Below are 144179 nucleotides of genomic sequence, written 5' to 3'. Positions count from 1 at the left end.
TTATTCTGAAGTATATTTGAAATGTAGAAGGAAATGCCATCTGGTTGGCCAATGACTCTGCTCGTATTTTTTTTAAAAATAAATATAATGGCAAGGCAAGCAGATAATTAATCTAAAGTGAAGACATCTAGACTTAATATTCAAAGACCTGAAAGGTGCTAATAATGCACAGGGCATAAGTTTTTTTCAATTGAACGTCACAGGATCTGCACCTGATGTGTGTCTGAAGGTCGCTAAGTCTCTTGTACCCTACCTCCAGCTTCACATAATTCACTGGGGGACAGAGGGAAGCTCAGGAAACGTCTTGCAGCTTAATTCCTGCTTATTTGCCTCTGATTCATAAGGACCTGCCCATTGCCAATTACTGTATGTTCAATTTATGGCAGTTGTGGTCTGATTATCTGCTTTAATAATTCAGTATAATGTAAAATGCACTGTCTTGTGTATCTCTTTTGTTTCAGGCAGATTAAAGAAAGCTATCCTTTCTTATTCTCTCCTCTTGCTGATATCCATATTTTTTCTGAAGATTAGTTAGAATTAAAATTTTCTTTCCAGCTCAGGCTGTCTTTCTTATCTTGATTTCTTACTGCAAATAGAGGAAAGCACAACATTTTAAAATATATATCCTCTTTTAGTAGAAGATATTAATCTAAAAGGCAAAGTAGCTGTTTTTCATTTTAATAACACAGGGGTCGATTAACCCATTTAGAGACCAGCAAGGAAACAGGCAAATAGCTATTTGAGAGAGGCAGGTGAATATCTCATTTGCTACCCTGAGTTAATAAATGACTCTTTGCAACAGATGTAAATAGGCTGAAGACAAGGGATTCAATGCAAGCCCTGTTCTATGGGTAAGGATGCATTATCTGTTTCATTGAAATGTACATGAGGCTCATTTTTCATTTTTGAGCATGGAAATTTTCGTTGGTGTCACTGTCATCTGGAATTGTGGGGAGGAAGTACACAGAGCATACATAACGAATGAAGTCAACGTGATCTAAAGGAATTACACTGTTCAATCACAATCCTAACCCATACATACTAGACGACAATTGTGCATTGGATGATTTTGCTTCTTGGGAAATTATTGAATTCTGGTTCTTTCCCATAAATCGATGGAGATATTGGGGTCCTTTTACTAAGGCATGTAGGTGCCTACGCACGTACGACATGTGTCAAATTAGAATTACTGCTCAGCTACCGTGTGCCCTGGGCGGTAATTCTAATTTTGACGTGTGTCCAAAATGCACAGCAGAAAATAATTTCTATTTTCTACTGTGTGGCGTTAACCGGGTGGTAATCGACAGTGTATGCACGCTGACGATTACTGCCTGGCTAATGCGTGAGACTTTACCGCTAAGCCAATGGGTGGTGGTAAGGTCTGAGGCCCAAAATGGACGCATGCTGATTTTTATTTTGCCGCACATCCACTTTCGGCCAAAAAAGCAGAAAAATAGTCCTGCGTGCGTCCAATGTATGCACCTACACCAGCGCAGGCCATTTTTCGGCGCACCTTAGTAAAAGGGTCCCATTGTTCTTAATCACATCCCTTACAGTGCAAATTTAAATCTTACCTACCATCAACCTATAGACCCAGTCTGGTTAAATTATTATAAGAGATTGTTTCCAAGCATGTTATCAGCCTTCTAGATCTATATAATCTTCTGTATCCTACTCAGTCTCCAGCACAGAGAGAATGGGGATCTTTTACAAACCTGTATTAAGTGCTAACACACACTTAACATGGGAAAAATGACTTACCGTAAAACTCATTCCCCCCCCCCCCCCCCCAGTATTCAAAACCATTTAACCAGCTAGGAATGATATCTGGCCAGTTAAATAGCACTTAACCAGCTAACCAGCGATATTCAGCAGGGGATAACCAGCTATCCCCCCCTGAATATTCCCAGTTAGTGGCTAGAAGATAACCGGATATATTACGTGATATAGCCATCTATCCCTAAAGGGAGCCTGCGCTGGTGTTGGTGTATGTTTTTGAATAACGCCGAGGCCCCCTTATGCCACAGCGGGTAAAAGTCAGGGTTTTTTTTAAAGAAAGCAAATAGAATGTTAGGTATTATTAGGAAAGGAATGGAAAACAAAAATGAGGATGTTATAATGCCTTTGTATCGCTCCATGGTGCGACCGCACCTCAAATATTGTGTTCAATTCTGGTCGCCGCATCTCAAAAAAGATATAGTGGAATTAGAAAAGGTGCAGAGAAGGGCGACGAAAATGATAAGGGGGATGGGACGACTTCCCTATGAAAAAAGGCTAAAGTGGCTAGGGCTCTTCAGCTTGGAGAAAAGGCGGCTGAGGGGAGATATGATAGAGGTCTATAAAATAATGAGAGGAGTTGAACGGGTAGATGTTAAGCTTTCCAAAAATACTAGGACTAGGGGGAATGCGATGAAGCTACAATGTAGTAAATTTAAAATGAATCGGAGAAAATGTTTCTTCACTCAACATGTAATTAAACTCAGGAATTCATTGCCAGAGAATGTGGTAAAGGAGGTTAGCTTAGTGGAGTTTAAAAAAGGTTTGGACGGCTTCCTAAAGGAAAAGTCCATAGGCCGTTATTAAATAAACTTGGGGAAAATCCAGTATTTCTGGGATAAGCAGTATAAAATGTTTTGTACATTTTTGGGATCTTGCCGGGTATTTGTGACCTGGATTGGAAACAGGATGCTGGGCTCGATGGACCTTTGGTCTTTCCCAGTATGGCAATACTTACGTACTTATGTGCTTATGACATGTGGCAAGTGAAGCACTTACTGCGTGCCAATTTTGGGTGAGGTGGTGGTAAGGGCTCCCGCACTACCCCGGCGGTAACCAGGCAATGCATGGCACTGCCCAATTACTGCTGGGTACACACCCATACTACAAAAATAAAAACTAAAATATTTTTGTAGCACAGGAAATGGTGCACACTGGGGGTGGGAACTACCGCTGGGATTCTGCAGTAGCCCGGCGGTACTTCCCTTTTAGCGAGCGGTAAGCCTGCGTTGGGCTTACCCCTGCTTTGCAAAGCTAGTGCATAGCTGGCTATTGTAAGCGGCTACATCGGGCCATGTAAATAGCTGGAATATCTTTGAACATAATTGGTTAGCTCCTAATACAGTGAAACCTCGGTTTTCGTCGATAATCCATCCGAAAATAATCGGCGAAAACCGAAACCGACGAAAACCGAGGCAATAAGAAATTTTTTCTTTTACATGAATAAAAAAGACAAATGTATAGAATAAATGAACATTTAACATGGCATTTACCTTTCTGAAGACTCTTCTTGGCGTTTGGAAGAAGGAGAAAGAGGTGCAGATATTATTGTTTGGAAGGGAGATCCCCCTCCATAAGTTCAGTGATCACACAACGAGAAACAATGCCCCAGAAGAACGCCGCAGGAGAACGCAAAATTAGCAGTTTGGGCACGTCGACGAAATCCGAAGCAACCAATGAAAACCGAGGACAAAAGTTTCGCTAATAAATTTGACGAAAACTGAAAACGACGAAATCTGAAGTCAACGAAAACCGAGGATTCACTGTATTAACTTAGTCGGTTAAGTTTGATCCGGCCAAAAATAAACTAGATATTCAATGCCGGTCACTGGAAATGGCCCAGCATTGTATATTCGGGCTGGCCGCCAACTGCGGGAGTTAGCTGAGCTCCCTCCTCTGGTCTGACTATCAGCCCATTAAAGCATTTTGCAGTAATTTGCCTGTCGGTCTGCACTAATCGTGCGCTATTGAATTCAAAACAAAAATTTTTTCATGAGGGAAAGTCATGAGTGGGGAATGGGAATGAAAGCGTTATCCAGCTAGCGCATACGCATATACATTATGTTAACTGGATAACACAGACAATGTGGGAGCACTTAGAGGCTCTTTTACTAAGATGTGTAGGCGCCTTTGCGCATACAATGCACGTCAAATTAGAACTACCGCCCGGCTACCGCGTGCCCTGGGCGGTAATTCTAATTTTTACATGTATCCAAAATGCACAGCAGAAAAATAATTTCTATTTTCTACCGTGCGGCACTAACCGGGTGGTAATCGGCAGCGCATGCACACTGACTTAGTCAGTGGGTGGCGGTAAGGTCTCAGGCAGGGGCGTAGCTGCTATGGGGCCATGGGGGCCAGGGCCCCCGTAAATTTGGCCCTGGACCCCCCTGCCAACGACCCTCTCAACCCTCCCTCCCGCTGCCAACCCGGGGGACCCCAACCCCTGCCAGCCGAAGTTTTCTTGCTTCATTTGGTTTCTGAGTCCGTCTGACGTCCTGCACGTACACAACGTGCAGGACGTCAGACTCACAGAAACAGAACGAAGCCTTGCAATCTGCAGGGCTTCATTCTGTTTCTGTGAGTCTGACGTCAGACAGACTCAGAAACCAAACGAAGCAAGAAGACTTCGGCTGGCGGGGGTTGGGGTCCCCCGCCAGCAAAGGTAGGCGATGTCACGGCGACGGTGGGCGGGGGGTCATCGGCGGGTGGGCCACAGTTGTTGGAGGAGGTTCTGTTGGCGGTGGGGGGTGTCTGCAATGGCAGTGGGGGGGGGGGGGGGGCGGCGGCAGTTCCGGGGGGGGGGCTAAAATGTACCCCCTCATCTCGGCTCTGGACCCCCCTAACGGCGAAGTCCAGATACGCCCCTCTCAGGTCCCCCAAATGGACACGCGCTGATTTTATTTTGCTGCACGTCCATTTTTGGTAAAAAGAAAAAGGCCTTTTTTGCCGGTGGGCTGAAAAATGGACCTGTGCGCGCCCAATACACGCGCCTACATCAGCGCAGCCTATTTTTTGGCGCGCCTTAGAAAAAGAGCCCCTAACTGCATCCTAAATAGGAGGTGGTAATCGCTATCATGTTATATTTTTTGCAAGCCTCACTCACTAATAGAAAATTAACAGGAAGCCTGAAATAAAAATATATTGTAAATAGCCTCAGTACTGCTGCTTTAACAATGGTCTTAGTGCACAGGAAAATCCAACGTTAGCATATGCTAAATCCAGATTTTGCTATGGCTTAGTAAAAGAGTCCTTATGCTAGTTACATTGGTGCATGATATTAGATTAATTCTTGCTAATGGAAAGCAGGCAACATTGGCTTAGCTAGATCTTTCAGCGACTTTCAATTTGCTGGGTCATGATCTTTTATTACTCAGGTTAAGTGAACTGGGGATTTCAGGCTTAGTACACGCATGGTTCATGGCATTCCAGATGTATAGAATATAAAGAGGTTCCCCCTACTTGCTATTCTTAGCAGACAACACAGAGCAGTCCAGGGCTCTCCTCTAGCTCCAATTTTAGTGAACCTGTTTATGAGATCTTTTGTCTCAGGATTGTCTTAGGAGTGATCTTGGTATCCATTTCTTTTCTTAGGCTTGTTTTGGAGTCTCAAGTGAATGTTTTTTTTTTTTAGGGCCCTGTTTACTAAGGTGCGTTAGCATTTTTAGCGCATGATAAAAATTAGCGCGCGCTAACCGTGTAGACGCTCGTAGGAATATTATGGTTAGTGCACGTCTCTAGCGCGGGTTAGTAAACAGACGCGACAGCTCAGATGACTCAGATCTGGTCTACACGAGGAACATTTTCGAGTTCTAGTGCAGACATTGATATTCTCACATTTAGGGTTCCTTTTATTAAGCGGCGGTAAGCCCAATGCAGGCTTACCACTTGCTATACAGGAAATATCGCCGGGCTACCACAGCAGCCCAGCGGTACTTCCCACCCCTAGCATGCCGTCATTTCCGGCGCTTCAAAATTTTTTTTATTTTTGTAGTGCCGGACTGTACCCAGCGGTAATTGGGCGGTGCCGCGCGCTGCCCGGTTACCGCCAGGTTAACGCAGGAGCCCTTACCACCACCTCAATGGGTGGCGGTAAGGGCTCCCCCCCCAAAATGGCCTATTTACTGGGCAGTAAGGGCTCACATACTAACCCCGTTTTAATTGGGCAGTGCACGGCGATTTAGCCGTACTACCCGATTAGTGGAAGTCACGCCTACTCTCTGCCTCCAAACACACCCCCTCCACTAAAAATAAAGCCTATTTTTAAAGTGTGTGGATCAGTGGCGTAGCTACAATGGGGCCACGGGGGCCTGGGCCCCCGTAGATTTGGCCCTGGACCCCCCTGCTGACGACCCTCTCAACCCCCCCTCCCGCCGCCAACCCACCGTCAACCTGCCGTCGCCGTCTGCTACCTTTGCTGGCAGGGGACCCCAACCCCCGCCAGCCGAAGTCTTCTTTCTTCGTTTTGTTTCTGAGTCTGATGTCCTGCACGTACAAGAGGGTCGTCAACGGGGGGGGGGGGGGGGGGGGGGGGGGAGGTGTCAAAGTTTTTGATGGTGGTGCTGGTGGCGGCGCGGGGGGGGTGTCGGCAATGGCGCCGGGGGTGTTGGCGACGCCGGGGTGGGGCTAAAATGTGCTCCCTCACCTCAGGCTCTGGACCCCCCTCCCGCTGAAGTCTGGCTATGCCCCTGGTGTGGATAGCACAAGCCAATCCCAGAACTACAATGGGATGACTGAGCGCATACCGCAATACTGCCTTTTAGCATGTGGTAAGCATGCGTTCGTGCTTACCGTCGTGTGATAGTGTGGACTAGCAGCCAGGTATGGACCCTTCACAGACAGAGGCGACAGACAAGGTAAACCAAAAGAAGAAGTCTGTATTGTGAACAAAATTTACCAAAAGTGTGTCACTGTCACAGATGCAAGTGACATTCATTTCACCCAAAAAGAAATTTCCTTGTCTTAGGTATCCTGAAGTCCAATTCCATTAGCTTACCCTTGCTAGTACTCCTACTGACTGCTCCTAGCAGGCTCACTTCAATACTCTGCTTGTATTCTGTATATCTTCCACGTGGACTCTACTCCAAATACTACCATCACAGGTTAGGTAAACACTGTAAAATGGGACCCTCCTAACTTGGGCACACTATAATTCTCTTGAGGGACTCGTTCGTCTTACCCTTTTCTCTGGGCCTCTGTTTCGGGGCCTTCTTCTCGCTCCTGCACCTGAAGCTGAAGCCTCTGCATCGGGGCCTCCCCTCTCTGAACTGCCTGAAGGCTTTTAGCTCCCTCCTGGCCAGTGTTGCCAGGTACTCGTCCCCGAAACCCGCCCAAAAAGTTCACACCCCCACCCCTGCCGTCATCAACCCCACCCCCACCGTCATCAACCCCACCCCCACCGTCATCAACCCCGCTTCCTCCATCATCGACCCCGCCTCTTCCGTCATCGGCCCCGCCTTCTTGGTCATCGGTCCCGCCTCCTCCGTCATCAGCCCCACCCAAAACATCACTAGCCCCACCCCCAGCGGCCTAAAAAAACGCACAAAAACCACTGAAAAAAAAATCAAAAACCAACCCAAAAAACCGTGACCCGCAGCGGGCAAAAATTTCCCACAGCGGGTCGCGGAAAACCTCCCAATTGGGCGGGAAAACCGCCCACTTGGCAACCTTGCTCCTGGCCTGAGCCTCTGCAGCATAGCACCATCTGCTGCCAGGTGGCTGAACTGAGTCGGTCTCAGCCTCCATCTTGGCAGACTAGCGCCATCTGCCGAAAGGAGGCTGAACTGCGTCAGTGAGGGAGTGTTTCCTGTCCCTACACTACTTTCTCCTCACATGCTGCTTAGTAAAAGGCCCATTTACTTGTTGTATTTAAGTGAGAGAATATGAATAACTAAAGTGCAGGTATGTTTGGTTACTTCCTCTTAGTCTGAGCTGAGTTTGATATTGCTTGAGGGATTTTTCCATTCTGTTTCAGATATTGCCATTTCCAGATCTCTGCATCTTTATAACAACATATAGGAGAATAAAAAAAAAATGCAAGGAACATTTTTCTTACAAGAACTTGAATTAAATAAATAAATTAAATAAAGTCCTTATATCTTTCATTCATTTTTCTCCCTGGAGCAAATACAGTAAGTGAATTCTATTAGCTTGAAATTTGCAATCATTAAAATATGGAAAATTAGAAATAATAATATTCCTCTTCATTATGTGGTTATTTTTGTTCAAGTAATTTACTTTGCAGTGTTCTACTTTATAACTGAATACATAATCATGGGGGTTTAGATTTAAAATATTAACGTTTACTTGAAGTTTTACATTTAAAGACTTTTATTTTCTGATTCTCATGTATTATACTCAGTGTTGAATGTAGAGGCAGCTTCAGTCTGTTAACCGTAGTTGGGTAGACTGTGGACGGCAGCTCCAGAGAGTAACATGTAGGAGTAAATTCTATAAATCACATCTAAAAAATTGGTGCCAACCCCGCCTAGTTAAGCACTATTCTATAAGTTGACCCTAAAGTTAGTCAAGGTTTATAGAATAGCAGTTAAGCACAGGGGTCGTGTGTAAATTTCAGTGCATCCATTTGCAACGATGAAAACACTGATGAAATGCCCACATCTAAATGTACGTGCAGAATCCCCTTATTCTATAACTGTGCATATAACTGGAATCCACGCCCGCGCTGTGCCCTGAAACGCCCATGACCCTCCCATTTCCACACCCTCTTTTCCGGGACGCATGCTAAAATCCAGGCTAAAAGCCCACCTCTTTGACACTGCTTTTGACTCCTAACCACTACTCACTTGCCCTGTATTCCCTTACCTCTTAGTTGTTCTGTCTGTCTGCCTGTCCTATTTAGATTGTGAGCTCTTTGAGCAGGGACTGTCTTTTCATGTATGGTGTACAGCGCTGCGTATGCCTTGTAGCACTATAGAAGTGATAAGTAGTAGTAGTAGTAGTAGTAATGTAGAAGCCTGCCCTTGCAGATCAGCAATGCGGCTGCGCAGGCTTCTGTTTCTGTGAGTCTGACGTCCTGCACGGCCGCATTGCTGATCTGCAAGGGCAGGCTTCTACGTGGAATGTTGCTAGTGGAGGAGTAGCCTAGTGGTTACTGCAGTGGAACATGGAATGTTGTTACTATTTGAGATTCTGGAATGTTGCTAATACTTGAGATTCTACATGGAATGTTGCTAATATTGGAGATTCTGTTGCTACTATTTGAGATTCTACATGGAATGTTGCTATTCCATTTTTAGATTGTGAGCTCTTTGAGCAGGGACTGTCTTTTCATGTATGGTGTACAGCGCTGCGTATGCCTTCTAGCGCTATAGAAATGATAAGTAGTAGTAGCATAAAACATTTAGGCACGGATCACACACCTAAATCTATGCATGTACATGTTAATTGATTTCAATTCATGCCAAAAATTGCTTGTTAAAAAGCCAATTATTGGCACTAATTGGCTCATTATTCAATTAAATTATGCACGTAAATTGGGCACACATCTACATTTGCACATGCAATTTTTGCAGACAAATGGAATTAGGTGCCCAAAATTTGTGCACTAGGAAAGTATTCTATAACAACATCTGGGTGTCCAGATTCCATTGTAGAATAGAGTTTAAGTTAGTATTGGACGCCAACATTTAGGGGTCATTTTACTAAGCTGTAGTAAAATGGGGCCTGCGCTAGCGTCAGCATGTGTTTTTGATGTTCACTGAGGCCCCCTTTTACCGCAGCGAGTTTTAAAAGGCCATCTTTTTTTTCACAAAAAGAAATGGCTGTGCAGTAAGTGAACCAGTTGCCGTGTGGCCATTTCAGGGGGGGGGGGCACTTACTGCCATGCACTGAGGTGGTGATAAGGGCTCCTGTGCAAACCCAGTGGTGACTGGGCAGCGAATACTGCCGGGTAAGCATGGGAGCTATAAAAATAGAAAATATTTTTGTAGTGCCGGAAATCATGCGCGCCGGGGGTGAGATATTGTGTATCTGAATTTTCAAAAGGCATTTCACAAAGTACCTCATGAAAGACTCCAGAGCAAATTGGAGAGTCATGGGATAGGAGGTAGTGTTCTATTGTGGATTAAAAACTGGTTAAAAGATAGAAAACAGAGAGTAGGGTTAAATCGTCATTATTCTCAATGGAGAAGGGTAGTTAGTGGGATTCCCCAGGGGTCTGTGCTGGGACCGCTGCTTTTTAACATATTTATAAATGACCTAGAGATGGGAGTAACTAGTGAGGTAATTAAATTTGCTGATGACAAAAACTTATTCAAAGCCGTCAAATCGCGAGAGGATTGTGAAAAAATACAAGAGGACCTTACGAGACTGGGAGACTGAGCGTATAAATGGCAGATGACGTTTAATGTGAGCAATTGCAAAGTGATGCATGTGGGGAAAGAGGAACCCGAGTTATAGTTACGTCATGCAAGGTTCCACGTTAGGAGTCACTGACCAAGAAAGGGATCAAGGTGTCATCATTGAAACCTACTGCTCAGTGTGCTGCGGCGGCTAAGAAATGCAAAGTGATGTACTTAGGGAGTAGAAATCCACGGGAGATGTATGTGTTAGGTGGGGAGAGTCTGATAGGTACGGATGGGGAGAGGGATTTTGGGGTGATAGTATCTGAGGATTTGAAGGCGACGAAACAGTGTGACAAGGCGGTGGCCGTAGCTAGAAGGTTGTTAGGCTGTATAGAGAGAGGTGTGACCAGCAGAAGAAAGGGGGTGTTGATACCCCTATATAAGTCGTTGGTGAGGCCCCACCTGGAGTATTGTGTTCAGTTCTGGAGGTCGTATCTTGTTAAGGATGTAAAAAGAATTGAAGCGGTGCAAAGAAAAGCTACGAGAATGGTAAGGGATTTGCGTTACAAGACGTATGAGGAGAGACTTGCGGACCTGAACATGTATACTCTGGAGGAAAGGAGAAACAGGGGTGATATGATACAGACGTTCAAATATTTGAAAGGTATTAATCTGCAAACAAACCTTTTCCGGAGATGCGAAGGCAGTAGAACAAGAGGACATGAAATGAGATTGAAGGGGGGCAGACTCAAGAAAAATGTCAGGAAGTATTTTTTCACGGAGAGAGTAGTGGATGCTTGGAATGCCCTCCCGCGGGAGGTGGTGGAAACGAAAACGGTAACGGAATTCAAACATGCGTGGGATAAACATAAAGGAATACTGCTCAGAAGGAATGGATCCTAAGGAGCTTAGACGAGATTGGGTGGCAAAGCCGGTGGCGGGAGACGGAGATGGTGCTGGGCAGACTTATACGGTCTGTGCCCGGAAAAGGACAGGTAGAAATCAAGGTAAGGTATACACAAAAAGTAGCACATGTGAGTTTATCTTGTTGGGCAGACTGGATGGACCGTGCAGGTCTTTTTCTGCCGTCATCTACTATGTTACTATGAAACAGAATGTTAGGTATTATTAGGAAAGGAATGGAAAACAAAAATGAGGATGTTATAATGCCTTTGTATCGCTCCATGGTGCAACCATATCTCGAATATTGTGTTCAATTCTGGTCGCCGCATCTCAAAAAAGATATAGTGGAATTAGAAAAGGTGCAGAAAAGGGCGACGAAAATGATAAAGGGGATGGGACGATTCCCTATGAGGAAAGGCTAAAGCAGCTAGGGCTCTTCAGCTTGGAGAAAAGGCGGCTGAGGGGAGATATGATAGAGGTCTATAAAATAATGAGTGGAGTGGAACGGGTAGACGTGAATCACTTGTTTACTCTTTTCAAAAATACTAGGACTAGGGGGCATGCAATGAAGCTACAAAGTAGCAAATTTAAAATGAATCAGAGAAAATAGTTCTTCAACGTGTAATTAAACTCTGGAGTTTATTGCCAGAGAATGTAGTAAAATCATTTAGCTTAGTGGGGTTTAAAAAAGGTTTGGATTTGCTAAGTCCATAAACCATGATTAAAATCCACTGCTTATTTTTAGGATAAGCAGCATAAAATGTATTGTACTGTTTTGGGATCTTGCTAGGTATTTTTGACCTGGAATCTGGATTGGCCACTGTTGGAAACAGGATGCTGGGCTTGATAGACCTTCAGTCTGTCCCTGTAAGGCAGTACTTATGCTCTTATGTACTTAACAACTGCCGGGCTCCTGTGGTAGTTCTGGATTGGCGCCTGACAAGCCCATTGCCGCTCACCAATCCTTTAGTAAAAGGCCCCCTTAGGCACCAGACTTACACCATGTAAAACACAGGTGTAAGTGCCTAAATGTTGGCACCTAGACCACCTGCCTTACATTATTGTAAAAGTTTGGCACTTAGGCGTGTGAACCGCCTATGCCCTGTTCATGTCCCATCCACCTGCATTCCCTCCCTACAATTATGCGCTAAAGAACATATGTGCTAACTTAGGTCCAGATGCTCAAAACTCTGCCACTATTCCCAACATCGCTGGAGAAATCCTTCTTATCTGTTCCCTTCTCCACTACTGCCAACTCCAGACTTCGCGCCTTCTGTCTCGCTGCACCCTACGCCTGGAATAAACTTCCTGAGCCCCTACGTCTTGCCCCATCCTTGGCCACCTTTAAATCTAGACTGAAAGCCCACCTCTTTAACATTGCTTTTGACTCGTAACCACTCGCCTCCACCTACCCTCCTCTCCTCCTTCCCTGTACACATTAATTGATTTGATTACTTTATTTTTTGTCTATTAGATTGTAAGCTCTTTGAGCAGGGACTGTCTCTCTTCTATGTTTGTGCAGCGCTACGTATGCCTTGTAGCGCTATAGAAGTGATAAGTAGTAATAGTAGTCTCTTGTAACCAGAGCTAATATTGTGATGTCATAATGCCTCAGTCCACCAATAAGAGCCAACCTCATCAGTGATGTCACAATGGCTTGATTGTCCTATACTTGGCTCACTTTTATTACATAGCTCTTTGAGCAGGGACTGTCTTTCTTCTATGTTTGTGCAGCGCTGCGTACGCCTTGTAGCGCTATAGAAATGCTAAGTAGTAGTAGTAGAAGAAACACTTCCCGATTAGCGTGTCTGAACAGCTACCTCATGCTCAATGCTAATGACATGCAAATTTAAGCGCGGTCAAAGTGTTAAGCATGAGAGGGTTTTTGGAATGTTTATTGGAGGATAGTGCCTGCTGCGTGCGCTCTATAATTCTGCATCAAGCACAGCTCCTGAGCGCATGCCCAGAGCGCCAGAGGGAGGAAGAGGGAAGGAGGAAGAAGAAGAAGTGCCAGCTTCCATACCTGCTGAACATGGACACATCTTTTTTGTATTTTCAGCAAAACTACAAAAAAAAAAAAAGCCTTGTCCTCTGCTCATGCAACTCGGGCTGTTCAATTATTGGTCTGGGAGTAGCAGGAGCTAATAAACTGCCAAACAGCCGCCATCAACCCCCAGCCAGTAAGCAGAAAAGGTTTCTGCAGTGCAAAACAAACCAGAAATAAATCACAGCTGGAACGGTGCATGAGAGAACAGCTCTTGCCCGAAAGCAAAGCAAGAAAACCTGAAAAAGCAGCAGCAGCCGGCTCCCACGTTTACAGGAAACACGACTGCTCAACGCCAGCGCTTGTCCAGAAATCCTAACGCCAGCTCCGAGCTGGCGTAGGCTTTCCCTCGGCAAGTGTGCCCTACTCAATAGCGCTGTTTTGTGAGCATGGGGGAGGGGGGGGGGGAAAGAAATTGCCTAATTTTAATGCTACTTTCCGTGTCCTTTCCCTCGCTCATCGTTTCCCATGGTGAGGGCCTCTGCGCATGCTGCACTAGGCCTAGTGGTTAGAGCACCAGTCTTGCAATCCAGAGGTGGCCGGTTCAAATCCCACTGCTGCCCCTTGTGATCTTGGGCAAGTCACTAAACTCTCCATTGCCTCAGGTACAAACTTAAACCCTCCTGGGACAGAGAAATATCCAGAGTACCTGAATGTAACTCACCTTGAGCTACTACTGAAAAGGGTGTGAGCAAAATCTAAATAAATAAATATATGGAATGTTGGTACTATTGAAGATTCTACATGAAATGTTGCCACTTTTTGAGATTCTGGAATGTTGGTAGTATTTGAGATTCTACACAGAATGTTGCTAGTGGAGGAGTGGCCTAGTGGTTAGAGCACCAGTCTTGCAATCCAGAGGTGACCGGTTCAAATCCCACTGTTGCCCCTTGTGATCTTGGGCAAGTCACTAAACTCTCCATTGCCTCAGGTACAAACTTAAACCCTCCTGGGACAGAGAAATATCCAGAGCACCTGAATGTAACTCACCTTGAGCTACCACTGGAAAAAGGTGTGAGCAAAATCTAAATAAAATAATGCTGGTGCTAATGACCTCTAGCCAGTGGCATTCCTAGGCTGCCTGACACCCAGGGCAGATCACCGATGCACCCCCCCCCCCCCAGATGCAGCACAGCCCCCCCAGCAGGTAAAGATGCACTGGGGGGGGAGGGTGTAATTTTGCTGGTGGGGGGGGGGGGTAATTTTGCCTGTGGGGGGGCTGTGCTGCATCTGGGGGGGGGGGGGGGGGTGCATCGGTGATCTGCCCTGGGTGTCAGGCAGCCTAGGAATGCCACTGGCTAGAGGTCATTAGCACCAGCATTATTTTAGGGGGGGGGGGGCCACACGCCTGTTGGCCAAGTCCACTCGTTCCCTCCCTGCTGCTCCCTCTGCCCCGGAACAGGAAGTAACCTGTTCCACGCAGAGGGAGCAGCAGGGAGGGAATGAACGGACTCGGCCAACAGGCTCGCGGCGTGCACCCAGGGTGGACCGCCCCCCCCCTTGGTACACCACTGCCTCTAGCACCTGTATTTACTTCTGAGCATCAGGGCCTTATAGAATAATGTCTAACTGCCATTTACTTTTGTTTGGGACCCAACTTCCATTTGAGCACCTTATGTTAGGTGCCTAATTGGAGCTTGATTTATGGTACAATATATAGAATTAGGGGAATAGTGTGTGGAGAGGAAGTCAAGTCTTTATTTCCATGTGTAACTTACACCCCTATTCTTCAAACCAAGCGCCTAATGTCTATGGTGCACAACTCCAAAGGGGGTGTTGACATGGGAGGGGCTTGGAAGGGTCAGGGGCCTCCTAAACAGTGGCATACCGAGGGCGGGGCGGTGGTCTGCCCTGGGTGCATGCTGCAGGGGGAGTGCAGGGAGCAGCCGCATGGCTGTTGGCTTCACCGGTTCCCTGCTCCCTCTGATGTTACTTCCTGTTCTGGGGCAGAGGGAGCAGGGAACTGGTGGAGCCACGTGGCTCCCATCACCCCAGGAAGTAAGAGCAGTGCACCCAGTGGGGGTATTTGGAGGTGATGTGCTGGGTGGGGTGGGGGGAGGAACGACGCTTCACCCGGGGGGACAATGCTGCATCCGGGGGGGGGGGGGGGGGGGGGGGGAGGGGTGCGCAGCAGCCATCCGCCCTGGGTGGCAGCCAGCCAAGGAACACCACCGCTGCTAAGCAATTAAGAGCGATGGTATAGAATACTGTCATTTACACACCTAATTGCTAGTACTTAGGAATGAGCACTTTCACCAACCTTTGAGTAGGAGTAAGAGCTCGCGTCTAAAATTAGGCATGAAAATGAAGACTTATGCTAGTATTCTGCAACAGCAGTTCCATATGGAATTATCATTATAGAATTTGCATTTAGTGTGCACCATCCCTTAAGCACATAAGCACCGCCACGCTGGGAAAAGACCAAAGGTCCATCAAGCCCAGCACTCTGTCTCCGACAGCGGCCAATCCAGGCCCCAAGAACCTGGCAAAACCCCCCAAATTTAATAACGATCAATGGACTTTTCCTTCAGGAATCTGTCCAGACCCCCCTTTGAACTCAGCAAGGCCAGATGCCGTCACTACCTTCTCCGGCAATGAGTTCCAGAGTCTATCTACGCGCCGAGTAAAGAAAAACTTTCTCCGATTTGTTTTAAACCTACCACATTCTAATTTCATCTTGTGTCCCCTGGTTCTATTATTGTTAGAAAGTGTAAACAAACGCTTCACATCTGTCCGCTCTACCCCACTCATTATTTTGTAGACCTCTATCATATCGCCCCTCAGCCGCCTTTTCTCCAGGCTAAAGAGTCCTAGCCCTCTTAACCTCTCCTTAGTGGCCTCAGAACTCCTCCCTTGGTCACATTCCTGTGCAGTGAGCAAGCTACAATTCAGTCCCCTTTCTTCTACACAGGGACATTGCCAGATACTCAATTTAGAGTGACCGGAGCCCAAAGTGAGTGGGCACTACAACCCTGCCCCCCCACCCACCCAGCATCTTTCTCTCTCCTCCCCTCCCCTGCAGGTGAAAGTGTTTCTCAACCCCACTCCCTCAACTCCTTGGCACCTTTTAAAACATTCAGTTACATAGTAACATAGTAACATAGTAGATGACGGCAGAAAAAGACCTGCATGGTCCATCCAGTCTGCCCAACAAGATAAACTCATGTGTATACCTTACCTTGATTTGTACTTGCCTTTTTCAGGGCACAGACCATACAAGTCTGCCCAGCAGTATTTCCCGCCTCCCAACCACCAGTCCCGCCTCCCATCACCGGCTCTGGTACGGACCGTATAAGTCTGCCCTCCACTATCCTCGCCTCCCAACCACCAACCTCTCTTCCTCCACCTGCTCCACCACCCAATTTCGGCTAAGCTTCTGAGGATCCATTCCTGCTGCACAGGATTCCTTTATGCATATCCCACGCATGTTTGAATTCCGTTACCATTTTCATCTCCACCACCTCCCGCGGGAGGGCATTCCAAGCATCCACCACCCTCTCCGTGAAAAAATACTTCCTGACATCTTTTTTGAGTCTGCCCCCCTTCAATCTCATTTCATGTCCTCTCGTTCTACCACCTTCCCATCTCCGGAAAAGATTTTTTTTGCGGATTAATACCTTTCAAGTATTTGAACGTCTGCATCATATCACCCCTGTTCTTCACTGGCAGCGAGCAACGACTCCTACGCACTGCTCACATTGGCCTGAGCCTCCCTCTGACCTGGTCCTGCCTATGCAAAACTAGGATGTTGTGTCAGAGGGAGACTCGGGGCCAGCAACGAGCAATGGATAGAAGTCTCTGCTGGTGAAGAACTGAAGGCTTTAAAAGGTATTGGGGGTGGCGGAGTGAAGTTGGGGAAGGGAGGTTGAGATGCCGAGAGTCTTCAGCTGGCCGAGCTTCAGGATCCCCTTCAGCCACAGCACAGCTGTGCCACTGCTGGGTGGACCAGCGACCGCCCAGGCCCACCTGTGGTGTGCCACTGCTTCTATACCACACCGGTAAGAGACAAATGATGCCTCTTTAATGAGAACAACCTCCACACATTGAGTCACAGGGGGTCACTTAACATTTTATAGACAAAAAATAAATTTGAAGTTTTATAAGGTAATAAATAGAAATAAAACAAAGCAAAAGAAAGAAAAATAAGGTGATACTTTTTTATTGGACTAACTTAATACATTTTTGACAAGCTTTCATTATCATGTTTGAGCAAGTCAAAAGTAGCTGAAGTTACAGTCACAAAATGACTGTATAGACAATGGAATATTTTTGATGAAGTGAATTTGAATGATACAGTCTTAATTATAGATTAGTTGGGGGGGGGGGGGGGGGAGGAAGGTGAAACAATTCTCTTTGGTCTCTCTACTGTTCTTACTTCAGCTTGCCGCCCACCCAGGAGGAGAATATTTTGAACAGACCTGGGAGAATCATTTAGTGGATTTGCAATAAGCAATTGGAGTTTGTCATGAGTTGTGTGAAGGATTGCAATTAGTGAAATTACAGCTCACACTAGCTAGGAGTTTTGCATTCAGAGGTCACAAGTTTTAGATCAGCTTAGCAATTTGTCCATATCAAAGCACAGTATGATTACTGGTTTCTGTTAAAAAAAAAATCCAGAAGGCTAGAAACCTAAGATGTATTTCAGGTTCTAACTGAGCTGCAGCTTTACTAAAATATGATGAAGTTTTCGCTAGGCAGCCTACATATACAGTAAAACCTCGGTTTTCGTCGATAATCCGTCCGAAAATAATCGGCGAAATCTGAAACCAACGAAAACCGAGGCAATAAGAAACAGTCATTTATGCAGAGGCACTGACCCAAAATCAGCAGTGTGGGCACAAGGACGAAATTCTTATCTTCAAGCCACAGCAGAGGCACTGAACCAAGAGAGCAGGCAGGGATCACACAACGAGAAACAACGCCACAGGAGAACGCCCCAGAAGAACGCCGCAGGAGAACGCAAAATTAGCAGCGTGGGCACGCCGACGAAATCCGAGGCAACAGACGAAAACCAAGACAAATGTTTCGCAAACAAATTCGACGAAAACCGAAAATGGCGAAATCTGAAGTCAACGAAAACCGAGGTTAGTTTCTCAACCTCCTGGACCTTAATATATTAATAAACTTTATTGTAATCTCTTCTTTACCAGGGATATTGTCATATGGGGATACTCAGAAGATACTTTCTAATCCCACACCCATGGCTACCAGATAGGGTTGCCAACTGGATCCAGATTCACACGACAGGATTGATCCAGTCATTACCCCAATGCATGCAGGGACTTGTAGCCTTGCTTTTCTTAGAGAATACAATGGGGAAATCAGAACCACAAGTCCCTGCATGCAGTGGGGTAAGCCCAGGACTGGATCAACCCTGTTGGGCGAATCTGGATCCAGTTGGCAACCCTACTACCGGAGTCCTGCACAGTTTTGTGCTTTCAACAGTTTTGTTTGATATTTTTATACAGTCAATTTGTACATTTGTTCAGGATCTTAATGTAATGTATAGATTATATGCTGATGATACACAGTTGTTGATTCCTGTGGAGGGTATGAGGGATGATGATGTATTGTAATGTATATCTACTGTTTTGAGACAAGTTCTAGAGTGGATGGTCAGCAATAGATTATGTCTGAATGTTAATAATACCAAGATGATGATAACGTCTAGACCTGTAAATCCAGATTATCTGGGTGATTTGAATGTAGAAAGGCACTGTTCTGCCCCCATTTGCATGGACAGACAAAAGACTACTACTACTACTACTACTATTTAGCATTTCTATAGCGCTACAAGGTGTACGCAGCGCTGCACAAACATAGAAGAAAGACAGTCCCTGCTCAAAGAGCTATGTAATAAAAGTGAGCCAAGTATAGGACAATCAAGCCATTGTGACATCACTGATGAGGTTGGCTCTTATTGGTGGACTGAGGCATTATGACATCACAATATTAGCTCTGGTTACAAGAGACTACTACTACTACTTATCACTTCTATAGCGCTACAAGGCATACGCAGCGCTGCACAAACATAGAAGAAAGTCCCTGCTCAAAGAGCTTACAATCTAATAGACAAAAAATAAAGTAAGCAAATCAAATCAATTAATGTGAACGGGAAGGAAGCGAGGAGGGTAGGTGGAGGCGAGTGGTTACAAGTGGTTACGAGTCAAAATCAATGTTAAAGAGGTGGGCTTTCAGTCTAGATGTAAAGGTGGCCAAGGATGGGGCAAGACATAGGGGCTCAGGAAGTTTATTCCAGGCGTAGGGTGCAGCGAGACAGAAGGCGCGAAGTCTAGAGCTGGCAGTAGTGGAGAAGGGAACAGATAAGAAGGATAAGATAAGACCGAGGAGAACAAACTCTGCAGGACACAAAAGATAATTAAAAATCAGTGAAGCAAGCAGTGGTTGGCTGAAGATCTTTATTACAATAATAACGACTCGACTCAGACTGTGTTTCAGCCCAAAGGCCTTCGTCAAGGGTCTGGTGAAGTAAAGTCTAACAATTGCAATCCATCTTTAAAAAGACAAAGGCAAAGGTAAACCAACAAGGACTTGATCCTGTAAAGAAATCCACTACTTCTCACATCAAACAAATTCTCCCACCACCATGTAATGGATAACAGGGAATGAGGACCAAAGTCTGTTTGCAGGGATGGCTAAATTACACGTATTCATAGTATTTAGTTCAGAGTTAAGAAGCTTGAGTATTAGGTTCAATTTATGTCTACCATAATAATAATCATTATTACTTCTGCCGGAATTCTTCACGAATGTGCAGTACAGAATTTGCGCAGAATGCCCCAGCTGCGCAAAATTCAGCATTTTTGTGCAGAATCGCCAATCAGGTGACCTGATCTATGCTATGATACCTCCTCCTTTATGTAGCACTCGGAAGGAGAATTAGGTTTTTTTTTAGCCCTTTTAGCCCACGGTAAAGCTGCGGTGAAGACTGACTGGCTGGCCCCTTGCTCACCCACATCCCTGCACCTCGGTGGGCCCTCCTCAGGACTACCTTAACACTCCTTAGTGGTCTAGTGGCCTCTTCATAAGCAGGAAAGAACCCCACTCTGTTCTTCCCTCTGCCGTTGCTCTCTGGCCACTGCTATGCTTCTTCCAAAATGGCTGCCGAGACTTCAAGTGGTAATCTCACGAGGTAAGCCTGACTTCAGTGCCGGGCAAAATAGTGGAAATTATCATAAACGATAAAATTATAGAAAAATATGCTTTAATGGGACAGTCAGCGTGGGTTCAGCCAAGGGAAGTCTTCCTCACCAAAATGCTTCATTTCTTTGAAGGCGTGAATAAACATGTGGATAAAGATTCCACGCTAGGAGTTACGGACCAAGAAAGGGATCTGGGTGTTGTCGTCGATAATACACTGAAACCTTCTGCTCAGTGTGCTGCTGCGGCTAGGAAAGCGATTAGAATGTTGGGTATTATTAGGAAAGGTATGGAAAACAGGTGTGAGGATGTTATAATGCCATTGTATCGCTCCATGGTGCGACCGCACCTTGAGTACTGTGTTCAATTCTGGTCGCCGCATCTCAAGAAAGATGTAGTAGAATTGGAAAAGGTGCAGCGAAGGGCGACTAAAATGATAGCGGGGATGGGACGACTTCCCTATGAAGAAAGACTAAGGAGGCTAGGGCTTTTCAGCTTGGAGAAGAGACGGCTGAGGGGAGACATGATAGAGGTATATAAAATAATGAGTGGAGTGGACCAGGTGGATGTGAAGCGTCTGTTCACGCTTTCCAAAAATACTAGGACTAGGGGGCATGCGATGAAACTACAGTGTAGTAAATTTAAAACAAATCGGAGAAAATGTTTCTTCACCCAACGCCTAATTAAACTCTGGAATTCGTTGCTGGAGAACGTAGTGAAGGCGGTTAGCTTAGCAAAGTTTAAAAAGGGGTTAGACGGTTTCCTATAGGACAAGTCCATAAACCGCTACTAAATGGACTTGGGAAAAATCCACAATTCCAGGAATAACATGTATAGAATGTTTGTACGTTTGGGAAGCTCACCAGGTGCCCTTGGCCTGGATTGGCCGCTGTCGTGGACAGGATGCTGGGCTCGATGGACCTTTGGTCTTTTCCCAGTGTGGCATTACTTATGTACCTAGATTTTCAGAAAGCATTTGACTAAGTTTCTCATGAGAGACTCCTGAGAAAATTAAAAAGTCATGGGATAGGAGGCAATGTTCTGTTGTGGATTAGGAATTGGTGTTTGGACAGAAAACCGAGGTAGGGTTAAATGACCATTTTTCTAAATGAATAGTGGAGTGCTGCAGGGATCCGTATTGGGACAGGCACTATCAGGACTCAAGAAAGAGATCTAGGTGTCAAAGTAGATAATGTACTGAAATCTTCTACCCAGTGTGTGTTGGCGGCCAAAAAAGCAAATAGGATGCTAGGAATTAATAGGAAAGGGATGCAAAATAAGACCAAGAATATTATAATGCCTCTGTATCGTTCCATGGTGCAACTTCACCTTGAGTATGGCACAGTGGCGTAGCAAGGGGGGGGGGCAGGAGGGGCGGTCCGCCCTGGGTGTCAGCTCGGGGGGGTGCTCCCTGCCAGCTCCCCCCCCTCGACGCTTCGACACCCCCCGACTAGCTCCCGAACCCTACCTTTAAAAAGAATATCGGAATCCCAAGCGAGGCGCAGCGCCTGCCCTGCACATAAAAGAAATGTGGACCATCGGGCCTTCCCTCGCTCTATCTGTCCCGCCCTCCGCTGACGCAACTTCCTATTTCCGCAAGGGCGGGACAGACAGAGTGAGAGAAGGCCCGACGGCCAACATTTCTTTTACATGCAGGGCAGGCGCGAGGCACTATGCCTCGGATTCTGATATTCTTTTTAAAGGTAGGGTGCGGGAGCTGGTCGGGGGGGAGGGGGGTGTCGATGCGCCGAGGGGGGGGATGTCATCGTGCTACACCCGTGGGGGTGCAATGGCAAACCGCCCCGCCCCGGGTGGCAGCCCCCCCCCGCTACGCCACTGGTATGGCATTCAATTCTGGTTGCCATATCTTAAAAAAGATATAGCGGAATTAGGAAAGATTCAAAGAAAAGCGACCAAAATGATAAAGGGGATCGAACTCCTCCCATATGAGGAAAAGCTAAATAAGTTAGGGATCTTCAGCTTGGAAAAGAGATGGCTGAGGGGGGGATATGATTGAGGTCTATAAAATCCTGGGTGGTGTAGAACTGGTAAAAGAGAATTGATTTTTCACTCTTTCAAAAAGTACAAAGACCAGGGGACACTCAATTAAAGTATAATAAATGCTTTTAAAATAAATAGGAGGAAATATTTTTTCACTCAAAGAATAGTAAAGCTCTGGAACTTTTAGCCAGAGGATATGGTAATAGTGGTTAGTGTATCTGGGTTTAAAAAAAGGTTTGGACAACTTTCTGGTGGAAAAACTGGTTAAAAGATAAAAAACAGAGGGTAGGGTTAAATGATCAGTATTCTCAATAGAGAAGGATAGATAGTGAGAGAGTAGTGGATGCTTGGAATGCCCTCCCGCGGGAGGTGGTGGAAATGAAAACGGTAACGGAATTCAAACATGCGTGGGATAAGCATAAAGGAATCCTGTGCCGAAGGAATGGATCCTCAGGAGCTTAGTCGAGATCGGGAGGCGGGGCTGGTGGTAGGGAGGCGGGGATAGTGCTGGGAAGACTTATACGGTCTGTGCCAGAGCCGGTGGTGGGAAGCGGGACTGGTGGTTGGGAGGCGGGGATAGTGCTGGGCAAACTTGTACGGTCTGTGCCAGAGCCGGTGGTTGGGAGGCGGGTCTGGTGGTTGGGAGGCGAGGATAGAGCTGGGCAGACTTATACGGTCTGTGCCAGAGCCAGTGGTTGGGAGGCGGGGCTGGTGGTTGGGAGGCGGGGATAGTGCTGGGCAGACTTATACGGTCTGTGCCCTGAAGAGCACAGGTACAAATCAAAGTAGGGTATACACAAAAAGTAGCACATATGAGTTATCTTGTTGGGCAGACTGGATGGACCGTGCAGGTCTTTTTCTGCCGTCATCTACTATGTTACTATGAGTCTGTGCCGGGACCACTGATTTTTAACATATTATAAATGATCCAGTGAGGTAATTAAATTTGCTGATGACACAAAGTTATTCAAAGTTGTTAAATCGCAAGAGGATTGTGAAAAATTACAAGAGGATCTTAAGAGACTGGGACACTGGGCATCCAAATGCAGATGACGTTTAATGTGAGCAAGTGCAAAGTGATGCATATGGGAAAGAGGAACCCAAACTATAGTTATGTGATGCAAGGTTCCACATTAGGATTCACCAACCAGGAAAGGGATCTAGGCGTCATTATTGATGATACGTTGAAACCCTCTGCTCAGTGCGTGGCGGTGGCAAAGAAAGCAAATAGAATGTTAGATATTATTAGGAAAGGAATGGAAAAAAAAATGAGGATGTTATAATGCCTTTGTATTGCTCCATGGTGCGACCACATCTCAAATACTGTGTGTAATTGTGGTCACCACATCTCACGAAAGATATAGTGGAATTAGAAAAGGTACAGAGAATGGGGATGAAAATGATAAATGGGTTGGGATGACTTCCCTATGAGGAAAGACTAAAGCAGCTAGGGCTCTTCAGCTTGCATAAAAGGCGGCCGAGGGGAGATATGATAGAGGTTTATAAAATAATGAGTGGAGTGGAACGGGTAGATGTGAATCGCTTGTTTACTCTTTCCATAAATACTATGACTAGGGGGCACGCAATAAAGCTACAAACTAGTAAATTTAAAACAAACCAGAGAAAATATTTCTTCACTCAGTGTGGAATTAAACTCTGAAATTAATTGCCAGAGAATATAGTAAAAGCAGTTAGCTTAGCGGGGTTTAAAAAGGGTTTAGCTAGCTTCCTAAAGGAAAACATCCGTAGGTCATTATTAGGATTGACTTGGAGAAGACCCGCTGCTTGATTCTAGAATTGGCAACATAGGATGGGATCTTGCCAGGTGCTTGTGACCTGCATTGGCCACTGTTAGAAACAGGATACTGGGCTTGATGGACATTCGGTTTGTCCCAGTATGGAAACACATGTACTTTTGTAGTCTATAGTCTGTTATTGAGATGGACATGAGGGAAGCCACTGCTTGCCCTGGGATTAGTAGCAGGGAATGTTGCCACTAATTGGGTTTCTGCCAGGTACTTGTTACCTGAATTGACCACTGTCGGAAGTAGGATACTGGGCTAGATGAACCATTGGTCTGACTTAGTAGCAGCGGGCAGGAAAGAGTCAGTTTCTTTCCTGCCCCAAAGAGGTACTCCCGATGCACCTCCTCCTCATCGTAGCTCCCTGGTGAGTGAGGGTGTGGGTAAGAGTGGATGCGCAGGGTGGGCTGGAAACAACTATGGATGGTGTGTGGGTGTGGCAGGGGCTGGGAAAACTATGTAGTGTGTGCATAGGGGCGGGACTGGAAAAAACTGTGGATGCTCTGTTTGGAGTGCTGGAAAAAACTGGACGGTGTGTGGGTGTGGGTGCAGTGGAGGGGCTGGTAAAAGATTGATGCTATAGGTGCTGGGAAAAATATGGGTGGCATGACAAACTTGGAGAATTTTGCAGAATTTGCAAATTTTGTTGCAGAAGTTTGATTTTTTTTTTTTGGCACAGAATTCCAGCAGGAGTGCATTATGTTCTTTACAACATTGTAAGGTTTATACCAAGCTTTTCCTGCTGTACCTCATCTTAGATGAACTGTTCATAAAGATGGCTAAGAAAACCGAATCAATCAGCTGATCCTTTCTCTCACTGAAAACTCAGGGTAAAGTTTACCACTGGAGGAAGGGATTTCCCTCCAGAGTCTAAGGTGTTTCTTTCAGACTCCCCAGTAGACCACAGACTCTCCATGGGGTATTCTAACAAAATATTTCACTCCAACCTTTTGCAAATGAGTAGTCACATTGAGGTAGACATTGTTTTCTCAGCTGTACAGCATCAGTTAACCACTTTTCTGATCTCATGGGGCAAATAACTTTGCTTTCATTGGGTCATCCGTGTCTGTGACTTCTTAAAAAAAACAAAAAACTGCCCTAGTTCCTCTGGATTTGAAGGTTTCCTGAATGCTAAGTCAACCTGTTCCCTTGAAATGGGCATCCAGATTTATCAAAGAGGTTCATGTGTTACAGATACGTTAGGTGAATCGTAGAGAAGAAGAGTTATATAGTGTTCGTTACGGGCTTAGGTTTCGTTGTGTTGCTGGATTCAGGCATTTAAGTTGGGTCAGTAGGGTATGCCCTTTTGAAAAAGATGGTCTTCAGTGATTTCCGGAAGCTAAGGTGGCCATGGATTGTTTTCACGGCTTTTGGGAGGCCATTCCATAGTTGTGCTCTTATGTAGGAGAAGCTGGATGCGTACGTTGTTTTGTATTTCAAGCCTTTGCAATTTGGGTAGTGTAGATTTAGGTATGATCCAGCAGAACTGACTCTGTTTCTTGTTGGTAGATCTGTGAGGCCTATCATGTATCCTGGGACTACACCATACAGTATATGGACCAGAGTGCAAATTTTGAAGATGATCCACTCCTTGATTGGGAGCCAGTGCAGGCTCACACAGGACCAAAATCAAGCACCAATATATTTGTTATTAAGATTTTAAAAAATGCACACTGCTTCACAGGTAAATCACACCAAATCATAACGGTCTCTGATTTTTATGGAATCAGGCAGCAGGAACCATTGCAGAGGATGCTCTACAGAAGTGGCTCACATTTTCTCAACTGCTGACAGGAGCAAAGTGAGTAGGGAAGGTCCTAGAGGGTCACCTGCATTAAAAGTAAGCACTGAATTGCAGAATGTTTCCATGACTTTTCAATTGTTAGGCAATCTTACACCATTTATATTTAGGCCAAAATTGAAGCAGTGGCATAGCCAAGGGTGGGCCTGGGTGGGCCCAGGCCCACCTACTTTGGGCTCAGGCCCACCCAGTAGCAGCACACCTATGAAGTGTCTGGCAGGGATTCCCAAGCCCCACCAGCCAAAACTTCCTGTCCTTCCTGCATACCAGCCTTCCCTCTGATGTATTCCTGCCTATGTGGAAACAGGAAGTTGCATCAGAGGGAAGGCTATGGAGTCAACCTGAGCAGTGTGTATTATTTGCTGCTTGCTGCCAGTGAAAATCTGCTATTTAAAAAGTATGGGGGGAGGGGGATGTTTGAGAGACCATATGGCATGCAGGCGAGAGATCAAATCACTTGTGGGACAGGGCGGAGTTCTGCCCACCCATCTTGGGCCCAGGCCCACCCAAAATTGGGTGTCTGGCTACGCCCCTGAATTGAAGTACTGTTTAAATATGCTGCTCAACCTAGCTGTTCTTTGTACCCAGCACAAGGAAAGAGATTGGGTGGAAATGGCGGAAACTAATTGGGTAGAGGTGGGACAAATACGTACCTGTATATGTAAGCCGCATTGAGCCTGCCATAAGTGGGCAAGCGCGGGGTACAAATGAAACAAAACAAAACAAAAAATAATTAAATAAAGAGGTACCTACTCTGCTTTTCATGTACCTGACCATTAAACGGGATAACCAGCTTAGTTTTGGCATGTGCTAACTGCATGTTTATTATGTTTTTGGTAATTTATTTTTTGAGGCGCTGTGTCAGGGGCGAGTAGGCGCTCACTCAGTAATTTTTTTAAAATGGCCGAATTCTAATGGTAACATTAGCGTAGTCCATTAATGAAAATAATAGAAACCCCCCCCCCCTTTCTTCCAGCCATGGTAAAAATGGCCCTTAGCACATGGGAAAGATCTGCGTAAGGGTGCGCTAAGGACAATTCTTACCGCAGCTTAATAAAAGGACTCCTTAGCTGTTCCTGTACCCTTCATGCAGTATCAGTGGTCTCTTGAACGTGGAAGAACACTCAATCCCTACATGCGTCGACAGAGGAAGTCCAGAGAGTAGGGTAGGTTGGCTCTTGCAGAAAAACCAAGGGAGATGTTTACTCAAAAATATGATCATTAAAAATCATCAAACAACTTGACACAGCTTTTGTGTTTCGGCACCCAAGCGCCTGCCTCAGGAGTCTATAAAACATATAGTACTGGTATAAACATATAGACCATAGTACAAAACATAAAATCTAAAAACAATAAAATGAATAAAATACAAAGAACTGGCAGACCCTTTTATCTGCTTAAAAGTTAAGTACAGAGAAGACATTGTTTTCATATATAAAGAAAAATTAGAAACAGAAAAAAATATATGAAAAGTTATTAAAATGGATGGTGGAAGATTTTTTTTTAAGCCAATGAGGGAAGTCAACCTGGCTGAATATACCTTTTTGCCTGTGTAATAACTGAGGGGTCCTTTTAGTAAGGTGTGCCGAAAAATGGCCTGTGCTGGTGTAGACGCGTGTATTGGACATGCGCAGGCCCATTTTTCAGGTCAACTGCAAAAAAAGCCTTTTCTTTTGGCCGAAAATGGACGTATGTCAAAATGAAAAATTGGCGGGCATGCATTTTGGGCCTGAGGTCTACTGCCACCCATTGACTTAGTGGTAAAGTCTCACGCGTTAACCAGACGGTAATCGTCAGCACGCATACAATGCCAATTACCACCCGTTAGCGCTGTGTGCTGGAAACTTTTCTGGCGTGCATAGCAGATGCATGTATAAAATGAAATTACTATTATAAAAAGTAGACCGATACACATATATAAAAACAAAGAAATAATTTATTTAAATCAAGATAAAAGCAGTACCTGATGTGGCCACGTTTCGCCCTCAGGCTGCGTCAGGGGTAAAACTACAAATAAAAATATAAAAATAGTGATATCATCTCAAGTTATATATATATATATATATATATATATATATATATATATATATATATAAATCTTTCACCTTCGCAACGCAAGTTCCCAGCAGCAAGCAGCAGCAGGGCAGACCTCTCCTTCCTTCCATGCCCCGCCCTCGCCTGACGTTACGGTCATGCCCCGCCTGCTGCTTGCTGCTGGGAACTTGCGTTGCGAAGGTGAAAAGAGTTTAAGGTTAGTGACGGAGGGCGGGTGGAGGGGGGGCCCGGCGACCTCAGGTTGGGGGGGGGCAACCTCGGGTGGGGGGGGGGCGACCATGATCCCAGAAAAATAAGACATCCCCCCCAAAATAAGACCTAGCGCGTTTTGGGGAGGATAAATTAATATAAGACAGTGTCTTATATTCGGGGAAACACGGTATATATATAAATCTTCTCAAATATATATAAAGTCATAACAGCAAATGATAAAATAAAGTACAATAAATGCATTACACATTCAAAAGTAAAACGGAGGAGAAGATAAGACAAGCCACTTTCCAAACATATAAAAGTGTATAAAACGTTGAATGGATTTAATCAAATCCAATAATGTATCAATACATACCTAAAAATCAGGGATGGTCAACATACCCCTTCAAAAAAAGCCTAAAACAAAATTAAAAAGATATACATTAATCCCATCTTGATCAGCCCATGTATCACAAACTCTACATCTCACCTGTCTTATCTCCTTCTCCATTTTACTTTTGAATGTGTAATGCATTTATTGTACTTTATTTTATCATTTGCTGTTATGACTTTTTATATATTTGAGAAGATTTATATATATATACCGTGTTTCCCCGAATATAAGACACTGTCTTATATTAATTTATCCTCCCCAAAACGCGCTAGGTCTTATTTTGGGGGGGATGTCTTATTTTTCTGGGATCGTGGTCGCCCCCCCCACCCGAGGTCGCCCCCCCCCACCTGAGGTCGCCGGGCCCCCCCTCCACCCGCCCTCCGTCACTAACCTTAAACTCCTTTCACCTTCGCAACGCAAGTTCCCAGCAGCAAGCAGCAGCAGGGCAGACCTCTCCTTCCTTCCATGCCCCGCCCTCGCCTGATGTACCGTAACGTCAGGCGAGGGCGGGGCATGGAAGGAAGGAGAGGTCTGCCCTGCTGCTGCTTGCTGCTGGGAACTTGCGTTGCGAAGGTGAAAGGAGTTTAAGGTTAGTTCTGGAGTGACGGAGGGCGGGTGGAGGGGGGGGGGCCCGGCGACCTCAGGTGGGGGGGCGACCTCGGGTGGGGGGGGCGGTCTTGTCCGGCTCTCGGCGGCCCTTCTGCAAAAAAAAAGTTTGCTAGGTCTTATTTTCGGGGGGAGGCCTTATATTTACAAATGTAGCAAAATCGCTACTAGGTCTTATTTTCGGAGGATGTCTTTTTTTCGGGGAAACACGGTATGTACATAACGTGAGATGATGTTATCACTATTTTTATGTTTTTATTTGTAGTTTTACCCCTGATGCAGCCTGAGGGCGAAATGTGGCCACGTCGGGTACTGCTTTTATCTTGGTTTGAATAAATTATTTCTTTGTTTTTATATATGTGTATCGGTCTACTTTTTATAATAGACTTTTTTGTAGCAAGTAGACTGTTGCCTTTTTTGTTTTTCTTTTAAAAATGAAATTACTGCCTGGGCCACGCAGTAGCCGGGCGGTAGTTCAAAACCGACACGCGAAGGACGCACGTACGAGCTTACGCGGCTTAGTAAAAGGGCCACTGAGGCTTTTCCTTCCTACTGAAAAACTTACCTTATTGGAGGTCATACAAACTGTGTATATGCTGAACATTTGATTAGTGAAGTTTTTGGTATATGCTTACTCCTCTTTATTGAAGCAGGTCCAGTGTACGTGATTCACCCTGGCCTCCAATTTTCCAAGGAAAATTCCACAGGATGTTTCCTTTTGCAAATTAGCTTCACACCTGTGGACTTGCAAACTCCTTGAAGCTTTTTTTTAACGATCACGAGTGCAACATATTGCGGACCTTAAAGCACCGCACTGAATACTTTTCGCTCCGGAACGGTTAAAAGTTGTGTGATTACTTCTTTATTCCCACGTACAGTACATTAGTTTCACAATAATGATAAAATATGTCTGTTGTATCACATCAATGGAAAGAAAGAACATTGACGAAACCCAAGAGGATTTAATAAATACAGTAATTCAGGTAGTAAAATATCTGCCTTAAACTATCATCTGACAATGTGAAAACTATAGTTCCTGCTGTGCTCAAAATCACCCTTCACTAATTATGAACTAAACATTCTGAACCAGCCGTCTGCTGCCACCTGAATTTATGACAATTCACACCACATTAGTTTATTGTATTGGTAATCATTCTTACAATGTGACAAAGCCCTGCCAGGTATGCTCTTTGGTGCAGAGTAATAAATTTGTATGGCGGACTTCCAATACAAATTCACTGAGGCAGACAGCCTAGACAACTCCTAAATTCTGTGCAGCTGAATCATTCTAAATGGTTTGGGCACATATCTTTGAAAAGCAAGCTCTTCTGCGGTTATATTATATAGGTTGAGTGACGAGTAACTAAGCCACTGTAGGCAAATTCAAGGAATACTGGTTGTCTATGGGGTGCACGATCCGTGTCTCTTATGCAATCCAGACTGTTTTCTGCTTTGACATTTGTTGCATATGTGAGACATATTTGTACTCTGATAGCTGTAGAAAATGCAATTTTAGTCTAGGCAATAAAATCGAGCACAGCAAGCCTTTGGACTGTAATAATTTAGTCATGATTCAGAAGACGTAAGAACTGGGCAGGAGTAGAATTGTGGTCAGTGCAACAGACTCTGATCCAGGAGAACTGGGGTTGATTCCCACTGCAGCTCCTTGCGACTCTGGGCAAGTCACTTAACCCTCCATTGCCCCAAATACAAATAAGTACCTGTATATACTATGTAACAAGGATCTGGGTTTTCTAGCCCATTATAAACCATAAAATTGTATTTCTCTGTTTATCACCCTCCTCTCACCTACCCACACCCATCCTGTTAGAATATCAATGAAATGCTTTGATGTCCCCATGCATACCTCCTACCCACACCCACCCACCCACCCTGTCAGACTGTCAAAGTAATGCTTGGATGTTTCTCTTATATATACTATCTGCTACCATATTTGCTTATTTCCGATCTGACGAAGAAGGGCAACCTTCGAAAGCTAAACAAGAAATGTATTAAGTTACGTCCAATAAAAAAGGTATCATCTTATTTTCTTTTCCATGTTTTATTTTGTTTGATTTCTATTGATAACCTTAAGAGTGGATTAACACAGCTACCACACCTCTCTACTTAATGTAGTTGCAAAAAACACAGAAAGACAGTATATCAAGTTCCATTTCCCTATTTGAGATTCTACATAGAATGTGGCCAGTGGAGGAGTAGCCTAGTAGTTAGTGCAGTAAACTTTGATCCTGGGGAACTGGGTTCAATTCCCACCCCAGCTCCTTTTGACCCTGGGCAAGTTACTTAACTCTCCATTGCCCCAGGTACAAATACATACCTGTATATACTATGTAAACTGCTTTGAATGTAGTTGCCAAAACCACAGAAAGGCCCATTTCCCTTTCCCCCTTTGAGATTCTACATGGAACGTTGCTACTAGTTGAGAATCCATGTGGAATGTTGCTATTATTTGAGATTCTACACATACTGTTGCTAGTGGGGGAGTAGCCTAGTGGTTAGTGCAGTGGACTTTGATCCTGGGGAAGTGGGTTCAATTCCCACTGCAGCTCCTTGTGACTCTGGGCAAGTCACTTAACCTTCATTGCCCCAGGTACAAATAAGTACCTGTATATGCTATGCAAAGTGCTTTGAATGTAGTTGCAAAATACACAGGCAGTATATCCAGTCCCATTACCTTAGTTAAATTACACCGGGTAGTCCCACTACTAATATTTAGTGGCACTTAAATGAATATCACTATGCCCTCCAAGCTGAGTGGGAGTCCTCCAACTGCTTGCTGACAGTAGGGGGTGGTGCATCAATATTGCTTCTTCCAATAGCTACGGATAGGCAGGTTTCCTGGAGTATGCAGAACTTGCCTGTCTCTCAATATTGAACATTTGATAGTGAAACAGCACCCCCTACTGGCAAGACTGTAGTCCCACTCAGTTTAGCAAGAACAGTGGTTCTGATGAATATTAGCAGTACAGAGTCCAAACGTATGGGCTGCAAGGCCAAAACTGGAACCCAAACACACAAAAGGGAAGGGAAAAAGAACAGAAAGAAGTCCCGGGAGGGACTGGCACTCAGGCCGCGCACACTGCACCACACACAATCACCAACAAAAGGTCAAAAGACCAAACATACAGATACTAACAAAAACCAGAATAAGGGAACTCACGCAGAGAGGCAGCTCAAGCTGACAGCTTAAATGAATGAGCGGCCTTCACATGATCCAAACAAGAGCTACAACAAGTAAAGGGTAGAAGGAAAACCACACACAAGGACAGCTTAAGCTACACAGCTTGGACGAGCAGCAGTCCTCACAAGAACCAAACAACAGATACAGCAGGTAAAGGGTTAAGGCAGACTACACAGTGAGACTGCACAAGCTACACAGCTTAGCCAGTGGCGTAGCCAGACAACCAATTTTGGGTGGGCCTGAGCACAAAGTGGGTGGGCACAAAATTTTCTCTCTCCCCAACTCAAAATATAAATACTTTAGCTGATCAGGATCCCCAATCGCCGTCAGCTGTGGACCTCCACCAGAGATGGCCAGAACTCCTCCCCGCCAAGCCTAGCAGGCAGTAGCAATTCCTCGAGCCACTGATGCCAGCACCCCATACATGCTTAGTTGTCAGTGGCTCCAGGATGCTGCCCCCATCTGCCAAGTTCAGCGGAAATCAGCCCCGGAAGAGATCCCCAGCTGGCAGGGCTTGGGGATCCCCACTAGCTTGGCAGCATACACTCTTCTCCACTATGCAAATTCTCCAGCTGACTTCTGGGGCCACTAAAGAGCAACTAGGCCTAAGGAGCTCAATGGAACATGTCTTCCAGGTCAGGTGGTGGTCTCATCTCTGAGTCAGCAGACTCGCCCATCAGTAAGGGCTGCAGGAATGGTATTTGCTGTGGGATGGTTTGCCTTGGCAGGGGGTTCCTTTACACTCCCTTTGCACTTGGGCATATGCAGAAAATTCTCAAGGATAATGATCAAGGAGACAGAGCTCCAAAATCACCAAGCTCCACACATTAAAAATGCTAGATTCCCCCCCCCCCCTCCCCACCATCACAAGAATTTTTTGCTAGTTTTAAATAGTATGAAACTAATTTAAAAAATATATTGAGAGTTTTGCTGTCCTCCTCCCCCCCGCCATGCTGCACCTTTTTCCCCTGCCCCCGCCATGCTGTACGCACCTTTTTCCCCTCTCTCGCCAGCCAGCCAGTCCAACTCTTCTCTGCAACGGCGCCGCGTCCATCAGCAGCAGCATGCTGCTACATGACGACTGCTTCCTTCCGGCTGGCCTCACCTCCGACACTCTTTCTGAAGAGGAAGCACTCGTAGTGGATGGCGCCGTGCGGCTCGAGCTAGCTAGCACCGCTGCCGGAGTCTGAACGGGGATGACAGGGGAGGAAGGAGGGAGCAGGGAGGGAACAAAACTTGCGGCGCGCCAGCGGTTTGGGCATCTAGGTGCACCGTTGCTGGGTGGGCCCGAGCCCAAAGTGGGTGGGCCCAGGCCCACCCGTGGCTACGCCCCTGGCTTAGACGAGGAACAGACCTCACAAGAACCAAACAACAGATACAGCAGGTCAAGGGCTAAAGGGAAACCCAAATGAAGAAAGTAAGCTCCCACGGACTCACCCAGCAAACACGGTAGGAAAGGGTAAAGGCAGAGCACACAGGGAAGCAGTTCACAGCTGAACAACAGCAGAGCACACAGAGAAGCAGCACACAGCTGAACAACAGCAAAGCAAACAGAGGGAGCAGATTCCTACAGACTCAAAGAACAAACACAAAGAGAATAATGGCAACCACAGAAAAGAGAATTCATGCTGGGCCACACGCACAGACTATGTAGAAACAAGGTAAGCTCACAGCTGAAGGAAATAATGCTAGAGCATCCTATGCAGGCAGAGGTAGGCTTAAATAGGGTCTGACATCTGATGTCAGCTGCCTCAGATGTCAGCCCAATCCCTGATATGACCAATCAGGAGCGAAACCCAGTCGCTACCCTGCCTGTCCCATTAGGATCATAACAGGAGCGGTGGAGGTGACTTGGTTGAGAACTCAAGGTTAATCTTCTGAACCTTATTATGAAAGTAGTCAGCCAGAGTATGGGGAGAAAGTGAAGAGGGGGGGGGGGGGGGGGGGGTTGAGGCAAAGGCACTTTGAGGAGAGAGTTCAGTATGGCAAAGAGACGTCGAGGGTTTGAGCCAAGAGAGTTTGTCAAGTAGATGTAGTAGTCCCGTTTGGCAAGTGAAAGAGCAGACTGAAAGGAGGTCAGCAAGAATTTGACATATATGAAGTTAGCATGGGCACGGGATTTCAGCCAAAAGGCGTTCAGCAGAATGGGCACAGGAATATAGGTAGCGGATGTGGGCTTACCGCTTGCTAAACAGGAAATACTGCCAGGCTACCGCAGCAGCCCTGCGGTACTTCCCACTCCTAGCGTGCCGTCATATCCGGCGTTACAAAAATGTATTAATTTTTGTAGCACTGGAGTGTACCCAGCGGTAATCACTGCCCAGTTACTGCTGGGTTACTACTACTACTACTATTTAACATTTCTATAGCGCTACAAGGCATACGCAGCGCTGTACACCATACACAAAAAGACAGTCCCTGCTCAAAGAGCTTACAATCTAGATAAGACAGGTAAACAGACAGAACAATTAAGGGTAAGGGAATAAATAGGTGAGGATAAAGTACAGGGCAAGTGAGTAGAGGTTAAGAGTCAAAAGCAGTGGTAAAGAGGTGGTCTTTAAGTTTGGACTTGAAAACGGCCAAAGACGGGATTAGACGCACAGGCTCTGGAAGTCTATTCCAGGCGTGAGGTGCAGCAAGACTAAAGGAGCGGAGTCTAACATGGGAGCCCTTACTGCCACCTCAATGGGTGGCGGTAAGGGCTCCCCCCTGAAATGGCCGCGTGGCAAGTGCTTTACTTGCCGCATGGCCATTTGCTGTACAAAAGAGATACTTCCCTTTTACCAAGCTGCGGTGGAAGGGGGCCTCGACGTGCGTGAAAAACACATGGCAATGCCAGCACAGGCCCCCTTTTGCAGCAGCTTGGAAAAAGGGGCCCGTAATTCATTAGTGTAAAAGGACCCCTAAATTTGTGCAGCTTATGATTTTAACCACATAAGTTAAATGGACCAAATTTGTAAATGGATTTCAACCTGACTGGAGTCACATTTTTTTGAATATCAACCACCTTTAAGTACAGTAGAACAGTAATCCTAAAATTAAAAATAGTTGCAAAATATATCATTACTATATCATGAATAGTATAAGTTTGATTGCATCTCTAGCTGATGCCGTTAATTATCATTTTTTTAATCACATTTAGATACTTTTCATATCAAGTATGGATTGGTATTGACATTACATTAATTGGTTCTGCACTGACAACCCATTATTTTATTTTTGTTACATTTGTACCCCACACTTTCCCACTCATGGCAGGCTCAATGCGGCAATGGAGGGTTAAGTGACTTGCCCAGAGTCACAAGGAGCTGCCGGTGCCTGAAGTGGGAATTGAACTCAGTTCCTCAGGATCAAAGTCCACCACCCTAACCACTAGGCCACTCCTCCACTGTTGCTACTATTTGAGATTCTACATGGAATGTTGCTATTCCACTAGCAACATTCCATGTAGAAGTCGGCCCTTGCAGATCACCAATGTGGCCACGCAGGCTTCTGCGAGTCTGACGTCCTGCACGTCAGACTCACAGAAACAGAAGCTTCTACATGGAATGTTGCTAGTGGAATAGCAACATTCCATGTAGAGTCTCCAATAGTAGCAACATTCCATGTAGAATCTCCAATAGTATCTATTTTATTTTTGTTACATTGGTACCCTGCGCTTTCCCACTCATGGCAGGCTCAATGCAGCTAACATGGGGCAATGGAGGGTTAAGTGACTTGCCCAGAGTCCCACTAGCAACATTCCATGTAGAAGTCGGCCCTTGCAGATCAGCAATGTTACTACGCAGGCTTCTGCTTCTGTGAGTCTGACGTCCTGCACGTACGTGCAGGATGTCAGACTCACAGAAACAGAAGCCTGCGCAGCCTTCTACATGGAATGTTGCTAGTGGAATAGCAACATTCCATGTAGAATCTCCAATAGTAGCAACATTCCATGTAGAATCTCCAATAGTATCTATTTTATTTTTGTTACATTGGTACCCTGCGCTTTCCCACTCATGGCAGGCTCAATGCGGTTTACATGGGGCAATGGAGGGTTAAGTGACTTGCCCAGAGTCACAAGGAGCTGCCTGTGCCAGAAGTGGGAATCGAACTCAGTTCTGAAAATTCAAAAATTGACTTATAAGGATTTCGGCCTGTTGAGAACGGGTCTTTGTGTTTCCGTCTAGTTAAAGTCAACCCCATTTAACATTTACGCTGGGCAAAACCTGAAGAAGCCTGTAAGAAGGCGAAACAATATGGGCCCCGTTGTTTATTCTACCAGAGGGGTTACTCTGCAACTTCAATGAAAGCTAAGTTATGCTTTTGAAGTTTTTTTCTGTTGTTTATTTAGATTGCAATAGAAACGATTATTCAATTATTGATTTTTGTATGTAAGCAAATTCTAATGGGTATACAACAGCCCCATGAATGAGATAGGACCACAGACACCATTATCTCTTGTAGATACGGGACTCTGGCAGGTCAGACCTCGGCTTACCCCTGGTCTCTGAGGGCTACACCCATCAAGTGTAAAATTTTTTAATTTTCAAAACTTGATTTTACCCTTTGGGTTTTTTCAGGCTGTTCACTAGTATTTATTGGTATTAGATTACGGAAGTAAGTTGAACAGCTCATACTGTTTTTTTGCACCAATCGAACTCAGTTCCCCAGGACCAGAGTCCACCACCCTAACTGGTTCTGAAGGTAAGCCATAAGTTATGCTTTGCTGAGATTTTCAACAAGGTTTGATGTACCTGTAGATGAGTTGACATCATTAGACAGGGAGCCTCGCTCACCTGGTGAGATCCTATGCAATTCTGTACCCAGCTGGCTTGAAGTGTTGCAGTATTTCCTCCTGCAGCTTCCAAGTGAATTCAATCTACTTCCAGGATAATTTCTGGAATAATGTCACAATCACAGTGTTTAGATTGACCAACGAACAGCGTAACCTCTTTCCCGGAACTTGTGAGCTCTGGGTACTTACCTTCTGTTAACTGTGTAAGAGCAAATGGACATTACAGATAACAGAAGGTGGCTTATTGGTTTGAAGCAGCTGCTTATGAGTGGAGGATCTGATGAATATTCAGATTGGCTGAATGTATTTCTATTTGATCCTGTTTTGCTTAATTTCTAATTACCACATTTAGAGTAAATATTAACACATTGGCAGTGGTGCCCAGAACTCATCAATAATGTACTTTGCAAGCTTGTTGGCAGGGAAACTGGAAACATTGCCACTTTATACAGCAGAACTGTATCAATAGCCGTTTTGTTGCATTTCATTTAAAATGAAAGCATTCCTGCAAAATTAAGCCATCCGGCATGAATTACAAAGTTGAAGTAATGGTGCCATGTCAATTATTTAAAACGTTTTCCTGCATCCCCCAAATTAAGGTACTAACAGAAGAGAAGATAGCTAGAGGGAGCACAGCCCAATAAGCTTCTCTTCTGTTACTATCCTATTGGGCTGTGCTCCCTAGCTGATTGGCCCCTGGAGTGGAGGAGGAGGAGCCTAGTGGTTAAAGCAGTTGTCTGGGAAGCCATGTTGAAATCTTTCCGCTGATCCTTGTGACTGACCTTAGGCACATCATTTAACCCTCCATTACATCAAGTACAAAGTGAGGGGCCTTTTTACAAAGATGTGGTAAGCAGTAACACTTGCGTACCGCAGATTAAAATGGCGTATCACGGGATGTGCTGAGGCATCCCAAGGCAATTTTTGAATGTGTGCATGCAAACCACACGCTAAAATATTTTTTACATTTCTCTGCTAAGGGGTCATGTCCATGGGGGTGGGGTAGTCAGTGAGCACATCTATGCAAGTCGATTAGCTCATCAATACTTCTGTGCACTAAGGTGCCCTTTTGCCGTGCACCAATCCGGAACTACCACCGGGCTACCGCATGCGCCCAGCAGTAGTTCCCACCCCCTGCGCACACCACTTGCAGCGCTACAAAAATATTTTCAGTTTTGTAGCGCTGGTGCTTTCCTGGTGGGAGCCCTTATCGTCAACTCTTGCCGTGTGGCGGGGAGCCCTTACCGCCACCCACTGAGGTGGCAGTGAGGGCTCCCGGACTAATCCATCAGTAACCAGGCAGTGCACGGCGATGCCTGATTAGCGCAGGGTTACCACCATGCGGGGCCATTTCCAGGGGTTTTCTTTTTCCCCCGGAAGTGGCGCACGCTCAAGGCTTGACTACCACCTACAACTGCATTGGGCCGGCAGTGGTCCCGGAAGAGCGAGCGCCATTCTGTAAAAGGGCCCCTGAATGAATATTTCTTTCCAGCCTCAGGGTGAGTTTCTGTTTACTTTTTTTTTTTTAACCTCTCTATCTTTCTCATATAAATAGATTAATGGCACAACATGGACGTGCAGCTTTTTGAAATGTACTAGACAATAAAGTATGACAGGTTATTCTGTTTAAAAACTAGTTTTAATGAAGTGTAGAAGCTTACACCACAAACCGTGGGATATATTTGACATAACTGACACCAAAAGCCTGCAAGTGTCAGAGAAAGACGCAGAAATCATAAGAAACCAGCCTTTTCTGGAATACGGTTTTGCTGGGAAAGTTAATAACAGAGTTCTTTATTGCCTAGGAGCAAGAAAGATTTGTGGGAAAAATACTAATGATTAGATGAAACTCAGGCTTAGAAATTTCTCATTTTAGGTCAATGGTGTGAAACTAAGGAGCTCATTTTCGAAAGAGAAAAATGTCTAAAAAGTGGCATAAAGAAGCATTTGGACATTTTTCTCACAAAAATGTTCAAATCAGTATTTTTCAAAACCTATTTTTCAGACAGTTTTCGATGCTGTTCGTCTGCAGTGTGTCCAAATCTCAAGGGGGCATGTTGGGGGAGGGATTTGGGCATTCCTAAGACTTTTTTAATTTTGTTTTGTTTTGTTATAGCTGAAAAACATCAAAGACTTAGCAATTCCTCACAAGGGAGCTCTTCCGAACCCTTACTCACTGGTTGGTCCTATCGCATATTGACTACTGCAGTGGAATTTATGCTGGTTGCCGAAATTTCATTCTGAAAAAACTCCAGACTGCTCAAAACACAGCTGCAAGGCTAACCTTAGGCAAAACACGCTTTGATCATGCTCAGCCTCTCCGTTTTAATCTGCACTGGCTCCCCATTGTAGACCATTTTACCTACAAAATCTCATTGACTCACAAGATAATATATGGGGAAGCCCCTGCCTACATGCTAGATTTGATAGATCTACCATCAAGAAATGCTTCGGAGACTGCTCGATCCTACCTTAATCTACATTACCCAAGCTGCAAGTCTGTTAAATACAAACTGCTCTTTTCATCTTCTTTCTCCTACATCAGCCCAAAGTCTTGGAACGTCCTACCAAGGCATCTGAAAGTGATTGACGACCACCAGCTATTCGAGAAATATTTTTATTCGAGAAAGCTTATCCCCCCAAATAATGCTCAGTCTCCACCTTCCTCACATTGCCTATACCCGTTTATCCAATGTGTACTATCCTTATGTTCTTTCCCGTCCTTTTGACTTTTGTGTCATTACCCTTCTTGCATTTTGTAATATTGTAAGCCACATTGAGCTCGCTCTAGTGGGAAAATGTGGGGTATAAATGTACCAAAAATAAATAAATAAATAAATAAATAAATAAATAACGGAACAAAACTAAACTAAAACTAAGACATTTTAAGCTAGACTTGTTTTTATAATGAATAAGGTACAAAAATGTGCCCTAGATGACCACTGGAGGGATTCAGGGATGACCTAATACCACCCCCCCCCCAGTAGTCACTGACCCCTTCCCACCTCCCAAAAATGTGAATAAAAATATGACTTACCAGCCTCTATGACAGCCTCAGATGTTAGAGCCAGGTCTATTAGAGCAGCATTGAGGTCCCTGGAGAAGTGCTGACAATTGTTCATCAGGCGTTGTTCGCTTCTGCTCCGTTTTATCTGAAGCGAAAACTGCAGATGTACCATTCCAGACATATGTTAAGATCAGAATCTACTATGCCTATTTCTGTTGATACAGAATGCAATTGCGATACGCTGATACAAGAGCTTCGGCTTTTGTGTCAGCTGGCATCTCCTTGTGGATTGAACTATCTGGCCAGCTTTGGCGATGCTCTGACCTTAAGCTATTTAAAAAAAAAACTTTTGAAAACAAAACTATTTGTTTCTGCATTTTGGTAATTATACATGAGTCTGCTGTTTGATACTGAGTAATGTTTCTATATTTGTGGTTGATTATGAATGTTTTTATTGAAACCACCTAGTTATAGGTGGTATATAAGTTTTTTAAAATAAATATATATTTGTTAAATAACTTCTGGTTTTTAAAAGAGAAAGAATGTAATCAGATGTATTATTTTTAACTAATATCTCTCTATATAAAAAGCAACACCAACGTTCTATGAAGCCTCCAGCCGGAAGTGTGAAGGGGGCGAGATATCCGGTTTCCCTATGAGTGTCTGCTCCGCCCTCTCTGTAACACAGTCAGTGAAGGAAAACAGCAGAGCACGAAATCAAATCGCTGGCTCTGTAACAGTGAAGGACTCAGAGGGGGGAGGGGAGAGAGGCCAGAGGGCAGGGACACACACACTCCCACATGCACACAGAAGAAAACATTGCTAGCCCCAGAGGGGGGAGGGGAGAGAGGGCAGGGACACACACACTCCCACATGCACACAGAAGAAAACATTGCTAGCCCCAGAGGGGGGAGGGGAGAGAGGGCAGGGACACACACACTCCCACATGCACACAGAAGAAAACATTGCTAGCCCCAGAGGGGGGAGGGGAGAGAGGGCAGGGACACACACACTCCCACATGCACACAGAAGAAAACATTGCTAACCCCAGAGGGGGGAGGGGAGAGAGGGCAGAGGGCAGGGACACACACACTCCCACATGCACACAGAAGAAAACATTGCTAGCCCCCGTTTCATTTGCATCAGAAACGGGGCTTTTTTACTAGTTGGACAATAAGTATGTTTTTCAATGAAATGATTTGACTATACACCGTATTGACCTTGAAGAAGCCAACCAGATGATCAATGTGGAATAATGAATTAGACGAGTAATATCTGGGGATAATCAGGTTAATACCACGGTTTTTTTTTTTCTGTTTACTGTTTAATTGATCTCCTTGTCTTGTTTCACTCTCCCTATTTAGTGGTCTAAGGAAGAGAATAGAATTACCTGACTGAAATAATTCCTATATATTACCTTCTCTGTATTTCTGGCAAGTTGTTTTATCGCTTGTAAAAATTTAAATGGTTAAAATAAAAAAAAAAAATTAAAAAAATACATAAATAAATAGTATAGTGGTCGGTGAAGTGCACTATGGAGTGGGGGACCCAGGTCCCTATCTCCCTCTACCTGTCACATTTGTGTTGGAAATTGTGACCCCTCCCAAAGTCACCAAAACCCTACTGTACCCACATATAGGTGCCCCATTCACCCTTAAGGGCTGTTGTAGTGGTGTACAGTGGAGGGGGGCAGTAGGTTTTAGGTGGGTTTCGGAGAGCTCAGTGGACAAGGGAGCAAAGGTGAGATGTGTACCTGGGAGCATATTTATGAAATGCACAGAAGTGCCCCCTAGGGTGTCCCATTGCTCTCCTGGATGTCTGGGGAACCAAATACTGGCTCCTCCTACATCCCCATGGCTTGATTTTCTACAATATGCACTTATTCGGGGTTGGGTTGTTTTTCCCCCAAAATGAACCAAAAAAATAAAATGTCCAAAGCACAAAACCTTGTTCCAAACAGCATTTTTGAAAAGAAAAAACAGACTTTTTTCTTTTTTGACAATGACCTTCTTTCCTGTTCAGAAAACGCCCAAAGTCGAATTTAGACGCCATATCGAAAATGCCCCGCCACGTAACCTTGTGCATATTGCATTGTTTCAGCACAACTGGTCTGTTAGATTTTAGTCTGAGGAGGCAGATTTTAAAGATATTGAACAAAGCACTGTTCTTCTTAGTGAAGGCGGTTAGCTTTGCAGAGTTTAAAAAGGGGTTGGACGGTTTCCTAAAGGACAAGTCCATAGACCGCTACTAAATGGACTTGGGAAAAATCCACAATTTCAGGAATAACTTGTATAAAATGTGTCACGGTTGTACCCATGTTTCGTGCTCTCCTTCCTCTCGCCACCTGGTGGCCAGACCTGGTGGCTGCAATGGACTGTCTGGTTATTGTCACCCGTTCCAGATTTCAGCCCAGTCCGGTCCGGATCTTCTGGGCTGCCAGACTTGCTTGCTTTGGTTGAACCTATACAGCACCCGTAGTTGCCTGGTGATTGCTGCAGGTGAGCCTCAGCTGCTGCTGGGCTTATTAGCCATTTTGAAACCTTTCTGCTTTGCCTTTGCATCACCTTAGGCCCTGGTTTGTTGGTGCTTGTTGCACTTCTGCTTGTGTGGGTTCTTGCCTGAAATTCTTGTCTGTTTTCAGTTAGTCTGTGTGTAGTTAGATTAGGTTGTGGTTTGTTTTCTAGTCTTGTCTCTGGGTTATAGTTTTGTGTTTAGTCTTTGTCTGCTTGTGTCTTAGTGGCTGCTCTGCAGCTTTCAGTTCTGTGTCTTGTTAATCAGTGTTTTGTTCCCTGTTTTAGTGGCTGCTTGCAGCTTTCAGTCCTGTCCTTTAGCTTATCCTTTCCCTGCCTTACTGCCCCTTTATGTTCCTTTCCCCTCTGACCCTCAGTCCCTGTTCAGCCTAGTTGGGATCCTGTTCCTGCCCTGTCCTATAAGTCCTGCCGGCCACCTGCAGCCAGGGGCTCAACTCCTGGTGAAAGGTGGCCATGTACAGGTGAAGCCTAACTGTTTGTCAGAGTTCTGCCCTGTCTCTGGTGTAGGGTGGTTTTGCCTGCCGCTCCTCGGCAGGGGCCCAAGGGCTCACAAACCTAGTTCCAGCTTTGAAGTCATGACAAAATGTTTGTACGTTTGGGTAGCTTGCCAGGTGCCCTTGACCTAGATTGGCCGCTGTCGGGGACAGGATGCTGGGCTCAATGGACCTTTAGTCTTTTCACAGTACGGCATTACTTATGTACAGTACTTTACTAGTTGACAAATTATATGTCTAGGAAAAATGTACAAGGAAATTATTTGTCCAGTGTAAGGTGCTTATTTACTAAGGGTTTGCTATAGCCAAAAATTTGGTTTTACTACTACTACTACTTAACATTTCTAAAGCGCTACTAGGGTTACGCAGCGCTGTACAATTTAACATGGAAGGACAGTCCCTGCTCAAGGAGCTTACAATCTAAAAGACAGGTGTACATTCTAAAGACAAGTGTACAATCAAAGAGACAAGTATAGAGTCAATCTGGTAGAGCAGATAGATTGGGGGGCATACTATATTTCTCGAAAGGTTAGGTGCCGAAAGCAGCATTGAAGAGGTGAGTTTTAAGCAGAGATTTGAAGATCGGTAGGGAGGGGGCTTGGCGAGGTCACGTCAACTCTCGGCAGCCATTTTGAATCGGTGCTGAGATTACGAACAGGAAGGATGCATGCAGGACAGTGCTCCAGGCAGGAAAGAGGGGGCTCTTTCCTGCCCCAAAGACGGAAGAGGTCACTAGACCACCAGGGCAGTAGTAAGTAAGGGGAGGGGAGGCTAGCAATCTGCCCGTTTGTCTGGATTTCTGGACAAACGGACAGATTGGCAAAACCCGCCCGGTTGCCCAGACATGTCCTCAAAAAGAGGACATGTCCGGGTAAATCTGGACATATGGTAACCCTACCCCCAGGGAAGCTCCAGTGGCAGGCCCTTTCCATCCTCCACATGCTCCATGGCAGCTTCTCTCTCAATCAGTTTCCTCTCCCTCCTGGTGGCTCGGAGCCACCCGGAAATCTCCTCCCTTTCTCACAGCTGGGGGGGAATTATATACTGGTGATGCAACCAAGGGACTGAGCTTCACCTCCCCTTCTCCCTCTAGTGGGGAAGGGAGTAACTGGTTCCCCTAGCACTGAACCATTGTTCCCCCTGCTGGGATTGGAAATCCGTTCCACCCTTTTGGGACTACTCTCCCCTCTCCTTCTTGCAAGGGCTTCTGGGAATCGTAGTTCGGGGATTAGCTGACTCTCTGCGGGGCCCCAGATGCTAGCCTTGTCACAAGGTGCAGTTCTTCAGGAAATTTACATAAGCATATAACTATTGCCATATTAGGACAGACCAAAGGTCCATCAAGCCCAGCATCCTGTTTCCAACAGTGGCCAATCCAGGTCACAAATACCTGGCAAGATCCAAAAAAAGTACAAAACATTTTATACTGCTTATCCCAGAAATAAGCAGTGGATTTTCCCCAAGTCCATTTTAATAATGGTCTATGGACTTTTCCTTTAGGAAGCCATCCAAACCTTTTTTAAACCCCACTATTCTAGCCGCCTTTACCACGTTCTCTGACAACGAATTCCAGAGTTTAATTACATGCTGAGTGAAGAAAAATTTCTTGTTTGTTTTAAATTTACTACTTTGTAGCTTCATTGAATGCCCCCTAGTCCTAGTATTTTTGGAAAGAGTAACAGATGCTTCACATCTACCCTTTTCACTCACTCATTATTTTATAGACCTCTATCATATCTCCCCTCAGCCGCCTTTTCTCCAAGCTGAAGAGTCCTAGCCGCTTTAGCCTTTCCTCATACGGAAGTTGTCTCATCCCCTTTATCATTTTTGTCGCCCTTCTCTGCACCTTTTCTAATTCCACTATATCTTTTTTGAGATGCGGTGACCAGAGCTGAACACAATATTTGATGTGCGGTCGCACTATGGAGCGATACAAAGACATTATAGCGTCCTCATTTTTGTTTTCCATTCCTTTCCTAATGCCATTATGTTTTAAATTGCCCTGGTAAGAAAGGTCTACCACTTTCAAAGATTTCCATTTTAAAATGACTTCAATCTTGTGGCATCGAATCGCATCTCCCTCTGAAGTGTTGTCCACTCATATTCAATTTAGTGCAGTCTGATGGAGACTCATTCAATGCCATTTTCTGTTGTTGATCCATTATTGTGAAACTTCGTTACAAGAGAGATTTGATTGAAGCACAACTGTTTAGAGTTTAGAAGGAAGCATAAAACAATTTCTATGTAAGCTTTTTTAAATTATTTTATTTGGTCTTGTCAAGAGTACACTGTTCATCTATATGATGTATTTAGTTTAGTCTTCAAAAATCAGAGTTTGAAGTGACTGTTTACAAATGCTAGAAGCCTAAAAAATAAAATGAGAGAGTTAGACTATATAAGTAAACAATAGTAGGAGGATCTACAGGACTCCAAGATACAAGGTCATAGTAACATAGTAGATGACGGCAGAAAAAGACCTGCACGGTCCATCCAGTCTGCCCAACAAGATAAACTCATATGTGCTACTTTTTGTGTATGCCTTACCTTGATTTGTACCTGTCCTTTTCAGGGCACAGACCGTATCAGTCTGCCCAGCACTATCCCCGCCTCCCAACCACCAGCCCCGCCTCCCACCACTGGTTCTGGCACAGACCGTATATGTCTGCCCGACACCATCCCCACCTCCCAACCACCAGTCCTGCCTCCCACCACCGGCTCTGGCATAGATCATATAAGTCTGCCCAGCACCATCCCCACCTCCCAACCACCAGTCCCGCCTCCCGCCACCGGCTCTGGCATAGACCGTATAAGTCTGCCCAGCACCATCCCCGCCTCCCGCCACTGGCTCTGCCACCCAATCTCGGCTAAGCTCCTTAGGATCCATTCCTTCTGAACAGGATTCCTTTATGTTTATCCCACGCATGTTTGAATTCCGTTACCGTTTTCATTTCCACCACCTCCCGTGGGAGGGCATTCCAAGCATCCACTACTCTCTCCGTGAAAAAAATACTTCCTGACATTTGGAAATACGATGTTTGATTTTAACAAAATATTTCTAAAAAGCAAGGAAAAGACCTCAAAACGCCCGACCGCTTACTTTCAGTTTTCGGCGGCTTTAACTGGGGGCGTGGTGTTCATCACTGGTCATAAAAACCTTGCTTGGAAAGAATTATTTTAACTTTTAATTTATTTCCAAATTTATTTCCAAAAAGCTTTTAGCAATTTTGCTCTTTTTCACAAAAACGTTTTTTTAAAATACGTTGACAATATCAATGCTAACTTCAAAATGTATTTAGTTCATAAAAACCTTCACTGATTCTCATGAAGTGCTATAAAACAGCTTTACAAAGATAAAGTAAAGTCGAGCAACAGATAAGTTAAAAGTTAAAATAATTCTTTCTAAGCAAGGTTTTTATGACCAGTGATGAACACCATGCCCCCAGTTAAAGCCGCCGAAAACTGAAAGTAAGCAGTCGGGCGTTTTGTGGTCTTTTCCTTGCTTTTTAGAAATATTTTGTTAAAATCAAACATCATATTTTCATATACATTTTATTGGATTCCTCTTTATATGTTTAGAGTTAGAATATATAGCACTAAATGATGAGGTAGATATAATAGGCATCTCACAGACTTGGTGGAAAGAGGACAATTAATGGGACACTGTGTTAACAGGGTACAAATTGTAGCGCAATGATAGAGAGGATCAAATTGGAGGCGGGGGGGGGGGGGGGGGTTGCACTATATGTTAAAGAGGGAATTGAGTAAAATAAAATAAACATCCCACATGACACAGATAGCGGCGTGGAATCATTATGGATAGAAATTCCATGTATGAAGTGAAGGAATATTCTTGTAGGGCTGTACTATCGTCCTCCGGGACAGAACAAACAGACGGATGAAGAATTATTTACAGAGATTAGGAAAGCTGGCAAATTGGGCAACGCTATATTAATGGGTGATTTCAATTACCCCGATTTTGACTGGAAAAATGTTACATCAGGGAGTGCCAGGGAGATAAAATTTCTGTTTAGAAGGAATGGTTCTGCGGAATCTTAGCGGAGATTGGGTGGGGACGCCGGTAATTGGGAAACAAAATGAGAGCTGGGCAGACTTCTACGGTCTACGCCCTGATTGTGACTAAATAGATAGGGATGGGCTGGAGTGTAAATTTTAAGGGGCTTCGACGTTACCTTCAGAACGTAGTATAAGGACAGTGCTGGGCAGACTTCTACAGTCTATGCCCTGAGAAAGGCAAGGTCAAATCAAACTTGGGTATACAAATAAAGTATCACATACCATGTAATTGAGCTTATCTTGTTGGGCAGACTAGATGGACCGTACAGGTCTTTATCTGTCGTCATTTACTATGTTACTATATGTTAGATGTAATAAATGACTGTTTCTTGGAGCAACTGGTCCAGGAACCGACGAGAGGGGGAGCCATTTTTGATCTGGTCCTTGGTGGTGTGCAGGGCATAGTGCGAGAGGTGGCAGTGTTGGGTCCCCTGGGAAACAGTGATCATAACATGATCAAGTTTGAGCTACTATCTGGGATGAACCCGCAAACAAAATCTACTATAGCTGCATTTAATTTTCAAAAGGGTGATTTTAATAAAATGAGGAAAATGGTTACAAAGAAACTGAAAGGATTGGCTGCAAAGGTTAGGACACTAACCTGCTTATAATCGAAAGAGAAAAACGCCTATATTCCGACCTAAATCGGGGACATGGACGTCTTTCTCACGCGGGTGCCCAAATCGGTATAATCGAAAGCCGATTTTGGGCATTTCCAACTGCACTCCGTTGTGGGAACGAATAAAGTTGATGGGGGCGTGTCGGAGGCGTGGTGAAGGCGGGACTGAGGCGTGGTTATCGGCTGAGCAGAGATGTGCGTTCTCGGCCGATAATGGAAAAAAGAAAGGCGTTTTTAGAGAGAATTTAGGTCACTTTTGTTGGACCCGTTTTTTTCACGAACAGGTCCCAAAAAAGTGCCCTAAATGACCAGATGACCACCGGAGGGAACCGGGGATGACCTCCCCTGACTCCCCCAGTGGTCACTAACCCCCTCCCACCAAAAAAAAACCGAACGTTAAACACTTTTTTTCCAACTTGTAAGCCAGCCTCAAATGTCATCCCCAGCTCCATGACAGCAGTATGCAGGTCCCCGCAGTAATTTTAGTTTAGTTGGTGCTGCGCGGGACCCATGCAGAGAGGAAAAATCGGAAGAAAAAAAAAAACAAGCAAGTGCAGTCAGGGACGTCTAAACTACCAGGATAGTAAAACTGGGAATTGAACCAGCAACCTTCTGATTACAAGCTCAGTGCTCTAGCCAGTGCACCACCTTATTCAGCTGTTTAGAGGTCCTTCCCTTTCCATTAAGTCCCTCCAAGTTTCTGTCAGCCAATCACAGCTCATTTAGCTGACATCAGTGTCAGCTAAACAGCTGTGAATGGCTGACAGAAACTTGGAGGGACTTAATGGAAAGGGAAGGATGTCTAAGCAGCTGAATAAGGTGGTGCACTGACTAGAGCACTGAGCTTGTAATCAGAAGGTTGTGGTTTGATTCCCCCTTTTACTATCCTGGTAATTTAGACGTCCCTGACTGCACTTGCTTGTTTTTTTTTTTTTCTTCCGATTTTTCCTCTCTGCATGGGTCCCGCGCAGCACCAACTAAACTAAAATTGCTCTGGGGACCTGCATTCTGCTGTCATGGAGCTGGGGATGATATTTGAGGCTGGCATAGAGGCATCTCAGGGGGACCAGTGCACTACAAATGCTGGCCCCTCCCACGACCAAATGCCTTGGATTTGGTCGTTTTTGAGCTGGGACGCTTCAGTTTCGATTATCGCTAAAAAACAAAAATGCCCTAATCCAATGTATTTTTGAAAAAAAAGATGGAGGTCCATTTTTTTCGAAAATACAGTTCGGCCCGCCCCTTCACAGACCCGTTCTCAGAGATGGACGTTCTTACACTACTACTACTATTTAGCATTTCTATAGCGCTACAAGGCATACGCAGCGCTGCACAATCAGGCGTGGATGTTATTCAAAAATACTATCTTGGAAGCCCAGTCCAGATGCATTCCACGTATTTGCAAAGGTGGAAAGAAGAGAAAACATAAGCCAGCATAGTTAAAAGGTAAAGTAAAAGAGGTCATTACAGCCAAAAGATTGTTTTTCAATGAATGGAAAAAGTACCCAAATGAAGAAAATAAGAAGCAACATAAGCACTGGCAAGTCAGATGCAAAGCATTAATAAAGAAGGCTAAAAGAGAATATGAAGAGAATCTTACCGCAGAGGTTAAAACTCACAGTAACAACTTTTTCAGGTACATCAAAAGCTAAAGAAGTTAGGGATCTTCAGCTTGGAAAAGAGATGGAAGAGAGGAGATATGATTGAGGTCTACAAAATCCTGAGTGGTGTAGAACAAGTAGAAGTTAATCGATTTTTTCACTCAACAAACAGTTAAGCTCTGGAACTCTTTGTTGGAGGATTTGGTAACAGCAGTTAGCGTATCTGGCTTTAAAAAGGGTTTGTACAAATTCCTGGAGGAAAAATCCATAGTCTGCTATTGAGACAGACATGGGAAGTAACTGCTTGCCCTGGGATTTGTAGTATGGAGTGTTGCAAAGATTTGGGTTTCTGCCAGGTACAGTAGAGGAGTGTGGTAGCCGTGTTAGTCCACTCTTAAGGTTATCAATAGAAATCAAACAAAATAAAACATGGAAAAGAAAATAAGACGATACCTTTTTTATTGGACATAACTTAATACATTTCTTGATTAGCTTTCGAAGGTTGCCCTTCTTCGTCAGATCGGAAATAAGCAAATGGATACTGGGCTAGATGGACCATTGGTCTGACCCAGTATGGCTACCCTCATGTTCTTATGTTCTTATGTCTATTGTATGTGTTATTTTGTTGTATTTTATTTGTTAATATTGTATGACAGGGAACTAGATTTACTTCAATTAGCAGATTAGAAATGATTTAAACAAATAAGTGCTGAGGAGGCCTCCATGAGAGAGGAACTCTTCAAACGAGAGGCATATCTGGACTTTGGCGGGACGGGGGGGCCAGAGCCAGAGTGAGGGGGCACATTTTAGCTCCCCCTCCGGCGCCGCCGACCCCCCACCATTGCCGGACCCCCCCGCCACCAACTTTGATTCCCCCCCACCGACGACCCTCTCCACCCCCTCCCACCGCCAACCCTCCCCTGCCACCGTCGCCTACCTTTGCTGGCGGGGGACCCCAACCCCCGCCAGCCGAGGTCCTCTCTTCCGTTGCAGCAAAGCTTACTTCAGTTTCAAATTCTGAGTCTGACGTCCTGCACGTTGTACTCAAAACAGGAAGCTTTGCTGCAACGGAAGAGTGGACCTCGGCTGGCAGGGGTTGGAGTCCCCCGCCAACAAAGATAGGCGACAGTGGGTTGGTGGCGGGAGGGGGGGTGGAGAGGGTCATCGGCAGGGGGGTCCAGGGCCAAATCTAGGGGAGCCCAGGCCACCGTGGCCCCATGCAGATACGCCCCTGCTTCAAACTGCTGGAAATATAGCCTAAAAGTGGTTTCACTCATGAAGAACTCAAAAATATCAACAATATTTGCTATTTTGTTGTGTCATTGTGCATTTTTTTGTGCCACTTCAGATGCCATCCTTTAAAAAAAAAAAAAGCAAAAATTCCTGGGTCCAGGCTTCCTGACTTCTTCTTCCTCCCCCACCAAATGTATGTTCAACAAGGTGGATCATGGCCTTTGGCCAGCACCATCCCCTTCCTAAGACCTCAGGCAACAGTGCAACATTATGCTAGCTACGTTATCTTTAGCTAGTGTGGTAAGTGTATTATTGTCAGAGCAACGCTGGGCATTGAGTCCACAGCAGGTAAGGGGAACATCCTGCTGCTGAATCAGTGTGGGGAGTTTCGGAAGATTCTAGGAGATGGGAAGAAGAATCAAGAGCAGGATGGAGACTGACTAGAGATCCTACACTACTTTGTTGAACACAAATTAGGTGTGTAAGTATTGGGGGGGGGGGGGGGGGTGAGGGAGGAAGGTATCTTAGCAGGAAGGATTGTGGACCCTGCAGCAGCCAGAATTCTTTTTTCAAATGGTTAGTAGGGTTGGAATCGGGGAGGGGGGCACCTAACCTGACCAAACACCACTTTTTTAACATAAAGCATCCAAAAAGTGTGGTATAAACACAGAGGATGCCTATATAGTGCAAGATTGGAATCAAAGTAATACAGCATACAACTGAAAGCAAAAAAAAAGGCATTGGGGAGGGGCAACCTGCACAGAGCGGTAGATACAACCCTAAATGAAGGCACAGAGGAGGTAACCTGCACAGAGTGGCAGGTACAATCTAGCCATCTTCCTGGGCAGACTAGATGTGCCATATTGGTCTTTATATGCTGTCAGGTAGTGTTGCTATCAAGTGGAGGAGTGGCCTAGTGGTTAGGGTGGTGGACTTTGGTCCTGGGGAGCTGAGGAACTGAGTTCAATTCCCACTTCAGGCACAGGCAGCTCCTTGTGACTCTGGGTTAGTCACTTAACCCTCCATTGCCCCATGTAAGCCACATTGAGCCTGCCATGAGTGGGAAAGTGCAGGGTACAAATGTAAAAAAAAAATGAAAAGGCAAGTGTAAAACAAAAGCAAATTTAACAGCAAAACCAAATTCTTTTCTTTGCATATTCCCTACATGTCAAAACTTGTAGAATGTTCTAGAATGGATATTTTCTTACTGGGAAATCTTTTACAGCAGTCAGACAAGGTCAGCCCAAGGATATATGATACCCCAGGTCAAACTTCGGCTCTGCACCCCCCCTCCCTGGAATGGCTCAAGGCCTGCCCCACCCACTTATGTCCAGCAATTGCCCAGGGCCCTCATGATATGGGAACCTTGGTCTAAAATAGGATTAGCCTGAAGGTGGACTGCCTAGTTTCTACCCTTGCCCTCTCCATGTCTAACACCAGCCCTGCAATGCTTAAGTGAGTCCAACAAACTATCTTCGACAGTGACCAATCTGATTCACTTGGAAGTACCTGGAAAATCCTAACAGGAAAGGAAGGGAACATTGAAAAAATGTCAGGCTTTGTCTGGCAAACTCTAAAAGGTGGCTAGACTTTGAACCTCCATATTTTTAATTTTGTTTTTTTAATTATAGGGCAGATCAAAGTGGCAGAGATGGAGAGAGAGAGAGAAATGAACTGCTGCCTTTCCCATTTCTACACTTTCCATGAAATTGTTTATTCCGTCCAAATCTTCTCTAATTGAAAATCCATTAGCTACCTGAACACTCTTATCCCACAGAAGAATTCTGGTTCTTATGTGTTTTAAAATTTTGCCTTTCCACGTCGTTGTCGAAGTGCTTGTCTTTATCTGAGATTGGAAGGGCTTTGTTCTTGCTATTTGTGGAAGATTGGACAAGGGCAAACGGGACATGGAGTCTACACGAGGCAGCTCTGATGATGTTGACTCATGGCATGTCAAAAAGCTATAGAGTGTGCAGTCTAGTGAAATAACACTATAGTTAATGGTCAGTTGATTTCCCCACATCAGGTGTTTCTTACTGCCCACTTGTTAAATTGCAATTGGAGGTTGGTAGACTGTATAGCTTGTCAAGGTGGATAGATTAGTTCTCCAAAATAGTGACTTTCGTTTGATAAGTCAACTTATTTGTGCTGTAGGATGGAATAAAGAAATTCAGGATGTGTTTTCAGAAGTAGGGTTCCTGCCATTATTCACCGATTTATTTTGCAGGTAATAATTTCTGTCATTTTCATGATACATCCCAAACTGATATAGAAACCTTTAGTACTCTCCAATCTGTCCAAAATTCTGCGGCACGACTTGTTTTCCGCCAGAATCGTTGTACCCACACTAGCCCGCTCCTCAAGTCACTTCACTGGCTCCCTGTCCGCTTCCGCATTCAGTTTAAACTTCTCATACTGACCTTTAAATGCATCCACTCTGCAGCCCCCCATTACCTCTCCACTCTCATCTCTCCCTACATTCCTCCCCGTGAACTCCGCTCACTAGACAAGTCTCTCTTGTCGTCCCCCTTCTCCTCCACCGCTAACTCCAGGCTTCGCTCCTTTTCTCTCGCAGCACCTTATGCCTGGAATAGACTTCCTGGACCTATACATCTAGCTCCATCTCTACCTGATCTATGCTGAAAACCCACCTTTTCACTGCTGCTTTTGGCTCCTAGCCACAATTGCCCTCCCCTTGTCCCTTCCTCCCTTCTCACCCATTACTTCCCTCACCTGTAACTGTCTTGTCTGTCTGTATTATTTAGATTGTAAGCTCTTTTGAGCAGGGACTGTCTCTTTGTATCAGGTGTTCAGCGCTGCGTGCGTCTGGTAGCACTATACAAATGGTAATAATAATAATAATATATTAAATTAGTGAATAGTGCTCAGAATTGAGTGCATATCATAGACCAGGAGCCATCTCCACTGAAAGCAACATCAACCACCAACATCGCATTAAAGTCCACCTCTCTACCTAAAAAATGGCTTTAAAAATCACAAATGTAAGAGCAATAATAAATTATGCCATAGATTTCTCCAAGTCTTGAATAGATAAATCAGAGGATAAAAACTGGACTTATCTGATGGAATTGATAATCCCTTGTGCTGATGGTATTTGTTGGTATCGATGATCCTTTGTGCTGAACCGTCCTCCGTCAGTTCACTCCCTCGATATTTTCAAACCCTTTGTGGCAGTGTGCATTGTGGTCATTCCACACTCGCTCCTTGTTGTCTACATGCTGGCATGGTTCTCCAAATATGGCATTCTCAGGAGAACATTAACTAAAAAAAAACAAAGAATAATGTGTACAAAGAGCAGGTCATCATTAACTTTAACAATCCTAAACAGTCATCTTTATGTTCTTCTTAAACTAGTTCCATATTATTCCAAATTTGGCCAACCTGCAATGGAGACCACTTGTCTCTCCACCCCAAACACAGACATAATGCCAACGCATGTGTTCATAGACTTGCGGAAGTATCCACCCCAGCTTATATATCACTTCAAGTGCGTGCTGGTAAAAGCCACTCAATTTCCTTATTTAAACCCAGGGCTGTACTTGTGGGTACTGAGTACCGGCACCTTTTCCATTGTCTGCCAACATTGACCCAAGGACCCCACGTTTTAATGAAAGAGCTTAGGCTCTACACCAGGGGCGTAGCCAGACAACAGATTTTGAGTGGGCCTAGGCAAGAAGTGGGTGGGCACCAAAACTTATCTCAGCTGGTGGGAAAACACTTCTTTCCACCTTGGCAGTCTGCAGCAGGCATGAGCAGGTGCCAGTATAATGGAGAGTAGCATTTTCGTTACCATCAGGGGTTTTTCAGCTGGCAGAGTATGGGATCCCCATCAGCTACCGCTAAATATGTGCTACTGTTCGGTGGGCCTGAGCCCTAAGTGGGTGGGCCCTGGCCCACCCAGGCCCACCTGTGGCTACGCCACTGCTCTACACACCAATTCTGCCTTGTCATAGGTTCTGTGACTGGTTGCAGGGGGCCTGGTTATTGTGGGGTGGATCCCTCAGTGATCACCCCACTCTTGAAGGGTGGCCTAGCATTTGAGTATCGACACTTTTTTTGCTAGAAACGATGCACTGTTTAAACCCCTAGGGGCTACTGTCTGCCATCAGAAGATGAATTGCTGTTCTTTACGAAGCAATAGTGCTGCAATATTGACTCCACCAGCCAATACAATCTGAGTTACGTCAACAAAGCAAAGATCTTAATTTCTATGCTGTATTATTTTCTCAATGGATAACTAAAGGAGCATCCTTTTTATGTGTACAGAGATCGCTAAGATGTTCCTTCTTTTTCTAACAAGACTTCCATTGTTATGGCCTTGTTTCTGCATATAGCACTATTGTTTGCTGATTTTTTAAAAATGTTTTTTATCTTGCTCTGTTTGTAGAGTGGTTGTATTCCATTTGGTATGGTGGATATGTGGATCATAAGTACTTTTAAATAAACAAATCAATGACCTCAGGGCACTAGTCCGTAGGAGTGTATAAAAACATAATTAGGTTGACCTATGATGTTTTCAAGATGGCATCAAGAACTTTTAGCATGGGTATCATACCCACAGACTCATTGTTCTGGACAAATGAGTGGAGGAGTGGCCTAGTGGTTAGGGTGGTGGACTTTGGTCCTGGGGAACTAAGGAACTGAGTTTGATTCCCACTTCAGGCACAGGCAACTCCTTGTGACTATGGGCAAGTCACTTAACCCTCCATTGCCCCATGTAAGCCGCATTGAGCCTGCCATGAGTGGGAAAGCGCGGGGTACAAATGTAACAAAAATAAAACAGATACTATTGGAGATTCTACATGGAATGTTGCTATTCCACTAGCAACATTCCATGTAGAAGGCTGCGCAGGCTTCTGTTTCTGTGACGTACGTGCAGGACGTCAGACTCGCAGAAGCCTGCGTGGCCACATTGGTGATCTGCAAGGGCCGACTTCTACATGGAATGTTGCTAGTGGAATAGCAACATTCCATGTAGAATCTTCAATAGTAGCAACAGTGGAGGAGGAGTGGCCTAGTGGTTAGGGTGGTGGACTTTGGTCCTGAGGAACTGAGTTTGATTCCCACTTCAGGCACAGACAACTCCTTGTGACTCTGGGCAAGTCACTTAACCCTCCATTGCCCCATGTAAGCCGCATTGAGCCTGCCATGAGTGGGAAAGAGCAGGGTACAAATGTACAAAAATAAAAATAAATAAAAAACATATGATATGCTGGAAAATCTCACTGACATACCCTGAAAAGGAGATCATCTCTGGAAAAAAGATCATGGAAACAGTGGATCTAAGACCACAGATCATGATGTAGACTCTCTCTGCAGCTGTAGATGTCAACATTTGAAAACGATTGGGGTGCCAAACACAAAACAAATGATCTCTCTCTGGATACAATGAACAAGACTCTACACATTGAGCCTGCAAATAGGTGGGGAAATGTGGGATACAAATGCAATAAATAAATAAATATTGGACCCATTGTACTCACAGAGCTGGACCCTATGTCTGCAGCCACTTTTGACCCACCTTCTTCTTTAGCAGGAGGTACTCAAGAGAAGTGACAAGGAGACATTTCTTACTGCTATTTTTATCCAATGATCACCAACAGGGATCTTTGATCTTGCCTCATACAGCAGAGAATTCAAAAGACACAATGAGTTCCCAGTCAAAACCTGAGGTAGTTTAGTGACTCAGTTCAGGCTGATACGCAGATATTCCAAGGTTTATTTTGGAGACCATTCCTGTTGGGGGAAGGCTAAGGTTTTACGTAAAGCATTAGGTTGCCAGCATAATATAGAAAGGATATAGATTATGCTTATTGAAATCCCTTCTAGATTGCCCAACAGAGAGAATTATTATGCATCGGGACTGCAATAATGAAGTAGAAAGGAAAATTGACAGAGTTCAATGACTCTGTGGCTTTTACTTGTGTCATATTTTGGTTTTTTTTTTCTTAATTTGGTAGTTTCTTTCTGTTCCTTTGGGCTCAGCTGGAATTAGGGTTGGGGGTCTCATACCATGCACATTCATTCTCATATATCTATGGATTTCTTCCTTCTATTTTATATCCTCTGTTACTTTACTTTTAGTTTAGCTGTTACAACAGCCTCTGGAGATCTCTGGGTGCTGTTGTCATGCAATGACTATGACTTCAGTAGCTGTGAGTACTGCCTCGCAGCAATCCAGGCTCCAGTCAACCTGGGAAGCAGAACATCTGAGCCAGGAATCAAACCCGTATGCATCTGCATGGCAGCATGCAGCATTGCTACTTGGCCGACCCATAGTTCATGTTTCTATGTCTGTAATGGTGACGTTATTGGTGCTAAAGGCCTAAGGCGTATGACTCTACAGATATGCCGAGATCAAATTTTTCATTTGCAGAAACAAATACATGTGCTTAGATTTTTTTCCTTTCGTCACTGAATGTCAAGATTGGCGTGACCGAGATGCTCTAAAGCATGAAACCAAATAATGTGTTAAAATTCATAAGGGTAATAGAATATTACTTAGCACTTGCAATACCAAGCATCCACGTTTATATCAGTAGTAGAAAAGAAATTTGTGGCACAGCATAAAAGATGAGGTCTTTGATGGACTGCAAATATAAACACACTTAGGGCCAAATTCTAGAAATGCTGCCTTAAAAATTGTCACCGAAAACCACGCAGTTAGTGTAATTCTATAAACTACGCCTAAAGTTACATGTAGTTTATAGAATACTAGTAAAAAAGGCCTGTTTCTGACACAAATGAAACGGGCGCTAGCAAGGTTTTCCTCAGCTCCCCTGCAGCCACCCATGGCCAGCAACCCTCCTCTCCCCCTGCGCCCCCTGCAGCCACCCATGTCCAGCGACCCTCCTCTCTCCCCTGCCCCCCTGCAGCCACCCATGTCCAGCGACCCTCCTCTCTCCCCTGCCCCCCCTCCAGCCACCCATGTCCAGCAACCCTCCTTTGGACATGGATCAGCTGTGAGGCATGTTTCCCCCCCCCCCCCCCCGGGTTCTGAAGTTGACATCATAATGGCTAAGGTGATGTCAGCCTGATCTACGGAACCTAGCAGGCCAACTCGGAATGAGCCACGGTCCCAGGCAAGTCAAAACGTTGGAGGTCAGAATTATTATATAGGATGTTCATGCACCATTCTTGCGACTAAAATTTAGGCATACCCATTTAGCCCACCTAAAACCAGGCCTAAATACCTGCACCTAAGTTAGGCGCAGATCGGCTGTATTCCATAACAATGTGCATAGTTTTTTGAAATGCCTACAACCCGCCCATTCTACAACCATGAACACACCCACTTTTCGACTGCATGCATTAGAATTTATGCGTACTGCGTTTTAGAGTACGCTCAGAAAGCTGTGCGCTTAAATTCTAATTAAAGCAAATTAGCGCCATGAATTGGTTGCTAAGAACAATTATTGGCATTGATTGTCTTGTTAATCAATTAAGTTATGCGCGCAATTTGCCCATGCAGCCAAATAAGCGCTTACAACTTAAGGTACCATATGTAAAATTTTGGGGAAAGTGGTATTCAAAAACATTTACATGGTTGGCGGAAGCATTGACTGCACATATATTAAAAAAATCAACACTATTTCAATAAATAGCTTTGACCATTTTAGCTGAAAAATGTCCATCATTGGGCATATAAATTCAGGGATTCATTTGGAACTGTGTGAGAGCATTCAAAAAGCATACACATGTACAAAGGCGCAGGGAGGAGTCAAGATGGCGGCCTGACTGCCGTGTCTTGCTTGGAGGAAGTTTGTGGAGCTCTGTTTTTTGTCTAAGCTATTCTTCTTTTTTGATTAAATGCCGCATACTAAGAGAAAAGGGACGGTAAAAGGTTAAATGTCGCTGACCAGAACTTCGTCCCCGATCCAACAAACTCTCCATCGATACACAACAAGTCTTCCATCAGAAGCCGGTTTGTTGAGCCCTGCTGTTAGAGCCGACGGAGGAGCGTCGGCACTACTGGGGATTGAAACATCGCTATCTCCTCCGGATCTTAATCCATACCATGTCCTGCGAGGAACCTGAGGGGTTTAGAGGAAGGCCTAGTCGAATCGGATGTCGGTATCATCGAAGCCTTGAGCGGCACTACTTTACCCCAGGCCGCAGATGAAGTGATCGTGGAGCATAAAACTCCCTTGGTGCCAACTTTAGAAACTATTTGGGGAGCGATACAAGAATGATCTACAGTAGTTACAAAAGCTGCCCGAGATACTTCTCTTCTTGTAAGTAAAGATGAAGTTTTAACTTTATCTATTGACAATGTAAAACAAGAATCACTTAACCAAATTTCTCAATTACAATCAGAGGTCTCAAATATAAAAACTACTACTGAACTTTTGGTTAAGGATAAACTTTTGACATCACGTGAAATTGAACAAATAGAAAATTTTAATTGACGGTTTAATTTTAGACTGTTGAATTTTTCGATATACACGGTCTCTGGAAAAAAAAAAGGGACCCCTTACATAGTTTCAGAATTCTTTGCAATTGTTTAAATATTTAGGTCCCTGTTTACTAAGCCGCGCTACAGGCACGCTAGCATTTTTAGCACACACTAAAAATTAGCGTACGTTAACACTAGACACCAGTGGCGTAGCCACAGGTGGGCTTGGGTGGGCCGGGGCCCACCCACTTAGGGCTCAGGCCCATCCAACAGTAGCACATGGTAATGAAAATGCTGCTCTCCACAGTACTGGCACCTTCGCATGCTCAGTTTTCAGCGCATGCCTGCTGCAGACTACCAAGGTGGAGACCGGAGAGAAGCATTTTCCCACCAGCTGAGATATTTTTTTTGGTGTGGGGGTGGGGAGAGAACATTTGGTGCCCACCCACTTCTTGCCTAGGCCCACCCAAAATCTGCTGTCTGGCTACGCCCCTGCTAGACACAGGACTTCAAAGGTCTGTTCCTGTTTCTTCTATTGACTCATTTTGTCTGTGTCTAAGTCTTTATGGATCTTATTTATTAACTTCCCAATAGTTAAAACCATTGAACCGGCAAGGAATGGCACATGGCCGCTGAAACGATACTTAGCTGGTTATAGGCAGCTATCCTATATAATAATTCTCACCTCCAACGTTCTAATGTGCCTGGTACCATGGCTCCCTCAGAGGTGGTCTGCTAGGCAGTTTAGAATGCACTGACGTCAGAGATGTCACTGACAGCTGATTCAAAGGCAAGGGGAGGAGTCTGCGTGTTTCCCTACTCCTCCTCCTGCCTGGGAAACAGCTGTCAGTGCCCTCCCCTCGGCGCAACACCCAAGCCCCTGCCCTGCAAAACCGTGAGCCAGGCAGGGGGAGGAGTAGGGAAACACGTGGAGCGTGTTTCCCTACTCCTCCCCCTGCCTACCAATCAGCTCTCAGTGCCCCCCCCCCCTTGGCGCAATACCCAAGCCCCTCTGCCCTGGTGCAGCACCCAAGCCCCTACCCCCCCCTCGATGCATCACCCAAGACCCTCCCCCCCGGTGCATCACCAAAGCCCCTACCCCCCCTCTCAGGCACATCAACTCCTTCGCCACCCGCAGCCGCCAATACTAACGCTGTCCGGCCGCTGCTGCTTCTCCTGTGGAGCAGCAGCGGCCGGTACAAAAGAAAAAAGCCAAAAAAAGATTTTTAACCTGAAACGCGGCTCCGTAGACAGCCATCTGGCATTGGCTGTTGTGACTGCAGCCGCTCCTCCTCTCCCCTCCACGCCACTGCCCCTGCAGGAAGCCCCCTGAGGAGCGCAGCGATGTCAGAGGGGAGAGGAGGAGCGGCTGCAGAGATGACAGCCAATGCCAGATGGCTGTCTACGGAGCCGTGTTTCAGGTTTAAAATCTTTTTTTGGCTTTTTTCTTTTTGTACCGGCCGCTGCTGCTCAACAGGAGTCACAGCAGCGGCCAGACAGCGTTAGTATTGGCGGCTGCGAGTGGGGAGGTGGTTGATGTGCCCGAGGGGGGTATGGGCTTGGGTGATGCGCCGAGAAGGGAGGGGAGGGTCGCTGGACATGAGTGGCTGCAGGGGGAGAGGAGGGTCGCTGTACATGGATGGCTGCAGGGGGGGGGGCAGGGAAGAGGGATGTGGGGAGGGGTTCCTGAGACCAGATGGGTGGCTGCAGGGGAGGGCAGGGGAGACAGAAGGGACGCTGCAGGGGGGCAGGGGGAGAGGAGGGTCACTGGACATGGGTGGCTGCAGGGGGGGCAAGGGGAAAGGAGAGGAGGGTCGTTGGACATGGGTGGCTTCAGGGGGATCAGGGAAGAGGGAGGTGGGGAGGGGGTTCTGAGACCAGATGGGTGGCTGCAGGGGAGGGCAGGGGAGACAGAAGGGACGCTGCAGGGGGGCAGGGGGAGAGGAGGGTCACTGGACATGGGTGGCTGCAGGGGGGGCAAGGGAGAGAGGTGGGTCGCTGGACATGGGTGGCTACAGGGGGTGCAAGGGGAAAGGAGAAGAGAGTCGCTGGACATGGGTGGCTTCTGGGGGAGCAGGGAAGAGGGAGGTGGGGAGGGGGTCCTGAGACCAGATGGGTGGCTGCAGGGGAGGGCAGGGGAGACAGAAGGGATGCTGCAGGGGGGCAGGGGAGAGAGGTGGGTCGCTGGACATGGGTGGCTACAGGGGGGGGGCAAGGGGAAAGGAGAGGAGGGTCGTTGGACATGGGTGGCTTCAGGGGGAGCAGGGAAGAGGGAGGTGGGGAGGGGGTCCTGAGACCAGATGGGTGGCTGCAGGGGAGGGCAGGGGAGACAGAAGGGACGCTGCAGGGGAGCAGGGGAGAGAGGTGGGTCACTGGACATGTGTGGCTTCAGGGGGAGCAGGGAAGAGGGAGGTGGGGAGGGGGTCCTGAGACCAGATGGGTGGCTGCAGGGGAGGGCAGGGGAGACAGAAGGGACGCTGCAGGGGGGCAGGGGGAGAGGAGGGTCACTGGACATAGGTGGCTGCAGGGGGGGCAAGGGAGAGAGGTGGGTCACTGGACATGGGTGGCTACAGGGGGTGCAAGGGGAAAGGAGAAGAGAGTCGCTGGACATGGGTGGCTTCAGGGGGAGCAGGGAAGAGGGAGGTGGGGAGGGGGTCCTGAGACCAGATGGGTGGCTGCAGGGGAGGGCAGGGGAGACAGAAGGGATGCTGCAGGGGGGCAGGGGAGAGAGGTGGGTCGCTGGACATGGGTGGCTACAGGGGGGGGGCAAGGGGAAAGGAGAGGAGGGTCGTTGGACATGGGTGGCTTCAGGGGGAGCAGGGAAGAGGGAGGTGGGGAGGGGGTCCTGAGACCAGATGGGTGGCTGCAGGGGAGGGCAGGGGAGACAGAAGGGACGCTGCAGGGGGGCAGGGGAGAGAGGAGGGTCACTGGACATGGGTGGCTGCAGGGGGGCAGGGGAGAGAGGTGGGTCGCTGGACATGCGTGGCTGCAGGGGCAGAGGAGGGTTGGTGGGGAGGGGGTCCTGAGACCAGATGGGTGGCTGCAGGGGGGGCAGGGGAGACAGGAAGGACACTACAGGGGGGCATTACCTTGCTAGCGCCTGTTTCATTGCCTACCGTAACGGGCCTTTTATACTAGTCTAGAATAAAATCAAAATAGGAATAGGTATATAATTTATCAGATATTGCTTTTATTTACTGTAACATTTCTGACTAGTTCATATGAGATCTTTCCCCCACAGGTTTATCTGATTCACATATTAATTATTCTCCAGAACACAATGATTAATACATCAGTTGACATATAGTTATTCCAAATGTTCAACTGATTCATTCAGAGATAATCTATGTCTTAGTCATAATAGTATCAACCTCTGTCAGGTGTTCAAAAGTCCTTATGATCAAAGGGTAACATTATTAGTCCCGTAGTACCGTATCAGTTTACTCCACAGTAGTTCTTGTTCAGCCAAATACACTGACTGGATGATCAAATAATAAGTGGCATCCACAATTTTCTTTTCATTTCAACAATCTGTGTATAAAAGAATTCTTGCAGCTCTTGTAAGCTCTTTGAGCAGGGACTGTGTTTCTTCTATGTTTGTGCAGCGCTGCGTATGCCTTGTAGCGCTATAGAAGTGATAAGTAGTAGTAGTAGTCTCTTGTAACCAGAGCTAATATTGTGATGTCATAATGCCTCAATCCACCAATAAGAGTCAACCTCATCAGTGATGTCACAATGGCTTGATTGTCCTATACTTGGCTCACTTTTATTACATAGCTCTTTGAGCAGGGACTGTCTTTCTTCTATGTTTGTGCAGCGCTGCGTATGCCTTGTAGCGCTATAGAAATGCTAAATAGTAGTAGTAGTAGTAGCTCTACACAGTGCTGGGTTTCGCCGTTGGCATCCTCAGGAGCTGTTCATAAATCGCTAAAAATAGCGACATACCCATACGATTCGTCCACTGTATATTTTTTCCTCAATACCGGCAACTGAAAATACAGAATGGTATTAATCTCATATAGCTATCTCCCTTTATAATTTTATTAGTTACACACTCGTTACCAAGTCTACTTACAATTACACGATGTTCACTACTACTACTACTACTACTTAACATTTCTAGAGCGCTACTAGGGTTACGCAGCGCTGTACAAAATAAACAAAGAAGGACGGTCCCTGCTCAAAGGAGCTTACAATCTAAAGAACGAAATGTCAAGTTGGGCAGTCTAGATTTCCTGGGTAGAGGTGTAGAGGCTAGGTGCCGAAGGCGACGTTGAAGAGGTGGGCTTTAAGCAGAGGTTTGAAGATGGGCAGGGAGGGGGCCTGGCGTATGGTGTATTCATCCTATTTCTCACTGACACTTTCCTTCTGGCAGGAGACCCATCTAGTAGGTTCATCCTGTGTTCATCCAATCAGTGAGAGGCATTAGCACATGCGCAACAGAATCCTGCTACCCATTTAAATACTTACATAGGGCTCAGCCCTCAAATCTACATATTCGATAGACTAATTCCAAACAGCTGTTACATATTCGATTAGGTTAATGTCTCTCATAATTAAATTACTTCTGCCCACTCTACATCCTTGTTCAACCCGTAGGCAACTATCTCCTGATGACTATTTCTGGACAGCGCGTAGCAGGTAGCCGGTTATATCGCTTGATATAGCCAAGCTATCCGCCAATTTTCAGTGCATCGCCAGCTAAGGGGGTCTTTTACTAAGGTATGCTAGCGTTTTTAGCCTGCGCTAAAAATAGGCGTGCGCTAAACACTAGAGATTGGCATCTCTAGCATTTAGCGTGTGCCTATTTTTAGTGCACGCTAAAAATGCTAGCTTGCTTTAGTAAAAGATCCCCTAAGTTTGGTGGCCATATTTGGCTGTGTGAATAGGTGGTATATCTTTGGCCGGTTCCAATTCAACTGGCCAGTGCTGAATATCGGCTTGGCTGATTAAGTTGGAACCTACTAAAAATAAACCAGATATTCAATACTGGTTGCTGGAAACAACCCGGCATTGACAATCCAGGCTCAGCGGGAGGCAGCCCAGTTACCTCCCAAATTCTGAATATCAGCCCTTAAGAGGAGCCTCTTCCATCCAGTAATCTCCTGATCTCCAGATTTTAGCAGTACATAACCAGGCAGTGCTGCTAAATCCTGGGAGACTACCGTTGCACTATTTGGTTAGTAAACAAAAACAACAAAGAAGAAAAAACCTTTTGCAAAGTCCAAACAAAACAAAACAACAGTAAAGGTTCCTGGAGGAAAGGAGGAACAGGGGTGATATGATACAGACGTTCAAATATTTGAAAGGTATTAATCCGCAAACAAATCTTTTCTGGAGATGGGAAGGCGGTAGAACGAGAGGACATGAAATGAGGTTGAAGGGGGCAGCTTCAGGAAAGATGTCAGGAAGTATTTTTTCACAGAGAGGGTGGTGGATGCTTGGAATGCCCTCCCGCGGGAGGTGGTGGAGATGAAAACGGTAACAGAATTCAAACATGCGTGGGATATGCATAAAGGAATCCTGTGCAGAAGGAATGGATCCTCAGAAGCTTAGCCGAAATTGGGTGGCGGAGCAGGTGGGGGGAAGAGGGGTTGGTGGTTGGGAGGCGAGGATAGTGGAGGGCAGACTTATACGGTCTGTGCCAGAGCCGGTGATGGGAGGCGGGACTGGTGGTTGGGAGGCGGGAAGCACTGCTGCGCAGACTTGTACTGTCTGTGCACTGAATAAGGCAGGTACAAATCAAGGTAAGGTATACACATATGAGTTTGTCTTGTTGGGCAGCCACCCAGCTTAAAACACAAGCTAATCAGAAGTAAATTTCCATCACAGACTGAAAAGGAACAGAAGGGCACACGTCCCTGTAATTTATCCAGTTGCAAACTATGCCAAAATATTTCACAGGACCCCACAGTTATCCACAAAGGAAAGATATTCAACATAAAGGGATCTTTCACTTGCTCATCTTCCAATGTGGTATATATCATTCAGTGTAAAAAATGTAACGAAGGATGCTATATTGGAGAAACAGGCCAGATGCTTAAGACAAGATTCAACTTACATAGACATCACATGAACATGCAGGGTTCCCACGCCTGTTGGTCAGCATTTTACAGGACCAGGACACTGTACCAGTGATTTCACAGTGAGAATCCTGAAAGGTAACTTTAAAACCATACAAGAACGTAAGACCTTTGAAGTCAGATTGATTGAATATTTTAACACCCAACAGAAAGGACTTAACAAGGATCTGGGGTTCCTAACCCATTATAAACCATAAAGCTGTATGTCTCTGTTGATCACCCCACCCCTCACCTATCCACACCAATCCTGTTAGAATATCAATGATCATCCCGAACACACCTCAACCTCCACTTCCCCACTTGCAAGGGCCTGAAATACAAGACGCTACACGCGTCAACCTTTTCCCACACGAGCACGCAATCTTGGAATACACTACCGTGCAACCTAAGAATGATTAACGAACAAGCTTCGTTCCATAAACTACTGAAGACTCACCTGTTTGAACAAACTTACAGAAAGAGCCAAAACACATAGAGTCCATACTCACTGTTCATCAATGCAACATACATCCACTTCTGATCCCTCATCCCGTAATGCAGTCAATCATACATTTATTCACGGAACTATGTACACCATATGTCTTTGTGTCTAACACTGCCCTTTTAGCTTCCCATTGTCACCTTCCAATGTTTCTATGTTGATGTCCCATTGTTATATTCCTAATGATATTCGAATGTCTCGCACAACTCTGTACAATGTAATCCATAACCAAGTTGTAACAAATGTATTTCTATTATTCATATCTTATTGTAAGCCACACTGAGCCCGCAAAAAGGTGGGAAAATGTGGGATACAAATGCAATAAATAAATAAATAAATAAATGATATGCTTTGATGTCCCCATACATACCTCCGACCCACCCCCATCCTCCCACCCTGTCAGACTGTCATAGTAATGCTTGAATGTTTTCACTTATATACACTGTCAGCTAGCACATTTGCTTATTTCCGATCTGACGAAGAAGGGCAACCTTCGAAAGCTAATCAAGAAATGTATTAAGTTATGTCCAATAAAAAAGGTATCATCTTATTTTCTTTTCCATGTTTTATTTTGTTTGATTTCTATTGATAACCTTAAGAGTGGACTAACACGGCTACCACACTCCTCTACTTAACACAGAGGCTGAAATTCTATATGATGAAGTCCTTGGCTACATGCTTAATCTTATCATTCTACCTCCCAGGAATGCAATGAGACAATCCCGTTCATATCTAAACCTTCATTACCTAAACTGCAACGGACTTAAGTACAAATCCACGTATGCTTCATCCTTCCCCTTCGTCAGCTCGCAACTATGGAACTCTTTACCAAAAACTATGAAAAACCATTTCCAACCATCTAAATTTCAGGAAATCACTTAAGACCCTGTTATTTGGAAAAGCTTATCCCAAGAACTCAGCATGTGTGTCTCCTCTGCTTGATACACATCAATCTAGTGACAATTTTGGATGCATCCACCCTTCCCTCCTCTCTCCTGGTTTCCCTGCTCCTTCCATCCCTTCCCCACCCTCCCCATTATTCTTATGTAGGTTTTCTGTTGTTTTAGCTTAATTTTACTGCATTGGCGTCTGCCTCTGCGATGTGCTGTAAGCCACATTGAGCCTGACGCAGTCAGGAAAATGTGGGGTACAAATGAGATCATAAGTAAATAAATATACTAAACTGTCTAGGCTTCTGCAAAAGAATGACTATTTTACACATGTAGGTTGTCTACTAGGACGTCTTTGGAAATGAGCCCAGTAGGACACTTGTATGCATACTTCTATGCACTCCTTTACAAAGGCCCCGATTTACCAATGCTTAGTGTGCAATAACAGGATTATCATGCTTTCTCTGCAAGGGCTGTTGCATAAAATGGGCGGTGAGTTATCACGCAGTAAGCATTAGTAAATATGCGCCAAAAAATGTTAACTACACATCACTGGGGAAGGCAGTGTACAGATATAAAACAGAATCCAAAGGTCTCTGTCTTCACTGGCAGGAGGGAGGAAAGAATAACATCAATGCCAAAAGACTGACTTGGTCACTGATATAAAATTGCCCCGAGTCTCACATTACCTGTTAATGGTTTCCTACCACACACATTGGAACCTGATAAAGGCCAGTGTCTCAAGTTTAGAGCCTTGGTATTCTGGAATTAGAACAGATATGTTTACCAGATGGCCAAGTCTGGGTCATGAAGGATAAGTGATCCATTTCTACTTGTGAAATTTCTTTCCAACAGCATGGTTGCACTTTTTATGTTCTGCTTTTTTTTTTCATATAGGAAATAACCAAAACTCTTAGGTAAATTTCAGTTCCTAGAGGAAAATATTTCATACTGTTGGAGACTAGAACTATTTGTGATTGAATATTGGATAATGTGCTCTACATTTTCCAGTGATAAAGAGGAAATTGGAAGTAGTCTGAATGTGCACTAAAAATGTTTTAGCATTGTTAAAAAGTTAGTTTGCATATTAAAACCCCCTCTAAACCTGGTATACACAATTTTTTGTGTACCTCTTAAACTAAAGCCTATCTAGCAGATATAGAAAATTAGTATGCATGCTAGCCCAAAATGTTAGCGTTTTTAATCTGCATTTTGAAATCACTTATGTTTACCTGGTGAAAATAATATGGTTGGCTGACAATGAGAATTTAATCTCTTCATAACCCAACCCATGACTCTTCTAGACAAGTTCCTGGAGGGTAAGTACCTAGTCTGTTATTGAAATAGACACATGAGAAGCCACTATTTGCCCTGGGAAGCATGCAATGTTGTTACTATTTGCGTTTCTGCCAGGTACTTGCGACCTGGATTGACCACAGTTGGAAGCAGGACCACAGTTGGAAGCAGGATACTACTACTACTACTACTATTTAGCATTTCTATAGCGCTACAAGGCGTACGCAGCGCTGCACAAACATAGAAGAAAGACAGTCCCTGCTCAAAGAGCTTACAATCTAATAGACAAAAAATAAAGTAAGCAAATCAAATCAATTAATGTGTACAAGAAGGAGGAGAGGAGGGTAGGTGGAGGTGAGTGGTTACAAGTGGTTACGAGTCAAAAGCAATGTTAAAGAGGTGGGCTTTCAGTCTAGATTTAAAGGTGGCCAAGGATGGGGCAAGCCGTAGGGGCTCAGGAAGTTTATTTCAGGTCTGCATTTATATGCACCAGCCCCCCCCCCAAAAAAAAGTTGGAGCACCCTATGTTTACCTCACTTACCAAGTTGCACTGGCCCTGATTTTACCCCAAATCATTCATTTCAGGGCTTTCAAAACACTGATCAATAAAGAATGGGTGAAAGAGTAATGGGAATAAGAAAACAAATTTTCTTTAGACTAGGTTAAGAAACCTAATGAAAGAACACATAGTGATAAGGATTCTAAAATGTTACTTCCTCTTCACAGGAAAGAAGCAGATCTATGCTCTCCTTTCTCACGATCCTCCCATCAGTTCATGGTTGCGTTGAAAGACCAGTTCTCATTCTGGCACGGATCTGCACATAAACTAATTAGCTAATTAAATGCTATCAACAATTGGCAGTAATTAGGAGTTACGTGCATATCTGCCCTACACCCTATTACATAACGTTGCCTAAATTAAATAACATGCAACTCGAAATGGGGTGTGGCCACGGGAGGGGCATGTGCTGGGCTAGATGAACTATTGGTCTGACCTAGTATAGCTATTCTTATGTTCTTATGTACTAAATATCAAAAAAGTGAAAAATTGTTTCTTCCCATCAGCAAATCAACAAGAACAATAATATGCATGAGGAAACAAAATGGAGAAGAAAAAGCCCTCAGCTGACAGTGACATTCCAAAGTAATGTTTGCTAACCTAAAAAGCCCACACAGCTCACAGGATCGATCATTGATCAAAACCCTCCATATATATTTTCAGTAATAATGCTCTCTCAATGCATATTTGTGCAGACAAATACCAAATAAACGTTTGCAATTGTGTATCATATGTTTGTGCAGACACAATTACCCCATAAACGTTTGCAAGTTTGCATCATTAAAATTTCATCCAGCGTATCTATCGTCACATTTTCCAATTTTAAATTATTATATGTACTTTGTTTCAGCAGAGTAGATCCTAACAGGAATCCGTTTCACCTCCCGGCTTCTTCAGAGGAACAATACCCTGCCGACGTTTCTGTATACAAAAACAAAAATCGAAAGATAAGCAAAAAAAAAAACAACTGGAGAAAAATCTGTATTAAATTCAGGCATTTCAGGATTACTTACACAAATGTGCGGTCTTCCAATCTTCCGACCGCTGTGACAAATGCACACAAAATGGTGCCTAGATTTAAAAAGATGCTAGAATAAGCGCATACAGCATTTTAACGGGAAGCCGTTTAGTCTCTAAAAAAAAAGGCATTCCACTCAATCATATTATTCAGACCAAGTGGCTCCACTGCTGTTCCAATTGCCATAATCTTCTATCTATGTCACCTCCTTGAGCACTGATTGTATCTATTACCCAGCAAGTGAAATCATTAAAAAGATGTTTAGCAGCAATACTGTGAGAAACCAGCAGTGCTCCAATTTTCTGTTGACTGATACAGTGTCTATGTTCATTCGTAAGGACGTTTAGGGGGTCTTTTACTAGGTGGTGGTAAGCCCAATGTGAGCTTACCGCTCGCTAAACTGTAAGTACCACCAGGCTACTGCAAGAGGCCGGTGGTAGTTCCCACCTCCAGTGCATGCAATTTCTGGCACTACAAAAATAGTTTTATTTTTGTAGCGCTGGTGTTTACCTGGCTGTTATCAGGCAGCGCCGCACGCAGTCTGGTTACCGCCAGGTTAGCGTGGGAGCTCTTACTGCCATCTCAATGGGTGGCACTAAGTGCTTCCCCCCAAAAATGGCCATGCGGCAAGTGCTTCACTTGCTGCAGAGCCATTTCTTAAAAAGAAAACCCATCCTTTTACACGCTGCAGTAAAAGGGGGCCTCAGCGCGTGTAATAAGTATGCGCTGATGCTAATGCAGACTCCCTTGTGCCACAGCTTAGTAAATGGACCCCTTAGTTGTCTAATAGTTTTGCCTACATAAATCTTGTTACAGGGGCATTGTACGACATACATTGTGGGCCCTGTTAACTAAGCCGCGTTAAAGGCACATTAACATTTTTAACGCGCATTAACCGTGTACGCGCATTAATTGCATACATGGTCACAATATCCCTATAGGCACCTACACGGTTAGTGCGCGTGCTAATTGTAGGCGTGTTAAAAATGCTAACTCGCCTTAGTAAACAGGGCCTATTTTTTTTGTGATTTACAATCAGTTCTAGACTTAGATAAATCTTCTCCACCGAATTGGTAAATCTGTTGTTTTCAATAGTAATCAAACATGACTTACAGCCACCACAGTTACAGTGCTTCACTCACTGGTGAACCATTGAACTGCCATCACCATAAGATAACATAGCTGGGCTTTCTTTCAAATTGCGCCCTCTGGAGAATGCAATCAACAGTTCCTGTTCAGAAAACAATGAATGAGTTTTCATGATCTCCCAATTTCTGTTTAAAGCATTTGCCACACACATCACTACCCTTCAAATATCTTACCACACACACATGCTTGGCGTTACTGGGAGAAGCATTCTTAGGTGCCAATAACAAACTTCTCTTATTATATCTTGCTCACTTGTAAGCAGTCTTCAATACTTTATAAGGGTAACCCTGAGTCAATAAATCAGTGAAGAGCACTTTAGCATGATTCTTAAAGTCTTTTTACGATATCATAAGTAGAGAGGTGTGGTAGCTAGTGGCGGTCCTAGGGGTCTGACACCCGGGGCGGATCGCCAATGCGCCCCGCCCCCCGGGTGCAGCACCCCCCGGAACAGCGTGACGCCCCCCCCCCCGGCAAAAGAACCCCCGATCCCCCGGCGAAAGAACTCCCCGGGTGCACGCCGCTGGGGGGGGGGGTGCTGCGCGTCTGCCGGCTCTTCGTTTTCATGCTCCCTCTGCCCCGGAACAGGAAGTAGCCTGTTCCGGGGCAAAGGGAGAATGAAAACGAAGAGCCGACAGGCGTGCAGCACCCCCCCAGCGGCGTCCACCCGGGGCGGACCGCTCCCACCGCCCCCCCCTTGGTACGCCACTGGTGGTAGCCGTGTTAGTCCACTTTTAAAGGTAATCAATAGAACTTTCTTGATTAGCTTTCGAAGGTTGCCCTTCGTCAGATCGGAAATAAAAAAATTATTTCCGATCTGATGAAGAAGGGCAACCTTCGAAAGCTAATCAAGAAATGTATTAAGTTATGTCCAATAAAAAGGTATCATCTTATTTTCTTTTCCATGTTTTATTTTATTTTATTTCTATTGATTTCGATATCATAGGATTTGCACGAATGATGAAGTCTTCATCATTCGTGCAAATCCTACGATATCGTAAAAATTGTGAAAAAGGAAGACTGTTTTTTAATGTTCGAGGGTGGCAGCTATCATATTCAAGTAAAGTATTATGATCTGTGCTCTTCTTAAAAGTTTCAGTAACAAATGAGCCACCTCTCTGTTAAATACTGACATCCAAAAAATGGATTCTCTTAAAAGAGCATTCAAAAGTGAATTGTATTGCTGAAGTACATGTGTTCAGCAATACTACAAATTCTCATAATTCTTGTTTGGAACCCTTCCGTAAAAAAACTATGTCATCGATATAACGAAAATCACTCTGGAAAAACTGTTTATACCATCAATGGTATAAACTGAATCCATTGAGCGGCACAACTGAGGTCTTTTCACTTAATTTGATAGATATTAAGTATGTCTACGAAGTCATAAGAATGTAAGAACATAAGTATTGCCATACTGGGACAGACCAAAGGTCCATCAAGCCCAGCATCCTGTTTCCAACAGTGGCCAATCCAGGTCACAAGTACCTGGCAAGATCCCAAAACAGTACAATACATTTTATGCTGCTTATTCTAGAAATAAGCAGTGGATTTTCCCCGTCCATTCTAATAATGGCTTATGAACTTTTCTTTTAGGAAGCTATCCAAACCTTTTTTAAACCCCACTAAGCTAATTGCTTTTACTACATTCTCTGGCAATGAACTCCAGAGTTTAATTACAGTTGAGTGAAGAAATATTTTCTCCAATTTGTTTTAAATTTACTACTTTGTAGCTTCATTGCGTGACCCCTAGTCCTAATATTTTTGGAAAGAGTAAACAAGTGATTCACGTCTACCCATTCCACTCCACTTATTATTTTATAGACTTCTATCATATCTCCCCTCAGCCGTCTTTTATCCAAGCCAAAGAGCTTGTCCCATCCTCTTTATCATTTTCATCACCCTTCTCTGTACCTTTTCTAATTCCACTATATCTTTTTTGAGATGCAGTGACCAGAATTGCATACAATATTCGAGGTGCGGATGCACCATGGAGCGACACAAAGGCATTATAATGTCCTCATTTTTGTTTTCCATTCCTTTCCTAATAATACTTAAAGTTCTATTTGCTGTCTTAGCCGTTGCTGCACACTGAGCAGAGGGTTTCAATATATCATCAACAATGACACCTAGATCCCTGTCCTGATCAGTAACTCCTAAAGTGGAACCTTGCATTACATAGCTATAGTTTGGATTCCTCTTTCACACATGCATCACTTTGCACTTGCATACATTAAACATCAGCTACCATTTAGACGCCCAGTCTCCTAGTCTCATAAGGTTCTCTTGTAATTTTTCACAATCCTTTTGCAATTTAACAGCTTTGAATAACTTTGTGTCATCAGCAAATTTAATTACCTCATTAGTTGCTCCCATCTCTAGATCACTTATAAATATGTTAAAAACCAGTGGTCACAGCACAGACCCCTGGGGAACCCAGTATCTTCTCCATTGACAATACTGACCATTTAACCCTACTTTCTGTTTTCTTTTAGCCAGTTTTTAATCCACAATAGAATACTACCTCCTATCTCATGACTCTCCAATTTTCTCTGGAGTCTTTCATGAGGTACTTTGTCAAATGCCTTTTGAAAATCCAGATACACAATATTGACCGGCTCATTTTCATCCACATGTTTGCTCACCCCTTCAAAGAAATGTGATAGATTTCTGAGGCAAGATTTCCCGTCACTAAATCTATGTTGGCTTTGTCACATTAATCCATGCCTTTGAATATGCTCTGTAGTTTTGCTCTTTATAATAGTGCAGATCTCCCATGGGTGAGGTTTTTAAGAGTGTGGTAAGAAGATATAATCACGGTGTATGGGTTCCCACGCTAAACACTCACCACTTAGGAAATTTACAGGAAAATTGAGGAAATTCTGTATTATGAACGCTATCAGCCTCATTTTTGAAAGAGAAGGACGCCCATCTTTCGCCACAAATTGGAAAATGTGCGTCCTTCTCACAGGGTCACCCAAATCGGTATAATCGAAAAACGATTTTGGACATCCCCAACTGCTTTCCATCGCGGGGATGACCAAAGTTCACAGGGGCATGTCGGAGGTGTAACAAAGGCGGGACTTGGGCGTGCCTAACACATGGGCATCCTCGACCCATAATGGAAAAATAGGGCGTCCCTGACGAGCACTTGGACGACTTTACCTGGTCCTGTTTTTCTTATGATCAAGTCACAAAAAGGTGCCTGAACTGACCAGATGACCACTGGAGAGAATTGGGGATCACCTCCCTTTAATCCCCCAGTGGTCACTAACCCCCTCCCACCCTCATAAAACATCTTTAAAAATATTTTGTGCCGGTCTCTATGCCAGCCTCAAATGTCATAGTCAGGTCCATTACAGCAGTATGCAGGTCCCTGGAGAAGTTTTAGTGGGTGCAGTGCACTTCAGGCAGGCGGACCCAGGCCCATGCCCCTTACCTGTTACACTTGTGGTGGTAAATGTGAGCGCTCCAAAACCCACCAAAAACCCACTGTACCCACATCTAGGTGCCCCCCTTCACCCGTAAGGGCTATGGTAGTGGCGTACAGTTGTGGGTAGTGGGTTTTTTTTTGGGGGGGGGGGGTTGGGGGACTCAGCACACAAGGTAAGGGAGCTATGCACCTGGGAGCAATTTATGAAGTCCACTGCAATGCCCCCTAGGGTGCCCGGTTGGTGTCTTGGCATGTCAGGGGGACCAGTGCACTATGAATGCTGGCTCCTCCCATGACCAAAGAGCGTGCATTATCGCCGAAAATCAGAAACGACCAAGTCTAGGGACGACCATCTCTAAGGATGACCTAAATATCAAGATTTGGGTGTCTCCGACCATATTATCGAAACGAAAGATGGACATCCATCTTGTTTCGATAATACGGGTTTCCCCGCCCCTCCACCGGGATGCTTTGCGAGGACGTCCTCAGCAAAACATGGGCGTCCCTTTCGATTATGTCCCTCCCCATGATGTGCAATTTTAGATAGTCAAGTAATTTTCTCAGATGTTTCAAGTTTTTAAGAATGATGTTAATATTGCACACTAAAATGTTAAATTAAAGTAATTTATTGCACAAGATCTTTTAAAAAGTCCAATAAATATTTTCAATAAATATGTTAAAATCAATTTTGTTAAAAACCAGCTGTATTAAAAATGTAATATACTGATGTTAAATTGCATTTAAAATATCAATTATAATGTGCAGACAGTTTTTATATTGCACTACAAGCAGGGGTGTGCTGGTAAATGTTTAACAACAGGCTCTTTCTCCGGACGTAGCCAGCTCTGCAGTTGGAAGGGACAAGGGTGACCGGGAGGGGGGGGAGCAACACTTGCCTCTCTCTCCTCCCTCCCTTCGTGCGGGCACACTAGGCATACCTTTGCTGGCAGCCAATAAATGGACTGCCACCACTCCCAACGTCTTGCTCTGAGCAGCATGCTGAAACTTCTCACACAAGCTGGAGAAGTCCCAGCCTGCTGCTCAAAGCTGGAAACAAGGAGCGGGAAGCAGCAGCAGTCTATTTACTTGGCTGGCAGGGCTCAGCATCCCCACCAGCAAAGTAAAAGAGAATTCAGCAGGGGACCCAAGCCCACATTTTGGGAGCCAGTTGTTAAAGTAGCCTTGGAGGGCCCTACTTTAACAACCGGCTCCCAAAATTCTTAAAAACTTAACAACCGGCTCTTGCGAGCCTGTGAGAGCCTGTGAGAGCCTGTGAGAGCCTGCTCCAGCACACCACTGACTACAAGATTATGTAACCTGCAACAATTCTACTTTTTTAAATTTCCAGACGTTCTGTATACTTTCAATTAAACAAGTCTATCTATACAACAACTCCACACAGCAAAAATAATCAGATAAGTATTTATATTTGTAATTTCTCTTTTGCTCAAACTTTAACTATGAAAACTTTAATTAAGAAATTGATTCTTTGTGTCAACGTTTTGCTTTACAGAATCAAGCCTTTCATTTAATTGGAGTGAACCTAAACACCCAATTTCCAGGTAAGTATTTAATTGTGAATATAGAGTCTCTTTTAACGCTGTATGATGTGATGCTTGGACACTTAGCTGACTATCCAGCTCATTTTCGAAAGAGAAGGGCGCCCATCTTTCGACACAAATCGGGAGATGGGCGCCCTTCTCGCAAGGCCGTCCAAATCGGCATAATCGAAAGCCGATTTTTTGACACCCTTGATGGCTTTCCGTTGCGGGGATGACCAAAGTTCACGGGGGCGTGTCGGCAGGGTAGCGAAGGCGGGAGAGGGGCATGATTAGGAGATGGGCATGGAACAAAAAAAAAAAAAAGACCTCAGCTGGCTGTGACTTTCCAAAGTAATGTTTGCTAACCCAACCGAATCAACACGAATGTACCTAAATCTGCACTACCCAAGCTGCAAAGGACTCAAATACAAATCTACCTACGCATCCAATTTCTCCTAGATAAGCACACAACTGTGGAACGCATTACCAAAAGCCTTGAAAACTACATACGACCACCTAAACTTCCGGAAATCACTAAAAACTAACCTGTATAAAAAGGCATACCCTACCAACCCAACATAAATGCCGATTTCTACAACACACTAATACTAAAATACGTAAAGGACATAACACAACACTTCCGTTGTATGCTTCCCTAATGTGGCTGTGCCACATGAACTTTATCTTACCACAATCATCACTTTGAATTTGTTTACACCGGAGTCTGCAAACGCCACTCCGGTACTATGTACGCCACATTGAGCCTACAAATAGGTGGGAAAATGTGGGATACAAATGTAACAAATAAAATAAATAAACAAGCCCACACAGCTCACAGGATCGATCAATGGTCAAAAACCTCCATATATATTTTCACTGTTCAGTAATAATGCTCTCTCATGCATATTTGTGCAGACACAGTTACCCCATATGGGGGTCCGTTTCACCTCCAGGTTACTTCAGGGGAACAATACCCTGCCGATGCTTCCGCATACAAAAACAAAAATCAAAAGATAAGCAAAAAAACAAACTGGAGAAGAATCAGTATTAAATTCAGGTTCTGAAGGATTACTTACTCAAATGTGCAGTCTTCCAATCTTCCCAACGCTGTGACGAATGCACACAAAATGGCGCCTAGTTAAAAAAGATGCTATAGCATGCGTATACAGCATTATAACAGGAAACTGTTTAGTCTCTAAAAAAAACGCATCCCACTCATAGGTGGTCGGTGGCCCAACTGTTTGGGGAGGCTAAAGGGGGCGGGGTTAGGGGTGGGGCCAGGGGTGGAGCTTACATCCATAATTGTCTGACGACGGAAAATAAAATAAGAAAAAATAAAATAGTCATAATTAATACCTTTTATTAAATTTAGATATTAGATATGTATCATATGTCAAAGAATAAAGTGGTTGCTCAAAGCATATACTAACCACAATCACTCAACTGCAAAACACTATGCACAAATTTGTGCAAAAACACACTCAGAACCTTACTGTACCATAAATATTACACTGGGCAGACCCTAATACACCAATATACCACCCATACGGAAAATGCAGACCGTCAACAGTATGAAACAAGGGATCATAATATCACAATTCTCATGTAGAGCCACAAAACACCCTTTTAGGGTGGAAAGTGTTCACATTGAGCTCCTTTTATTAACAACCATATGTAGATCCTTCAAGAGGTAGTGTGTCATGATTTAGGCTCTACTTCCTTTCTGATGTTTTGGTGCCACCTCAGTAAGGCAAACACACAATTTCTCCACTGCAAAACACTATACACAAACTTGTGCAAAAACATACTCATAACCTTACAAAACCATAACAGCACTTCTCCTCTCTCCCCTGCCTTTCCCTCCATCCATCCATGTCCAGCAACTCTCCATTCTCCCCTGCCCCCTCCTCCATCCATCCATATCCAGCAAATTTCCTCTCTCCCTTGCCCCCTCCATCCATCCATGTCCAGCAACTCTCCATTCTCCCCTTGCTTCTCCTCTTCTCCTGCCCAGCAATCTCTTCTCTCCCCCTGCCCTCCCCTCCCATCCCATCCATGTCCAGTGATTCTCCCTACCCTCCCTCAGCTCCCTGACAGCACTCCTCTCCTTTCCTTCCTGCCCCCCCCCCCGCGCGTTTAACCCTTTTATTTTCAGTGGCAGCGACGGCAGTGAAGAAGATAGCACAGCGGGCTCACCTCCAGGCAGCTTCGCCCTTCCCTCACTCAGTGTCCCGCCTTCCTGCGATGATGTATTTCCTGTTTCCGCGAGGGCAGGACACTGTGTGAGGGAAGGGAGAAGCTGGAGGTGAGCCCACAGTGCTGTCTTCTTCACTGCCATCACAGCCACTGAAAATAAAAGGATTAAACGTGCGGGGGGGGGGGGGCAGGAAGGAACGGAGTGGAGGGCTAGGCTATCATGATTATAGATTGACAAAGTGAGGAGCTGGCGCCACGAGTGGGGGGGGGGGGGGGGGGGGATGCCGGTGCGGAGAGGAGAGAGAGGAAGATACAATTTTGTTCCATCCTGCCTTTGAGGAGGAGGCAGCCAGGGGAAGGTCACGGTTAGAAACAAAGAAACATAGAAACATGATGGCAGATAGAGGCCATATGACCCATCCAGTCTGCCCATCCTCTGTAACCCCTAATTCTTCCTGTTCCTAAGCGATCCCACATGCTTATCCCATGCCTTTTTAAATTCTGAAACAGTCCTAGACTCCACCACCTCCACCGGGAGGCCATTCCTCCCCAAGCCTCTTATACAGGGCGCCTATGAGCCCACTCCATTATATTAGTCAGACCAAGCGGCTCCAGTTTCATAGCTGTCACTCCTGCCAGGACTCTTGCTTATAGAATGCCATATTCACTGCTCAGCCTTTACGTTTTGGCTTAGCTAAAATGAGCAGTATTAAATATGAATTTCTAGGAACGTGAATGAGGGCGGGCCTGGTGCACAAGAAAGACAGAACCACATAGTGGTTGCAGACAATGAAACATAACATTTATTAAAGCTTTGGGTTAGGGCCCTGTTCCATTCAGATGTGGATGTGTTGGTAATATTTGATCTACGTTTATCTATCTATCTATCTATCTATCTATCTATCTATCTATCTATCTATCTATCTATATTATGCTCTTTATTAATTTTGATTTTGGTTTGTTTTTTGATGTGGTATGACGTGTTTGTCATGTCCCCTACCTCAACACAAGCGGTGTCCTCAGGCTGTGCAGGGTCCCGTCGACACACACACTTGACTGGCACAGCCCTGAGCCATGTGTGTGTAGTTCTTCTCTAGCTGCAGGCTCCTTGATTGCTTTGCTTCCATGCACTTGGCTCTGCTCTCTCTCTGCCTGGCTTCCAGGTTCCTTGATTGCTGTGCTTCCACCCACCTGGGTCTGCTCTTCCTCTGCCTGGCTTCCCTTGCTTCTCTTCTATTTGTCTTCCGGTTCCTCCTTCCCCTGCTCTTGTCCTATGGCTGTGCCCCTTCTCCCTGCTTATGTCAGACGCCAGCACTTTATCAGCTGAGCTCTCCCTAGACTCCTTGCTTCAGCTTCTACTTTGGTAGATGTTACTTGTTCAGTAGTGTGCTTCTCCTCTACTTTGTTCTTCGCTACTGACCTTGCCTGTACCTGGATTACTCTTGTGTCTGCTGCCTGCCTCTTGACCTTGCCTGTACCTGGATTACTCTCTTGACCTGCTGCCTGCCTACTGACTCTGCCTGTACCTGGATCACTCTCTTGCCTGCTGCCTGTCTGGCTGTCATGTTCATAACCCCACTTCCTGCTCCATCTTGTAAGCCCTGCAGGCTGCCCACACCTAGGGGCTCAACCTCTGGGGAACGGCGGTCAGCGCAGGTGAAACCCGGGGTTGTCCGGCCGCCAAGCAGAACCTGGTCTGAGTACCGGGCTCGGCAGCGCGCTCTACTTGGTACAAGAACTCACAGGTCTGACAGTGTTAAAGGTAATGTTTGGGGGTGTATGGGGGGCATTGCCACCCCCCAAACAATCTGGAAGGGGAAAGGGAAGGAGATAAATTTCAGACTGTGATGCTTCATGATTGTTAATGGTGGGAATTGTCCTCCCTGGAGTGATAGGAATTAGTTAGGTGGCAATTGTCTACTCAGATGAGAATTGGTGAGTGGGAATTATTGACGGGAACTGTCCAGGTGGGAACTGACCTAGAACCCTTATATCCTACTTCCCCATTATCCCTCAGTGCACACCAACACACATGATTCAATCATGTTATTTCTATTCTATTATTATTTTAGGTCAAAGACTTTCCTTTTCCACCTACACTCTGAACAGTGGTGTTCCTAGGGGGGGGCGGTGGGTGCGGTCTGCCCCGGGTGCATGCTGCTGGGGGGGTGCCACGCGCCTGTCGGCGCTGCTCGTTCTGTACTCCCTCTGCCCCGGAACAGGTTACTTCCTGTTCTGGGGCAGAGGGAGCATGGAACGAGCGACACCGACAGGTACGCGGCACCCTCCCCCCCCAGCAGGTAAAAATGCACCCCGGGGGGGTGTCGTTTTACCGGGGGGAGGTGTCGTTTCACCGGGGGGGGGGAGGTGTTGTTTTGCCGGGGGGGGGGGGGGGTGCATCGGCGATCCGCCCCGGGTGTCAGCCGCCCTAGGAACGCCACTGTCTCTGAAATCTCTTAAACTACACAGTTAGATCAGTTTGGAATACAAAACTTTGTCAGTTATTAGTCTTACCAGATGCTCTCAGAAATAGGATGATCACACGAAATCAAAGATGGATTGAACCTCTTTCTGCAAATTAAGCATCATTTCAGACCTGAGAAAATGATAGAGGCAGATTCTCAAGTTGCTTATTTCCTGACCCATTAGAATTATTTGTGATGACCTAATGACTTCACTGATGTAGTTGTCCAGTCCTAGTGATGTGAGGTCACCTAATGGAAACAAATTATCATAATAACTCACTTTACTACCTTCAGTGTGAAAACTGATACTGTTATATGAAGTGCTCATTTTTTTAAACAGAACTTTCAAAAGATAAGTAGTATGCTGATTTCTGCCACTTGCATGCATGGAGGAAAAGACTGAGGGGCCTAATGCTAAGCTACTGTAAAAATAGGCCTTAACGTGCCCTTATACGGGTCTTTCCCGTGTGATAAAAGCCATTTTTACTGCGGCCATAATAACCCAGAGTTTCCATTTTTTCCATTAATGGCCATTCACTATTATTTTCATGCAGCCATTTTTTAAAAATTACCACAGAAACACTTACTAAACACTTAGGGCCCTGTTTACTAAGGTGCGCTAGTGTTTTTACTGTGCGCTAAAAATTAGTGTACACTAACGCTAGAGACACCCTATGGGTAACTGTGGTAAAAGCAGTTAGCTTAGCGGGGTTTAAAAAGGTTTGGCTTGCTTCCTTAAAGAAAAGTCCATAAGCCATTATTAAATTGGACTTAGGAATATCCATTGCTTATTTCTAGGATCTGCAGCATAAAACAGAGTGGAGGAGTGGCCTAGTGGTTAGGGTGGTGGACTCTGGTCCTGGGGAACTGAGTTCAATTCCCACTTCAGGCACAGGCAGCTCCTTGTGACTCTGGGCAAGTCACTTAACCCTCCATTGCGCCAGGTACAAATAATAAGTACCTGTATAAGTAAGCTGCATTGAGCCTGCCATGAGTGGGAAAGCACAGGGTACAAATGTAACAAAAAATAAAATAAAATGTATTGCACTGTTTCGGGATCTTGCCAGGTACTTGTGACCTGGATTGGCCACTGTTGGAAAAAGGATACCAGGCTTGATGGATCTTTGGTCTGTCCCAGTATGGCAACATTTATGTACTTATGTAATATAGGAATGCCCGTTCTCCGCTTCTGACCTACCCCTTCAAAAAAGACCCCAAATCATGGAGCACATGGTTAACGTGTATTCATTAATAAACTACCATGTGATGCTGTAGCATGTCCCATGGTGGTCCATTTTTTGCTGAGTTAGGCACATGTTAGCACTTACCACAGCTTAGTAAAAAGGCCCCTTAATTTCCAGTGATGACCTGCAGCTGCCTTGTAGCATAGTCAGTTTTCAAGTGCATGCAGTATTGGACATGACTGCTTCTTGGAACAACTGGTTGAAGAACTGACGAGTGAGGGAGCTATTTTAGATTTAATCCTTAGTGGAATGCAAGGCATGATACGAGAGATATTGGTGTTGGATCCTCTGGGAAACAGTGATCATAACATGATCAAATTTGAGCTGATATCTGGAGTGAAGTCCCTAAAGAAATCTACTGTAGCAGCATTTAATTTTCACAAGGGTGACTCACAACAAAATGAGGAAAATGGTTAAAAAGAAGCTGAAAGGGTCAGCCACAAAGGTTAGAACTTTAAATCAGGCATGGACGTTGTTTAACAACACCATTGTGGAAGCCCAGACCAGATGTATTCCAAGTATTAACAAAGGTGGAAAGAAGAGCAAATGATAGCCAGCATGGCTAAAAGGTGAAGTGAAAGAGGCTATTAGAGCCAACAGAGTATCCTTCAAAGAATGGAAATAAGATCTGAATGAAGAAAATAAGAAGCAACATAAGCACTGGCAAGTCAGATGCAAAGCATTAATAAAAAAGGCTAAAAGATATGACGAAAAACTTACCATGGAGACAAAAACTCATGGTAACACCTTTTTTTTAGGTACATCAGAAGCAGAAAGGATACTGGAACCAGAGACAGGAACTGCAGAGCTGAAGAATAGGCGCTGGAACTGGAGAAGGGATACTGGAACCAGAGACAGGGACTGCAGAGCTGAAGACAAGGTGCTGGAACTGGAGAAGGGATACTGGAACCAGAGACAGGAACTGTGGAGCTGAAGACCCGGCGCTGGATCTGGAGAAAGAATACTGGAACCAGAGACAGGGACTGCAGAGCTGAAGACCAGGTGCTGGAACTGGAGAAAGGATACTGGAACCAGAGACAGGAACTACGGAGCTGAAGACCAGGTACTGGAACTGGAGAAGGGATACTGGAACCAGAGGCAGGAACAGTGGAGCAGAAGACTGGACCCTGGAACTGGAGACAGAATATTGGAACCAGAGGCAGGTACAGTGGAGCTGAACATAAGAACATAAGAGTAGCCATAAAGGTCAGACCAATGGTCCATCTAGACAAGTATCCTGTTTCCAAACAGTGGCCAAGCCAGGTCACAAGTATCTGGGATAAGGCAGGACCAAGAGCTGGAGGCAGGGCAGAGCTGGAAGCTGGAGATGAGGCAGGTTGTTAAAACATATGTGGACTGTGAAATATTGCAGGAAGACCTTAGGAATTTGGAAAACTGGGCATCCAAATGGCAGATGAAATTTAATGTGGACATATGCAAGGTGATGCACATTGGAAAGGAAAATCCAAATCATAGTTACCTGATGCTAGGGTCGACCTTGAGGGGTCAGCAACCAAGAAAAAGATCTGGGTGTCTTTGTAGATAATACACTGAAATCTTCTGCTCAATGTGCAGCGACTGCCAAAAACAAACAGGATGCTAGGAATTATTAGGAAAGGGATGGTGAATAAGTTAAGACCAAAAATACTATAATGCCTCTGTATCGCTCCAAGATGCAACCTCACCTTGAGTACTACGTTCAGTTCTGGTCTCCGTATCTCAAAAAAGATATAGTGGAATTAGAAAAAGTTCAAAGAAGAGCGACTAAAAAGATAAAGGGGATGGAATGCCTCTTATATGAGGAAAGGCTAAAGACGTTAGGGATCTTCAGCTTGGAAAAGAGATGGATGAGGGGAGATATGATTGCAAAATCCTGAGTGATGTAGAACACGTAGAAGTAAATCAATTTTTTCACTCATTCCAAAAGTACAAAGACTAGGGGACACTCAAGGAAGTTACATGAAAATACTTTTACAACAAATAGGAAGAAATATTTCACTCAATGAATAGTTAAGCTCTGGAACTCTTTGCCGGAGGATGTAGTAACAGCGGTTAGGGTATCTGGGTTTAAAAAACGTTTGGACAAGTTCCTGGAGGAACAGTCCATAGTCTGCTATTGAGACAGACATGGGGAAGCCACTGCTTGCCTTGGGATTGGTAGCATGGAGTGTGCAATGTTTTGGGTTTCTGCCAGGTACTTGTGACCTGGCTTGGCCACTGTTGGAAACAGGATACTGGGCTAGATGGGCCATTGGTCTGACCCAGTTTGGCTACTCTTATGTTCAGGATTAGGACTGGAGATAAGGCAGGACCAAGAGCTAGAGGCAGCGCAGAACATGAAGCTAAAATCAAGGCTGAACTTGGAGCTGGAGGCCAGACTGGAAACAAGCGCAGCAGCTGCAAAGGCGCTGAAAGGAGGGCCAAGGTGTCAGAAGTAGCACAGAGCACCTGACATCATCAGAGGGTGTTGCAGTGCCCCTCCTTGTAGCAGGGCCTAAGATGCGGCCAGCATTTGCGTGTGTTTCCCTAAGAGAACAGCAGTGAGCAAGGAAGGAGGGTCCCCCCAGCAGAACGCTGGGAGCTGCCCTGCTGACATCCCTCTGATGATCACGGAGCAGCCCTGACTCATCGCCAAGGTCCAAAGATGGGTCGGGGCAGGTCACGACCCAAGGCCGTGATATCCCCTCAGCCGTCTCTTCTCCATGCTGAACAGCACTAACCGCTTTAGTCTTTCTTCATAGTGAAATCGTCCCAGCTGCTTTACCATTTTTGTCGCCCTTCTCTGGTTCACTGCCTATGCAAATCACGTCACCTAAATGTTGGTGCCCTGTAAAAGAATTGACCCCTGTATACATTGGAGACTATTAAGGGCTATGTAGGATTTCTAGCCATGGCCTAATCACTTCTTTGAAGAGAATATTCTGCCAGACGGTTTAAAACTTATAGTATTTCAATCCTTAAGAAAACCTTCATTGGATAAGAGGATATTAGGAAACTATAGGCTAATTGCAATTGATACCTCTCTCGTATAATGTGCAAAGTACTATTTAGACACTATCCAGCTTATTTTCGAAAGAGAAGGCCGGCCATCTTCCGACACAAATTGGGAGATGGCCAGCCATCTCTCAAGGCCGGCGAAATTGGCATAATCGAAAGCCAATTTTGGCCGACCTCAACTGCAGTCCATCACAGAGCCGGCCAAACTTCAAGGGGGCGTGTCGGCAGGGTGCAGAAGACAGGACGGGGACATGGTACAAGATGGCCGGCTTCGCCCGATAATGGAAAAAAGAAAGCCAGCCCTGAGGAGCATTTGGCCGATTTTACTTGGTTCCTTTTTTTTCAGGTCCAAGTCCCAAAAAAGTGCCTGAACTGACCAGATGACCACCGGAGGGAATTGGGGATGACCTCCCCTTACTCCCCCAGTGGTCACCAACCCCCTCCCACCCAAAAAAAAATAAAAAACATTTTTTGCCAGTCTCAAATGTCATATCCAGCTTCCTGATAGCAGTATGCAGGTCCCTGGAGCAGTTTTTAGTGGGTGCAGTGCACTTCAGGCAGGTGGACCCTGGTCCATTCCCCCCCTACCTGTTACACTTGTGGTGGTAAATGGGAGCCCTCCAACCCCCCCCCCAAATCCACTGTACCCACATGTAGGTGCCCCCCTTCACCCATAAGGGCTATGTTAATGGTGTAGAGTTGTGGGGAGTGGGTTTTGGGGGGATTTGGGGGGCTCAGCACCCAAGGTAAGGGAGCTATGCACCTGGGAGCTATTTTAATTTTTTTTTAATTTTTAGAAGTGCCCCCTAGGGTGCCCGGTTGGAGTCCTGGCATGTCAGGGTAGCCAGTGCACTACAAATGCTGGCTTCTCCCATGACCAAATGCCTTGGATTTGGCCGGGTTTGAGATGGCCGTCCTCGGTTTCCATCATTGGCAAAAACCGAGGCCGGCCATCTCAAACCCGGCCATCTCTGACATTTCGCCGGCCCCAACTGTATTCTCAAAATGAAAGATGGCTGGCCATCTCATTCGAAAATATGGTCGGGCCCGCCCCTTCGCGGCGCCGTCCTTGGAGATGGGTGCCCTTAGAGATGGGTGTCCCCGGTCGAAAATGCCCCTCTATATATACCCCTGTGGAGTACAAAAAGGAGGATCCTAGTGGCATGAAGATGGTCTGTGCTTTAATGAACTGATCGGTTGTTCACGCCTTGAGACAGCTGATCATAGCGAAACTCTGGCCACAGTCGATGTGATTGACTCACAGATGTACTTTTGAATCTTCAGTGAAGTTAAAAGCTTAAGTGCCTGCTTTTTTCTTATGTTTCTCATGTTTTTGGGTGGATCCATTGAAACGGAATATTCTGTGGAGTTTTAACAATGCTGTGTGTGAAAGGGTTTTTTTTATGCTGACGAAGAGTTTTGACCCTGTTGAAGTCCTTTCTACCCAGTAAGAGTTTCTGTTGTTGGGTGGCGGCATGAGTGCTGAGGCTTTTTCCACATTATACGAGAGAGGTATCAATTGTAATTTGCATATATACTCTTTCATCCTCTTTATTACTAAACAATAAATCTTACTGCTATATCTAGGAAGAGGAATGGTGTGAGCCATTGTCCTACCAATATTTTGGCCAACACAGCACCAATAATTTGAAAGCTTAGGGACGTAACGGGGCCTCCAACCAAAAAGATGTTTTGGTGCCCTTGTTGTTACATATCCGTAAAACCCTTTTTCAGTTTGCCTCCTACCTACAATATAACAATTTTGGCATTATATAGCTTGGGGTTTATTGGACAGATGTTCCTGAATACAGCGCCTTGAAGGAGTTTGCTGTGGTGGTGTCTGAGAGGTAGCGCTAGTGAAGCAAACTGTTGAATAACCAGTTTTCATAGCATTTATTGACAAAGTAGATTTCAATAACTGATCGCTGATGCAGGTGTTTATGCCGAAACACGGCCCGTGTTGAGTCTCTCATTAAAGAACCGTTTTGCTATCCCAACCTTGGAGGCCTTTGGTGCTTTTTTTCTGCTGTTTCACCTGAATACGGCACACCATTTTAAGTGCTTGAAGCTTCTAGTGGTTCTTTCTAGTTTTGAGTCTGGCACAAAAAACCCTTTGGAATCACTTCCTGCTAAATTACTGTTCTTGGTATCTTATGTTGGGAGCGCAATGAATTGTGGAAAGGATGGTAATGTACCATACAGTCCAAAGTTCAATCAAGGACCTCTCTCATTTGAGTAGGGCTCAGGACAAGAAAACCGTTGTTCAGCTGGAAACGAAACCTTTCAGTGAACTGACAGATATACACAGAGATGATAGACGAGGAAGAGAGCAACAACTGAAAAAGAAGTACCAGAAACATTTGGCAATATCCACCAGGCTCCGATTCCAAGCTCTGCCACCCTACACCTCATGCTGTAGTTAGACATCATGATGAAAGCAGCATGTTCATTTGATACCGGTACCTGGTCAAAATAGCCCTGACAAAATGACCCCGGCAAAATAGCCTCAACAAAAAAGCTCCTGACATAATAGTCCGTGACATAACAGCCAGTGTCAAAATGGCCTGCCCACAATATAACCCTTGACAAATTAGCCCCCCGACAAAAGGGCCCGATCAGGCTGCCCAGAATACGGGACTGCATTATTTTTCCTAATAATCTTACCTTGCCAACCAGGATAAGGTTGGTAAGACTATGAAAATAATGAAAATATTGCTTTGTTTTTTTAATTAGCATGTTGATGGAAGAATAGTTTCTTTAAATAGCAGAACAGATCATGAATGCCAGTTTGTAGCTATAGAATTTTGTTTATTTATATATGCTTTATGCAATCGAATGCTGGTAGGAGTCTTTATCAATGAATATTTCAGTTGTAGTTTATTATATTTTTTGTGTTGTGTTATTTTTTCTTAGGGGGCTGTTTTGTTAAGGGGACTATTTTGTGTAGAGGCTATTTTGTCAAGGGTTGTTTTGTGGGAGGGGCCATTTTGTCAAGGGCTATTTTGTTAGGGTGTGAAATGTCAAGGGTTATTTTGTTGCAAGGCAGTTTGTCAGGGCTTTTTTGTCGTGGCTATTTTCTCAGGGCTATTATGACTGGGTGCCAATTGATACCTGAGATGTTCAAAGGAGTCTCAGAGCAACTCCTAATAGCAACATTGTGTAATAGGAAACAGCTACGTAGGAGTTATTTCATTGTAAAAATATAGCATGGGGGGGTCAAGTTCTGAACCTTTGCTGAGTTAAGGAAATTGGTATTCTGGTTATGTTTGGTATGCTAAGCCTGCAGATACAATGTCATCTAATTGGGATATGAGCTCCTACTTTCACAGTTGCTGTCATCTTTGGAACACGGAAGACATTGTTTCCATTAGCACCGAGTTACTGTTAGAAGTGAGAGACATGTCTAATGATGGGCAGAACTGTACCCAGGCGATTTGGCATCTCATTCTGTACACAGCATACATATTTATTTATGAGTATTTATCGCCTAAGGTGCCCTATATCAATAATAATAATAATAATAATAATAATAATTTGTTACATTTGTATCCCACATTTTCCCACCTTTTGCAGGCTCAATGTGGCTTACATATAACCGTTAATGGCGTTAGCCGATTACAGTCTGAACAAATACATGGTATGAATGAATACAAAGTGATATTGTGGTATAATGAACTACATGTATGGTAGGAACAGTTGGGGGGAACTTAGAGAGGGAAATGGGGAAGAAGGGTCAGGTAATGTCCATTACGGTCTTTGTTTATATTGTGTCGCAAGTGAACAGGTATTTTTATGTTGGGTCAGTGGGGTATGTTCTTCTGAACAGGTCTGTCTATAGTGTTTTCCGAAAATTTAGGTGGTCGAGCGTAGTTTTTACTGCTTTTGGCAATGCATTCCATAGATGTGCGCTTAGGTAGGAAAAGCAGGATGCATAGGTGGATTTGTATTTGAGTCCTTTGCTGCTTGGGTAGTGGAGGTTTAGGTATGATCGTGCAGATTTTGTGGTGTTTCTGGTTGGCAGGTCGATGAGGTCTGTCATGTATCCTGGTGCCTCGCCGTAAATAATTTTATGAACAGTCGTGCAGATTTTGAAACTGATGCGTTCTTTGATTGGTAGCCAGTGCAATTTTTCTCTGAGTGGTTTGGCGCTGTCAAAACGTGTTTTTCCAAATATAAGCCTGGCTGCTGTGTTTTGGGCAATCTGGAGTTTCTTTATGATTTGTTACTCTGAGAATTTTCATGCTGTCTGAGACATAGGCAATAAACAATTAGAACAGAAGAAAATATTCAAATAGTGCACATTCTCCCAGATTCTATATATGGTGCTAAAATCGTATATACAAATTTGGGCATGTACTCAACTTGCGCACATAATTTAATTGAGTAACGGTCTAATTAGCTGCAATAATTTGGCACTAACAATCAATTATTGGTGTTAATTGGGCAACAATTTGGATTTGCTCGTGTATCTTGCAATATTCTATTTTATAAAGATGTGTGTACAAATCTTATAGAGTGTAACTGAAAACTGGGTATGGCCATGGGACGGGCACAGGCAGGTCAGGGGTTTTTACTAAAGGGGGATCCATGACCAATTCATGTACAAGGATTTACAAGGATTTCCTTTATGTAAGGAAAGTAAATAAAAACAAGAGAAAAGGGAAACCGATATGGTTCTCCAAACTAGTGGCTGAGAAAATAAAGGCTAAAGAGTTGGCGTTCCAGAAATACACAAAAACTCAAGAACAGGAACACGGGAAGGAATACCGGAGGAAACTGAAAGAAGCCAAGAGAGAGATACGTCTGGCGAAAGCACAAGCAGAAGAACAAATGGCTAGAAATGTAAGGAGGGGTGACAAAAATTTCTTCAGGTATATTAGTGAAAGGAGGATGACTAAAAAGGGAATTGTGAGACTAAAAGATACTGCGAACCGCTATGTAGATAGTGATGCAGAAAAAGCAAATTTGCTAAATAGATACTTTTGTTCTGTTTTCACAGAAGAAAATCCTGGAGCAGGACCGCGATGGACTGGAAAAAGTACAAATGAAAATGGAGTGGATACAGCATCATTTACAGAAGAGAGTGTGTATGAACAACTTGTAAAGCTAAAAAGGTATTAATTGAAAGGTAGTAATCCGCAAACGAACCTTTTACGGAGATGCGAAGGCGGTAGAACGAGAGGACATGAGGGGGGCAGACTCGAAAAAAATGTCAGGAAGTATTTCTTCACGGAGAGAGTGGTGGATGCTTGGAATGCCCTCCTGCGGGAGGTGGTGGAGATGAAAACGGTAACGGAATTCAAACATGCGTGGGATAAACATAAAGGAATCCTGTTCAGAAGGAATGGATCCTCAGGAGCTTAACCGAGATTGGATAGCAGAGCCGGTAGTGGGAGGCGGGGCTGGAAGTTGGGAGGCGGGGATACTGCAGGGCAGACTTATACGGTCTGTGCCAGAGCCAGTGGTGGGAGGCGGGACTGGAGGTTGGGAGGCAGGGATAGTGCTGGGCAGATTTATACGGTCTGTGCCAGAGCCGGTGGTGGGAGGCGGGGATAGTTCTGGGCAGACTTATACGGTCTGTGCCAGAGCCGGTGGTTGGGAGGCGGGGCTGGTGGTTGGGAGGTGGGGATAGTGCTGGGCAGACTTATATGGTCTGTGCCCTGAAGAGCATAGGTACAAATCAAAGTAGGGTATATACAAAAAGTAGCACACATGAGTTGTCTTGTTGGGCAGACTGGATGGACCGTGCAGGTCTTTTTCTGCCGTCATCTACTATGTTACACCAGGTTTCAGTTGGTGCAAATCCTTGTGCCCAAAAGCTGGACATGGATCTCGGCGCTATGCACTATTGTTGTAAATGGCGCTGAACTTGAAGCACTGTTCATAGAATAGTGCTCGGCCTGCATTTTTTGGGGCGCCCCAATTCGGATGCCATTTGCTGAATCTAGTCATTTATGGCATAGTATGTTACTTACAGTGTCAACATAATCAATACACATTAAAACATCTTAATACACAGCATAGGGTATAAACAAAGGTAGAGCATATAAACAGAAAAAATAGAATAATATGAATTAGACAGAAAATAAGAGTAACTTACTTAAGGAAAAATTGCCCATGAGGTCGAAAAAGGTGTATGGAAATGATATCAACTAGGGGAAGAGTAGATAAGCAAACCCTGCTACGGTATGTAAGAACAACACATAAATATATGAAATTCAAAATAAAATAAAGGGGTTTCATTCAAGCATGAGATGCCACCACAACCTCACCCCCTTCCAGTAAAATCTTCTGAGAAGCACCATTATACACAAACACAGAAGGACATTTTAGAAGTACTTGTATTGCCATACTGGGACAGATCAAAGGTCCATCAAGCCCAGCATCCTGTTTCCAACAGTGGTCAATCCAGGTCATAAACACCTGGCAAGATCTCAAAAAAGTACAAAACATTTTATGCTGCTTATCCCAGAAATAAGCAGGGCCTCCTATCCCATGACTTCTCAGGAGTCTCTCATGAGGAACTTTGTCAAAAGCTTTCTGAAAATCTAGATACACTACATCAACTGGCTCACCTTTATCCACATGTTTATTCATGCCTTTATGTGAGCTTTTAGAAGGTAAGAGACTCACTCCACAAATAAAAATAAATACATAAATATGTACATTTTTTAAAAATCAATTTTCTTTAAAGTTGGATATTAAAAACTCCTTCTTTGTCCTAATAGAATTTTTCTAGGCTGTGGTACTTTAAAGGACCTACAAAAAGATCTTATCAAGCCTACAAAGACTCCAGTTTTCTCTAGAACCAACATGAATACTACCAACATGAATACCCCATGCCATTGTTCCAATGGAGAAATTCCAGTTTACCACATATCATCTGTGATGTAATATCATAAAAGTAAGAAACCTGAATAAATCATACCAAACATGTCCTAGGGGCCAACTAACCAATATATGCACCTGGTTTATTTATCTATTTAGTATGGTGGTTATTTTAGAAACTCTATTCATGTTTTAGACAGAAACTTGGCGGATTGAGGAGTCTGGCCATAACTGGGGCTCAGGTGGAATGCAGTCTACCCAAGGCTGAGATGAGACTTTTGGGGTGGCAGCCTGAAGGGAAAAGGCAGTTACGGATAGTCTAGCCTGGATGGTATTTAAGTACATCGGGAGAATGAAATCCGCTCTGGTTTCAATCAGGGCACATACGGGTTTTGCACATGTGTTAACCCAGAAAAGACAATTGCTTGTGATCATCTTGAAAAACAATTATGAATTAAACCCTGGACTGTATTAAAATCATTGCAGTGAAATCATCAGTTATCCAGTTCAATCAATTTTCCAGTTATTCTTAATCCTCTGAGTGTCGTGTGCATTCTGAATGGATGAGCTGGCGGCACCTGGACCTCAGTCTCTTGAGCCCTTAACCTGGGTGACTGGACTGGGTTACATTACATTTGGCAGTTAACTTGAACAGGCTACATTTTCAGTTGTGTTCCGAAAACTGACAGATTTGAGTTTAGCTGAAGAGTATAGTTCATAGTTAAGTTTATGGTTTATTAGGATGCTGCTATTATCTGTATATTTATAGTTAACTGGAACGAATGCCAAGCTCACTTCATGGATTTCATATCAAACACCTGCATAACTAATTCCAATATAATAATACTAGGTGACATCAACCTACACCTAGAAGACCCTAATTCCACCTATGGACGAGAATGCAAGGAATTCCTCCAACTATGGGACCTTAAATGGCCACACATGCAAGCAACCCATGTCAAAGGGCACACATTTGACCTTATCGCAAACAAACTGACCACAGACCAGAACCTAATACTATCGAATACCAAATGGACAGATACACCATGGTCAGACCATTACAAACTAAACCTATCCCTACAATGGCGGAAAAGAGGTCCATACCGAACACAAGAACACACAACATACACCATGAGAGGACAAATAGACCCTGTAACATTCTGGCAACAGATTTACAATAAGGAATGGTCAGCACAAACAAACTCGATATATTACCTCCTAGATTGGGATAAAAGATGCAAAAGTATACTAGACGAAATAGCACCACTACAAACAAGAACCTCACGTAGGCATAAATCAATACCATGGTACAATGAAGAACTGAAAAAACTAAAAACACAAAGAAGGAAACTTGAACGTGCATGGAGAAAAATAGAAGATGTACACACACTCAACGCATGGAAACAAACTCAAAGAAAATACAAATATGTAATAAGGCAAACCAAAAGATCATATTACAAAACCAAAATAGGGCCTGATTACAAAGACACAAACAAACTATATCAACTCGTGAACAAATTACTAGACACCACAGTGGTTACCTTTACCAACACAGACACCCCATCTGCAGATAAATTGGCCAAATACTTCAACGAGAAAATTGAAAACTTACTCAACACGTTACTACAGAGCACCACCGACGTCAAAAACTTCATTGAGTGTTTGGACCCAATCCTCGGTGAATACCCAGCAGACCGAATCTGGACAGACTTCACCCCCCTCACCGATGAAACTGTTAGCCAAGCGATTAACAGGTTCGCCAAGTCTCACTGTAAATTGGACACTTGCCCCAGCTACCTATTAAAATCTGCCCCACAATGCTTCATAAGAGACCTCACAACCCACCTAAACTACATGTTGCAACATGGACTCTTCCCCAAGGAAAAAGGCAACATCCTACTCACCCCAATACCCAAAGATACAAAGAAAAAGGCAAATGAAATCACCAACTACCGCCCGGTAGCATCCATCCCTCTGGTAGTCAAACTGATGGAAAGCATGGTAACCAAGCAACTTACTAACTACTTAAACAAATGCTCAATACTATACCAATCACAATCAGGATTCCGCTCCAACCATAGTACCGAAACTGTACTAATCACTCTCCTAAACAAATTCAAGCAAGAAATCGCAACTGGCAAAAGCATACTTCTCCTACAATTCGACATGTCCAGTGTGTTCGACATGGTAAACCACAAAATAATATTACACATCCTAGAATACTTTGGGATTGGTGAAAATGTACTTAGTTGGATCAAGGGTTTCCTAACTACAAGAACATACCAAGTGATATCAAGTTTGAATATATCATCACCATGGAAAACAGATTGTGGGGTACCTCAGGGATCACCACTATCACCAACCCTGTTCAACCTAATGAAGACTCCACTAGCCAAATCCTTATACAACCAAGGCCTTAATCCTTATATCTACGCAGATGATGTCACAATATATTTCCCACATAAACACGATCTAACAGAAATCACCAACGAAATCAAACTCAGCCTGCAAATCATGAACTCATGGGCGGATGCATTTCAACTAAAACTCAACGCAGAAAAAGCACACTGTCTCATCCTCTCATCCCAATACAACACGTACAAACCCACCAACTTAAACACCCCAGAATACATCCTTCCTGTTTCTGCCATCCTGAAAATTCTCGGAGTTACAATCAACCGAAAACTCACACTAGAAACCCAAACGAAATCTACAACAAAGAAAATGTTCCACTTAATGTGGAAACTCAAACGAGTAAAACCTTTTTTCCCCAAGAGAAATATTCAGCAATTTGGCTCAATCAATGGTACTAAGCCACCTAGACTACTGCAATGGATTCTATGCGGGATGCAAAGAATACATCATAAAGAAACTCCAAACTGCCCAAAACACCGCAGCTAGACTTATATTTGGAAAAACGAGATTCGAAATCGCCAAACCCCTACGAGAAAAGCTGCACTGGCTTCCAATCAAAGAACATATTGCGGTCAAAATCTGCACTCTGGTCCATAAAATCATCTAGGCGAGGCCCCGGGATATATGGCAAACCTCATTGACTTACCAACCAGAAACACAAAACGATCAACATGCACATACCTAAATCTCCATTACCCAAGCTGCAAAGGACTCAAATACAAATCAACCTATGCATCCAGCTTCTCCTATATAAGCACGAAACTGTGGAATGCATTACCAAATGTCATGAAAACAATGCATGACCCATCAAACTTCCAGAAATCATTAAAAACCAACTTGTTCAAAAAGGCATACCCTAATGATCCAACTTAAACGCCTGAACCCTGCAACACAACGAAATTAATACTTGAACTGGACATAACTTAACTCTTCCTCCTGGATTCCCTAATGAGCAGGGACTGTCCTATGTTAAATTGTACAGCGCTGCGTAACCCTAGTAGCGCTTTAGAAATGTTAAGTAGTAGTAGTAGTAGTAATATGTTTGTCACTTTTGAACTTTTACCATAATATTACTCTGTATTTGTTATACCAGAATTGGCGATCGCCATCACGGTACTATATAAGCCACATTGAGCCTGCAAATAGGTGGGGAAGTGTGGGATACAAATGCAACAAATAAAATAATAGTCCCCAAGCTTACGTTAGGTGGTCAAGTGACTGCTTCATTCTCTCTTTGTCAACAAGGCTAATGGTCAGCTTCATTGGGTGGTCAGGTGACTGCTTCAGCCTCTCTTCAGTATCACTCCCTAAATGTCAGCAAGGCTAACGGTCAGCTTCCTGTAACACATACAAACAGGCAAGTGAGAACAAATACTAGGAATCAGAGTGAGGGTGGTCTGGGGGGAGGGGGGTTATATGTAAAATGATACCAGTTACTTTTCTGGATTATTCTAGAGGTTTTGCTGTTGGATACATTGTTTTTGTATGTTATATGATTAGTAACATAGAATCAGAACTGATTTTTTGAAGGTCATATTTTTGTGGGGTTTTTTTGCATGTAAAAATTGTATATGCATGTATAAAGTATGTAGCGTATGAGTGGTATTGTATGAAGTACAATATATGCATGAAGTACAGTACCACTCATACGCCACATACTTTATACATGTATGCTTTGGAATTCTTTGCTGGAGGATGTGGTAACAGCGGTTAGTGTATCTGGGTTTTTAAAAGGTTTGGACAAATTTCTGGAGGAAAAGTCCATAGTCTGCTGTTGAGACAGACATGGGAAGCAACTGCTTGCCCTGGGATTTGTAGCATGGAATGTTGCTACTCTTTGAGATTCTGCATGGAATCTTGCTACTCTTTAGGATTCCAGAATCTTGCTATTCTTTGGGGTTCTACATGGAATGTTACTACTATTTGAGTTTCTGCACGGAATCTTGTCACTCTTTAGGATTCCAGAATCTTGCTAGTCTTTGGGGTTCTACATGGAATGTTGCCACAATTTGGGTTTCTGCCAGGTACTTGTGACCTGGCTTGGCCACTGTTTAGAAAACAGAATACTGGGCTAGATGGACCATTGGTCTGACCCAGTATGGCTACTCTTATGTTCTTAAGCATGGCTGTATACAATAAGCTCCAACAAAAGGGGATACATTTCTCAGTGATACAGTAAGGACCAGCCAAAGGCATGTGACAATAACAATGGCATGTGAAATGATCCTGCTATAACCTACCTCTTACAAGTTTAGACTTCTAATATAGTTTTGCTTTTCATGCACTTTTCTGTATCCCTTAGTTCTTCAGGCTGTAGACACCTTCTGGGATTTATAACTTGTTCTTTTTAGTTGTTGAGTTCATATCTCTACAGTACCCAAGAAGAATATGACACTGTAAGTCAATTTGTAGTAGGTGATGTCAAAAAACAATCATATAGACAGAACAAATAAAGGATTTTATTGCTCCTGATGTAACAATTACTGGCATCAAAACAATAATACTTATATCAATAGTAATAAAAGGTTTTATTTCTTCAGTCTGTAGAACTCTGTTCATATTACTTTGACACCAGGCTCTATGTCCCTACTCCCAAAGGGACTTTCAGCTGTAGAAGGCTGAATTTTGGCCAGGGGAAAACAACTATTTTAACAGAGGATGTCAACTTAGCTGGCTTAAAAGTATATAAAATGCTGTAGCAAATTGATGGGATTCAAATGGTTGCTCCAGTTTTGCACTTCTCCAAAAGCACCACAAGATTTGCCAATAAAATATATATCCGTTAGCGAAAAATCCCAGAGTAGAAAATGATAACAAAACAATATATATGCCTGAAATTCTGTGGAAAATTGTCAATAACAATGACAATTCAAGAAAAATATGTAAATTAAAGTCAAAGACCTTAGAACTGCAGGAGCTAAATAGCTGTATACTAAACGCCTCATGCAAATCCCATCATCAGTTTTAATATATTTAATTCTCTTTAATTAATTTAATTATATTTAATATATAAATAAGTAGTCTCGCCTGGACTACTGCAACTTACTCCTCACCGGCCTCCCACTTGGCCATCTAGCCCCCCTTCAATCTGTTCAGAACTCTGCCGCACGTCTCATATTCCGCCAGAACCGATATATTCATATCACCCCTCTCCTCAGGTCACTTCACTGGCTTCCAATCAGATACCGCATTCAATTCAAGCTTCTCCTTCTTACCTACAAATACACTCAGTCTGCTGCCCCTCACTATCTTTCTACCCTCATCTCCCCTTACGTTCCCGCCCGTAACCTCCGTTCACAGGATAAATCCCTCTTCTCAGTACCCTTCTCCACCACCGCCAACTCCAGGCTCCGCTCATTCTGCCTTGCCTCACCCTATGCTTGGAACAACCTTCCTGAGCCCTTACGCCAAGCCCCCTCCCTGCCCGTCTTCAAGTCTTTGCTTAAAGCCCACCTCTTCAATGCTGCGTTCGCCACCTAACCCTTACCGTTCAGTGAATCCAGACTGCCCCAATTTGACTGCCCCTATCGGACCGACCGTTCACTTGTCTATTAGATTGTAAGCTCTTTGAGCAGGGACTGTCTCTCTTTGTTAAATTGTACAGCGCTGCGTAACCCTAGTAGCGCTCTAGAAATGTTAAGTAGTAGTAGTAGTATTACATATAGCAGTGATTTAACCAGAGCTGAGATTGTGATGTCATAATGCCTCATTCCACCAATGCCTAAGAGCCAACCTCATCAGTGATGTCACAATGGCTTGATTGTCCTATATTTGTCTCACTCTTATCTATTAGATTGTAAGCTCTTTGAGCGGGACTGTCTCTCTTTGTTAAATTGTACAGCCCTGCGTAATCCTAGTAGCGCTCTAGAAATGTTAAGTAGTAGTAGTAGTAGTATATTTATTTATTTATTTGCAGCATTTGTATCCCCCATTTTCCCACACATTAGCAGGTTCAATGTGGCTTACAAGTCACCGTATTTGGAAGCTCCAATACGGTCGATGCTAAACAAATAGAATCAAGGGTAAGGGAAGGTAGGGGTAAATGGGAACAATAAATGACAAAGATATAAGAAATAACATGGTCTTTTAAATCAGTGCAGTGTTGAAGTTGCTAATCAGAAACAGCAGGGTAGGCCTTACAAAACAGATAGGTCTTCAAAGTTCGCCTGAATTGTAGATGGTCATGTATCGTTTTCACTGCTTTTGGTAATGCATTCCACATTTGCATACTTAAATAGGTGAAATTGGATGCGTAGGTCGTCTTATATTTAAGGCCAATGCAATTAGGATAGTGAAGATTCATATAGGTACGAGATGAGCTGATACTATTCCTGGCTGGTAGATCAATTAGGACAATCATATAACCAGGGGCATCACCGTAGAGTATTTCCTTTAAGCAGTCAGTTTCCAAACTCAAAAACTTGTGTAAATTTAAAAATGTATTTCTCATACCCAGATGCTCAAAAGTCTGGCGCTATTCCTAACAGCACCGGAAAAATACCGCTAGATCAGCATGGCAAAGGAACACACTAATGCTCCATGCTAATCTACTATAATAAAACTCACCCTCAACGTTCTGAAGACAACGTTCTGAAGTCACTCAGTCAGTCACTGAAGGGTTCATGGATTCATGGTGGTGAAGCCTCAACACTGACCATGTCTCTCTGCCCCGCCCTCACATGACGGACCAATCAGAATAAACACCCTCAACATTCTGAAACACAAAGGACCATCACAACACCGTTCCCAGGCAACACTAGGCAACGTAAGACGGACCAATCAGAGGAAACTACGTGACAATAAGGGAGGAGCATTCCCCAGCAGAATGGCTCATTATCTGTGCAGCACGGAGAGCACAGAACCACCGCTGGAACGAGAGAAGAATATTCCTGCTGTGGGTATGTGCAAAAATTTACATTTACATTTCACCAACAGAAAGACCCCCCTCCACAAACCTCCTTGACAGACAAAACCACACACACACACACACACACACACAATACAACAGAAACACACCCTCAAAGCCACACACCAATCCAACCCACTTTGCCAGCACAGCACAGCACATCCCCCAATCCCCAAGCAAAAAACAAAACAAAACAAAAAAAGACACACATCAACAACCTGCACACACACCGCACCCTCACTCACACACTCACACACACACACACACACACAAAATAACTCTGTGACACACACACAAAAAAAACCACATGCTAGCGCCCGTTTCATTGGTTTCGGAAACGGGCCTTTTTTATTAGTATATAAATGAAACGTACCCTTTCCGGTGCTTCCTCAGGTCCTGGGTCTGAGTGAGCGGGGAGCCTCCTCGACGGGCAGACTCCTTCAGACCCTTTCACCTCACAGTTGATGTGCTGTGCCTCCACCTGGGAAAAAAGAAGTGGTTAGTGGGTTTGGAACTCAGTCTTGGGCTGAAGCTTCCTGTGGGATGTAAGCTGGCAGTTAGTTAGAACGGCCCCTGAGAGTCCTTGGTTCCCACGGCACTTTGTAGGATTAAATCACTCCACAGTCCAGTGATTTATATGAAAAACAACTGGAACGTTTATTAACTTCTGCAATCAGCAGCTCACACAGTTCAAACCACTGAAATAGGTAACAGTCCAATATAAACTTGGCTTGATTTTAGCAGAGTGTTTACAAGAATGCAAATCAGAAATATATACACTTTGTACAGTGCCTCTCCTTGTTCATCCCTTCCATTTGGCAATCCACCCCACCAGGGGCGTAGCCAGACAGCAGATTTTGGGTGGGCCTAGGCAAGAAGTGGGTGGGCACCAAGTGTTCTCCCCCCCCCCCCCCCCGCACACACACAGAGACACCCAAAAATATCTCAGTTGGTGGGAAAATGCTTCTTTCCACCTTGGCAGTCTGCAGCAGGCATGTGCTGAAAACTGAGCATGCGCAGGTGCCAGTATCGTGGATAGCAGCGTTTTTATTACCATCAGGGGGAAGTCAGCTAGCAGAGCTTGGGATCCCCAACAACTACCGCTAAACGTGTGCTACTGTTGGGTGGGCCTGAGCCCTAAGTGGGCGGGCACCGGCCTACCCGGGCCCACCTGTGGCTACGCCACTACACCCCACACAGGCTGTGCGGTTCCTGTGTCCAGGTTCTGTACTCAGGTGTCCCGGCTCCCCTATGAGATGGAACCTCTCCCCAGTTCCCATCTCCAGCTTCTGGACATGACTCCTTTAACCCACGCTCCAGAGCTCCTGACAGTCTCTGTCTGTCAAGACTATGACATCTCTTTTTCCTCAGTCCACAGGTTGTCAGTTATTAATCAGAGACTCCCCTTACTCTACACTGGTCTCTGGCAAGGGAATTTTGGACAGCCAAAAGACCATGTTTTATAACCGTCTAACTCCTCCCAATATGTCACTCATCCTCTTTGCTGCACCATCTTGTTCATTTTATTTCCTAACCCGTCAACTAAGGCTGGGTTTCTTCCACCCCGGGGACCTCCAGGATACTCCCCCCCATTGTCCTTCTACTAGGGCTCTAGCCTCTCAGTAACCCCATAGAACAGGGGGGTTACATACACAAAATAACCATCCATCCAGGGAGCATATGCTACAAGTCAATAAAAGACCTGAGAGAACAAGTGGATTTTTAGCCCACTTTCCATAAGAAGCCTCTGAGCCAGGGGCATAGCCAGATGTGATATTTTGGATGGGCACACAATTTTTCTTGCATCCTCCAGCTCAATAAATACCTGAGCTAGTGGGGATCTCCAAGCCCCGCCAGCTGAAGAGGACCTGTTACAGCAGCAGGAACAATCCTGTATTCTGTATGTGCCACCACCATTGCATAAAAATGGAGCATGTGTGGAAGGGGGCCAGCACGGTGGCGGCACATAGAGAGTACAGTATTGTTCCAGTGGTCGGAAGAGGCCCTCTTCAGCTGGCAGAACTTGGGGATCCTGCTGGTCTTTAAAAGGGTACCACAATTTTGGGTGGACCCGAGCGCAAAGAAAGTGGTAGATTGTTCCATAAAAATGGAGCCAGGATGTAGGAATGACAAGTCTGTTATTGTTAATGGAACAAAGGAAATGCACGGGAATGTAAGGAATCATAAGCTTAGGCTATTTGCAGGCTCAATGTGGCTTACATAATACTGTAAAGGCATTCACCAAGTTCGGTAGGGGATAAATACAAAAGAAGGTAAGGTGGTATAGGGAAGATAAGGCTCAGTCATATGGGTTAGAGGTAGGAGGGTTTGATAATGTCCAATACGATCTTTGATAGTGAAGTGTTCCAGGGTTGATGCATTTAAGTTGGGTCAGTCGGGTACGCCCTTCCGAATAGATGAATCTTCAATGATTTCCTGAATTTTAGGTGGTCTTGAGTTGTTTTCACGGCCTGTAGCAATGCGTTCCACACACGTGTGCTTATGTAAGAGAAGTTGGATGTATGAGTTGTCTTGTATTTTAATCCTTTGCAATTTGGGTAGTGGAGATTGAGGTAAGACCTTGATGAGCTGGTACTATTTCTGATTGGGAGATTAATCAGGTCAATCATGTAACCTGGGACTTCACCGTATATGATCTTATGAACCAAGGTGCAGATTTTGAAATTGATGCAATCTCTGATGGGAAGCCAGTGCATTTTGTCACGGAGTGGTGTGGCGCTCTGGAATCGTGTTTTACCAACTATCAACCTGGCTGCTGTGTTTTGGGCTGTCTGGAGCTTCCTTGTGAGTTGTTCCTTACATCCCACATAGATTCCATTGCAATAATCAATTTGGCTTAGTACCATTGATTGAATTAAATTACAGAAAATAACCCTTGGGAAGAAGGGCCTTAAACGCTTAAGAGCTTTGTGAGTTCAAGAAAGAATTTTAGAATGAATTCTTTGAATGGAAGCCAGTGACCTTTCTTGAGAAGAGGAGTAATGTGATTTGGGGGGAGAGGGGTTGATGTATTTCCCCTTAATGCATATTAATGGGGGGAAGTTATCAATGTGGACTACTGTTAAGTTGAGTTATTATACCACAAGTTAGGTTATTTTAGCACAGGGTATCATTGCATAAAATGGGACCCTGTGCTACAATAACTCATCTCGTTGTAGTAAAATAATCTGACTTAACAGAAGCCCATGTTGATAATTTCCATGCCGACATACCTGTCTGATAACTGGGTAGAGAGTCCGTAATGTGGGAGCCCTTTTCCCCTCCTAAATAAGAGACAGTAAAAACCAGATTCTATAAATGGTGCTGAAAATTCAGCACCGATAAACTTCAGCGCTTAACGCTATTCGATAAGGGGTTCAACGCCGGCCACAGGAGACAGCCTGGCTATCTCCTGCAGTCTGACTATCGGGGCCATCAAATCCGTGTTCCTGCTTCTTCAATAACAGAGAGGCAGTTGATACTTTAATCTGATGACCAGGTTTGGCTTGTTGGTAATTCTATATCGATTTCCAGTTTTTGGTTTGGACCAGTATTGCTTCTCTGCTATCGAAGAAGCAGGAACAAGGACTTGATGTCTTTTCTGTTATGCTTGCGACCCCTGATGCAGGCAATTGCCGAAACACGGCCCGTGTCAGGTCCAGCATTAAGCCAAACCCTGACATTCCCTAACTCTGAAGGCTCATCGTCCTCTTCTACCTGTGCTGTTTTTTGTACTTTGGATTCCTTCTTTTTGGATTGCCTGCCCATGCCCCTCCCATGCCCCTACCCTCTTTTGAGCTACGCTCAATCCAATTTATGCACCCATTGTTACAGAATAGCATGTAGCCAGATCAACACCTGGGGGGAGGGGCGGCAGTGGGGCCCTGAAGATTGATTGCCCCAGGCCCAGCTTTGTCTCTTGGCGGACCTGTCTAGAATTAGGGGTTAACCCATGGAAAAGTTTGATAAGCCCATTTACTAGTTCAGCTAAGTAAAAGGGCCCCCAACTTAGGAAAAAATGGCCATTAACACTTTTATTTCAGCCCCTATTTACCTGGCTTAATTGGTATGACTTGTGATTTTAAGTGTGTATATTTAGGTGATTAAGAGGTGAAGTTATCAATGTGGGCTACTGTTAAGACAGGTTATTTAATGTTACCTCCCAGTTATTAGTATTTAGGGTGGAAGTTATTAATGTTCGTTGCTAGGGGCTGGCACGGAATATCTAGTTTTAATTTCGCAAGTAGTGGCCAGTGTTTCAAAAAAAATGCTGACTGCCGCCAGCTAATATTGACTGGGACATGTTTTTGCCTCTGTGCATCCATTGTAAACACTCATTTATTTATTTATTACATTTGTACCCCGCGCTTTCCCACACATGGCAGGCTCAATGCGGCTTACATAGTAACAATATAAAGAATTACAAAGTCATAAGAAGAATAAACAATTTGTAGTAAATGCAGAATAATGGGGTTAACGAATAAGTAAATTGAACATAGAAGGAATTGGGTGCAGAAGGAAATGAGCATTGGGAGGTAGGCGTAGGAAGATGTAGCAAGAGAAATAGAGTAATTTAACTATCGGTGGAGGAGTGGCCTAGTGGTTAGGGTGGTGGACTTTGGTCCTGAGGACCTGAGTTCAATTCCCACTTCAGGCACAGGCAGCTCCATGTGACTCTGGGCAAGTCACTTAACCCTCCATTGCCCCATGTAAGCCGCATTGAGCCTGCCATGAGTGGGAAAGCGCAAGGTACAAATGTAACAAAAATAAAATATTGGAGATTCTACATGGAATGTTGCTATTCCACTAGCAACATTCCATGTAGAAGGCTGCGCTGGCTTCTGTTTCTGTGAGTCTGACAGCCTGCGCGGTCACATTGGTGATCTGCAAGGGCCGACTTCTACGTTGAATGTTGAGCTAGTGGAATAGCAACATTCCATGTAGAATCTCCAATAGTAGCAATAGTAGCAACAGTGGAGGAGTGGCCTAGTGGTTAGGGTGGTGGACTTTGGTCCTGAGGAACTGAGTTTGATTCCCACTTCAGGCACAGGCAGCTCCTTGTGACTCTGGGCAAGTCGCTTAACTCTCCATTGCCACATTGAGCCTGCCATGAGTGGGAAAGCACAGGGTATAAATGTAATAAAAAATGTAAGAATATTTATGTGCCCCCAATCAATTTTCTAAGCAGCTTATCGATGGTAAATAACTTTTATCCCTAGTTTTCCCAGCTTCTGGCTGCCTTTGCAGTAATGCTGACACAGCCCATTCAAAGTGAACGGGGTGTGTCGGCATTGCTGCACGGGCAGCCACAAACGCGGCTTTGTTTGCTGGGGCTTTTTAGTCCTGCAGCTAGAAAGAAACAGACGAAAAATCCCCTAGGATTTATGGTTCTTTCTGCAAACCTGTGGCTTATGTGTAAATTCCTTGTGATTGATAATATAATAAAAATGCTTTTAAGACAGGGAGTTGAATCATCAAGCTAATTTCTCAGTCCTTTGCAGCGCAAGCTTGTTACGCAGCATCCTGCACTCTGAGTAAGATAGTGCCTGCTATTTCTGTCTCCTAGAAGGGCACATTGAAATAATTACACATTACATATTATCTTATCATTGTTCTAGAAGAGAGAGAACTGGCAGCACATCCAGTGGTCAATTTACCCAACCCAGGGACTTACTAGCTTTGGGCTCTCAACATTTCTGACTTTATTGAGTACTAATATTTGCATCTTTTATTTAAAAAGTATAGCTCAGGAGGTCTGAATATTTCTGAGGAGGCAAATGAACTCTGTTTATGGATGCTATTAAGAGGCTTTCTGCACAGAATCATTGTAATTTGCACAAGTCCCACCATCTCTTTTGGATGTGCAACGTTGTTCGCGTGACGTTCCAGACATCTGAAGATGAGCGGGGGAAATTACTCTGAAGGACGTAGTTATCAAGGTGGACTACTGTTAAGATATTATTTTACCACTAACCTGTGATACTTTAGCATAGCTCTCAGACCTAGTTGCTAATAACTAGGGTTAACAGTAAAATAACATGTCTTAACGGTAGCCACACTATCTTCCTCACTTAATTAAAGAAAAAAACAGTGTCTCTAGAAATTGAAATAACTGCTATCTAATATAATAATTTGTTCCTGCAACGTTCCAATGTCTCTCACTGCGTTCGTAACCATCTCCTGACGCCACTCTCCCGCAGTAGAAGCCTGCTTGCCTGACGTCAGGAGATGTTACTACTCGAAGCAGGGAGGCGGGAAGCGCCCGACCAAAAGAACCGAGAGAGGGCTGAGACGTTGATCTCGAGGACGATTCTGTCAATCTCTCACAGAAACTTACCGCCATCGGGCGCTACGAGTTTGCACCACCATCTCCATCCCCTCCCAGTTCAGCAGTCTGCCCCCCCCATAAGTCACCCCCCTCCCTCTGTCTCTGTGGCCTCCGAGTGCAAGGAGGATGTGTGCGAGTGCCCCAGCCCTTCGTACGTGGCAGCTGCTGTCTAAAAGGTTTTACCTCCTGCTCGGCCGGCAACACTCAAGTCCACCATGTACAAACACTGCTTCAGACAGGCTGTGGTTCGCTGTTCCTGTGGTCCCACCCTTCCGCAAACAGGAAATAAGGCGGGACCAGAGGAACAGCGAAACACAGCCTGTCTGAAGCGGCGTCTGTACTTGGTGGACTTGAGTGTTGCCGGCCGAGCAGGAGGTAAAACTTTTTAAACAGCAGCTGCTATATACAAAGGGCTGGGGCATTCGCACACGTCCTCCTTGCACTCAGAGGCCACAGAGACAGAGGGAGGGAGGCGCTGGCGGAAATCAGAGAGGGGGGGGGTCCTGAGAAGGGGGGTCCTGAGATGAGAGAGGGGGGAAGGGGAGGGGGGTCCTGAGATGAGAGGGGGGAGGTGGAGGGGAGGGGGTGGGGGTCCTCAGATGAGAGAGGGTGGGGGTCCTGGGGGGAGGAGGAGGGGGTCAGGAGGGGGAGGAGTGGGATAAGGAGGAGGGAAAGGGAGAGGAGGAGGGGGTCGGATGAGGAGGGGAGGGGAAGGAGGAGGGGGAGGAGGAGTGGGGAGGGGGCCCTGGAACCTTGCTAGCGCCCGTTTTCTTTCTTTTGGAAATGGGCCTCTTTTACTAGTCTCTCTATATAAAATGCACCTCCAACATTCTAATGAAGCTGGAAGCCTGAAGTCGAAGCCAGAAGCTGTAGTTGTGTAGATCGCTGTTTGCCTATGAGTGTCTGCCCCGCCCTCGCGTCACAACGTGACGACGTCGAGGGCGGAGCACTGACACTCGCCGAATCGCATCGCTCACCCATTGGTACGCCATGAAATGTTACGTCAGACGCATCACGGACCTAAGAGAACAACGGCCATTATAAAAGTAAGGAGTATCAACAGCTGCAACTCGGAGGGAGGCGGGGAGGACCCTGGAACTCAGAGGGAGGGGGGACCCTGCAACAGGGAGGAAGAGGGGGGACCCTGGAACTTGGAGGGAGGGAGGGAGGGAGGGAGAGGGGACCCTGGAACTTGGAGGGAAGGGGACCCTGGAACTTGGAGGGAAGGGGGACCCTGGAACTTGGAGGGAGGAGAGACCCTGGAACTGGGAGGGAGAGGGCAACCCTGGAACTCGGACGGAGGGAGGGAGGGAACGGCCCTGCAACTCGGAGGGAGGGAGGGAGGGTGAGAACACATTTAGCCTAACAATCCCTTTCAAAACATTAATTGCAGAAAGGCAATACCTTGCTAGCGCCCTTTTCATTGGTTTCCGAAACGGGCCTTTTATCCTAGTATGTAATAAAAGTAAGCCAAGTTTAGGGCTGTCAAGCCATTATGACATCACTGATGAGGTTGCTCTTAGGCATTGGTGGAATGAGCTATTATTACATCACAATATCATCTCTGGTTCCCAGCACTGAAACATTTCACACTAAGGGGGGGGGGGGGGAATTATCAATGTGGACTACTATTGAGATGTGTTATTTTACCATCAACTCATGCTATTCCAGCATAGGTCCCATTTTATGTAATGAGATCTAGTTACTAGTGACTTGGGTTAACAGTAAAATAACATGTCTTAACGGCAGTCCGTGTTGATAATTTCCCCTTGAATATGCTGTGATGTCTGCTTAAACTAATAACAAATATAAATTACCTACACTTCAGCTACTATGTCATCTTATTTAAATATGCTGAACAATATTTACATTGCCCAACTCAATAAGAATCAATGAGGAAACAAAGATCAATAAACAAAACTTAGAAATTTGTCATGTATTTTGAAACCCTCCTGCACTTTTATGTTGATAACAGAACCAAAGAATGAGGCCAATATTGAAAACGTTTCCCATTTAATATCGAGAATTAGTTAGGAAAATGAGCCTATTGTATAAAGGCACTACCAGGAAAACAAAAATAAGGAACACGCCTGAAAATAAAGGACAGCTGTTTTCAAGTATATTCATCTCTTGACACAAGGAACCTTCAGCATCAAGCTGAGTACAGGAGATTGTGAATTTTGGTTCCCTAATGAGGAAGCCTTTCTAAAGCTGAGCGCTGCCTTTTAAATTTGCAGCATTGTAAAACTGTAATTATGCTTTTGAAATGTAAGCAATTAAGCTCCAAGAGAGAGAGAGAGAGAGAGAGAGAGAGAGAGAGAGAGAGAGAGAGAGAGAGATTAACCATTTGAGTGCTGGATTATTGTTTCCAGTTTCAGCTGTTGGCTGGTTTGCCACTTTTGGAAGTTTGGAAAACAGTAACAGAATTCAAACACTCGTGGGATAAACATAAAGGAACCCTGTTCAGAAGGAATGGATCCTAAGGAGCTTAGCTGAGATTGGGTGGCAGAGCCGGTGGCGGGAGGCGGGGATAGTGCTGGGCAGACTTACACGGTCTGTGCCCTGAAAAGGACAGGTACAAATCAAGGTAAGGTATACACAAAAAGTAGCACATATGAGTTTCTCTTGTTGGGCAGACTGGATGGACCATGCAGGTCTTTTTCTGCCGTCATTTACTATGTTACTATGTTTATTTGAAGTTAGTAATTGAGCACAGTAAGCATGTTAAGCACTGCTATTGGATAGTTTAATATAGGAGGGTTGCTGATGATTGAAATAGGCCCTGATTACCAATTAAGCGGTCTGTCACAATAATTGCTTGCATGGTAGGTTTAATAGAGCTATAGTATATTTTATATATGTGCATTTTTAAACACATTCTTTCAGTTGTTTGAGCTATAATTTATATGGCCAACACAGGGGTCCTTTTACTAAGCTGCAGTAGAAAGTGGCCTTAGCGGGAGAGAAGGCACACTGGGTTTGTCAGCAGGAGTCCTGTCCCAGAAAGTTTACCATCTGTTCTGTTCCTTCCTCTGGGTGCGGTCTCATTTGCTGGCATCTGACATCAGGGGCGCTGAGTTTCCATCTTCAAAAGAGCCACAGCTGCGGTAAGTCATGGCCACAGGGTGTGACCAAAGTAGGGTTACAATATGGCTCCAGAAAAAGGAGGACACATTGATCCAGTCCGGGAATTGCCCTAAGGGGCATGCCAGGCCCATGGAAACCCCTTGAAATACCAAGGAGCACCGAAGGCACTTGGAGTTTGTTTGTGGAGGAATTTATTCTGGAGGAGAAATTGGTGTGGCTGTTTTCTTTTTCTCCTCATGGTGAGCAGCGTGGGGAAAAAAAGAGGAAGAATAAATCTGAGAAGACAGCAACATTTACCCCAGGACAGTGGGTCCAATGGACAGACACCTGTTGAGCAACCCTGAGCCAGAAGGTGTATTAGGAAGTCTCCTTATTAAAGAGTCTTCCCTGAGTCCTCCTGTTAGAACTTCTCCACCTCAGCCAAGTTCACTGGTGGATCCAGGGATTTCTGAGAGGCAGAATCCTGAAGATGGACTTGCTTCACAGGCCCTGTTGCAGATTCCTAAGGAGGTAACTTTTCCATTTAATATGACACCAATATCCTCTATTTCTGATAAGGAAGTAACTCGAAAGGACATTTGATCGGTGTTTTCTAGATCAATTTTCCTCAGACTCATCCCTTAAATTTAAAGAGATGGACAAAATCTATTTGCAGTTATCTTGAAAGGTAACTTTAAAACAATACAGGAACGTAAGACCTTTGAAGTCAGAATGATTGAATATTTTGACACCCAACAGACAGGACTTAACAAAGATCTGGGTTTTTTAGCCCATTATAAACCATAAAGTTGTATTTCTCTGTTTATCTCCCTCTTCCCTCACCTACCCACACCCATCCTGTTAGACTGTCAATGAAATGCTTGGATGTTTCACTTAATTATTCTATCTTCCACATTTGCTTATTTCCGATCTGACGAAGAAGGGCAACCTTCGAAAGCTAATCAAGAAATGTATTAAGTTATGTCCAATAAAAAAGGTATCATCTTATTTTCTTTTCCATGTTTTATTTTGTTTGATTTCTATTGATTACCTCTAAAAGTGGACTAACACGGCTACCACACCTCACAGTTATCCTCACAAATTGGTTCTATAGAAAATAAGTTGTCCACTCTTCAAAATACTAATCTCTCTGCAATTATTGAGAGTCTTTTTTTTGCACCACAATATAGAGACTCTAGAAAATGCCCCGAGAGTTAGGAATTTGTGTTTCCTTAATTTCCTACAATGTGCTATTTATCTGCAGAGATTTTGATTAGGAAGTATTTTAAGGAGAAATTAGATTTGTCTAATTCAGATCAGATTGTGTTGGTAAGATGTTATTACCTTTCTATAAAATGTGTTGTTGAAGGAGATCAGCATGATGATCTGGTTGCACTGGGTCTTTCGGGCAGTACTGATTTAACTGCCTTTTTGGAAGACTCAACTGATATCATTCAAACCAGATCTACTCTGTTGGTCACCTTCGTAAATGAAGCAGATAAATCAGTAGCGATGAGATCTTATTTCAAGAAGAGCTCTATGTTGTTCTGTGATTATTATTTATTATTTTATTATTATTTATTGCATTTGTATCCCACATTATCCCACCTCTTTGCAGGCTCAATGTGGCTTACAATACATCATGGGTACTGGAAATAGAAGTGAATATACATTAGGTTTACAGAGGGTTTGTGTTACATGGTGGTGAATTACATGATGGTGTTAAAGCAAAAGACAAGACAGTACTAGAAGTTCAAAAGATTATACAGTTACACATGTTGATCTTTGTGATATATCTTGTCGAAGAGATAGGTTTTTAATAGTTTGCGGAAATTGGTCAGTTCATAGACCGTTTTCAAGTTACGTGGCAGCGCATTCCAGAGCTGCGTGCTCGTATAGGAAAAGGTAGATGCGTGCATTGATTTGTATTTCAAACCCTTACACTTGGGAGGATGAAGAATGAGGGGTGTGCGGGAAGATTTTTTTGCGTTCCTGGGTGGTAGTTCTATTAGATCTGACATGTAGGCTGGGGCGTTACCATGGATGATTTTATGGACTAAAGTGCAAAGTTTGAACGTGATGCGTTCTTTTAGTGGGAGCCAGTGTAGTTTTTCTCGTATAAGTGATAAGTGGCCTAGTGGTTAGGGTGGTGGACTTTGGTCCTGAGGAACTGAGTTCAATTCTCACTTCAGGCACAGGCAGCTCCTTGTGACTCTGGGCAAGCCACTTAACCCTCCTTTGCCCCATGTAAGCCGCATTGAGCCTGCCATGAGTGGGAAAGCGCAGGGTACAAATGTAACAAAACTAAAATAGATACTATTGGAGATTCTACATGGAATGTTGCTACTATTGGAGATTCTACATGGAATGTTGCTACTATTGGAGATTCTACATGGAATGTTGCTATTCCACTAGCAACATTCCATGTAGAAGCCTGCGCGGCCACATGGGTGATCTGCAAGGGCCGACTTCTACATGGAATGTTGCTAGTGGAATAGCAACATTCCATGTAGGATCTCAAATAGTAGCAACAGTGGAGGAGTGGCCTAGTGGTTAGGGTGGTGGACTTTGGTCCTGAGGAACTGAGTTTGATTCCCACTTCAGGCACAGGCAGCTCCTTGTGACTCTGGGCAAGTCACTTAACCCTCCATTGCCCCAGATACAAATAAGTACCTGTATACAATATGTAAGCTGCATTGAGCCTGCCATGAGTGGGAAACCGCGGGGTACAAATGTAACAAAAATAAAATAAGACAGTCCAGGTTTTTACAGATGTCTCACGAGCTACTGAATTGCAAAGGAAGGCTTTCTTGGCCCTTAGATGTCCGGTGACTGCTAAGGGAGCATCTTTCTTTTTGCGTTTCCCTTGTAAGTGTTTGATCAAGAAGGAAAAATAATAACCCTTATGTTACAATTCCCAGTAACATTCTCCAAAGATTCTATTTTACCTCTCAAAGTAGTAATATCTGTAGTTAGAATAGAATTTAATTCTTGAGAAGACTGCAGTCCAGTTCCACAATTTTCAACCCCATTATCATCTCTGCAATTTCTCCTTCAACTTTTTGTATCTGTTTCTAGCAGGATCTTTTAGCCAAATCCCTGACAACTAGGGTCTGGCTGGGACTTTGAGGGATACCTAGTATAATCTGTTTCTGTGGCCTCCACTTAATCTGAGCAACTTACTGGTCTAATGGTTAGGACTCCTATGCTGAACTCCCAGCCTGTAATTTCAGTTTCAGAATTCTTTTCTTAGGGAACTAACCAGCTCATTTTCGAAAGAGAAGGGCGCCCATCTTCCGACACAAATCAGGAGATGTGTGCTGTTCTCTCAGGTGCGGCCAAATTGGCATAATCGAAAGGCGATTTTGGCTGCCCTCAACTGCAGTCCGTCACTGGAGCGGCCAAAGTTTAAGGGGGCATGTCGGAGGCATAGCACAGGCGGGACTGGGGCGTGGTTAACACATGGGTGCTGTCGGCCGATAATGGAAAAAAGAAGGGTGGCCCTTATGAGCATTTGGCCGTTTTTACTTGGTTCATTTATTTTCAGGATCAAGCCTCAAAAAGGTGCCCGAACTGACCAGATGACCACAGGAGGGAATCAGGGATGACCTCCCCGTACTCCCCCAGTGGTCACCAACCCCCTCCCACCCTAAAAAAAAATTAAAAACATTTTTTCCAGCTTCTATGCCAGCCTCAAATGTCATACCCAGCTCCATGACAGCAGTATGCAGGTCCCTGGAGCAGTTTTAGTGGGTGCAGTGCACTTCAGGTAGGCGGACCCAGGCCCATCCCCCCCTACCTGTTACACTTGTGGTGGTAAATGTGAGCCCTCCAAAACCCACTGTACCCACATGTAGGTGCCCCCCTTCCCCCATAAGGGCTATGGTGTACAGTTGTGGGGAGTCAGAAGGAGGCGGGCCTAGGCCAGGGAAGAAGAGACGTCATGGAGACTCTGCGACCAACACAACAGATCTTCCTGCCTGTGCAGTGCTTCAGAAAGAGGTGAGAGGCGCTGCTCAGGTCGGTAATAGGGAGGGGGGTCTCGGTGGAGGGGGGAGCGGCGTAGTCAACCTCAGGGGGGGCAGCGGGGGCGGGGCACGGGGCGGAAGAATGACGGGAGGCGGAGTTAGCTTTTGCAAAGCAGAAGAACAGGAAGGGAGGGGGACCGGGGTTGCTAGAATTTCGCTTTCTCGTGTGTGTGTGTGTGGGGGGGGGGGGGGGGGGGGAAGTGGTGGACAGTGGGGAGCAACGGGTGAGGGGCATGGCCGTCCATACAGGACGCTCCTGATGAGCGCCCTTGCCCCCTCCCGATCCTTTTTTTATTTTTTTTTATTTGATGTGTTTTCTGACACGTTTTCTTTAAGCTTAAACACAGCTCTTTTGGACATATGTAATGCTACGTCCTTTGGACCAATCACAGCGCTTTTAGCTCTGCTAATGCGCTGGGATTGGCTCAAAGTTTGTTTATTTTTTCACTTTACGATTTTTCCTGGCACAGAGCTGTCCTAACGAGAGGTCCAGACCTCTCGTTAGATTTCCTGCCTTTTTCCTGCGTAAAGGCAATCGGAAAAGGTTAGTGCATCTCGTTTCAATGGGGTTTTCACACTAATTGCTCATCTCCATTCCGTTTTCGTTAGCTGCTGGCTTCCTCGGTAAAAGCCCTTTGATGCATGCAACGGATCAAAATTTCCTCGTTGGAGGGTCATTAAAGGCTCATTAAGCTTTAGTGCATCTGCCTCTAAGTTTATATACCTGGGGCAATGGAGAGTTAAATGCCTTGCCCAGGATCACAAGGAGCCACAGTGAGAATATCAAGGAGGCAGTATATGCAAATTAATCTCATGAATATTCATTGTGGATATCCTGAAAACCTGACTGGCTGGGGTTCCCTCAGGACAGTTTTGGGAATCATTGCTGTAGAGGTATGAAGGCCTTTAAGACTTATGTTTAAGTTAAGTTTCAAGTTTTTATTAGGCTTGATATACCACTTTAGAGAGAACTATTAAAGCGGTTCACAGTACAAATTAATAAGTTGTATTGTATTGTATTTACAGACTTCTATTCTGCCTTTAACTAACACTGCAAGGTGGATTACAATTAAGAAGCTTCATATTGGAAGTAAATTACAATGCATATTACAGACCTATGCATACAATCAAACATATAAATGGCAAGTGACCGACTCACCTGCAAATGTGCAGTAGAGGCTTCCTTCTCTGTCCCGCCCTCGCGTCAAGACGTGATGACATCAGAGGGCGGAACAGAGAGGGAAACGGAGTCGGACTGTCAGACGCTGCCGCTGGAGCCTGGAAACGAACATCGCGCGCACCAACCTCCACCCTCCCCCCATCCCCGCTGTCGCTCCTGCCCCCCCTCCGTATTGGGCCCCTGCACTGACCTGACAGTGTCTCTCACCTCCGTGTAGAAGTGCTGCAGGCAGCAGCAGAGCAATCAGGAGGCGCAGTCAGGTCAGTGCAGGGGGCCCGGCACGGAGGGGGGAGGGAGCGGCGGCGAGGAGGGTAGCTGGAAATCTCGCCCATTTTAACGGGCTTAACGGCTAGTCTGCAATAAAATACAGAAATACACACAATTTCATAAAGCAATGAATACCTATTACTACCAATTAGCTTGTATCATCGAATGATGCAGAATCTGAGTAGATTGACTACACAGGTTCCTGAGCTCCGATGTTTTGTCTTTGTGTTTGATGTATGAATGCCACAATTGTTTTGCTTTTGTCTTCTTTCCTATCTTTTAATGGCGTTCCTAAATGAGTACTATTTTTAAGGTTATTGTAACTTTCGGTTTGTGAACCGTTCTGATTTGCTTTGCAATAAGTGACGGTATAGTAAAGTAAATAAACGATAAATTCCAATCAGAGTAAATAAAATCACAATCTCTGTCTAGAAAACAAATAAGTGTTAAAAGCTTTTCTAAATAGACAGTAGAGCGCGCTGATGAATTTGGACTGGAATACTTTGAAAATCGAAAATAAGAACATAAGGATAGCAATATTGAGTCAGATCAATGGTCTATCTAGCCCAGTATCCTGTTTCCAACAGTCACCAATCCAGGTCAAAAGTACCTGGCTGAAACCCAAGTAGTAGCAACATTCCATGCTACCAGTTCCAGGGCAAACTGTGGCTTCCCCATGTCTGTCTCTATGGAGTTCCAGAGCTCGTTGAGTGACAAAATATTTCCTTTTATTTGTTTTAGAAGTATTTCCATGTAACTTAATTGAGTGTCCCCCTAGTGCTCCCTAATAGATTCACAGTTAACGTTCTTCATACTTCATACTTCAGACAGCTCAGAATACTGCAGCCAGACTCATATTCGGTAAAACAAAATATGAAAGCGCTAAACCCCTAGGAGAAAAACTGCACTGGCTCCCACTCAAAGAACGTATCACGTTCAAAACATGTACACTAGTTCACAAACTTATTCACCGAGACGCACCAGCCTACATTTCAGACCTAATAGACTTACCACCCAGGAATGCTAAAAAACATCCCGTACATTCCTTAATCTTCACTTCCCAAATTGTAAAGGTCTCAAATACAAACTAACGCATACGTCAACCTTTTCCTACCTGAGTACACAATTCTGGAATGCGTTGCCGCGAAACCTAAAAACGATCTATGAACAAGCCAACTTCCGAAGTCTATTGAAGACCCATCTCTTCAACAAGGCATACAACAAGGATCAACAAATATGAACTCCTGTACACATACCCAGAACTGCCCTTACAATATCTGACTGCCAAACCACTATCACGTTTTTTCACTATTACTAAATGCATATTTTCTATATAATTCTTATACAATTCTTAAATATTTCTTACTATGATTGCTTGCTAATGTACTATCAGGTTCTACCATTCATGTTACCCCAAATCCTTCTGTTATACTAAATGTATACTTTCTCATGTATTCTCACTATTCATGATGTATTGTAAGCCGCATTGAGCCTGCAAAAAGGTGGGATAATGTGGGATACAAATGCAACAAATAAATAAATAAAAATCTAATAACAATCTTTTCCCACTTCTCATATACGGTCTACTATTTGAGAAGATTAAAATCTGGCCAATTGTTTTGGAATTTAGCCCATAAAACTTTTGTAAACCAGGCATGCTAATTTAAAATAAAATACGACCATCAATTTTAAGCCAATGCAAACCATTTTAACAGAGGGGAAACTTCAGAATATCTCTCTATACCAAATATCAGTCTAGCAGACGTATTCTGAAGCAATTGAAGTATCTTTTTAAGCTGTAAGTAAGAGAACAATAAAGAGAGTTACAATAATCTAAATGTGGAAATAGACAACTTGGGCAACATTGGGCAATTATGGATAGAGGTGAAAGGAACTACAAGGCAGGAAAAACTCATGGCGGTCAAGCACAGAGAGAGGAAAGGGACGTTATCACATGGCCACAGCTATACTAGGAGGCAGCAACAAGGGTCAAAGACCCTGATAAGATAGGCCTTGAAATGTGCTTTAAAAGTGGGCATAGAAGTTTCCAAATCAGAGAGCTAAACGGATGGAGTTCCATAGGAATAATACGTCATTAAATCAACCTAGGGAATAGTTTCTACAGTGAAATAAAACTCAGTTATAAGGAAGTTACTGAGAGTCCATCTGCACAAGGTTTGGCATTCCCCCCCCCCCCCCCCCCCCCCCCCCCCATCAAAATGACTTGGCACCTGGTCAAAAGAAACCGGTCAAAAGAAACCAGACAAAAAAGTTCCAAACAAAAAAAAGTTCCCGACATAAAAGTCCTTGACAAAATAGACTCATGACAAAAGGGACCGATGAAATAGATTTTCTGAGAAAGTCCACGGCTTGTCACTTGAAAGTCCTGGCACCTGCCTACGGCTTGACTTCACTATCCACACTTGGTATCTAGTGAGAATCATAAATCTGCTTCAGAACATAATCCAGCTTGAATAAGGAGGTTTCCCTGCCCTGTTTTGTGTACAGTCTATTTTGTCTTGGGTTTTTTGGGGGGGGAGGTTTTTTTTTTGTCATGGTCTGTTTTTGGTTTGAGTCTATTTTGTCATGTTTTTTTTTTGGTATGGTCTATTATGTCGGGGTGCCAAATGACTTGAGTACATGGTTCTGTAGGCTCATCACTTCCTCCCTGACACTTTTGTCAGGAGGAATCCTTGCCATCTGGCTTGGCTTCCTTTCATTTGATTTCTGGTAGGGATGTAATATCTATAACGTCATTGTGATCTCAGGGGTTGAAAGGCAAGATGTATTTTAGACCCATGTCTATGGTGCTCGAGTGGAGAATTGAAAAAGAAGCTAGCTCTTTATTTAACACAGATTATTAATACTTCTCACTCTGTAGGTGTTTCCCCATCAGCGCTTAACTAAGTCCTAGTTTGGCTGAGACTGGGAAAATTATTGTTGAATACTGTGGATCCTGCTGGTTATCATCCTCTTTAATCCAGCTTCAATAGCAAAGTAGTTCAGACAAAAGTGTTTTGCAACAATTAGGCAAGCTTCTTGCAGATCAGTCAATAAGAGATTGCAGGCAGCGTGGCATTAGGAAAGTTTTAGTACAGAACTAGCAATTACCTCTCTCCTTAAAAAGCTTTGTTGTCAGCTAGGTACGCGTGACTCACTTTTGCTTTGGATATTTCGTCAGCCTTTTTGCCCTAGCTCAGGCAGTTTTACAGATTCATTTTCAATCTTCAGGGCTTCTACTTATTTGTCAGACAGATATCAAAAGACCAGTTTGGATGGTGATGAATGCCCTGGCTGCCCCTTTCTTTTTCCAGGGGTGCTGCAGGGATTTGCATTATCTGCCATGTTGTTCAATATTTATTTGCATCCTCTGGCTGCTCTATTGTGAGCTAACAGCTGTCAGTTCTGTATTTATGCTGATGGTATTTGGATACAGCTGCCATTTAATTCTGTTTCAAGGTTTTTTTCCCACTATTAAGCAGGTGTGCGGCATGTGTCCAGGCAGGAGCTACACGAGCTCCTGATTGGCTTTTAATTCTGCCTCTCATTTTAGTCTGCAGAAAGTTCTCTCATCAGCGAAACCTTCCACCTCGCTGGCTGATCCTGTCCTTGCATACATACTACGGCGAAGGACCCTCAACCTAAGCTGCTTCCATCCATTGTATTGATTCTAAACTCTATTCTCTCTTTCAAGGACTTGTTCCTGAGTGTTGGAAAGTGGCCAAGATTTACCATTCTTCAAGACATCTAATCTGTATCACTTCCAAACTGTATCTAACGTGACCATTATTTCTAAAGTCCTTGAAAAAGTTGTGTTCGGGCAGCTGTCCAACTACCTGAATAAAACTGGTATTTTGCATCCTAGGCAGTATGGTTTCTGCTCTGACCATAGCACTGGCTGTGGAAATTCATAACAACCTAGTACACTTGCAGTACCACCATATTTAAAAGTAGATTTTGACTTACCTCCTAATTCTAGATATGGCACCTTAAGTTGTACGTACACAACTTAACTGATTAACAAGTCAATCAGCACAGATAATTGATGCTTAACAACAAATTAGCAACACTAATTGGTTTTAATTAGAATTAACTTGTATAACTTTCTAGGCGTATTCTATAACACGGTGTATATACATTCTAATGCGTGCAGTCAAAAAGAGGGCATGGCCATGGGCGTACAATGGGCGGGTTGTGAGCATTTCAAAAAACTATGCGCATTATTATAGAATACACCCGATCTATGCCTAACTGTAGGTGGTCTAAAAGGGTGCACCTAAATTTTAATTGCAAGAAAGGAATATATTCTATAAACTATGCCTAACTTGAGATGTAGTTTATAGAATCACACTAACCGTGTGGTTTTTCAGCGCCAATTTTTAAGACGCCATATATAGAATTCTCTCCTGTGTAAATAATACTGTGCTGATTTCTCAGCTTGAGGAACTTGGTACGGGGATGTCATCCCTGAATGAATTTTGCACTGAGTGCTCACATAAATTCCCATGAGGCATTCCTCAAGGTTCTAATTTGGTACCTCAATTGTTCAATTTATTTTTGTTTCCCCCGGCAACACTCATTCAAAGCTTTGGGACCAGTAGGTTCTTTTATGCTGACAACATCTTACACTGATCCTGGCTTTCCAGATATTGGTACTTTCAGTGCTGGCTTTGATGCAGTTGCCCAGTGGCTATTACATCACAGATTTAAACTTTATCTATAGAAATCAGAAGCTATCTGGTTTACATGGAAAAAGTGTTTTCCTTGTTCCTCACTAGCTATTCTGAGAACTCCCATCTCCCTGAAAGATTTATAATGACCCTCCTCTCACATTTGAATCCTAAATGGAGTGGAGGAGTTGCCTAGTGGTTAGAGCACCCAGTTCACATCCTACTGCTGCTCCTTGTGATCTTGAGCAAGTCACTTAGGGCCCCTTTTACCAAGTTGCAGCAAAAGGGGGCATGCGCTGGCTTCAGTATGTGTTTTTGACGCAATGCTGATGCCCCCTTTACCGCAGCGGTTAAAAGGTAGGTCTTTCTTTTTTGTAAGACATGGCTGTGCGGCAAGTGAAGCATTTGCCACATGACCATTTTGGGGGGAACCCTTACGGCCACTCATTAAGGTGGCAGTAAGGGCTCCTGTGCTAACCCAGTGGTAACTGGGCAGTGTGCGGCACTGCCCGAATACCACCGGGTAGCATTGGATATGATGGCATGCTGGGGGTGGGATGTATCGCCAGGCTGTTGTGGTAGCCCAGTGGTACTTCATTTTTAGTGAGCGGTAAGCTCGCATTGGGCTTACTGCAGCTTTGTAAAAGGGGCCCTTAACCCTCTATTGCCTCAGGTACAAACTTAGATTGTGAGTCCTCCAGGGGCAGGAAAATACCCAGTATACCTGAATGTAACTCACCTTGAGCTACTACTGAGAAAGGCATGAGCAAAATTCAAATAAAATAAATCTTATCTATAGTATGGAGCAGCATTTTAGAAAGGACATTCAACCCAGAATAAGGTTGTCCAGGCTAGAATATCACACATGGAGGGGCATAATCGAAAGGGGCGTCCACGTTTTCCTGAGTTCGTCCTCACAGGACGTCCTGGCGAAGGGGCGGGGAAACCTGTATGATCGAAATAAGATGGGCGTCCATCTTTCGTTTTGATAATACAGTCGGGGACGCCCAAATCTTAACACATAGGTCATCCCTAGAGATGGTCGTCCTTAGACTTGGTCGTTTCTGATTTTCAGCGATAATGGAAACTAAGGACGCCCATCTCAGAAACGACCAAATGCAAGCCCTTTGGTCATGGGAGGAGACAGCATTCGTAGTGCACTTGTCCCCCTGACATGCCAGAACACCAACCGGGCACTCTAGGGAGCACTGCAGTGTACTTCAGAAAAAGATCCCAGGTACATAGTAGCTCCACTACCTTGTGTGCTGAGCCCCCGAAAAACCACTACCCACAACTGTGCAACACTACCATAGCCCTTATGGGTGAAGGGGGCACCTAGATGTGGGTACAGTGGGTTTGTGGTGGGTATTGAAGGGCTCACATTTACCACCACAAGTGTAACTAGTAGTGGGGATGGGCCTGGGTCCGCCTGCCTGAAGTGCACTGAACCCACTAAAACTGCTCCAGGGACCTGCATACTGCTGTCATGGAGCTGGGTATGATATCTTCCGCTTGACTTGTTGTTTCCTGATATTTGAGGCTGGCATAAAGGCTGGAAAAAATATATTTTTTAATTTTTTTGAGGGTGGGAGGGGGTTAGTGATCACTGGGGGAGTAAGGGGTGCAGCAAGATAAAAAGAACGGAGTCTGGAGTTAGCGGTGGAGGAGAATGGTGCAGATAAGAGAGATTTACCCAGTGAACGGAGTTCCCGGGGAGGAATTTAGGGAGAGATGAGAGTGGAGAGGTACTGAGGAGCTGCAGAGTGAATGCACTTATAGGTCAATAAGAGGAGTTTGAACTGTATGCGGAAACGGATAGGAAGCCAGTGAACTGACTTGAGGAGAGGGCTAATATGAGCATAACGACACTGGCGGAATATTAGTCGTGCAGCAGAATTTTGAACAGAATGAAGAGGAGAGAGATGGCTAAGTGGGAGACCTGTGAGAAGCAAGTTGCAATAGTCTAAGCGAGAGGTGATAAAAGTATGGATGAAGGGGGGGGGGCGGTGGGGGTGGTCCGCCCCGGGTGCACGCCGCTGGGGGGGTGCCGCGCACCTGTCGGCTCTTTGTTTTCATGCTCCCTTTGCCCCGGAACAGGTTACTTCCTGTTCCGGGGCAGAGGGAGCATGAAAACGAAGAGCCGGCAGGCACGCGGCACCCCCTCCCCCAGCGGGGATCGGGGGTTCTTTCTCCGGGGGGGGGGGGCATCACTCTGTTCCGGGGGGGGGGGTGCTGCACCTGGGGGGCGGGGTGCATCGGCGATCCGCCCCGGGTGTCAGCCCCCCTAGGAACGCCACTGTGGTAGTGTGCTCAGAAAGGAAAGGGTGAATTTTGCTGATATTATAGCGAAAGAAACAACAGGTTTTAGCAGTCTGCTGAATATGTGCAGAGAAGGAGAGGGAATCGTCGAAGATGACCCCAAGTTCACGAGCTGATGAGACAGGAAGGATGAGAGTATTATCCACAGAAATAGAGAATGGGGGAGGAGGAGAGGTTGGTTTAGGGGGAAAGATAAGAAGCTCAGTCTTGGTCATGTTTAGTTTCAGATGGCGCTGAGACATCCAGGCAGCAATGTCAGACAGGCAGGCTAATACTTTGGCCTGGATTTCGGCTGAGATTTCTGGTGTGGAGAGGTAGATCTTGGAGTCATCAGCGTAAAGATGATACTGAAAATCATGGGATGATATCAGAGTACCAAGGGAAGAAGTATAGATGGAGAAAAGAAGAGGTCCCAGGACAGATCCCTGAGGTACACCAACTGACAGTGGGATAGAAGTAGAGGAGGATCCACTAGAGTATACACTAAAGGTACGCTGGGAGAGATAAGAAGAAAACCAGGAAAGAACAGAACCTTGAAATCAAAGTGAGGACAGTGTATCAAGGAGTAGGCTGTGATCAACAGTGTCAAAAGCAGCAGATAGATCGAGAAGGATGAAGATAGAATAGAGACCTTTGGATCTGGCCAGGAACAGATCATTGGAGACTTTAGTAAGTGCTGTTTCAGTTGAATAAAGGGGGCGAAAGCAAGATTGAAGCGGATCAAGAATAGCTTGAGATGAAAGAAAGTCAAGGCAACGGCGGTGAACAGTACGTTCAAGTATCTTGGATAGGAAAGAGAGGAGGGAGATGGGGGCGATAGTTGGAAGGACAGGTAGGGTTGGAAGGACATTTGAGGCTGGCATAGAGGCTGGAAAAATGTTTTTTAATTTTTTTTAAGGTGGGAGGGGGTTGGTGACCACTGGGGGAGTAAGGGGAGGTCAATGTGTTCCTGCAGTGTACAGTGGTTTCATATGGAGAAACAGATTAGGAGGGGACAGTACCAAGAAGAAAAAGTGTACTGGAGCCGTAAGTAGTAACTGGGAGAAAAATAAATGTAAAGAGAAAATGACAGAGTGCGGCACCTAGAGCAGAGGCTCTGAGTGGATCGGAGTGGACCTGGGAGTCACCCTGGATGCAGCTGTGAGGATATGCAGAAGGGCTGCAAGTCCTCCACAGCACCTGGTGGGAGCACTGAGCATCTAATGCCTTTGTATCACTCCATGGTGCGACCACACCTTGAATATTGTGTTCAATTCTGGTCGCCGCATCTCAAAAAAGATATAGTGGAATTAGAAAAGGTATAGAGAAGGGCGACGAAAATGATAAAGGGGATGGGACGACTTCCCTATGAGGAAAGGCTAAAGCGGCTAGGGCTCTTCAGCTTGGAGCAAAGGCGGCTGAGAGCAGATATGATAGAGGTCTATAAAATAATGAGTGAAGTTGAACGGGTAGATGTGAAACATCTGTTTACGCTTGCCAAAAATACTAGGATAGGGGGCATGCGATGAAGCTACAATGTGGTAAATTTAAAACGAATCGGAGAAAATATGTCTTCACTCAACGTGTAATTAAACTCTGGAATTCATTGCCAGAGAATGTGGTAAAGGCGATTATCTTAGTGGAGTTTAAAAAAGGTTTGGGCGGCTTCCTAAAGGAAAAGTCCATAGACCATTATTAAATGGACTTGGGGAAAATCCACTATTTCTGGGATAAGCAGTATAGAATGTTTTGTACATTTTTGGGATCTTGCCAGATATTTGTGACCTGGATTGGTCACTGTTGGAAGCAGGATGCTGGGCTTGATGGACCTTTGGTCTTTCCCAGTATGGCAGTACTTATGTACTTATGAACTTAATTGGCTTAACAAGCCAATCAGCATTGATAACAGCACTTAACAAGCAATAATGAGCACTAATTGGCAGTAATTAGAATTTATGCACACAACTCGCTAAGCGTGTTCTGTAATGCCCTGCACCTAACTTCTAATGTGTGCAGTCAAAAAGTGGCGAGATTATGGGTGGGAAAACGTGCATTTCATGGGCGTTCCAAAATTTACGTGGCCCAGTGCAAGTAAATCTATGTGCCAGGATTTACGACATATTTTCATTGGTGTAAATGGATGCACATAGTTTTAGGTGCTGGGATATCACCTAAGCTTATGCTATATCCCGCCGCTTATAGAATACGCTTAGGCAAAAATGTTTTCCCCATGGATTTTTTAGGCGTGGTACTGTATATAGAATGCCCCCTACGTGCCTAAATTCCATCAGCTAGGCGCGAGCACTTACACCAGCCTTTGACATGGCGTAATTGCTCACACCTAAGTCACACACTAGTGTAACTGTGAACTTACACTAGTATTCTATAACCGCAGATTCACACGGGGCAGCCGTTATGGAATTTACACTCTGTATGCATCATCGTGGCACCTAAATTTAGGTCTAACAATCTATCACACCAGGGGAATAACCCTTATAAACAGAGTACCCCGCTTAGAAAGCAGTCTTGAAGGTAAGCAGCCACACCATATTATAGATTGTAGTTCATTTTGCATATACATGTGGTTTCATACTGTTCTCTGCCTGTCTCACAAAACTTGAAAATTCTTGGAGTCACCATTGATCGAAACCTCACTCTTGATACCCACGTGAAAAACACGACAAAAAAGATGTTCTACTCCATGTGGAAACTCAAAAGAGTAAAACCGTTCTTCCCGAGACACATCTTCCGCACCCTGGTACAGTCCATGGTAATAAGTCATCTGGACTACTGCAACGCACTATATTCTGGCTGTAAAGAACAGACTATCAAAAAACTCCAAACTGCTCAGAATACTGCCGCCAGACTCATATTTGGAAAAACCAAATATGAAAGTGCAAAGCCCTTAAGAGAGAAACTTCACTGGCTCCCACTTAAGGAACGAATTGCATTCAAAATCTGCACGATTGTACACAAATATACATGCTAAACCTCGTGGACCTATCTCCCAGAAACGCCACAAGATCATCACGCAAATTCCTCAACCTGCACTTCCCCAGCTGTAAAGGACTAAAATACAAGCTGATGCATGCCACTACCTTCTCCTACATGAGCACGCAGTTATGGAATGCACTACCTACAGACCTGAAAACAATCAACGAAATAACCATCTTTCGCAAAGCCCTGAAGACGTACTTCTTCAACAAAGCCTACAACAAGAACCTTTAACCAATAACCTCTTTAATCTACCTCACCAACCTATTCAGTTATGAAGACCTACCCTCTATAACTACCCTAATCACTCCCTTCCTCTTCTCTCTTCCCTACTTAATCTCGGCACAAGACTAACTGTATCTGATACCCTGAAATGACAATGTTAATAAAATCATGTAAGCCACATTGAGCCTGCAAATAGGTGGGAAAATGTGGGATACAAATGCAATAAATAAATAAATAAATACATTTGTTAATGTTATAGGAGTCAGGTTTAAGTTCCTCCTGATGAAGGTTTACCGAAATGCGGTCTCACATTGAGGAACAAGATTGAATAAAGTCTTCGCTTGGTTTCAAGCTGTGGATGGGTTGCACAGATTTGTTTCCCCTGATCAAGACACAGAGCCCAGCATGATTGAAAGCTGAAACAACAGTAGAACTAGCTGTATGCGAACCCAATGGATGCCCTGAGCATGGTTTGGAAATCTGGATAACCCGGAAGGGGTAATGCGAGGACAATTATTTTGAGTGCACGCAGCAGTGTGGCTAATCGCCGTGAAGATAAAGTCTCATGATGATCTGTTAACAGAGGTGGACTATATTTTGATTCCACGGAGTGGAGTAAGCTGTTACGTGCTTTTGTTAAGAAATATTCATTAAGTAAGGGCATGCAGATGGTGAATGAATTAAAAGGGTGTATGTGAGCGGGAGCTGGCGTGCTTGTGAATGGTGGGAGGGACTCTGGTTAACCCAAGGGGTTGAATTCTATTGTTACATGATCATGTACTAATAAATTAACGAGCTATTTTTATGAATCTCAGAGTACAGATTTGTATGTTACTAAATTTATGTGCCATTTATAGACTTTACCCCTAACTGTATACTAGTCAATCAAGGTGGTTGACATGGGAAAGATGAATTTGAAAAACTCACACAATCTGAGCGAGAGAAATGGAAGGTACCACGCTAAAACATTTGCGCGCCTACAGCGAGGCTTAGTAAACGGGGCCCTAATTATCCTTAACAGTGCTTTGTAGACCTTCTTGGCAAATGATAAGCTCTCATTGAGTATGGAGACTGAATTGATGAGGCTAACTCTGAGATAACATTTGAGCTTCTTTCATGTATTGTATTCTGTTCTCTAAGTACAGTATTCAGAGGAAACTGTAGTTCCGGGACTGAAGAGCATTTACAGAACTGTGTGTGGTTAATTAAACAACAGTTTCCTTGGCACTTTTAGAGCTCCTGCAGGTCTTTCTGAAGGATGACCCGTCTTTCACTTTCAGCAGTGCTTATTACCAAAGTTCACTTGAAATAGAAAAAAAAAAGCCATGATAAATTGATAACGGCTAAAACTGTGCTTTATTGTACTGGGAAAGTGTACAGAACATGCATTACCAGTGTGATTTATAATAAAGAATCAAGGCAGTTTAAAATATACAATAAATGTATCAACATTACTTTAATAAATCAAACGGTGTATTAAATCATAGCTAACGGTACATCTTGCAGTTATTTACAACCAACATTTAGGTGCTATCATGCTTCTAATAGACTGAAATGTCCTAAAACAGTTGTCAGAGTAAAATGAATCCTGATCGAAAAATATTGCAGGCATTAAACTCCAAAGTTGGCTACTGTGCAATGAAGGTAAAGACACATGATAAGGTCTGGTTACTGAAATTAAAGCAACTAACAGCTTACTCACGCCTTTTCCAAAGCTACGCTAGCAGCTACCGGTGCTGTAAGGCCAACACAGCACATTCAAACAGAATAGGCACAGCCGCTAGCGCGACATTGTAAAAGGGGGGGGGGGGGGGTAGTTAGTTACAAAACACAAAAAGGAGGCTAACAGTTTGGGTACTTTATTTGAATTTATGTTCGCATTGTTACAGTGTGTAGAGACTGTGTTAATTTTTAGCAAACTTGTGTTACTAGGACTTAGTGCACTTTCTCCCGGATTCTATATTTGGTGCGGCGAGTAGCATGCATTAAATTGTGCGTGCGGCTAATTTACATGCACTACTCAATTGAGTAATGAGCCAATTAGTGATAATTGGCCAATAAGCAATTATCATCACTAATTGGCAATAAGTGGAATTTATAGACACACCTATATACCTGGTTATGCTAGTATTTTATAACAGAAATTAGGCATCTACTTTTCTTTATGGAATATCCCCCAGATTCTATATAGCACAACGTTGCGTGCGCAAATCCGGTCATATTCTCAATTTGAATGTGCAATTTAATTAGTTAACAAGCCAATCAGTGCTGAGAATTGCCACTTAACAAGCAATTATTGACACTAATGGGCAGCAATTAGAATTTACGCGCACAATTGTCTAAGTGTATTCCATAATGTGATGCGCGTAAATTCTCAGTCGCATAGTTGAAAAGGGAGCCTGGTTATAGGCTTGGAACGGGCGGGTCATGGGCATTTTTAAAATCTATGCACGTTGTTATAGAATACGCCCAGTCCATGCCTAATTTGGACGTCGGCATTTACACCAAGTTGGTGTAACTGCCCATGACTAAATTTAGCTGTATGGAGGGACACTTGGAGTATTCTATAATCCGCATGAAAATTTAGGCTTCTTCTAAAAAGTACACCTAGGCGTATTTTTTCCAGTGATGATTTTTCAGGCACCATGTATAGAATCTAGTCTTATATGCCAAACAGGCACCCTCTGGGAGCCTTTGAGGGCCATAATCGAATGGGGCCGGCCATCTATAAGAGTGGCCTTCTCTAACGCCGGCCCCGTCAAGCAGTGTACCCGACTGTATTATTGAAACAAGATGGCTGGCCATCTTTCGTTTCGATAATACGGTCGGGGCCAGCCAAATCTCAACATTTGACCTGCCCTTAGAGATCGCCGGCGTTAGAGATGGCCGCCATTGTTTTTTGCCGATAATGGAAACTAATGGCGGCCATCTCAAACCCGGCCAAATCCAAGGCATTTGGTCATGGGAGTCAGCATTTGTAGTGCACTGGTCCTCCTCACATGCCAGGACACCAACCGGGCACCCTAGGAGGCACTGCAGTGGACTTCACAAATTGATCCCAGATACATAGCTCCCTTACCTTGTGTGCTGAGCCCCCCAACCCTCCCCCCCAAAACTGTACACCACTACCATAGCCCTTAGGGATGAAGGGGGGCACCTACATGTGGGTATAGTGAGTTTTGTGAGGGTTTTGGAGGGCTCCCATTTACCACCACAAGTGTAACAGGTGAGGGGGGGGAGCCTGGGTCCGCCTACCTGAAGTGCACTGCACCCACTAAAACTGCTCCAGGGACCTGCATACTGCTGTCGTGGAGCTGGGTATGACATTTGAGGCTGGCATAGAGGCTGGCAAAAAAAATTTATATATATATTTTTTGGGTGGGACGGGGTTGGTGACCACTGGGGGAGTAAGGGGAGGTCATCCCCCATTCCCTCCGGTGGTCATCTGGTCAGGTGGGGCACCTTTTTGAGGCTTGTTCGTGAGCAAAAAGGGACCAAGTAAAGTCGGCCAAATGCTCGTCAGGGCCGGCTTTCCTTTTTCCATCTCTTAACCATGCCCCATCCTGCCTTCGGTACACTGCCGATACGCCCCCTTGAACTTTCGCCGGCTCTGCGAAGGAAAGCAGTTGAAGCCAGTCAAAATCGGCTTTCGATTATACTGATTTGGCCGGCTTTAGGAGAAGGCCGGCCATCTCCCGATTTGTGTCAGAAGATGGCCGGCCTTCTCGTTCGAAAATAAGCACAGTCATCGAATGAATCTCATTAGGCTCTTTTGCACACGCCCATTAATGCCTCATGTGTATCTTATGTTCCTTCTTCTAAATGTTTATACACACTAACTTCACTTGTCTTTTCCGAGACTTTTTCTTTGCATCTTAAGGCCCTTTATTCTTAGACCTCTGTTTTTTGTGCTTGTTAAACAACCTTAGCTTGCCTGCTATGCTTTATTGCACCAGCTTCAAAATGTGCCATTATAATAAAAAAAGGTTTAGCTAATATTAAGTGATAACCCGAGATGGGCTTCTGGGACCATTTGAAAACTCCGTAGGATTTTTTTTGCTTTCATTTGAAACTTGATAATTGACTGTGTCATATTTGTTAGTATATGTTTTATTTTCATAAGGAGCAGCAAATGTATGAAAATGATTCATTTGTGATTTAAATTCTGCCAGGGCACCAGTTTATGCCATTCTCTGTAAACGATAAACATAGTATACTCATATACTCATATCACCCCTCTCCTTAAATCACTTCATTGGCTTCCGATCAGATATCGCATACAATTCAAGCTCCTCCTCCTTACCCACAAATGCACTCAGTCTGCGGCTCCTCACTACCTCTCCACCCTCATCTCCCCCTATGTTCCTGCACGCAACCTCCGCTCACAGGACAAAGCCCTTCTCTCAGTACCCTTCTCCACCACTGCCAACTCCAGGCTCCGCTCATTCTGCTTTGCCTCACCCTATGCCTGGAACAGTCTTCCTTTACCCATACGCCATGCCCCCTCCCTACCCATCTTCAAATCTCTGCTTAAAACTCACCTCTTCAATGCTGCCTTCGGTGCCTAACCGCTCGAGAAATATAAAATGCCCGAATCTATCCACCCTATCAGATTAACTGTTCACTCGTCCTCTAGATTGTTCACTTGTCTTTAGATTGTTCTCTTGTCTTTTAGATTGTAAGCTCTTTGAGCAGGGACTGTCCTTCTATGTTTAAATTGTACAGTGCTGCGTAACCCTAGTAGCGCTTTAGAAATGTTTGTTAGTAGTAATAATATAATCTGACACATATTCCACAACCTTTTAGATATGTTTGTGCACATATAAAAATTAGACACAATAAAATCCCAAAATTGGACCCAGTAGATTTTTAAAATCTTAACGCTTGAGACCGGTTAATGCACATAGGTCTGGAGCTTTTTACATGGCCAAAGACTCAAAAGTGGAAGGAATAAGTATCAATGTCCAGAGTATCCCCACACTATCAATTACCTTAAACACACACTCATATGGTTATTCTTCTTGGATCAGTCAGAATCGGCATATTCCAGGTTTCCTCAAGCTTCTGGAAACCATGCCGTTAAAGCCACATCATCAGTCCATTGAAGCATTTAGCATATTCTTAGACACTTATTGAAAACTTCTTTAGAAAAGTTAAAAATATGAACTTATCTGGAGCGATATGGAGAACCTATTGCCGACACAGCTATGTTTCGGAACTTGTCTCAGGGCAAACGGTCTCCTTCATATCACTTGTATCCTCCATGACGCAATTCATGGACATTAAAACTATGGAGCAGCATTTGAGAAAGGATGCACAAATCAAAGAATTGAGATGTTCAGGGCAGCATATTTCAAGTTCCGCTTGTATTTTAGAACAGGATCTGCCAACATCGAGTCTCTTCTAAGATACATGGAGAAATGGGCATTTATGCATCGAAAACATGCAGTAGGAACATCCATTTTATGGTTAGGTTCTGAAATGCCAACATACACATTTAGATGGTGGAATATCAACGTTTGTATTATTCATTTTAGAAACATAAATCTTTGCCCCTGGAGTCTATGTATGGCACCCAAAATTGGGCACCAATCTAAGATGTGCCAATAATTGGGTACTAATTGGCACCAATTTGAATTTCCACGCACATCTTGCTATGCACCAGTGGCGTAGCTACGTAGATTTGGCCCTGGAGCCCCCTGCTGACGACCCTCTTGACCCCACCTCCCGCCGCCAACCCTCTCCCGCCACCGTCGTCGCCATCCGCTACCTTTGCTGGCGGGGGACCCCAACCCCTGCCAGCCGAGGTCCTCTTCTTCCGGCGCAAGGCTTCGTTCTGTTTCTGTGAGTCTGACGTCCTGCACGTACAACGTCCATAGTCTGCTGTCGAGACAGACTTGGGAAGCAGCTGCTTGCCCTGAGATTTGTAGAATGAAATGTTGCTACTCTGAGATTCTGCATGGAATCTTGTCACTCTCTAGAATTCCAGAATCTTGCTATTCTTTGGGGTTCTACATGGAATGTTGCTACTCTTTGAGATTCTGCATGGAATCTTGTCACTCTAGAATTCCAGAATCTTTTCTTTGGAGTTCTACATGGAATGTTGCCACGATTTGGGTTTCTGCCAGGTACTTGTGACCTGGCTTGGCAACTGTTTGGAAACAGGATGCTGGGCTAGATGGACCATTGGTCTGACCCAGTATGGCTACTCTTATATTCTTATGTCTACTATTTTTCTTAACTAAAATACCCACAAAGATTGAAATTATTTCCTTAGAATCACATTTTGCTTTTTATTCTTAAAAAAAAAATTGTTTAAGTAAGCTAGCACTGTATTGTAGTGGAACCCTGTTTACTGAACTCTGTTATAGTGAATTCCTTGAGACAGTGAACATTTTATTGAGTCCTACATTTGTATTATGTGTTTCAGTGAAGCAAAACTGTTATATTGATGGAGTCATCTGATACAATGAAAAATCTCTGTTCAGCACTGGTTGTTTAATACACAAGGACATGTCAATATAGAGACCATTTATATATGATAGGGCACTTTTCAAACGGTTTTGTAGCTGCAAAATCTGTAGCTGCTTTTTACAAGTTCCATAGGTTAAAAGGATTCACAGAGGTTGCACCTGCATTTTTTATTGACGGAAGTTTCATGCAAAACAGCTCCCGCCGATGCGGAAACAAAATTTATGAAGCCTGTTTGCCTAGCATGCCTTTTATCTGTCCCGTTAATGAACCCTCTCTCCTTGACTAAGAGCATATGAGCTGTGGAACCTTGTGTGTGTGTGTATGTGTGTGTACATACACACGTGCATGCAAATACTATGTCTATCACTGGAGACTGTGATGAAAAACTCTTCAGAACCACCACAATGAATCTCCACCTGAAAAAATATGCAGAAAATATGAACCTTGAGAAGTCCTTCTGTAATAGCCCAGTATACAATGACTCTACTCCGAAAAATGTAGAGGGTTGTAATGGTTAGAAGTCCAACCTTTAAGCATCATGTAAAGTATATGTAAAAATAAAACAGAACAAAAGAGAAAGAAAAACAAAATTAAGAATTGCAATGCGAAAAAGTTTCAAGAATGAAACTTTGGTGCCTCACCTGGTGTGCAACAAGCTGCCCATTTGCCATTGGTTTATACTGTAGGAAAGTACTGTGCTCCAGAAGCATACATAATGCAAGAGAGTGCTCATCAACCACAGTTGTAACAAGCTGCCTTTCCAACAGCTCAAATCCTTGTCCCCATTTTGGGAATTCACTGCCAATCCATTTAGATTCTCATCCAAAGCACACTGGAGAACAGAATGGAACCATGTGAATGTCTCTATCAAATATCTCACTCAAGACCCGAACATTGCATCTTCTGGTTTTGACATTCATCAAAGACACTATAATGCCTTTTATGTCGTAAGATCACCAATAAGAAAATTAAGGTCACACCACGGTCAATTGTGGCCAGGTAACTAAAACTATGGATTATAATTTGTGCACCTTTCAAAGAGAAACAGCACAAATATGCAAAATTTCTCCTGGGGTCCTTCTGTGGCAGGCAGTCCTTTTCATTGATATTAATTTCTGAACATATTGTCATACAGAAAAATCTCTCTCTCTCATGGATATGTACAGCCATACGCTAGTTTATTAATATATCTCTCCTCTCTTATATATATATATATATATATATGTATATATAATCACTTACAACATTAGTATTTACCATCCATTTCTTATAGACAAGTTTTTTTTACCCCTTTCAACACCAGCATTTACCATATATTTATTCCTTATGGTTTTATGTTAAACTATGATTATTATTATCACATGTCTTCAGGTTTATTATCATTTTGTATTTGTTCATTATTTGTTTAGTTGGTATTATTGGTTTCATATGTATTTTAGATATTTTAGATGGTTTTTTTTGTTATGTTCTTAGAATTATTTATTTGACCCCTGATGTAGGCGGTGTGATACGCCAAAACATGGAATCGGGTCCTTCAATATCTGCATTAATAAAGTATTTCTACACAACATCTCCAATGTTGGATTCACCTTCGTTCAGCCTCTACTTTTCCCTGTTTGGACTTTCTGGGGTAGAGGTATTCCCTGTGTGTTCTTTGACAGCGCCTAAAACTACACACATCCATTTACACCAGTGAAAAATTGGTGTAAATCCCTGCATGTAGATTTAGGCACACTGAGGCATAATCTATAACTGTGTGCCTAAATCTATGAAACACCCGTTTCCATGCCCTTAACCACACCCCTTTTTGCTTCCGCATGGTAGAATTTAAGCGCACTGCATTATAGAATAAGCTTATTGAGTTGTACGTGCTAATTCTGCCAATTAGTGCTCATTATTGCTGAAGTGCTGTTAAAAATGTGGATTAGTTTATTACGCCAATTAAGTTATGTGCATAATTATAGAATTCACATGCATTTTGGTGCAGATCTCTAGGCGCGGTATATAGAATCCGAGAATAGTGCTCAACCCAAAATGAGGTGTGGGCATGGGAGGGGCAGGGGCATTCCAAAAGTGATCTGTGCCTAGCTTGCACTCCAGGATTTACACCAGGTGCCGAGATTGGGTGGCAGAGCCGGTGGTGGGAGGCGGGGCTGGTTGGGAGGCGAGGCTAGTGCTGGGCAGACTTATACGGTCTGTGCCCTGAAAATGACAGATACAAATCAAGGTAAGGTATACACAAGAAGTAGTACATATGAGTTTATCTTGTTGGGCAGACTGGATGGACCGTGCAGGTCTTTTTCTGCCGTCATCTACTATGTTAATGTGTTACTATTTATAGGATTCCCGTCCATACATATCAAGTTCCAGCAGAAATTTACATACTTGTTATTTAGTACAGATAGAATTTCCCTTTTAAGCATTCCACTCTTGTTGTGGAATTTTATAAACATACACTGCAAGTCTATAGAAGTGACAAATTGTTACTCTGTCGACACTTTTATTCTAGTAAATAACAATTGAATTAGCTGCGATGAGAATATTACCGTATCAAATGCCAGTTGCGCCCAGAGAGTTGCTAATTTTTTCATGGTCTCATCTGCCACTGTTAAATGACAAACTTGATAACTTTTTATAAGTCACTGCTGCGTTGTTTTTGTGAAATGCAGACTTCTGGGAGAAATAATGCCGGCTTCAGGTGAACATTACTGCGCTTGGATAAATTACCCGCACTTCAAATGCACTTTGGATTACAGCAATTGAATACTACAGACTTTTTGTAACTTTTCTTGCTTGTAAAATAGAACTACGAGAGTGATGACAAAAACTACATTTAGGTCATTTTTGGATCAGTGAGAAACATGGTAAAAAAAATCTGCAAACTCTTTTTTTTTTTCCCCCTGGCTTTTCCGCTTAGCTGTTGGTGAAATAGTTTGCTGAAATTACCAGTGTTACCCTTTAACCCTGTCCTTCTTTTGCATGTTTGCTATACCCTTTTCTTGCAATGCTTACGTCTTAACACCCTGCTTTTTTTTTCTTGTTTCCTAATTTTTTAGCCTGTACCCCGCTCTGTTCTGCCCGTCACCTAGGGCCCCTTTTACCAAGCTGTGGCAAAAGGGGGTCTGCGCTGGGGTTGGCGTGTGTTTTTCAAAGCGCAGAGGCCTCCTTTTACCATAGCGGGTAAAAGGTAGCTCTTTCTTTTTTTTCAGGAAATGACCATGCAGCCAGTGAAGCACTTGCCACGCAGCCATTTCAGGGGGGAGCCCTTACCGCCACCCATTGAGGTGGCGATAAGGGCTCCCATGCTAACCAGACAGTAACCGGGCAGCGTATGGCACTGCCTGATTACCGCTGGGTACACACCAACACTACAAAAATAAAAAAATATTTTTGTAGCGCCAGATATGAGACGCACTGGGGGTGGGAACTACCGCCGGGCTGCTGTGGTAGCAGACAGTATTTCCTTTTTAGCGAGTGGCAAGCCCACGTTGGGCACCGTTTACTGAATTCCCTCCTGTGAGCAGGGGCGTAGTCAGACCTCATGGTGGGAGGAGGGCAGAGCCCGAGGTTTGGGGCACATTTTGAGTGCTGCCCCGCCGCCCCCACCACCGCTTCGTCTCCTTGCTGCTTCCCCTCACCGCCTCGTCGCTCCCCCCACAAAAACAAATACCTTGGTTGGGGGGGGGGGGTCCCCCAACCCCTGCCAGCAGAAGCCTTCTTTCTTGCATCAGCGTGCACAGGAGGAGCAAGAAGAAAGCAAGGCAACGTACGCAGCTGCGCCGGAGACCAGTGCTGAAGAAACCTTCGGCTGGTGGGGGTTGGGGACCCCCGCCAGCCAAACCAGGGGCCCAGATGAAATTTGCAGGGGCCCTGGTCCCCATGGCCCCCTTTAGCTATGCCCCTGCCTGTGAGGACAATTCTATAAAGGGTGCCTAGATATATGTGCCTATGTGGAATCTATTCTATATAAGAAAGTAGACACCTACCCCCCTCCCCCGATATTTAAAACCATTTAACTGGCCAGGAATGGCTCTTAGCCAGTTAAACTGTACTTAACTGGCTATCTGGCAATATTCAGCAGGAGGGAAACGAAAAATAAAAAGGTGGGAAAAGAAGCCAGGCTATCCAAAGAATGGAACCAAATGATCTTTACTTAAAACAAAGTTTAATAATCTTCAAACAAATAAAAATATAATAACACATTAAAATTGACTCGACACAACGTTGTGTTTCGGCCGTGTGGCCTACATCAGGAGTCTATAGACATAAATAAAACAGTAGATAAATGAATTAAACATATAAAAATAAATGTTAACAATATAAAACAAAAATTATACTAAAAGAGGAACATATATAAATTATCAATTAATAAAAATCTATAAATATAACCCAAAGAAATACATATATATGTACGTATATGCCAAACAATATGTTGAACAAACTTCATAAGGGAAAAACAAGTCAAAATATACATACATGGGGATAAAGAATGAATAACAAAACTAACCTTATCTATAAAAGTGAAATTTTTATATGATAAAACGCTGCGGACTCAAAGGCGCGAGCAGCAATGTATTGAGAAAAAAACCGGAGACACGTACCTTGAAAAAGACCGTTGTGCAAGTGGACCGTCTGTCACAGTGATTTCAGCAGTTGTAATAAGAGAAAGATTTGAGCTGTAAAAATAAGGATAAATAGGTAGATCAAATGAACCTTTATCTTTTGGCTATTTTCAACTAAATTGCTTGGTGTGCTAATTACATTGTGTTCTTTTATATATATATTTTTCACTAAAAAAAATGTTTTGTCTTCTACAGACCATTTTCAAGATCTCATCTGTAGATCTTTGGAATCTCTCATCTGCATTTTGAGATTCCTTTGATGTGCTATAAGTAATTTCAATTTTATAGATAAGGTTAGTTTTGTTATTCATTCTTTATCCCCATGTATGTATATTTTGACTTGTTTTTCCCTTATGAAGTTTGTTCAACATATTGTTTGGCATATACGTACATATATATGTATTTCTTTGGGTTATATTTATAGATTTTTATTAATTGATAATTTATATATGTTCCTCTTTTAGTATAATTTTTGTTTTATATTGTTAACATTTATTTTTATATGTTTAATTTATTTATCTACTGTTTTATTTATGTCTATAGACTCCTGATGTAGGCCACACGGCCGAAACACAACGTTGTGTCGAGTCAATTTTAATGTGTTATTATATTTTTATTTGTTTGAAGATTATTAAACTTTGTTTTAAGTAAAGATCATTTGGTTCCATTCTTTGGATAGCCTGGCTTCTTTTCCCACCTTTTTATTTTTCGTTTCACGCCTCGTGGGATCTATTGAGTTCTCCACTTTTTGTGGATTCTCTTTAGAATATTCAGCAGGAGACCACTGGTTATCTTCTGCTGAATATCACCAGTTAGTGCTTAGCGGAGAACCAGTTATATCGCACAATATAACCGACTATCTGGCAATATTCGGCTCATCGCCAGCTATGTTTGGTGGCCAAATTCAGCTGCTGAAATAGCAGGCCTATCTTTGGCTGTTTTCAATTTAACTGGCTCATGCTGAATATTGGATGGTTAAGTTGAAACTGAAAATGGCCTGGCGTTGAATATTCGGGATCAACGCCAACTGAGGGAATCAACCCGGCTTACTCCCTTGGTCTGAATATTGGGCCCATTCTTTCTTTTATAAAATAGTAGCATAACTGGGTATATACATATATATAGGCATAGGTGCAAGCACTTATATCAGCAGCTGGTGTGAGCGCTTGCACCTAGAATCAGGAGATGCACGTGTAACATAGTAGTCTAAGTTACATGCATAAGTGTGAGTCCTGCCTATGGTCTGCCCAGACTCTGTCCATGTGAATGCCCACCTGTGAAATATGCTCTGTTGAAGATATGTGCATATTTATAGACTAATGTGTAGCTGGAGGTTTTGCATATGTGCAGGTATGTGCACATATATGCGTTTATATGCCAGTATTCTAGTCATTTGCACACATATTTTCCATATAAATGCTAGTTCCTTCTTTATAGAACCGCCCTTTATACTAATTAGAAGTTTGGTAGTTCTACTAGCTATCACTGGAATGGTAAGGTCTTGCTCTGTGCCTTCTTGAGACAGGTACTCTTGCCTTCTGGGGCCTACATTCATGGCCTGTGCTTTTGCGCTAGTATCACTGTTGGACTCAGTGCTCTTCCTTTACCCCTGTGTCTCAGACATAAGGGCTGCATTCCTCTTGCTCCTGGGCCCCATGTTGTTCTCTGGATTCATGTTTGAGGCTCACATTAACCCTTAGGCCTCACACTCAAGGCCTACATTCTTGCCCATAAAGCCTATTGGTATGCCAACCAGATCTCATGATTTTAAGCCAATGCTCTTGCTCTGAGCCTCACAGTTGGACCCAGAATTCTTCCCTCTCGTTGCCAGTTCATCAACCAGGTACACTTTTGAGACACATTCTCTAGCATCATGGTGCTTAAGTTTGAAGCCCACATATCACTTAAGGTCTGTACTTTTCTTCATGTCGGTCAAAGAAATTGTTTTGTGTCTTCCCCCTCTCCCCAGGATCCTCACTCCAGACCCGTGCATTTGTCTTGTCTAGGTTTTCATACTTGAGATCAGCAGTCCTTCCATTTCCCAGGCTTGCACTCCCTGAGATTCATGCTTCAACATAGGTGTTCTCACCCTGCTTGTTGCTAGTGCTTTTCACTACCATACCCATGGTAATACTCTCACCTCTCCATCTCCCGGGGCATTTAGTCAATATCAATATTCCCGCCTCACACTGCCACTGTTGTGGATCACTTCCCTGTGTCCACACTCAAGAACAATACTCTTACCACCAGAGTCTGCACTTGAGGCCTACACGTACACTGGTCAACGCCAGTGTTCATGGTTTGCGCCTTATTCCTTGAGGCTTATGCTGCTGTTTGCGTGTTGTTTATGTTCAAGGCTGTACCCTTGCCAGATGAGGCTTGCATTTTCTAACATTCTCACACTGGGACCCATGCTTCTCTCAATCAAAGTTTATACTGGAGACACATACTATTATCCCTTGGAACCAACACTCTTGGCGACTGTTTTTGGCATTCACATTTTCACCACTCAGGGCTTATGCTTGAGACCCGTGCTCTCATGCATATGCTTTTGTACTTTTGCGACCAGCGTTCTGGCCCTCCAGGCCCATACTGTTGAGGGCTTGCTTTCTTACAAATCAAAGTTCATGAAAAAGACTTGCAATCTTGCCCTTCAGAGGGCCAACACTCTCAGCCTGGATCTGGTAATTTACAGTCTGGGCTACTTCAAAGCTCCAAGCATTTTAAAGCTGTGACTAGTAGTCATGGTAGCAACTCTGTCCTTGAAACCATGCCTTAGCTATCATGCTCTTTGAACCTGTTATTCAATATTAGTTCTTAGCAAAGATACACGTTGATGTACATGAATGTTGGCTGCCAATCCAGCCGTTAGAGAACAAAACAAGATTGCCAGAGCCCCTTGACTCCTCCCTTGAGAAAGCCGGAGGGCAAAATGGGTCCCCGTCGGGAGTCTCAAGACCGGGTGTTTGACAGCCAGTCCCACGTTTTGAAGCGCAGAGGCTTAAAAGCTAAGTCGTTTTATCTTTTTTTAATGAAGGTTTTTGGGATTGTTTTGAATGATTATGAGCAAAAAATAAAAAAAAATAAAAAATATGAAATAATAAAAATTTGATAAGCAATGAAAGGATAGGATAGGAGGTGTTTGGTCTGTGATGAGCTATAGTCCAGAGTGTGCCTTGAGAAGATATTGATGACTAAGTTCATCTTGGCACCTGGGCATTTTGAGACCTTTTCCTCCTATTTTTGATTTTGAACATTTATCCTTCAACATTTAAATGGTAAATATTTACAGTCCATTGTTGCTATTATTGTTTGAAATTCTGTAGGGGAGGTTTTTGTATTGGTGGAAGTGACATTAATCTTGGAAGCCCATTGTGGCACTGTTGGCCCTTTACACGCATCATAGTTTACCGCCTCTCCTTCCAGACCCATCATTGTACCTATTTTTAGGGCTGTATTCCTGGTCCTTGCTAGATGCTATGGTTCATGCCTCTGCTACCTTTCAGGCATTCAGCAGCTATGGTTTTATGCTCCTATGTTCCTTATAGTGCTCTACCTGATTTCTTTAAGAAAGAGATATTTTAAAAATGTTTTATTTTTTATTGCTAAGTTAGCTGTTGGGTTATTTTCTGTTGCTTTAGTAGTAGAGGATTAGTGATCACTGGATGATGTAGGTCAATATTAAGACATCCGCGTGAAGAGGGTTCATTCAAAATTAATTTTGTGAAATGGTGTATACTTCAGGGAACAGTTAGCCAGATGGGAACATCTAGTGGAAGTAGAAAAGATGTCGGCATAACTGAAAGGAGCTATTTTTTTTATTTAAATGTTTTTATTAGCCAATTGAGTAAGCAAATCCAATAACATTATTATAACATAAGCCAGAAATTATTATGATAGGCAAGAACATCAGTACATCTGTTAAATCAAATATATGAACTAATACCCAACCAGACAAGATTTTGTCTTTAATTTCATCCTTCCCATTCCACTTTTAATGTATATAGGTATTGCATATATGGTGTAAGGTGAATCAGATTTAATATGTCAAAAAGGGTTTTAGAGTTTGAATGCCAGAGGGGGTCGCATAAGCAGGTCACATGTGTGGATAACTATCTCCAAAACAGTAATTTTTGGACACTGCCAGAACATAGATTTTGTTATTATTATTGTTGTTATCATAATTAATATTATTAGAGCATTTGTATAAAACATTTGGCTAAAATATTGTATAGTACTCAACAAGGGATCCATAGATTTCACAAAGAAGAGACAGCAATTTTTCACGGTCTAATTAAGTTGTTTATTCAGGGAAAGTTTAGCAGGCCAGACTGTACAACTCGTGTTTGGAATTTGTCCATGACACTGAGGACTAACATTGCTGCCCTTCAGAAAATATGTCATGGGATCTTTAGTGTCCAAACAGACGTGACCTCAGCTAAACAGCCCGTCCCAAAGACAGTATTCTCAGCGGCATAAGATACAATGAGAGTTTCACAGGACATCTGTGTGTTTCTGCTTAGTGTGTCTGATAATAGATACCAGACTCACGTTTGATATATTGCCGTGGAATAAAGATGATGGAACTCCTCTCATAAGAGGAAAGGCTAAAGAGGTTAGGCCTCTTTAAAAATGGAAAAAAAAGAGATGGCTGAGGGAGGATATGATTGAGGTCTAAAAAATCCTGAGTGATGTAGAATGGGTAAAAGTGAATCGATTTTTCACTCTTTGAAAAAGTACAAAGACTAGGGGACACTCAATGAAATTACATGGAAATATTTTTCACTCAAAGAATAGTTAAGCGCTGGAACTTATTGCCAGAGGAAGTGGTAACAGTGGTTAGCGTATCTGGGTTTAAAAAAGGTTTGGACAAGTTCCTGGAGGAAAAGTCTATAGTCTGCTATTGAGACAGACATGAGGGAAGCTAATGCTTGCCCTGGAATAGAATGTTGCTACTAATTGCGTTTGTGCCAGGTATTTGCGACCTGGACTGGCCACTGTTGGACGCAAGATACTTGGCTAGATGGACCATTGGCTATTCTTACATAATTATATGCCAGTCTTCTCTAAAAGAGTTATTGTAAGGTGGAGGCTGCACCATCAAAAAGATGTCAACAGGATGGAGTCAGTCCAGACGGGTGGCTACTAAAATGGTCAGTGGTCTTTGACTTAAAGCATATAAGGGGCCTTTTTACTAAGCTGTGGTAAAAAGTGGCCTGTGCTAGTTTGGACACGTGAAATTACCCTCAGTGGGTAAAAAGGCCTTTTTAAACGGGGAGGTAAATGGTCGTGTGGTAATATTAAAAGTAGCATGTTGCTATTTACTGCCTGAGCCCTTAATGCTACCTATTTATATGGTGAACTATTTAAGGGCTCAGGCGCTACTCCTGCAGTAATCAGGCAACGTGCGGCAATGTGACCACGTGCTGCCAATTACCACTGGGAACACCTCCCCTGGTAGAAAACAGAAAAATTATTTTCTACCAGGTAAATAGCTCATACGAACTTCGAAACTACCACAGGGCACCTGCACTACCCCGGCAGTAGTGTCAATTTAGTGTGCGCTCCCTGCAGGAGTGGAGCCAGACAGCAGATTTTGGGTGGGCCTAGGCAAGAAGTGGGTGGGCACCAAGTGTTCTCCACCCCACCAAAAAAATATCTCAGCTGGTGGAAAAATGCTTCTCTCCACCTTGGCAGTCTGCAGCAGACATGCGCTGAAAACTGAGCATGCGTAGGTGCCAGTATCGTGGAGTGCAGCATTTTCATTACCATCAGGGGGAAGTCTTCAGCTGGCAAACCGCTAAACGTATACTACTGTTGGGTGGGCCTGAGCCCTATGTGGGTGGGCCTCGGCCCACCCAGGCCCACCTGTGGAAACGCCACTGGCTCCATATGCGTTAACCCTACCATGGCTTAGTAAAAGGGCCCCATAGGGACAAGGTTAAGATCTCAATATGTTTACTGTGGAAGCAAGGTAGGAGAGAGGAGATAAGATACAGACAGGTGGGAGATGGGAGATATGATATAGACATTTAAATACCTCCATCGCACAAATGCACTGGAGGAGAGCCTCTTCGATTGAAAGTAAGCTCTGAAATGAGAATGAAGGTGAAGGAATAGACTCAGGAGTACTCGAAGGAAATATTTCCTAATGGAAAAGGGTGGTGGATGCATGGAATGCTAAAGACAGTATCTGAATTCAAGAGAGCATGGGACAAGCACAGAGGATCTGTCAAGGAGAAGGAGGGATAGTAGAGGTTAGTAGAAGGTACAGATGGGCAGACAGGATAGGCTAAATGGGCTTGATCTACCAAACTTTTTCTGTGTTTCTATGTTTGCTGTTTATACATTTAAGGCCCCTTTCACCACACTGCAATTTCTATTAGATTGTAAGCTCTTTGAGCAGGGACTGTCTTTCTTCTATGTTTGTGCAGCGCTGCGTATGCCTTGTAGCGCTATAGAAATGCTAACTAGTAGTAGTAGTAAGGGGGAACGGTGGTGGCATCGGCGGCCTCTGCAATGTCATCGGCATGCTGGTTTGCTGCCTGCTGAGGCCCCCTGTTACAGTGGGTAAAAAGCCTTTTACAGTGGGTAAAAGGCTTTAAAAAAAAAAAAAGAAAAAAAAGAAAGAAATTGTCGTGCAGCCATTTCCCAGGTAAGTCCCTGGTGCAAAGAAATAATTTAAAAAATCAAATGTGCCGGAAATTGCACACGTTGGGGGCAGGCAGTACCACTGTGCTGCTGCAGTAGCCTGGCAGTAGTGCCGGATTGGCGTGCGCAAAGCAGCGGTATTTTATTTATTTATTTTTATTTATTTGTTGCATTTGTACCCCACATTTTCCCACCTATTTGCAGGCTCAATGTGGCTTACATAGTACCGTCAAAGGCGTTTGCCCAGTTGGTGGATAACAAATACAAAGTTGTATAGTGATCGTATGAGGTATAAGTGGAGGGTCGGAATGGATGAAGATTGCGTGTTGTCCTGTTCGATCATAGTCATGCCGTGTTGGTAGGTGAAGAGGGTTACGTGGGGTCGTTGGGGTAGGCCTTTTTGAAGAGGTTGGTTTTTAGTGATTTCCTGACGTTCAAGTGGTCGTGGATTGTTTTCACAGCTTTTGGGAGCCCATTCCATTGTTGTGCGCTTATGTAGGAGAAGCTGGTATGGGTACCGTCTCTTTGTAAAAGGGGCCCTTAAGTAAGCAGAGCCCTAGAATCATTTGCAATTCACGAATCATAATTGGTGAATCATTGGATGGGACTGATCCAATGTATAGTGATCGTATGAGGTATAAGTGGAGGGTCAGAATGGTTGAAGATTGCATGATGTCCTGTTCGATCATAGTCATGCCGTGTTGGTAGGTGAAGAGGGTTACATGGGGTCGTTGGGGTCGGCCTTTTTGAAGAGGTTGGTTTTTAGTGATTTCCTGAAGTTCAAGCGGTCGTGGATTGTTTTCACAGCTTTTGGGAGCCCATTCCATTGTTGTGCGCTTATGTAGGAGAAGCCGGTATGGGTACCGTCTCTTTGTAAAAGGGGCCCTTAAGTAAGCAGAGCCCTAGAATCATTTGCAATTCACGAATCATAATTGGTGAATCATTGGATGGGACTGATCCAATGTATAGTGATCATATGAGGTATAAGTGGAGGGTCGGAATGGTTGAAGATTGCGTGATGTCCTGTTCGATCATAGTCATGCTGTGTTGGTAGGTGAAGAGGGTTACGTGGGGTCGTTGGGGTAGGCCTTTTTGAAGAGGTTGTTTTTTAGTGATTTCCTGAAGTTCAAGTGGTCGTGGATTGTTTTCACAGCTTTTGGGAGCCCATTCCATAGGTGTGCGCTTATGTAGGAGAAGCCGGTATGGGTACTGTCTCTTTGTAAAAGGGGCCCTTAAGTAAGCAGAGCCCTAGAATCATTTGCAATTCACGAATCATAATTGGTGAATCATTGGATGGGACTGATCCAATGTATAGTGATCGTATGAGGTATAAGTGGAGGGTCGGAATGGATGAAGATTGAGTGATGTCCTGTTCGATCATAGTCATGCTGTGTTGGTAGGTGAAGAGGGTTACGTGGGGTCGTTGGGGTAGGCCTTTTTGAAGAGGTTGTTTTTTAGTGATTTCCTGAAGTTCAAGTGGTCGTGGATTGTTTTCACAGCTTTTGGGAGCCCATTCCATAGGTGTGCGCTTATGTAGGAGAAGCCGGTATGGGTACCGTCTCTTTGTAAAAGGGGCCCTTAAGTAAGCAGAGCCCTAGAATCATTTGCAATTCACGAATCATAATTGGTGAATCATTGGATGGGACTGATCCAATGTATAGTGATCGTATGAGGTATAAGTGGAGGGTCGGAATGGATGAAGATTGAGTGATGTCCTGTTCGATCATAGTCATGCCGTGTTGGTAGGTGAAGAGGGTTACGTGGGGTCGTTGGGGTCAGAATGGATGAAGATTGCGTGTTGTCCTGTTCAATCATAGTCATGCTGTGTTGGTAGGTGAAGAGGGTTACGTGGGGTCGTTGGGGTCAGAATGGATGAAGATTGCGTGTTGTTCTGTTCAATCATAGTCATGCTGTGTTGGTAGGTGAAGAGGGTTACGTGGGGTCGTTGGGGTAGGCCTTTTTGAAGAGGTTGGTTTTTAGTGATTTCCTGAAGTTCAAGCGGTCGTGGATTGTTTTCACAGCTTTTGGGAGCCCATTCCATTGTTGTGCGCTTATGTAGGAGAAGCCGGTATGGGTACCGTCTCTTTGTAAAAGGGGCCCTTAAGTAAGCAGAGCCCTAGAATCATTTTCAATTCAGGAATCATAATTGGTGAATCATTGGATGGGGCTGATTAAAACCAAATGAATTACAGTTAACAAACTTGGATCTGCACACCTGCCAAAAATAAAATAAGCGTGAATATGTCTATGTTAAGTGATCGTTCTCAAATGAAGAGAAATGGCTTTATTATTTTTTATATGAATATTATGTATGCATAACAAGTAGTGTTCATCTTCTGAAAACGAAATATATATGCAGAGAATATTGACATGATTCCTAAATGGAAGCAACAGCCAATTTTAGCGAAAATACTTTTACAGGCATGTTTTTGATGCAGATGCTGAAAAGCATTGACTATGCAACACCAAGCTACGTTTGCAAAACAATCTGATGAGAGATGTCTTACGGAAAACTAAATATTGTTTATTTTCTCCGAATCTGCCTTTGCTAATCAAGCAGCGGAAGCAGTGGCCCGTCTCATCTCTCTCTGGGCAAAGTTACATATGCCCTCCAAATATCTAGCTTTCCCAACCTTGAATCTGCTCATGGCAGTTCGGTACAGGCTCAGCCGTAGCTAAGTCTGTAATTAAAGAGGAACCCAGTTTCAATTAGTTAAAGAGATATAGTTTGTTAGTATTAATTAGCATTGATACATTACCCAATAATGAGGATACCAGCAATTCAGTCAATCATACAGTGGAACAGAATCACACGACACATCAGCCCTCGGTGGTACTCTGTCTCTCTCCTCCATCAGCATCTGCCTCTGCGTCTGTCTCTCT

The sequence above is a fragment of the Microcaecilia unicolor genome, chromosome 1 (genome assembly GCF_901765095.1).
Source record: "Microcaecilia unicolor chromosome 1, aMicUni1.1, whole genome shotgun sequence".
NCBI lineage: Eukaryota > Metazoa > Chordata > Amphibia > Gymnophiona > Siphonopidae > Microcaecilia > Microcaecilia unicolor.
The sequence above is the reverse complement of the archived record's forward strand: the minus strand, read 5'-3'. Positions refer to the sequence as shown.